The 138,075-nt window shown below is 41.7% G+C and overlaps 1 protein-coding gene across 1 annotated transcript; it reads right to left on the bottom strand.

Moving 5' to 3' along the window:
* Positions 1 to 16,849: 16,849 nt before the first annotated feature.
* Positions 16,850 to 93,552, bottom strand: LOC142100949 (phospholipid-transporting ATPase IC-like). Its single transcript, XM_075184881.1, has 28 exons — positions 93,206 to 93,552; positions 64,399 to 64,588; positions 51,714 to 51,811; positions 50,293 to 50,406; positions 48,729 to 48,827; positions 41,289 to 41,350; positions 41,057 to 41,129; positions 40,555 to 40,625; positions 39,710 to 39,792; positions 37,516 to 37,674; positions 36,903 to 36,991; positions 35,737 to 35,933; positions 34,105 to 34,313; positions 32,291 to 32,334; positions 31,307 to 31,463; positions 30,933 to 31,124; positions 28,251 to 28,363; positions 27,570 to 27,734; positions 27,366 to 27,477; positions 26,425 to 26,500; positions 25,558 to 25,690; positions 24,501 to 24,789; positions 23,921 to 24,144; positions 21,737 to 21,820; positions 20,774 to 21,019; positions 19,088 to 19,226; positions 18,577 to 18,707; positions 16,850 to 17,574 (listed from the first exon to the last, which is right to left on the bottom strand). The coding sequence occupies exons 2-28, from the start codon at positions 64,571 to 64,573 to the stop codon at positions 17,344 to 17,346; spliced, it is 3,765 nt and encodes a 1,254-aa protein (XP_075040982.1). The 5' UTR covers positions 64,574 to 64,588; positions 93,206 to 93,552; the 3' UTR covers positions 16,850 to 17,343.
* Positions 93,553 to 138,075: the final 44,523 nt, after the last annotated feature.

Raw genomic sequence — 138,075 nt, 5'->3', positions numbered from 1 at the left:
TGATGATGATGATGTTGATGATTCTGCAAAGCAGTTTTATTTATTCGTTGTCATTGACATCATGAAGAAAAATTGTTCTGGATGTGGCAATTACAGGATGTATTTTCTGGTAGTAAAAAAAACTGGGACCCAAGTCACAAATAATCTAAAGAAGAATTCTGGCTGCTGTTAGGGCCGGCCGGGAAATGCGGCCGCCTGGGTGCCCCCCCGGGCTGACCTCTGCCAGCCCGCGCCTGGGCTGGACCCTGCTCCAGCGCCACACGGCTCTGCATGAAAAGGGAGAGCTGCGTGCACCTAACAGTAGTCCACGCAGCATTGCCCATGTATATTATGGGGATAGGAAGAGTTGGAGAGCAGCCAAGCACTGTCTAAAATTATAGCCACGCCCCCATGCATGCTGGCCACGCCCACTGGCAGCGTGGTGTGGAAACCCCCCTCTACAAATCATGCATTTGCCCCTGTCCACGGTGTGTGTAGGTGATCGCTACGCTTTATTGTGCAGACAAAACAGCACATTGCGGTGAGGTGTACTTATATTTAGTTGGTTGTCTTTGCAGAATTCCTACATTTTAAGAACATGGAATTGGGGAAATGGAACAATATTTGGAGCACTGGGCCTCCCCAGGCTCCATCAAATCCTTTGCATACACCCCTTCAATGCCGAGTGCAGAGGGCACACCTCCCAGGCTATTCTCCACATTGTTTTATACATCCTTATCGTTCCTCCTTTTGAATCTTTCCTTCGAATTTGTCCCTAATTTTGATAGAATTGGATGGATTATCTCTGCCTTGGGTGTCTGGTTGTTTCCTATATTAATAAAATCAACACACTGCGGTCCTGTTTCATCAAGGCACGTATCTGATGATTTTGTGCGCATCTTGCGCAAAAGTCCCCCTACGTATGCCCAGAACAGAAACGTCAGTGAACACAGCCCTGTTCCGTGCGCCTGTGAGCGCAAAGGGCAGTAACTGCAGCCTACGATTTCGGGGAGTATACGGGTCGGGGAAGGGGTGTTTTGCTGTAATTAGTGTACATTAGGGACGTGGCAAACTCAAGCATACGCAGCCACATCCGAATCAACGCTCTACGCACCTCAAAGTTACTTAATTTAATGTTGTATCTCTTGCTCCAGCTACAGGACTAGTCCTGATCGGTAGTGATGACGGTCTCATATGCATGCTATAGCATGTGTTTGCAAGCACAAGCAACTGTATAAATGTATTTTATGTATTTTATGCTCAGTAGACATTAACAACAAACTAATAAATGTATTTCATGGAAGAAAAAAAATCAAATAATGTTTTATCATTAATGCCTTTATTATTAACAGGTGACATAAACTCAATATTTTATTTTCCTGTGCGTTCTTTTGCGAATTTATAATACACATAAACATTGGATGTACCCTGAAGCGTCTTGTGCAGTAGAGCCCAACAGACCTACACTTGAATTCAACAGCGCACGTATCTTGAGATCCGTGCCACCCTGAATTCGTGAGTACCCAAAGCCTAAATACGTGCGTATAATATTGAACGCGGGTTGCGCTCAGGATACGTGCCTTGGTGAATCAGGCCCTGCATGGTTTATGGCGGTGTGAATTGGCAGCATTTGAACAATTTGCATTTCCAGCTAGAAATGTACAACATTCATACCAACTCAACCGCAGCCATGATGACAGTTTGAAGTGAAGTGGAAACTTTCCTCTGCTGTCACATGAGAGTGATGGAGCCTGGAAAATGTGCCGTGTGTCGTCATATCTCTGATTCATGTGACAGGAGAGGAGAGTTCCCCCTTCGCTTCAGTCTCAGGATAGAGATTGTGCTCTTATCAATACACCAGTTTGTTATTATAGAGTTATGCCATCCCTGTGCCTTGTGGTGTCTGAAACTCATTATAGCATTAGAGGAAAATAATCTTTTGTTAAATGTTGCAATTTGGCCGGTTGGAATGTTGGGGAAATGTCGCTTTGTTACAGACTGGACAAACCAGCTGTATATTATAGGTTCCAGACTGTTGCAGTTTCATTTCAAGGTAATGTTTGTGTTTTAATTTTATTTTATTTTTTTATTTTATTTTATTTTTCACACCCATGTATACATCTACACGATCTCTCTTCATCACCAAGAGGACTATTTATCAACCTATCATGGTGATAAGTGAAATGTTATATCCCTGCGTATTCTGCTGCTAAAAAAGTTACTTATTGCCACAATTTAACATTATTTCACTACAATGGCAGATCAGCTGCTACAGCGAAAAAATATCCAAAGCTCTTCTGAATACCTCCCAAGATTTAGAATACCGAAGCGGGACAAAATAAACCCCACCACTGTTACCCCAACTCTGCCCATAAGTGGCCACATTTTATTAAAAATACACACACTTTCCTGTTAACCCCACCCCTTTTGTAGTCTCAGAATAGGGATGTCTGGCCAAAATCGGGACAGTTAGGAGGTATGGTATTGGACATGTGCAAGGACCGGCCATATGGATTAAACTGGAAGCTCAATACTCAACTCCTGTTTTCGTCAGCAATAGGGCTCTTTGCAGTTTGCTAAATCTGCCCCTTAATGTGTTCTGCCAAGTTACTGTAACTTACATGCTGAAAATATATGTCATTATACTTCTGAATAATGGCCATTCAAAGTACACAAGTATTCTCTGGGAATGTGTACGACCAGTCTTCATAGGAATCAATCCTATTTTAAGTACATCCTAGTTATAGTCCCATGCAGTGGAGAATAAAGTACCAGAACACAGGTGCGTGAAAAGCAGACACACGTACATAGCTTTGTCAACTGCAATCCCAAGTCAGACTCCCTAAGCAATCATTATACATGAGATAATGCGCTCCCTACTCTAAATGATATAGATATTATGGGCCTGATCCCTCAAGGCACATATCTGACAATTTTAAGCATATCGCCCGCAAAATCACACTGCGCACGACCAGAACCGACAGAAATGTCCGTGAACGCAGCCCTGTTCCGTGCGCTTGCGAGCACTTAGGACACTTACTACAGCCTACGATTTCGGGGAGTGAACGGGACTGGGAAGGGGTGTTTTGTACAATAGGAGCGTGCCAAACTGAAGCGCACACAGGCACGTCCAAATCAAGCCCTATACACGCCAAAGTTACTTGATTTTCTGCCGTATGTATTGCTCCAGCTACAGGGCTAGTCTAAGTCCTGATCAGTAGTAACGGCAGATTCATATGCATGCTATAACATGTGTTTGCAACCACGAGCAACTGTAAAAATGTATTTTATGCTCAGTAGACATCACAGGAGGGCTGGCAAATTTTCGCCTGGGGGGCAAGACATGGCTCAGCAGCCTATTAGAAATAATTTAAAGGAAAAAATGCAGGTGGCCCAGCCCAAGGTAGCCCACTAAGGGAGCGGCCCAGGGGTGCAGTTGCCCCCCTGCCCGCCTGCCCCCCAGCCCAGCCTGCTCTTATAAGCATTAACAACATTCTAATAAATGTATTTCATGGGGAAAAAAATAACAAAAAAAACACTTTTTAATACCTTTTAACATTAATGCTTATATTATTTTCAGGTAACAATAATGCAAGATTTTTTTTCCATTCTCTGTTTGTTCTTTTGTTAATTTATAATCTACCACATCCTGCTGCGTCCGGTGTAGTAGATCACAGCAGACCTGCTCTTGATTTCAAAAGCACAAGTATCTAGAGATCCGTGCCTTGCTGAATTTGGGCGGACGCAAAGCCTAAATATGTGCGTATAATATTGAACGCGGGTTGCGCTCAGAATGGGTCTCTGGATGAACCAGACTCTATAAGTCAACATGGCGTTATGTGACCATATAAAGGCATCAAGATGTCGGCTGAGCACATTTATACAGGTCATAAAATTCTGAGATTACTTCTAATATCCATAATAATTTACAGTAAGGGGAGTGTTATTCCTTATAATACACAGGTTTTCCTGATGAAACCTCATGGGATGATATCAGAAACCAATGTGTATACATATATTATTTAGCTATAGTTGTATATTATATGTTTTTAAAGTGCCATCATTTGATGTATTCTATATATGTTGTGAAGTGTGAGACCTAACCCATGAATTGACATTTTACCATGAAGCGTTATTACTGCAAAACTCCAGGAAGTATTCACTTATAAGTATCCACAATATTTAAAAAATCTTGTTCAACTTGTTTTTGATACTGCATTTTTGAAATGACTTTGCAGCAGATATCTCTGTAAACTTGCAAATGACAAACAAAATCTTCTAGAATATATCTGTTCAGATTCTAAGATGTGTAAACAATGTATGTATCCCTCATGTGTTTATGAGGGTGCATATTCATGGAAAACCTGTGTGGATGTAGGAATGTTTAATTTTTTATGAACACAGTTGGTTGAGATGCTCAATCTGGTTGGACGAATCGGTCGGTAACTCAAAAGTGCGATGGAATTTCGTCCCCACCCAAAAAAATCAAGCTAAATTTGAGAAGGTTAAACAGGTGCAATCATGTTTGCGTGTTCCCACACGTTCAAGCCAGTCTGCACACGTGAGGACCGACTAGGACATGTTCTAAAACTTAACACTTTTTGCAAAATGCAAATTTAAATCACACAGTGTATGAGGCACAATTTTTTTTAACATTTTTTAAAATACTTCATTTTGTTAAGGAAAAATATTTAGTGCTTACAATAAATTAAAACTTTTACTGCAAACCGTTAACGCTAATGGTAAACTTCGAGCGATCAGCTAACTGCAAAGGGTGAAATGTGAGCCTCAAAGTTTGAACCTCAAATTCAAATTAGGATCTATTGACGATTGTTTCTTGAAAATGGTTTTGGTCATCAAACCGCTTTGAAACTGTTGAACATTCACTGAATAATGTGTTCTTTCCTTTACTCCCCAAATACAATTCTTTACTCAATTCTATCTCCTTAATATAGTCTGAATCAGACCCTTCCTCTCCATTGATGCCACTAAAACATTCATTCATTCTCTGATTTTCTCCCGTCTTGATTACGGCAACATCCTCCTTACTGGCCTCCCCTGCACCTGTCCGGCTCCTCTTTAGTCCATGCTCAATGCTGCTGCCCAACTAATCTTCCTCTCTCACTGTTCTAAACCGGTCTCCTGTCTCCCTCAAGCACTGCAATGACTCCTGGTCCATTACGGAATCCTCTTCATGCTCCTCAGGATCACCTACAAAGCCCTCTCTAACTTCACTGCTCCTTGCGTCTCCAACGTCATCTCCATTCATACGACTTCTCGCCCTCAACGTTCAGACAGCGACCGCCGCCTCACCTCCCTTCTGGTTACTACGTCTCCCGCGTACAAGATTTCTCCCATGTTGATCTCCCTCGTTCTATCAGGATATCCCCTAACCTGCAAAATTTCAAACACTCCCTTATAACTAGAGATGTACACTGAACCCCGTGTTTTGGTTTTGGTTTAGGCTTTGGTTCTGGATTAACTTTGTGTTTTGGTTTTGGCAAAACCGCCCTCGCGTGTTTTGGTTTTGGATCCCGATTTTTTTTTTCTAAAATCCCTACTTTTTTTTGTTGCTAAAATCACATAACTTGGCTCTTTTTCATCCCTACATTATTATTAACCTCAATAACATTAATTTCCAATCATCTCAGTCAATTTTTGTCAAGTGACAAGAACACTGCTACCCCTCCTGTTTCTGTGTGAACAATGGCGCTGGATCTCCTGGGGAGGGAGTTACTTATTGAATCCAAAACACGGGAGATCCGACAATGCAACGATGACGTTTTGCCTCGATCAGATCCAAGGACGTGCGAAAGTAACGAGCCAGTTCGCGAGCCTACTCGGATCCCCAAGTTCGGGTGGACTTGGTTTTCAGAAAACCGAGCCCGAGCATCTCTACTTATAACCCATCTGTTCAGGATTGCTTACCTTTGCTCTGTCTAACCTATCTCCTTCCTCCTCCACCCCTCTTCACAATCCTCCTTTAATAACTGTGCTATACCGCACCCTTATTCCTCCTCTGTTCCTCTGACTACCAGCTCTTGTTCCTCTCACCCTGACTCCCCACTTTGTGGTTCTCGTCAGTCTGCCCCTCCCTTTTTTTCCCATACTCATTCATTGCTGCTCAAACCAGTGACCGGTGCCAATAACACTGATTCACCAATATTCTGCTATGAGCAGGGGATTGTCGTATACCGTGATAAAATAGGACCTTCCAAGGACATTTACACACATAGTCAAACTTTACCTGCCAGAACTAATTATCGTGATAGCTCACGGTCTGTGTTCCATAAGTCACAAAGAAGTACATTTTTTTAAAAATTATGTTGTAAAGGTGATTAATAAACAGGCTGGGGATACTGGACAGAAAAGTTTAAATTCCCTGATATAGAATCCACTGACAGCCTCCAGAAACAGTAGTGGAAGTCTGCTAAAGGGTTTGGAAATGGGTAGAACTCCAAACTTTTTCAGTGTCTGTAGTGCTGTTGAACTAGTAAGAAAAATCGAGATTTAGGGAACACCACCTTAAACATTATAAACAAGAAGTGGGAAACTACCTTTATTTGTATTGTGCTATGTCCGTATGTATTGATTGCAATAAAGATTCTCCGATGCGATCGTTGTGGTTCCAAAGCACAAAGGTTTTAGTCGCAAAATGTTACAAGACAAAGTTTGGCATGCATACGCATGCGCTGTTAGCATGAACACAAGCTTCTGTCACAATGCTCTGGTTTCCAAAGCCAGAGGTGAATAATGTATACACAGTATAGTTGTAAAAAGCAGTGACATCACAAAGATACACAGCTACGGTATTAAGGTCTTCATTCATAGATCATTGGGTTATGACCTCCCATAAACTCGATGTACCATTAGTTGATTCCTTTTTTCATTGTTCCTTGAAGTGGCCAGGTGTCCTTCCTCAGGCTTCCGCCTCAATACCTGTATAAAGTGGTTCTTTAATGACATCTCTGGACTTGCTATTTGGTGTATGGAAAGTGATATTATTTATAACTAGCGTTTGCAATGAGCTTGAATAACACTGGAAACGTTCTCATGCAATTGAGACCAAACTCAATTTAATGTATATGTTTGAAACATTAATTAGCCTCTTCACCACTTTATATTTTATATCAAAAGACAGAAAATATGTTAAACATATTTAAATGTTGGTACGATAATAATTACTTTGCTTATTAATCGCATCACAAATGATTGTAGTGTACAGAAATTAGTTATTACCACCTTCGTCCAATTATTAAACTGCAACAATTGTTATATGGAAATCATGAAATGTAACTTGCAAGGAGGATAATCCAGTAAAAATTAGTAGTGCTAGTAAGATTTTTTTGTGGACCCCTTCACAGGTTTAAAGCTTTGTGAAAATGTCCTATTTTGTTTTTTTGTTTTTTTTTTACAATGTATTTTGGTAAGGCATAGGCAAGCCCTGTGCAGTGGGCTACAACGTAATGAGAAGTTAATATCTCACCAAAATTTTAATTTCCTAGGGCAGTGGTTCCCAAACTTTTTCAGTTCGCGGCACCCTTAGAGTCTCCAATTTTTTTCAAGGCACCCCTCCAAAATAATTACTGAGCAGTCCTGTTTTAGAAGTAGTTGGGTCAAAAAATTGTAATAAGTATTTAGGTCACGACAGAAATACTTATTTAGTTGTATGCAAAAATGCCCCCTCTGCATCCAGACACTCTGCCCCCTCTGCATCCAGACACACTGCCCTCTCTGCATCCAGGCACACTGCCCCCTCTGCATCCAGGCACACTGCCCTCTCTCACGTTGCCCCCTCTCACACTGTCCCCCTCCTATGCCCTCTCTCACACTGTCCCCCTCCTCTGCCCTCTGTCCCCCTCCTCTGCCCTCTGTCCTCCTCCTCTGCCCTCTGTCCCCCTCCTCTGCCTTCCTCCTCTGCCCTCTGTCCCCCTCCTCTGCCATCATTCTGTCCCCCTCCTCTGCCATCATTCTGTCCCCCTCCTCTGCCATCAGTCTGTCCCCCTCCTCTGCCATCTGTCCCCCTCCTCTGCCATCATTCTGTCCCCCTCCTCTGCCATCATTCTGTCCCCCTCCTCTGCTATCATTCTGTTCCCCCTCCTCTGCCATCATTCTATCCCCCTCCTTTGCCATCATTCTGTCCCCCTCCTCCTCTGCCATCATTCTGTCCCTCTCCTCTGCCATCTGTCCCCCTCCTCTGCCATCTGTCCCTCTCCTCTGCCATCATTCTGTCCTCCTCCTCTGCCATCATTCTGTCCCCCTCCTCCTCTGCCATCATTCTGTCCCCCTCCTCTGCCATCATTCTCTCCCCCTCCTTTGCCATCATTCTGTCCCCCTCCTCCTCTGCCATCATTCTGTCCCTCTCCTCTGCCATCTGTCCCTCTCCTCTGCCATCATTCTGTCCTCCTCCTCTGCCATCATTCTGTCCCCCTCCTCCTCTGCCATCATTCTGTCCCCCTCCTCCTCTGCCATCATTCTCTCCCCCTCCTTTGCCATCATTCTGTCCCCCTCCTCTGCTACGATCCCTCTCACACTCTTCCCCGCGCCAGGCGCCAGCCACAGAAAGAAGAAAGAAAACAGGAACTTACTAATCCGCCGGGCGCCGGGACCCAGCAGCATCCTCTCTCCCGCAGCTGTCACTGACGTTGATATTCAGTGACAGCTGCGGGAGAGAGGAGGCTGCTGGGTCCCGGCGCCCGGCGGATTAGTAAGTTCCTGTTTTCTTTCTTCTTTATAGGTCTGCCCCGCAGCACCCCAGTGACAGCGCCGGGGCACCCATGGGAGCCGCGGCGCACAGTTTGGGAACCGCCGTCCTAGGGCCTGATTCATTAAGGATCTTAAATGAAGAGGTATCTTATTTCAGTCTCCTGGACAAAACCATGTTGCAATGCAAGGGGTGCAAACTAGTTTTCTGTTTTGCACATAAGTTAAATACTGACTGTTTTTTCATGTAGCACACAAATATCAACTTTAAATTTCAGTGTACAAATAAGCTATCAAGTATTTGTGTGCTACATGAAAAAACAGCATTCTGTTTTGCACATAAGTTAAATACTGACTAATTTGCACCCCTTGCATTGTAACATGGTTTTGTCCAGGAGACTGAAATAAGATACCTCTTCATTTAAGATCCTTAATGAATCAGGCCCCTTGTGTCCAAAGGCAGCCTACATCGAATGGTTCAAACGTCTTCCTCCTGGCTTGGCAGAACGAGCCTGAAGTTAAAAAAAAATGCCTATAAACCCTCCCTTTACTCCACTCCCCTTGTATAAATCCTAGCCAAACAATGAAACACTCAACAACCAATCACAACATTTTTATAAAGGAAGATATATTATATGGACTTCAGAGACAAGGAACATTTCCGTGAGTAAGAAATTTTCTCTTTCCTTTATAACCTTGGAAGAACAAAGGAAACTGTATTTTATAGCAGTCCTGGTTGGTGAATGGATCCAATGATCCAAAGCTGTCTCCATAAAAGATGTACATACAGATTATAATAGTTTATGAGTGCATGTCCATTCAAAGGGAACGCAAAATGTTTCCTCCTACGAGCTTGCTGTAGATCTTGTCAAATGTTATTTTACCATAATTTGTCATAAGTTTTGTGTTTTTCTCACTGGAAATTTGGAAGTGGTGGTATGGAAAATGGAAATGAATGGAATTTGATATTGTGACTGGATCACTTATAAATAACTTATGGCATAAATTTATTTAAAGTAAATAGCATAGGGCACTAATTTATATAATTGCAAATGTACTTATGTTTGATATTATGTGCATGTTGGTAAAGGAGATATCTTTATTTCTGAGACCAGTGGAAGAAATTCATTTGTTTTAACTTTGCTAGAGGAAATGCATTATTTATGAGTTATATATCTGATACAATAAGCCTTTGTTGAGGAAGTCTTTTGTGTATCTTAGAGTAGGGAAATGACTTGTTTGGGGTTTTGTAACTTTCTTTGGGAATGTGTATTCTGCAGCTGTCTGAAGCAAGGACCCATTCTAATCTCATGTTAATTATACCTTTTGATGTGTGAGGGTCCAGCACCTGAAGGCACAGGAAGGTTTAATTAGACGTGCTACTAGATTTCCTGCGTCCAAAACAAGATGCAGTAAATCACAGCAAGTTTTAGGATACCACAGATAAGTGGAAATATTGTTAGCTTTGCATTGCATGTAAATCCATGTTCGGGTAAACAAATTTCATCCTGATTCTAAAAATAGCTCAGACCTCAGGGGGCTTGTTCACCCTGTGAAGCTGTGTTCAGATCTCTATAAAAAGCACTGTCTTGTATTAAAAATTGTTCTTATTGTTCCATCTGACATGCTCCCTGAGCAAATAAACATCACTTGCTTCAAAGACCTGCTTGGAAATATCTCTATCCCTGTGACCTACAGATTAGACCCAAAATCTAATAGGTTCAGTCTGTTTATGAGGTTTGGACCCAGCATCCAGTACCACCGCACCCAGTAGCTATGGCCAGTGTAATAGACTCGGGGGCATCCATCCACAGCAACCCTGATCCATAGAAAGAGGTCAGGAGTACCAATTCATGGACACCAATAACGGGGTACACTTGCAGCATCAGTTACCCAGAAGGAACCCAGTTCTGGATGCCGCTAAGGAGTCCATTGGTGGCAGCATTTGTAAGCCCCTCCTACTGCGGTTAGAATGTGCTTTTGGGATAACGAAAGGGAACGGTGGCAAAATAAGCCCAGCCGGTTCCCAGCAGCAACAGACAGGGTGGCATAGACGATCCATGCTGTCACAGATAGTGTTACAATGAACACAGTAGAAGAAGTGGCAGTACGGCATACAACTGTATACAGCCCCACTTCAACCACTAGTCTTTCTCCTTTTTACAGCTATGTATATAATCACTGTTTTCAAGTGTTTCTAAAATTTGTATCAAACTGTGGCCCAAAAAGCTTACGTCACTCAAAAGGCAAAATACAGAAATTATTTTTGGACAAAGTACTTAACTTAATCCATAATAACCTTATATCGACATTGGAAAGTATCTTGGAACCCTTAAGTATCTTAAGTTCCCTTAGAAAATCTGTGACAACTTGGATTTATAGCCAATAAATCACCTTTATGCAATCCATTGTCAATATCATGACCCAACTGAATTTGTCAGACTTGTCTTTAGTCATGTGCCACTGGATCTGCCACTATAGAGGCTTTACAGAGGGCTGTAGAGTATGTTCTTTTAAGGGAACCATCAGTTCTTCTATCGAAAGGACCCCAAAGAGCTGGGCTACCATTAGAGGTATAAATTATTTGTTTGCCAATTCTGTGTCAGACTTACTGAGCTAGATTTGTTATTATACAAAAGGAAGCGAATGTTGATTAAAATTATTAATGTGATGGTCTGTATGAATCCTTGAGGACAGAAATGAGAATGCAACTGCACAGATGATACATCTCAAAAATTCCATCTTAAATTTCCCAGTTTATGTAAACTTATTTTGATATCATAGGTCCAGAATCGTACGATATTGTTGTGGTTTTCTTTTTACACAAAAGATCCTGGAATAGAAGCCTGTTTCTATGATGAACTAGAACCCTGATAATTGCTCCCTGATTTAACAACAATAACTCTTTGATCTCCCCAGTTCTTGGTGGTGATCTTTGAATCTTGTACCCTAGATGTTTGACACATTCTAATGCATATGATCTTGCGATTGTTGTCAAGATCCGTAAGGCTGTAGTCATTAAGGCCCATTATTCTGATAACCTGGTAATCCTGTCTCCCACCACAAGATCCCCAGAAGGATGAACCTCGTGGGCATCATTAAGAACATTTTGTAAAACTTTGACTCCGTGCCTCTCTGCATCACAATCCCTGCCTTGAGTTTCCGGTGCGACATTGTCGGCCATAGCCTCTGACATGAAATGTGTTTGAACCACTTCCAGCTCTCTTATCCATCTACAGTTTTCAGGAGAGGCAGTATCTCCAGATGGAATTGTAGATTTTTTAAAACGTCTTCCATCCCAGGTTAATTGGCTGCTGTCAAAGACGGAACCTAGTATGTGTGTGTGGTAGAGAGTTTGGCCTGAAAGCTCAAAGGACTGAATGATTACATTTTCTCTGTAAAGTGCTGCATAAAATGATGATGTTACACAAAAAAATAATATCTACAAAAAAAGTCTTTAGAGCTTTAAAAGGGAGTAAAAGCTCCCTCTAGTGGACTATAATAATACATGCATGTCACAGTAACACTTTTTGTTTTGTGCTTTTTTTAACCCCCTCTTCCCCACTCCCGAGGCTGGTCCTCACTATAGGAGGGGAACTGGTTGTTTCCCTATTATAGTGGTTTAGAGGCTGAGGTTAGGTGAAGATTTCACGAGGTATGGCGCCTGGTATTTACGGCACTGTACACACGGGAACGGGGCAGGGCTTACAGACCAGAACCTTGCACCCCTGCAAGACGGCCAGTTCTTCGTATGTAGTATTGTCGAAATTTCTTATCTCTAGTTATAGCTCACTGTTTATTGTCAATATGAAACCTATAATTGATAGTGTTTGGAGCTCACTGTACTGTAGGCTTCCACAATGCATCTTCCCATGTAGATAGAAACTGTATTCTGAAAACTGTAACACTTGGAACATTGGTGTCACTAGAAACACTAGTAAAAGACATGTAACTATTGCTAGTGTTTACAAAGGAAAACGAGGTGTGTCTTGACATAACCTTACATGTCTACTATATGACAATATGATTGATTGGCATATGTGTGTATCTCTCTCTATATATATATATATATATATATATATATATATATATATATATATAGTACCAACAGCTTGCTAGAACTCAAGGGGCCTGGTTCGTTAAGGGACTTAAATTACGAAGTTTCTTAAGTCTCCTGGACAAAACCATGTTACAATGCAAGGGGTGCAAATTAGTATTCTGTTTTGCACATACGTTAAATACGGACTGTTTTTTCATGTAGCACACACATACTTGATAGCTTTTTTGTACACTGAAATTTAAAGTTTATATTTGTGTGAATAAACAGTCAATATTTATTGTGGGTCCCAGGAAATAATCCATAAAATACTGAATGGTATGAAAGGCAAGCCCTGGGGACACTGTCCTTAAGTTCGTGTTCTAAGACATCCAACAGTGCCTGTGCAGTGGGGCAGACCCAAAAAATACACTGTGCCGTTTCCCTTCTGGTGATACAAATGGGGCAGTGAACATATCTGCACAGGTTCCAGGAGTACATGAATGTCCCGAGAGGCAGACCCCCCTGGATAGCCATCCATGCAATGTCCTTATGTCTATTAGTCAGCCTCTTAGAGGCCACATTCTCCCACATGTGTTTTGCCGTAGCATCAGGGAGCCCTGGAACAGACTCCATAACATCTTTCACTCTGATGAGCTTGTGGACAGTTTTTGGGTTCCACAAGTCTAGTTTATGTCCCTCCAGATGTAATCCCTCACAAATTGTCCAACATCCAGGTAAAACCAAAGTGTAGTCCAGTTATAAGGGAAGGGGCTGTCCCACTTATCCCAACCAAGGGTCCTCCAAAGAGGCAGAAGGAAAAAGTTAGTCATCAACCTACCAGCAGAGCAAATGTTCTTTTCAATAAGAGTGCTGCGGATCATCATCATCATTTATATAGCGCCACTAATTCTGCAGCACTGTACAGAGAACTCACTCACATCAGTCCCTGCCCCATTGGAGCGTACAGTCTAAATACCCCAACATACACATACAGACAGACAGGTGTAAATTTTGATAGCAGCCAATTAACCTACTAATATGTTTTTGGAGTGTGGGAGGAAACCCAGGCAAAACACAGGGAGAACATACAAACTCCACACAGATAAGGCCATGGTCGGGAATTGAACTCATGACCCCTGCGCTGTGAGGCAGATCAATGAGAAGCGAATATTAGGGAAGTTAGACTGTAAGCTCCAATGGGGCAGGGACTGATGTCAATGAGGTCTCTGTACAGCGCTGCGGAATTAGTGACGCTATATAAATAAATGATGATGATTGTGTGCTTGCACTGACAAGCGCTAACAAACAGGTGACATTCAATAACCGGACGCAAATTAAATCCTCATTAATTTCCTGCACAGTTTATTTTGGAAATGAGACATACATACAGACAGACAGACTAGGGTCAATTTTGATAGCAGCCAATTAACCTACCAGTATGTTTTTGGAGTGTGGGAGGAAACCGGAGCACCCGGGGGAAACCCAGGCAAACACGGGGAGAACATACAAACTCCACACAGATAAGGCCATGGTTGGGAATTGAACTCATAACCCCAGTGCTGTGAGGCAGAAGTGCTAACCACTAGGCCACTGTGCTGCCCAACAATAAACAACAATATTGGTACAACCAAGCTAAGTAGTATGCAGCTGAAAAAACAGCTCTGATTTGGATATGCTAAACCAGGACTATCCTATCCTTGCCGAGCACTATGTATAAAATGCTGTACAGGTGATTGGTTTGCAGTTTTCTAGGTGATTGAAGTGCTTGTACATTTTGTCAGATTCAGAATATGCAACAGAGGCTCCTGTGTGAGGTTCAGGGCACTAGGCAGTTAATGTCCAGATCCACCTCTGAAGTAGCTAGACTGTAGGTAATTATTTTGACATTTTACAAAGTTATAGTAAAAATGATGCTAGAATATATACATTGTCAGAACACTCCATAGCCTAATGGAGTCCATTTATTTGTGTACATACATTAAGGTGTGAATTAATGACAAAATGTTTTTAGAATTATTAAAATAAAAACAAAACTATATATTTTATAAAATGGCCTTTCTAAAGACCTATGACAAAGGTGGATTCCATCGACTCCCACATCGTAAATGCTAATCCAGAATATTCCCTGGGGTCTGTCATCGCTTGTGATCAGGGGGGGGGGGGGGGGGGGGGAGGTTTTTTTTTCTAGATGTCGTTCATAGTGCACCAATGCTGTTCTCTCTCCAGATTGTTGATAACACAATGTCTGTATGAAAAAGAACTGATCTCAGCAGGTGTTAGTAGAGCAACAATGACTCTCACTGCACACATGGGGAGGGGCAGCCAGATCAGGTGGGATATTCTGGGATAATGTTCAACTTGGTGTATTCTATTGGGTGGTCATTGTTTAAGTGCAGTATTAATCCAGACTGCTCCCTTCTAGCCCTCAGCACATTATCACCTCTCCCACTCAAACCTCTCCTTACTAGTCAATAGAAGCCTGACAGAGTGATCTCAGGTTAAAAGCAATATATTGAGAAACGGTCTATATCAAAATAAATATTTGGCACATTTCATCGATCAGATCAGGAAATAGCTGCCAAAAATAGCTCTTTCCACCAAAAGATCAAGGGCTAGATTTACTAAGAATCGAGTTAGGTGGCGGTTTGAAACCGCCACCCACTGCCGGCAGTTTAGTGGTCCAAACCGATTTATTTACTATATGGCGGTTTGAGGCTTCAATTTAAAATGACTGGCGATGTGTGGCGGATGGAAAAAGCTAAACCACTGGCGGTTTTGTTGAAACCGCCATCCTAAAGACAGGACAGGACCGTTTTAATACCCGTTTCAGAATGGCTTGATAGCTCAAACATGCTGTTTGCACTAGTTTGCCATTCACATAAGAGAAAGCACCATTGACATTTAAATTATTTTATCAATCATTATTTATTGATTAAGGGACAAAATGAATTAAATACTGACTTATGAGGAAAAAAAAATTCATTATATTAAAGGGGATAAAATTATTATATTAAAATCGGACAATATGTAAATGACAAATTGTGCAACATAAATAATTATATCCACCATTAACAATAAGTTATTATATGTTCACAGTTCCCACATATTATAATGCTATAATAGTGTCCCCTTTAAAAAAAAATATTTATATATATATATATATATATATATATATATATATATATATATATATATATATATATATATATATATATATATATATATATATATAAAAAATTCCCTCATAAGTTAATTAATTTTGCCCCTTAATCAATAAATAATGATTTTCCAAATAATTAAAATGTCAAGTGTGCTCTCTCTTATGTTCTGATGGCAAAATAGGTCAAACACCAGCAGTTAGAGCAGTCTCGCCATTTACCACCTCTTTAATTTTGGCTGTTTGGATGGCTGTTTTGCGGCGGTTTTGAAAACCCAGCTTAGTAAATCCGGCTGTTTGCATGTTCATTATAAGGGTGTGCACCGGCCACTTTTAGTGTTTTGGGTTCTGAAAAAGCATATAAAGTGCTAAAAACCAGTTTTGTGTTGTTTTTTTCTCACTCCTACGCTATAATTAACCTCAATAACATTCAATAACAATCATTTCCACTAATTTCCAGTCTATTCTGAACACCTCACAATATTGTTTTTAGGCCAAAAGGTTGCACCGAGGTAGCTTGAACACATAATGCCAAAAAAAGAGGTACAAGATGGAATTGTTCTGGGCCCTCCCTCCCACCCCTCGCGAGATTCGACGCGAGACTTGGACGACAGAGGCTCGTTTTCAATTTTTCGCCCGCCGGAAATATCCGAACAGTGCTCTGATCCCGTTCGGATCCGCACTGTTCGGGTGGGCTCGGATTAGCGGAATCCAAGCCCGCTCATCTCTAGTTCATTATTGTTAAAATTGGGATGGTGGTTTGTAAAGTGGTGGTTTTGAAAAATGTCATTTCTGGACGTTTTGACGGCGGTTTGGGCTTTAGTAAATCCAGCGGTTTCAAAACAGCCGGAAAAATAGACAAAAAGCGCCAGTTTGAGCAAACAGCCCTTTAGTAAATCTAGCCCCAAGTATGCATTTCTGGCAAACGTGAATACTGTAAGTAAACCATTGATTAAGGAAAGACAGAAATAAACCTTTACTACAGTTTATTAACAACATTAAATTAACGCAAAGGTTAAAACGTAAACAAATATTTCACAGGTTGCTGTGCTCAAAATAAAAGTGTCTTCGGTAAGAAAAAAAAAATATCCAGTTAATCATTTTAAGATAGTTGACCATGAGAAAAATTAGGTCTAAACTGTACAATCGGTTTGACAGGCAAATATTGCATGTCTTCTTCTAAAGAGCAAGTCTTTGTATTCTAAAACTTGTGCTTCAGTAGGTCTGGCTCATTCTAATTGTCCCAGAAATTTTCAGACTCCGATGTAGAAAAAAATAAATGGATACTGAAAAATAAATTAGTCTTGTATACACTGTCTTCAGAAAAGCATTGTAAATTTCCACAATAAATTTACATTCGTATAAAAACAATCCTGAGAGGGGAAATGGTTTTTAAAAATATATTTACACAATTTCCATGTGCAAGCATTTGAGTTAAAAAACAAGTGTTGAAAATGACTGCAAATCAGGCATTCCCTGCCGATTGTATAGTTTCTGCTGCATTGGCACCAAATACAGCATTGAGTGGAGGACGCTTTTTAGCGATATTGCGTCCTGTGGAGATAAGATCAGCATATCCTCGCTGGTGGGAGAAAGCGTATGCCGAGCGTCTTTTAGAAGCACCACGGCGCATTGTGCTGGCCCGTGGCTTCCACTGAGCTTCTTCCGTCTTGTATTTCTTCACATTCTTTAGAATCTTAAACAGGAGATAGAGAGAGAAATTGGTTACATCACTTGTAATGAATGATTATTTCTTTATTTATTTTCCATTGCCCTGGTCAACTACTACCAAAGTCTCAAAGACCTTGTCACCACACAGGGGAGTGACACAAATCTACTGGGTCCACTAGCAATGCTATGAAGGACCCTCCTGGACTAATGTCTTTGATACCTTCTTTTGATGCCAACATTCTACCCAATACCTGTTAAAAGAATAAATCTCAATAGAAGAGAGCAGGTCTAGAGAGCCTGTGGATCTCAATCTCTTATTGAGCTAAAAGTTCAAGCATGCCCTGTCAGACTGGTTGATGGGGCACGATGGGATCTTTAGTGTCACAATAGCAGGTGAGCTATAGACTGCCTACCTGTAGGCTAGAACTTGCTGCACTAGTCTAACCGGCCCTGGCGTTAGAAGTGGGATGCAGAAGGCTGCCTGCCTTTGCACAGTATCCAAAATTAGTACTGCAAACAGTGGAGAGTCACAGGTTGGCGCGCTGAATACTCCCAATCAATTAGTGAGCAACACCTCCCTCTTTAAAACATACAAATCAATACACTACAGGGTAAACAACTGGGCAACAATCAATTTAGGACCCTTGACACATTATACAGAAGAAAATAAAATGGATTTATATAATGGTGCATATGTGATTTTCTTTCATCAGTTTAACAGGGATCTCACATTGTTACTATGTGCTATTGGTGGACACTTCATCTTACTTAGCGCCCCCCCCCCTTCCCCTCCTCACATCATAACACTGCCAATGTCACAACGCCCTCACTAAAATAATCACATGAGGTCACCGCCTCCCACAAGAACAGCGCAATCATCTCCTGCCGCTGTGACCAGTCTGGTGATTGGATTGGCTCCCGGTTGTTTTAGCCCTGCCAACTTCAAAACGGAGATGGAGAAAGGCGATATCAAAAGAAGCTCTGACCCGAATCACACACAAAACCACCTCCAATACTTTACACTTACGTTGTCACTCTCTGAAGGTTGCATTATCTTGCTCAAGAACCTTAGTGCAACAACAGGAAGCAAGCAAACAGCAACGGTTAGGATTATGGTGAGCCAGAGATAGGGCTGCCGTAGTGCATTTGGGGCGGCTCCTAAAATGAGGAAAAACACGAGAGTTAATTGCCATCAAAAAAGTCAATACACAAACTAATTAGTGCCTACTATGAAAAGAAACATTTATGACTATTTAGGCCCAAATCCAACCAAACCTTCATTAGTTCAATCCACATTCATGCCAGGGGAGGCCACACATTGCTAAATATAGTCCCTTTTGGTCACTGAAAATCAGGACTGTCGGCACGTAACTACTGTGTGATAAAACTGTAACTAGAATACTGAGAACTTGTACTGTGCTCCCTAGTATAAACTCATTGTGTAGCCATGTAGTATAGAAAGGACAAATGCGTCAGTGGGTTAAGAAAACTTACACTGTGCATGTAAACAGATGTCTGGTACAAAAGAGGATATTTACCTGTGAATATGAACTTGGATGGAAAGAGAACATGAATTCCAGCACTGTGGAGGTCGAACATTATTCCAAAGTAGATGGCAATGCTTCCAAAGACCGAAAACGCATTCACAAACGTCCAGTATGACGTGTCCAGACCAATCTGTTCACAATAGAACACATTTTTAGAAGTACAAAGAAAGTACTGAAACTTTTATAGAACACAAGAGCAGAAATCTATTCTTTAGAGAGCTTAATGCAGAGTTCCAAGGACGTTCCACTAACACACACACAGTTTTCATTTGCAAACGTAACTTCCCATTATTAAAAGAATATTTAAGGCTTTTAAACAAGTTGCTTTCATTAAATATATATCAGTGATGCCTGGGCACCTGTTTTAGTTTGGCTGCTCTGGGTAATTGACACTGTTCTGCTTGCTCTCCCCCAGATACTTAAATTCCATTTTGTGTTGCTTTCTCTGCAGACCTTAAACTCTCAGAATTCAGACACTAGCTGATGCTACCTGACTGAAGCAGTTGGTGAGGGTATCAGAAGGGAGAGAAAGTTCAGTGCATCTATTTGACGCATGTTTGCAATGAATTATTTGAGTCAACGCACAACTATGTGATAAAACAGCACTTCCCCCACTAGAACTGCATTTGGAAATACGCAATAAAAAGCTAGAAAAATAAAAAACTGGGACCCACAAAAGCTACTACAAAATGTATTTCTGGGATAACAAGAGAAACATATACATTTCTTGGGCAATCATTAACTTTATTGCCGATTTTATTTCAAGATGGAATAATTTTTTCTCCTATAAGAGCTGGAGTGAAGTACTTTGTGAAGGACTATATTGAATTATATCTGGCAGATTACTTTTGATTTCTCAAAGGCTATGAGCACCTCTCTCTCTCTCTACTCTGTGTCATGTTTTTGGACTTTTACATTCGTGGACAAACACCCTCCTTCCCCCTGTGAGGTCACGTCCTGCTTGTGTCTAAAGCTGGGTACACACTACTGAAACTCCGACCAACTTTTTATGCCGAGCGATTTTACATGCGATCGATGTTCCGATCGCTCGGTCCATGGACTGCATACACACTAGCCTTGTTTAGGACGATAAAGGGAAGAGCAGACATCCCGTTAGCGACTTTTTACAGCCATGTTGTCGTGAGCAATGACTAATTTTGTACTCACTGTTGTGGATCGGTCGGAAGTTTATATACACTACACAGCGGAAACGAGATTGGAACGAAAATATTAAACGGTACGACCAACCAAATGAGGCGACAATCGTCCATTTGGGCAGACTTTCAACCATCGTGTCACTGTACACACTGACCTGACTTTTGAACGAGCGGTCGTATGTCGGCTGATTTAGCCGATTATTGGTTGAAAACTGTGTAGTGTGTACCCAGCTTTAGACCACACTTCAAAGCTATTGTATTGTGGGAGGGTTATCAAACTTCATTTAGATTGACAGAAGGGCTCTGGGAGGAGCTTAAGGAATTATGATGAAGTGAGAACAAGCAATGGAACCTTACTTGTATGAATTGGTGCCAGCAGATTTACTAGCACCATCATATAAACTTAGAAAAGTCTTCTAGCAAGAACATTTTTTTTTAGAGATTCATCCCTTAATATTTACATTTAACAAATACAAAGTGAAAAATCGGGTCAGAACCCCTTTAGCACAGATTGGTTTACCTGGAAATTGACCGTTATTATGAGCGCCGTTGCCGTTGTCACCGCAAAAGACTGGTAATCTGAAGGGGCCTCTCCGTCCTGCCCCATTGTTAACAAGAACGCTCCGTACGGTATGAAGAACACAACAAGTGACGTCACTATGCCGTGAAATAAACTCAGGAAGAATTTCTTGTAGTTGAACAGTAGATCTTTTTGTCCCGGAATGTACAAACGTGGAAACCGTAGGCTGAGCTTGTCGCTGACATCCTGGAAGAGAGAGGTCAACAGTTCATTTAAAGTTTTAGATAGGAAGCAGCAAACTCCTTAACTAGGAGACCACATATTGTCGGAACTCTTGTAAATGGTAACAAGCTGGTAAGAGTGAAGGCAAAACTTAGAAGATGCTTACAAAATCTTAAAAGGGGTTTGATAAGTCATAGTATATGTTCTACTGTAATATTAAACAATGCATGACAGCAAAAAATTGCTGTACTTTACAGCAAATATTAGCTTTAAGTAAAGCACCGGGGGCAAACGCAGGATTTGTAGAGGGGGGGTTTCCACACCACACTGCCAGTGGGCGTGACCAGCTTGCATGGGGGCGTGGCTATAATTTTAGACCGTGCTTGGCTGCTCTCCAACTCTTTCTATCCCCATAATATACATGGGCAATACTGCGTGCACTACTGTTAGGTGCACGCAGCTCTCCCTTTTCAAGCAGAGTTGTGTGAAGAGGTACCAGGGTCCAGCCACCTCAATTATACAGTGCCCCAGGCTTGGAGGGGGGTTTCCAGGCACTAGGAACCCCCTCCCCCCCTCGGTTTGCCTATACGCAGTGTCCCTATGAGTGACATTAGTTTTGTGCTATTTATTTTATTTAATGCCCCTACTTTTCCAGCACAATTTATTATATTGAGCCAACACAAAGTATATCAATTGGTTATCTTTGGTCTTGTGACTGCTGATCAGGCGCTAGTGACGTACTTGATCCAACAAACCAACGAGAAGTACAGGGAGACTGCTATATAGAACGTTGTATAGTGCAATAAACCAGTCTTCATACACGGTCTAAAATGTGAAAGACAAGACAAAAGAAAAAAAATATCTTAGTTAACAATTAAAAATGAAATTTGCAATTTCAATCTGAGACATATTAAATATATTAATCTCCCCGTTCCCCTCTCTCTCCCCTCTGATCTACCCCTCCTTCCCTGTTTGTACCCCTTTTGACCTTTCCCCCATCCCTACATGATGTATTATGGTATACTAAATGGTACTTTGTTTTCTATACTGGTACACCTCATTTGTGTAATTGTATCTTTATATGCAATGTTTATTAATGACTTTAATGCATCGTTCAATGCAAAACAGATATATTTGTAAAAGCTGTTTAATTTTCTTTTCAATAAAAAAAAAGAATTTAAAAAAAAATAAAATATATATTAATCTATAGGGTAAGAAATCAATAAGTGCATAAGAAAAACAAAAACAAAAAAACAAAATATTATTTCAATTTAAATGTGTTCAATCAAAAACCTGGTTATCTAATCCATTTTTTATTTTGGTTTGCTTATAAATTTTTTTAGCCTGAGGATTTATTTTTAAATTTAGCCTTAGAGTTGCCCCTTAACACAGTTAATCCACCCACTTTGTCTGAGCACAGGCAAGTGGCAGAAGTAGATAGATCCATACAATTGGGGCTCCTTCCGAACAGCCAATATGCACAAACATATTGTGCTCAACTTCCAAAAAGATTTTCTAGCAGTCACGGTTAAAATCAGGAACATGTATGGGCACTATCACTCTCTGTCACTCCTTAACGTCATGGCATGCAATTCTAGGTGACATAACCTTTATGTTAGTATAGGAGCGCTTTGCTCCGTCTCCATGTTGCTATGCCAACCGCTGTAATCCCCGGCGGTCTAGGGAGGAAACCGGAAGTGGGGCAGAACTTCAATATCCTGATTGCACTACCGTGCATGTGCAAAACCATGAAACCGGAAAGTTTGGCTTTCCGCGCCGTTACTTCAAAGTCAGACTGACATGGAGCAGACGCAGCATCAGTAGCTGCGTGAATAAGTGTATATAAGTCCCCCAAAAGCATTTAGTAGGTGACCGGAGGCTCCCTATAGTCAGTAGGAGAGTCTGTGCCCACATCATAACAAATATACTGCACGGCTGTGCAGTCTACTGTTAGGCTGATGGTCTGTTCACAAGCTTACAGAACTACTTGGTAGAGGTCTTCACCTTTAGCAGCTGCCTTTCCCATAGAGCTTTATATGCTCACCGGTACTCAGATGCCCCCAGGACTTAGCTCCAGAGGTAGTGCAAGTTTGTAAATGCAGAACCGTATCGGTAGGCCAGGAGGCAGCGGATGGTCACATGTAAGCCGAGGTCAGAGGTCACTAGCAAGCAGAATGGTCCAATAACGCGCCAAAGGTCAGGGTCACAGGCAACACTGAGGGGGTCCAAGGTACAGGCAAAAGGGTCAGGGTCACAGGAAAGCAGGCAAGGTCCAAGGTACAGGCAGGGGTCATACACAGTTATCAATCCAAAAGGTTTTCACCAAATTTAGCACAGGAGCATGTTAGCCAACAGGGACACTGGACACTATAACCGGCAGGGAGGCCAAGCCCTCCCTGCCTTAAAAACTGAATGTGGCCAATCAGAGCCTAGCTCTGAAATCACCCCCAGCCTATGCCTAAACAATGAGGACATGAATTAGCCCACAGGCCAGTGAGTTAGTTGCGCCCGACTGCACTACGTTTCCGGGACACGGCGCTGCAGTGATTGGTGTCCGACCGTAGACCTGGAAGTGACGTACCGGTCGTCAAGCAGACATCCAGGATGCGGGGCAGAGCAGAGAGCGAGACGCGGCTCGTAACACATACAAAGAGCCCTGCCTGCAACCACATGTGTGATAGATAGATTTGATGCATTACCAACTGCATATCTACATACAAGTGTGTATTGCCTGAACTGCAACTGTACCACCAAAATCAACTATTGTGAGTACCTGCATTCTGTTATCCTCTTTAATAAACAGAAACCTGTTTAAGTTACAAAAGCGTTGTGGCTTAACATCTACATCAACACCACTGACCCCTTTAACTCCATCAGAAGTTATGACCAATACTGTAAACAGTCAAAAAGAGGTGCATCGCTTACCTGAGCTGAAAATCCATTGAAAAACGAGTACCAGAAGTGAACTAATGTAAACGAAAAGTTTTTGTAGAAGAAAAAGCCTAGAAACTTGCACATGCGGATGTACGACCAGCGGCCATGGACAAGAATCAGTCTTTGGAGGTATCTGAACTGAGCAAAGGAGTAGTCACTGGACATTACCGCCTGCATCCCTTCTTGTCCACTTATACCAACACCTATATGGGCGGCTGGAAAGAAGAAAACAGATTTTTAGTGTAGAACCTAGAATAAAATTGAAAGGAATGACAATACATCTGTAGATTGGACATTTGTCTAAAATATCTCTAGCAACTGTTCCTATGGTACGATTGTCAGCTCTATGGCTTTTATTACTGTAGTGCAATTGATCATTTCAGATGTCAACAATTTCAGCACTTAGAAACAGTAAAGAAAAGGGTATTCAAATCTGCTCCACTGTAAGGGTACTCAAATCTGCTCCACAGAGATGATCGTCTAAGGTCAATGTTTAGCCAGAAGCCAGAAAAACCGACAACTTGGCGAACATAGACCATAAGTAACCACTCCACTCCTGTTACCAACTTACTTTTAATCATGTTGACATCATTGGCACCATCTCCGATAGCCAAGGTGACTGCTTTCTTGTACTTCTTCACCAAGTCAACAACCATAGCCTTTTGTTTCGGAGTCACCCTACAACAGACGACTGAACTACACTCGCAAGCCAGGTCTACAAAATTCTTCTGCCGCTGTTCTTTTATGGCATAAGCTTTCCTCTTCTCTAGGAGGTCCTGCTCTTTCTCTTCCGCCGTCTTGGGGAATTTAAGTTTTAGACGTTTCTTCTTCTTTTTCTTCTTCTCAAGAAGGATTTCATTCTGGTTGTTAAACATAATTAATCATTCAGTATCAGGATTTTAGAAGCAACAAAGCTATCTGGTTGAATAAAGACCAAACAATGCTCTGCTGAATCCAGGGAACGTTTCATTTAATAACTGTAAGATCTTGTTTTTAAGGAACCTTATGAAGATCAGTATTCTAGAACCATGTAAGGATTCCGACTGCTTTTCTGCCATATGAACTAGATCACCATTTGGACTCTTAACCAATGGTTTACACAAAGGACCATCCGCCATTTATGGTTGACCAATCATTCGTTAATAAAGATCATTCAGCAAATATAAGTCAAACCTTTGTTTTTGTGTATCATAATTAGAACTGTAACTATTGGGAAGCCCGGCTTGTAACCAGACCTCTCCTGTGTCCTAACTGTAAAGTGTTGTTCAAGCAGGTAGGTTATATATTTTTTTAAACAGTTTCAAAAGATAAAAATAAACACATCATAAATTTACTACGCAAAAGGCATAGCGAGTTAACTCATTTGGGGTCAGCAGTCAAACAAAATATATTCCCGTTGTCTGACATTATTGCAATTTTTTTTGACAATTATTAAAGTGTATAGTGTATAGCCCTTTTGCTTCAGGACAACACAGCCTCTCCAGTCGCAACTAGCGACATCTCTCGGGCAAATAACATTTCTAGAAGAGGAGACTTCCAAAAGCTTCTTAATTCTACTAGAATCATTTTCGTGAATAGATAAAAAAGTAAAAGTGAGCGAAGAGTTTGAAATAACATTGATCACATACCAGCCAGGAACCGGTTATGATCAGAGAACGTTTTTGGTCGGTCTGGAAATAGGGTTCAGATGTACTGGAAGGTGCTCCTGGTGCGCCAGCAGTCTGATTTCTCTGATTTTCCATCCTTGTCTGCAGTAGGGCACTGGGGGAAAACAGACCAATACGGTACAATATATGGATATTACAAGTCACTGAGCTTCTTGACCAGGGGTGGGCAAACCTGTCCTCAAGGGCCATATCCAGGTCATGTTTTTAGGATTTCTGTCTATAGAAACAGGTGGGATAATTACTGACCCAGCCAAATAGATTAACTCAGCTGTACATGATTAAAGAAATCCTAAAAACATGAACTGGATATGGCCCTTGAGGACAGGTTTGCCCACCCCTGTTCTTGACCATACCAAATTCAATATAACAGATTTTGCTACCATTAAGAACAGAAGAGGCAGGGGCAAACTCACGATTTGTATAGGGGGATTTCCACACCATGCCGCCAGTGGGCGTGACCAGCATGCATGGGGGCGTAGCTATAATTTTAGACAGCTTGGCTGCTCTCCAACTCTTCATATCCCCATAATATACATGTGCAATGCTGCATGCACTACTGTTAGGTGCAAGCAGCTCTCCCTTTTCAAGCAGAGCCGTGAGAAGCAGGGTCAGGGTCCAGCCACCTCAATTATACAGTGCTCCAGGCTTGGAGGGGGTTTCCAGGCACTAGATTCCCCCCCCCCCCCCTCGGTTTGCTTATGAGAAGTTAATTTTCTTTAACGTGTTATGGGCAATGTCACATTGTAGGCTTCACAGCTGACGGCCATCAGAGGAAAATTAAACATTGTGTCTTGACAAAACCTTGTTTATTTTATTGTGGCCACTTACTTAATGTCTTCGCCGTAGTAAATCTTTGTTTCATCTGTTAAAAGCTCACAAGCAAAGCCAATATTTTCTGCGGTTTCTGGAACAAAGGCGAGGATACAAATAAAGTAAATTTAATAATTCTGAAAAGGTATAAACTTACTGTATAATTAGACCCCCGTGCAACAGTGTTCTGTATACTCACATTGGCCCATCGTAATTTTAAGCATTAGTTGTCTTAGGTTTATTTTTAAGAAGTTTTTAGAAATTATTCCTAACCCCACTATGTATGGAGAGAAATTTGTTTTCTACTGGCAAGGTACCACGTACGAACTATTTGTCATTTATCGCATTATCCAAATCCACATGGATGAACAAGTTATTATTATTAATTTTTATTTATTTGGCGCCACTAGGTGTCCATAGCGCCGTACAGGGACAAACAAAATTACAATACGAGACAAGACAGCACGGTAGAGTAAACAATAAGCACAGTAACTCAGTGAGCTCAAAGCACAGCTAGGGGCGGGGGAGGGGAGAGGGGAAGGTCCGCATACGATGGAGCCCAAGAGGGAGGGCATGGATAACAGGGAGACCCCCAGAAGGGAGAGGAGGGAGCGAGAGGGGACGGGGGGGTAAGAGGGTCCTCGAGGAGGAGGGCTAGGTAGCTGGAGAGCAGAGTTAAAAGTGGTGAAGACAGGAGGAGAGATGACCCTGCTCAAAGGAGCGTACAATCTAAGAGGTGGGGTAGACAGACAGAGAGACACGGGGGAGCGAAGGAGGAATGGAGCATAAGGATAAGGGAAGGGGAATGAAGGGGAAGAGGCAGAAGAAAAGGTAGGAAGTTAAGTGGGAGACTGGAAGGCTTTAAGAAAAAGGTGGGTTTTTAAAGCCCGTTTGAAACTGGACAGATATGGGGAAGTTCTGATGGAGGGAGGGAGTATCTATATGCTTAGAGCACTTACCTTTCTTATCACCTGTAAGTACCCAAATCTTTATGTCTGCTTTGGCTAGTTTAGAGATCGTATATGGCACACCGTCCTGCAGCTTGTCTTCAATAGCTGTAGCTCCCAAAAGCTGTTAAGATGAATTCATAATGGTTAAGCACGAGACACAGGCACTAAAAACAAAAGGTCACAGGATTATTAGTCATCGTCTTGTGTACTTACCAGCAGGTTAGTTTCAATCTCTTCGTATACTTTATCCAGAGCCTCATCACGGTCAGTCATAGACAAACTGGCCAATATATACTTCTTATTCCAGCTCTCATACTCTTCCTGGCTGATATCTTTGTAGCAGAGGCAGAGGGTCCTTAGGGTCTCATTGGCAAATAGCTGATGGGATAACATAATGAAAGATTGCAATCCGTTGTAATTTCAATTTTTACAATAAAAAGGTTTATAGTAAATCGTAAAATGTGTTTAAGATGAGCAATATCCAACCATACTTCTTACTGGCTGTATGGTGGCACAGCGATGGGGTCATTGGTTCGACATGATCTGTATGGAGTTTGTAGGCTATACCCATGTTTGTGTGGGTTTCCTGTGGGTGCTACGGTTTCCTCCCACAGTCCAAAGACATACTGGTAGGTTAATTGGCTTCTGACTAGAGGGAGTAAGTGTGTTAGACAATAAAGATTAAAATCTCCACTTGGGCAGGGACGGTGTGAGTGATTAACCACTCTCTGAAAAGTGCTGCGTAATACATAGGCGCTTTATATTAAAAATAAAAAAAGATTAAAAAAAAAATTAAAAAAAATGATAAAATGAATATTAAAAAAGGTATTAGCAATAAAGGGTTAATAAAAAATAAATAAAATAATAATAAAAAAAAAAAAGATGCAAACTCACATCCAACGCTTCCTGTGTCTCCTCTTTTCTGGGGTTATTCGGATGTAAACGTTCATATACAACAGTATCAGCCCCTTTACAGTAAAGTCTGAGGTTACCCTTGGGTTCTCTTACTAAGGGGAAAAAGAAAGGATTAATTCAATATATACCAGAAGATGGCATGTGTGTGTGCGCGCATATACAATATATATATATATATATATATATATATATATATATATATATATATATATATATATATATATATATATATATATATATATATATATATATATAGAGAGAGAGAGAGAGAGAGAGAGAGAGAGAGAGAGAGATAGAGAGATAGAGAGATAGATACACTCACACACACATATATATATATCCACACACACCAAAAATATTCTAACAACAACCACCACCGTGTTAGCATCACGAAGCACTAGATCAGGAAGACTGCTTCCATTTCAGAACAAGCATAGGCAAGATCCATTTTCTGCAACATCATAATCAAATTACACTACACTATAGCTAAGTTGCAAGAGGACATTTTTTGGGGTGTTAAAGCAGTGATGGGTGGTGTCACTTTGGAAGCAATGTTTGGTTTTTTTGAAGAGATTGTTGCCCCAACTGGAAGAGGTAAAAAATGTTGCAGTTTGCGCAGATTCTTACATGGACATTTTTATAGGAGCTACGATTTCCACATGGGAGCTTTTAGAAAGAGTGGCAGGGGAGCTTCAAAATTGGCAAGACCTCTGATTAGCAGAGAGCCAGACAGCTCTACAGTACTCACCCAGGAGAAATATGCGAACAGTGAAGATTACAATATTGGTCCATTTCAAAGAGGAATAAATACAATAATCATAAAGTGGGATTTCATTGATTTAAATCTGCAGTTTATACATTTTACATACGCACTGGAATATGTGGGCCAAGGTAACATACAGTGGACTTCTAATTGAGGAATTTGATCTGACTGTATATGGTTACCCTATGACAGTATTTTAGGATTTTAAACATATTTATTTTGTTTTTATTAATTCATTTTTTATCTGCAGCTATTTATATTTTTATTCCTGCTGCGTCCGCTCAGTACAATATTTATAGGTCTTCGTTTATTGGACATTTTATATTTAAAATATTCATTGTGATTACGAATATTTGATTTATCCGACTTAATATTACTTAATTGATTTTCTACATGGGTATTTTATGAATTTGTCTATTGATTAATGTCAGGGTTTTAAATTGTGTATCGGATACATATAGTTGTACACCTACTGTTTTTATTTAAATAATTAAACAATTTATGGCTGTGTCCCCCTCCCCCCTTCACCATTTCAGGACACAACCCCAATGTCAAAAATCTCCCGACACACACACACTATATGGACAAAAGTATTCGGACACTCGACCATTACACCAGGGACTGTAATGACATTGTATTTAAATACATATACTTTAATATGGAGTTGGTCCCCCTTTTGCAGCGATATCAGCTTCCACTCTTCTTGGAAGGCTTTCCACAAGATGTTGGAGTGTTTCTGTGGGAATTTGTGGCCATTCATTCTGTAGAGCATTTATGAGGTCAGGCACTGATGTTGGATGAGAAGGCCTGGCTCACAATCCCCGTTCCAGTTCATCCCAAAGGTGTTCGATGGGGTTAAGGTCAGGGCTCTGTGTGGACCAGTCAAGTTCTTCCACATCAAACCATGTCTTTGTAGTCCTTGCTTTGTGCACTGGGGCACAGTCATGTTGGACTAGAAAAAGGGCCTTCCCCAAACTGTTGCAACAAAGTTGGAAGCATAGCATTGTCCAAAATAACTTTGTATGCTGAAGCAATAAGATTACCCTTCACTGGCCATAAGGAGCCTAGCCCAAACCCTGCAAAACAGCCCCATACTATTATCCCTCCTCCAAACTTCCCAGTTTGTATCATGCAGTCAGGCAGATAATGTTCTCTCGGCATCCGCCAAACCCAGACTATCCCAATTGACTGCCAAACAGAGAAGCGCGATTCACCACTCCACAGAACACGTTTCCACTGCTCCAAAGTCCAGTGTTAGTGTGCTTTGCACCACTCCATCTGACGCTTGGCATTGGTCTCGGTGATGTGAGGCATTCATGTAGCTGCTCGGCCATGGAAACACATTCCATTAAGCTCCCGCCACACAGTTTTTGCGCTTGCATTAATGCCAGTGGAATTTCGGAACTCTTCAGCTATGGAATCAGTAAAGCGTTGGCGACTTTAATGCACCATGCGCCTTAGCAGTCGTTGACCCCTCTCTGATTTTACGTGGTCTTCTGCTTCGTGGCTGAGTTGCTGTTGTGCCTAAACACTTCCACTTTCTAATAATATCATATACAGTTGACTATCCAGTAGGGATGGAATTTTACAAACCTCTTCAGAACAACCCATTTTGTATCACAAATGTTTTTGCAAATGGACTGCATGGCTAGGTGCTTGATTTTATACACTTCTGGCAACGGGTCTGGATTGAAACACCTCAATTCAATAATGAACAGGTGTCGCCAAATACTTTTGCCCATATAGTGTATTTAAGATAATATTTCCCGATGTTAGATATGTAATATATGTATTAGTACCTGCCTCTTTTGGAGTCCCAAAAACAACGGCACACCGAAACTGTGAATCTCAGCTTAAAAAAAATAAAAAACGAAGCAGATAAAACACATGTAGCTCACCTATTATAGACATGCGCTTTCGGTCACTGTTAAAATCCAGAAGAGCAAGAACCTCATAAGTAACTTCTTTCTCCAACTCGCTAATAGTGATCGTACTCTGGGTTCTCGATAAAAACACAAAGCCGAAGTTCCTAGCAGCAGTTACCAGCGCTCCTTCATCTGGAGAAGCCGCTTGGTAGATTAACTCACCGCCTACAAGGAGAAAAACATATCATCAAATCATTTATCATTAAGACGTTTTCAAACGTTCTATAAAAAATAAATAAATAAATAAATTGAAAAAAAAAAAAAAAAAAAAAAAAAAAAAAATAAAAAATCGGTCTTTACTATTAACTTTATACTGAACATAGAACCTCATGAAATGTAGAACTTACCATCGTTCTTCTCCACCATCACAGTATGGCACAAAGCAAGGATCTTGAAAAACAGACGAACATCTGGATCTTTCCCCGATTGGATTTGTTCAATCAAATAATGGTCGGTAAATGTAAACTTTGCATCTGCTAAAGGGTTCCAGCCAAAATCTACTTCCTGCAGGTGAAGGAGAGATAGGGCCATCAGATAAGTACAAAGCTCCCCAGCTCAGAATCAAAGAAAAGTATTAGCTCAAAGTTCTCTTCTTACAAACCTGTCGACAAACATTCAAGCCATGTGTAAATTAGAGGCATCAAACAGGTCTCTGATCGTATACTAGTGTAATTTTGTTGGCTAAATAAATTATTTTCTCAAGTCAGATCTCTGAAATAAAATAGGGCTATAGTGAGGGGAACACTGGTACTTATACATCATATTACCAGTATATTTTATGCTGTATAAAAGCTTTTACATTTTTATTGTTACCCTTTTATTTATTTGTAATAGCAGTGGAACTGGACGGTCAAATTGAGCTCCCAGTTCCACACATTGCGAGCTCCCACACTTGCTGAGTAGAGCAGATGGAGGGGTCTTCCAGAGCGATGCGTAATGTTTATTGATCTGCACTGCTTTTGCCTTTCCATTTAATAATGCCCTGTCTTCGTCTTCTTAATGAATGCATGTGCCAGATACCATTAGGCTATAAAATAATACGTTTTTATATTGCAATAAGCATACTCATTTTAAAAAAATATGCCCCTTAATTCTTGTGCCATGTGTGCCCCTCACAGTAAAGGATTATCACAGTCTGAATTAAGTACTGTACATTGACAATTTACCAACTCTTCTAGAAGCAACTTCTTACACAAACTCCGTTCCTGCCCACTCCCCCTTATCTGCTTCACTGTAGTGATAAACGGTTATCTGCTTCTACTCAAGACTAGCCGCTACCTAAGAGTTAAAAAGGTGTATTTAATGGAAATCAGCTGTTCAGGATAACATACCTCACCATAACTAGACTTCTGTCCAGCGACTGGTCTTTCTTCACCTAAAAATAAATATGTAGTAATATTTAAAGGATTATTCGTTTAAAGGGGATCACACCCGTCTTTCATATCCCCTATGGAGAAAAAGTTGATTTGCAAAATGTTCTTAATTTTAGTCTTAAGCAAAAAACACATAAAGGCCTCTGTAATGGAGCCGAATACAACAAAATTACAGCATCTGTGAACTTAAAGACAGCTCACTGCCCCTCTAAATCACAAAAGGCAGTGACCAGTATGTGTATTATTAAGAAGAGGTAACTAACATTCTGAGATGTAAAAAAGAAATGATTTGCAGATTAGAAAATTGATGGCAGGAACTTAGAATGCAGTTCTGGAAATGTTTTAGAAGTTGTAAATTTGTGTTCTATTAATCTTTTGAGTATGTTACAAGACACAATTTAGAGTCTGGTTGAGGTTTTTTTTTTTAAATGGTCCAACAAAATGTTTGCCCAAACTTAATTGGCCATGTTATTTCTAAGGTTTTTTTATTTTACATGTGACCAGTGAAATATAGACTATTTTGACCTATGAACTCTAGCTTATGCTTCAGAGAATTTTGGAATAAACCAGATAAACTGTTAGAACGTACTTGTTGGTGTACGTGTTATACCTGGTAATTAGCAGCATGGTTTGCACAACGCTGTTCTCTGTATATCTTACATTCAGTTAACTAGCTCCGGGATTAATCTCAGAAAGTGAATCATCTGTATGACCCAATCTGTCACTTCAGAGACTAGCCAGCCCTACAGGATTTCCAGATAAACCAGATTTGTGTGTTACACATAATAATATTTACATATTTAATTGCAAGGACACGTTTAATTATGTTTTCTTGACAATTTAACACCTGACAAAAACCAGAAAGGGAGTGAGCGTCCTTCTACAACCATTCGTGATGCCCTGTTGTACATCTCACTGCCAACCAACATTATCAAGCCACTTACAGTCATTATTTCACATCTCTAACTTAGTTACTATTTATACACACGAGAACACACCCAACTAAAGTATAAAAATACTTATACATCATACATTTAAACTTATTTTTAATTCATGTCTTGTACAAATACCTAAATAAAATGTGTGTGATAAAGCAATATGCTTTCCCCTTTTCTCTCCGGTATTTCTATACAATTAGAAAAGACGGATTGATCCTGGGATATTAATCTAATGTTTGTACGTATTCCTATTTATTTAAATACTTCACTGGGGAAGTTTATTACTCCTGGGGAGTATCGGATAAGGCTGCCAATCCTACGGCCAAATATATTGTTTGAGGTAGTTGATTGATATGTAATTTGTTCCATTAGGATTCCTTGATGTCGCACTGTTACAACACTGAATAGTATATTTATGTGCTGTTCTAACTTGAGGATCTATACTTTATTCATTGTATTTTACACTACAAATGTTTGGTTGCATCACTTTATAGCATCTGCTATATACACCTATTTAAGTATTTGATATAAGTTGACAGAATAATACAGTGAACGAAAAAGTGGCGCCTACTTGTCTAGCCAGCCGTTACCGAAAATTGTGGGCATGCCTGTGGAACGGTGTTCTAGATTATGGACTTTGACAAATGTTGGTAAAGGGCTATCCGAGTGGACTTCATTTTCCTGTTAACCATTATTCTGTCAAAAATTCTTTCAAGTTTTTGGGCATCTCAAATATTTGAATTTTTTTTTTTTTTTTGACTGAAATCCTTGAGTTGATTCTGAGGTTTTTGTAGATGTGTTTTGATGGAATCTTGGGGCTTCCTCATAACTCACCATATGTCTCTCGGTTTATTGTGCACTTTTTGAAGGTCATGATATTCTGCGTGAGTGTCCCAGTCTTGTCGGAGAAGATGTACTGGATTTGTCCCAGTTGCTCGTTCAGCGTTGTTGTTCTAGCTTTGGCTGGCGTGTCCTTCTCAGAATGGTACATCTGCAGATCCCAGTTAATAAAGTAACTCTGCCCCAAACGAATCACTTCCACACTGTGAACGTATACCAAAAATACCGCAATGACACATCTTGCTTAACTGTAGCATGATTGACATCAACAAAAACACAAAACAGCACAACAAAATTGAAGGGCAAAATGATGTGGACAGGAAATCTGCTTGCAGAGCTCACTACTGAGGCCAGTGCCATTATTTGTTTTTTTTTATCCATAATCTATCTCCGCCTAGAAGTTTCCTATCAATCTAATAGAAGTGTGATCAGTCACAATACAATAAATTGGGGGCATGATCTAATGTGTGGGATACATGCAATATTATTGAATTCATGCCTTGTTCCAAAACAGGCAGAAGGTGGTAATGAAACCTGGCAGATTAGATTGCTCCTAGCATGCAAAGGGGGATAATATACCTTATGTGAACTAATGGGCGGCTTAGGATTATGAGCAATATGCTACGTTTTGAGATACAGTTTTACTGCCGTTGACTTAACTACTGAGGTGGCAGCTGCTACAGGGTTTCGACAACTGAGAGGGCCCCTTTAGTTCCTCAAGTAGCTACCGGGCCTCGCATAGCTGCCACCCGTTCCCCTCTGCCATTGTTGTGAGCCCAGAATAATGCAGCCATCGTGGTCAGCAGGGACTACTGGCACTGCAAGGCATCAAAGCCCCAGAATGCTGTGCGCATGAGTCAACATTCTAGGGGTCCAAAATAAAATGTGGCTTAGAGAGGGAAGGGGACTGAGGTTTCTTACCCCGACCAGGAAGAGCAGAGCAAAGTGGAGACGGGCAGCCAGCAAGGTAATTGTGGGGTGGAGAGAGTGTCCCCAGGGACACTAAGAGGGGGGATGGTACAAAGTACCGGGGCCCGGGTCACCAACCCGGGTGGAAGGAGTCACCAACCTGGTTTGGCCACTCCCTCTTCAGTGGCTTTGAAAGGGGAGCCCTGAAGTTGCTGTACTATGGCAGAATACAAAATTCCTCTTGGAGGATATCATTGTCCCACCCTAGGGAATTTGTGGGCCCTTTCAAAATATTGCTATGGGGCCAATAAATGTCTAGTTAGGGCCCTTGGTTACAGCTACAATTCCATTTATGAGGTATTGCTGGACTGTCTAGTGATTTTGTTGGCGCTAAGTAATTAAGATACTTGCCCAATCTGGATGCTGCCTGAAACACCAACAACGCAAGTAATCACTATAAACAAAAAAATGCTGGTCTCTAAGTGCACTCAGATTTCCGTGACCTGTATTAAAAGAACTTGGCTTGTAGCTCTTATATGGTCAAAAAAACTCTTGAAACCTACAATTATTGTGCTACAGCGTATGCTGGCGCTATAAAAATTAATGATAATAATAACAAACAACATCCGTGTAATTTACATTAGGCGATACCTTGTCCCATACGTTACTTTTATCATCATACATTGTGTGACACTTCCATCTGGCTCTTCATCTCACCTCACGTAGAGAGAAATGGGGACCATGGTATTGAGGACAATGATATATCCCCAAAACGCCAAGAAGCCTCGGTAAGAGGGTGGGTAGGCATTCCCGTCATTCAGATACCAGGACACGTTCGCTTGGCCTAATTTCGCTTCCCAGAAAGTTTGTCCGATAGCAAGTCCAGCTGATGCCAGGATCAGCAGAACAAATATCTAGTGGGGGAAATTTTTTTTAAAAATAAATAAAAAAAATTGATGTTTATTCAACACTCCCTAAAATATTTCAGGTGGCTGCCATCTCTAAAGGCACCTATTTCTCAGTGACCTACAATGACACTAAGGGTTATGCCTAAATATAATAGTGTAAAATGTGCACTATAACAGATAATAGGTGGCTCCATACCCAAAGAAATGGGTGTAAGGTAGAGTTATATGCAACACCCTTAGGGGCAGATTCAATTCTTAAAATATCCATGCAAGGTGCCTCCGGAACGACTAATACACAACAAGGACATTTTTTTTTTTTTTTTTTTTTTACAGAAGTCACACTTATTTTTGCTCAGGCTCCATAGCATGTGCATCCGTCATGTTCTTAGAAATATTACGAACAATTAAAACTGCCCCTTATAGTCACTGGGATCTTCTTGGCTTTGTAAGAGATCACAATCATGCATCTTTTGTAGATGTAGGCTCCTTAGAGTCCATCAGTACAATACAAAGTAAACAGCAGCCATATATAATGTAGTAATTCATTAAATCTTTTAAATATAAGAAAGAATGAATATTGGTTAAAACCAGCTTATGTGGCATATACTGTTTATAGACACTGTCTCTGCTACAGCGAGGATCCCACAGAGCACTTATTGTTTGTAGTGTACATTTCTTCTACAAATATACTCCACTATTTGTTCTAAAAGTGGTTTCAGGAAACAATTAAAAATATATTCTAATGCATGAAAACCACCGCAGCAACCAATCAATTCTAGCGATCATTTATCCAATACATTCTAGAGAAAGGAGAGCTAGAATCCGATTGGTTGCTACAGAAAACACTTCCACTTTTCCATTTTTAAAAGGCTTGATAAATCTACTCCTAAGAAAGCTATTAACGTTGTGATGGCTGAATTCAGCTATATTTCTAACAACTATAATCCTTTTGATTAAATATCTTATTTTTGTTACCGTGTAGACCATATAATTCATCAGATAATCAATTTTCGTTCTTTTCAGCCTGGTTTTGCCACTGTTTCTCATGATTTTTGTGTCAGCACCTGAAAGAAAAATATCAAAATAGTTTATTGTAATTGTATCTGAAATGTGCACACAACATACCCTTTGATAAACTTAAAAAAAATATTATCATTTATAGCAGAAGTATATAGCAGTACTGATTACATAAACATCAGAGACATCTCTTATCATTTATTTATATAGCGCCACTAATTCCGCAGCGCTGTACAGAGAACTCACTCACATCAGTCCCTGCCCCATTGGAGCTTACAGTCTAAATTACCTAACATACACACACACAGACAGACAGACACACACACAGAAAGACTAGGGTCAATTTAATAGCAGCCAATTAACCTACTAGTATGTTTTTTAAATGTGGGAAGAAACCGGGAGGAAACCCACTCAAACACAGGTAGAACATACAAACTCCACACAGATAAGGTCATGGTCGGGAATCGAGCTCCTGACCCCAGTGCTGTGAGGCAGAAGTGCTAACCACTGTGCCACCGTGCTTCATATATAAGTACTTTGGTTCAACAACAGGTTACAGCAAGTGAATTACCTGCGAATAGGACAAGGCCGTGGCAGTAGAGTGTGTTGCGGATGGTACAGCCGCGGAGTAGGATCTTATCTGCATCCAACGGGTAGCTCATCCCTCGCCAGCAGAGGGTCCCAACAAACTTATCCAAGCGATTATTGGGCTCTTCACATATAACTAGCCCTGAGGGAAGACAACATTGTTCATCATCACCACCATTTATTTATTTAGCGCCACTGATTCCGCAGCGCTGTACAGAGAACTCATTCACATCAGTCACTGCCCCATTGGAGCTTACAGTCTAAATACCCCTAACACACACACACACACACACACACACACACACGACAGAGAGAGAGACTAGGGTCAATTTTGATAGCAGCCAATTAACCTACCAGTATGTTTTTGGAATGTGGGAGGAAACCGGAGCACCCGGAGGAAACCCACGCAAACACGGGGAGAACATACAAACTCCACACAGATAAGGCAATGGTCGGGAATTGAACTCATGACCCAAGCACTGTGAGGCAGAAGTGCTAACCACTGAGCCACCGTGCATCAGAAGATACCATCTCTAGCAGGGAAAAATAAGAACCAACAACTAGCACAGACTGTCACTTAAAGAGATGTTTATTGTATAATATTTTGCAATTAAGCACAGGTAAACATTTTACTTTCTACAGGGTTTAAAAGAACTCCAAGAAGATTGTAGAAGACTTGTTCAATGACTAGGACCCAACACATAGTCTTACTTTGCACTTTCTCCAGGCTTGGCCAGAACACTGAAGACAAGGTAAAGAGCTGGGGCTACTCTTACTGTCTTTCTAGTTGAATGGGGGAGTTTGATTAAAATTTGACTGGACACTGGATTCCTTCTTCTTAAGAGAAGCAGAAACAAAGAATCCACCACTAGATGGTGCTTGCCATTTAATGGTAATAATTTACTATGTATTTGCATAGTGACGTCTGTTTTTGACATATTCATGGCTGACGTACAACAGTCACGTGACGAAACATGGGCAGTATCATCAGTCTTGATGACAGGATATCACTGAGCAGGAGAGTGACATGTTACCCAAGCTTGTTGTAGTTTTCAATTGGTTGCATGCTGCAGTATATAGTTACTAATAAACTTTTATTAATACTAAATTTCTTGATTTGTTTTACAAGCCATTTTTTTTTTTTTTTTTTAAACAAGCAGTACCACACAGGACTGAAGCTTTGCAGAAAACACTTGTCATGTCCGACTAGAGGACTGAACACACGTTTTGTTTTGAGCTCTGACGAAACGAGTTTGAAAACACCTTAACCAGCCGGTCCCTCGTTTGCTCACAAAATATGGATTATAGCATGTACGTTTTATAGCACTTGTTTTTGTTCCCCAGCTCAACAGAGTACAACTGCAGTGTTTAATTAAATGTGGATAAGGGGACATTGTAGCTCATTGTAAGAATGTATATATGGAGCCACTCCAGGGAGGGGATGGGTAGTCCATTCTGTGGATTGATTCCTGGAAGGTGCAAGATCTGGTGTTGAGTTGCTGTTCTCTACCAGAGACTACATATGCAGCTGATTGAGACCCATGGGTCTGTAAATCACTACAGTCAGGTGACTCCTTAAGCTAGTGGGGTAAGGGACGGATTATGTGGTAAACCTGCCTGGCATTTATTTACTGTGTGTAAATACATTTATTGTAATAAACAATCACTAGAAAATTATAGTTTTACTTTCTAACTGCATTGAGTGACTAATAAGAACCCTAGAGGGTACTGGGTAGGCTTCCCTGGCATAGGAAGGCACCCCTGGGTGACTTGCCAGAGTGAAGTGGGTAGAATTGGGCCAGAAACCCCGGTATCTTCACAAGAGCTTTTGCATCTCTACGATCCTTAATGACCAAGGGATTGTTATCACCATACCTCCCAAGTGTCCTGATTTAGTAGAAAGACTCCCAATCTGAAGCAGTAGACAAGCCCAGAGTGTGTGGCCACAGCCACTTTCCTGATGTTGTGCGCCCTCCCCTTTTCGAAGGAAGCGTGGCTGTCCCCCGATTTCAGTGATACGTTAAACACAATTATAAAGAATGTTCCCAGTGTTGCGCATCATAAAAGAAATCCCCCAAAAACCCAATTATGTCCAGTCTAATAAACAGAGTGTAAATAAGCCCTCCAATGAATTGATAACCAATCTTCAAGAAGGAAATCGATATAAACAGACTTACCATCAAAATCAGCCAGTGCGCTCTCCTCCTGCAGAAGCTTGTCTGTCGCTTCAAGAGACATTTTGAATTTCAAGTTTGTTTCTCTAAAAACATATTTATAGGACATAATTCATGCATTTACTTACATTTTTGAAAATCCAAAAGTAAAATACACAAATAAAATAATCCTTAAAGCTGCACTACCACCTAAGCAAATTTATTCCTAAAGTACTTGCTCCCCCCAACCAAAGTCCCAGAGGGCAGCTGCTATGTGCAATAGTTTTATCCAGGCCTCCTCTTTCCCTTATTCAAATTGCAGCAAAACCAAGTAGGTTCCTTAGTCTGTGATTCTTAACCTCCAGTGAGGTTATCACCGATAATGATCATCATATCTGGCGGTAATGCCATAGATTTATAGGATGCTACTATAATGAGGTACATACCAATTTGCAGAGAGTTTAAATTGCAAGCTGAACTGGTACAGTGCCTGATGTGAAGGGCTAAACATTCTAGAGCAGCATAAGTGGATGTAATATATAATATAATTTATATATTTTAAAAAAAATGGTTTCCTAACCTGAATGATTTTTTTTTGTTTTAAAGTGAAAAAAGTTCTACCAAGCTGGGGTAAAACTTTATGCCATTAGTAAATTCCCCTCTATATTTTTGGTATAGTACAGAATTAAATAATTTTTATTACAAAAGAGGACAGTCATCAATACAATGACATAAATTTATATGAGGTCTTTTTGCCCAATGTACTTATCCCGACACATTCCACTGGGGGGCGCTTCCAAACTCAGTGAAGTCGGACATTAACCGGGAGGGCCCTGTTCATATATCATTTACAATAGCAGAAATCATACCCGTCAAGTTCAGCCGTCTCTACATAACACAGACTGTTCGGTTCGGAGCTGGATAACAGCAGCACATCCGCCTGTGAAATGACAAAATATTGCCGTTATACATATCCGCACTTTTAGGATTTACTTTTTCTCTAACACAGTGGACGCAGTTTGCGTGTGTCTATCTGCTAACCACGTACGCAGATCCCCCTCCACTATGTGATCCACTACTTCTGTTTGAGAGCGAATGGCAGGATCAGCCCAATATGACCATACATGTATGCAGCCAGATTGTAAACTAATCCTGTTTCTCCGCACTGGGGTTGTGTGGCCAATCCATGAATGCAAAACTAGTAGTTGTCATATGCAGCTCTTACTGTTTTAAATAAGAAAACCTACATTATAGTTGTAGACGTCCTTTATAAGGTGGTATAAGTTATTTTCTTGGAGCTCTCTGAAGTTACATGCAGTTATTTTAGCAATTTGTATTTTGCCATCCAGTACGTGCGCAACGGACACTAACCGGAATGAACTCATTCTTGTTAATTCGTATGACATCCCCGACACAAATGTTTTTCCACTTTGTCTTCTTGAACCTAAATGAAGGCAATAATTATTTAACCTTAATGAGTTAGCCATATATTAGAAGTTTAAAAGAGAACACACAGCAAGTTTGTAAACTAACTATAAGGATTCCAAGAACAAATGAAGGCCAAAAACTAGAGAGCTTAACAGTTCTCCAAGTTACTGCTTACCTTCCTTCCTCTATAACTTCAGAAGGTCGGTTGTTTATCTCATTATCCATTTTATGTCGGGCCTTTGAACATAAAACAGATATAAATAATTACGCTTAAATAAAAGCAGAAAAAGCTTGCTGAGCCTAACTTTTACAACAGGTGCAAACTAAATCATAGCATAGTCATATTTTAAAAACTTTTGAAAGATATTTTAGAAATTGAGATCCAAGCACAGACTGGATTCATCCAATCAAGGATGTAAAGCAATAAAAAAACAAAAAAAACAAAAAAACAACTTTTGAAATCCCCCCAGAAATGACAGACAATAAAAAAATAATACTCAATAAATTGACTATAACCAATGAATACAGTATACTTAATTATAGCACAATATAAGCATCTAACTAGAGACTTCACTCTATGGTTTTCAAAATGTATTGCTTCAATTAGGTGCCGGAAGTAGAAAAACATTCTGAATGAGCATGAAAAAAAACCAAACTATCTACTACACCAAAATCCTAGAACTTCTTACTTATTTTTTTACTACCTACTGAAAATCCATAAGAATCAAAAACAGGTAGGCTTATTATATCAGGGATTGATTATTTAACCTCATACCTAACAAATATATTGTCCTTTCTGATATTAGAGTATTGCCATATTTTGTAGTAGGCACTACACATATTTAAACACATACTGAAACAATATTGAGTGGAAATATTATTATTAATATATATTTGTAAAGCAGTACATTCTACTTATAGATGGGTGTTTAAAAATGGTATATGGTGCTTCTGACAATCATTTGCATTGCACACATTTAAAAGCATAATTCATTTTGACTGTTAATTTTGTTTACAAACTCTAGGAACTGCCATGGGTACTAGGTTTGTACCGAGTTACCTGAAAATTGGCAGAAAAACATTGGCGTGCAAGTCTGAAAAAGGTTAACTGCTTATATCTGTACTTTAAATGGTGCCACTAAAGATTTAGAACATTTAATTGAACATAAATATAAATTTACAGTGCAATCAAATTTTCAGATCTGACAGTTTTAATCCATAACACCATTAAAACTAAAACAAATATCAGATTGGAACAGGTTTATGTATTAAGAGAGCTGCCATTATGAATGCTGGCTAACAAACATACCATACAACCAGTTATGGAGACCCTAGAGGAATCGTAATATATCACTTTTGAAGGAGAAGCGAAAACAATGAAAAACCATACTAAAGAAAATATGACCCTAATAACAACAGAACAATCAATACAAAAATGAGTGGGCAGGAAATTCTCATTAACAACAAATTCAAATGAGACAGAGTTTTTCATTTTCACGGCCAGAGTGCTGAACATAAAGCTTTCACAATTTTTTTTTTTTTTAATTGGACAGTGGACACCCCTCTCAAAAGTGATCCAATTATGAACACTATTTCCCCCAAGCCACACACATAAAGCACTCATAATTTAAAGTTATTAGTTGCCCCAAGTGTTTCAGACCCCAGTGTTACAGCTGAACTGTGAAAGGCAAGCAAAATTCGCATTTGGAAATATCTTGCTACATTGTGTGGAAGCACAGCGCATCTCCACTCCCCCCTCCAACCCTCTGATTCAGGACCTACTAATGTTTAAAGAGAGAGACCCAGGGGTTTGCCGAGGGAGGGGAATGCACTGTGGAAATTTGACCCTAGATATAAGGAGCCACTCCAGGGAAGTGGGGGGGGGGGGTTTCATTCATGGAAGGTGAAAGATCTGGTTTTGAGTTGTCTTTCTCTACCAGAGTCTACATATGCAGCTAAGAGAGATTCATGGGTCATCAAGTCTGAACAGCTAGGTGACCAACTCCTTTAGCTAGTGGGGTAAGAGACAGATGTGGTAAACCTGCCTGGCATTTATTTACTGTGTGTGCATAATAATCTAATGATTGTTTTTATTACAATAAATTTATTGTTTTACTTTCTAACTGCATTTGCCTGAGTGACTATACGGATTCTAGAGGGTACCCAGTAAACTTCCCTGGCATAGGATGGCACCCGTGGGTGGTCAGTCAGTGTGAAGTGGGTAGAATTGGGCCAGATAAACCCAGTATCTTCACACCATGTCACCTGCCTCCATCATTTAAATGACATTTCCCTCTTAATGAGCCTATGTTAGTCAATTTTCTTTCACACAATCTTGTATGCAAGTTTCCACCATTTATCCTCAACTTTTTTTTTTATTCCCCTTTTCACTTTTTATTTCAATCAACCTCTATTTTTTTACCTCTAAATTTTAATTTTATTTATAAATCCTTTTACTTTAGTCTCTACATGAGAATGTTAGTCTGACTTCTCCCTTATCACCTCATATACCACTCATAATTTATCCATAAACATGCGGATTACAATCAAACTATAAACTTGCTTTTGTCAGAGTTATTATTATTATTATTATTATTATCATCATCTTTGACTTATAAGGCGCCACAAAGGGTCCGCAGCGCCGTACATTACATATACAGAAAACAGAACCAAGACACAACATGATACACAAATATATACAAACACAGGTGCATGGGTAAAGCAAATCAGATTATATCTGACAGATAGTGAAAGGGATGGTAGAAATCAGCAGGAAGAAGGCCGGATCTTAATAAAACAGGTAAAACAGGGCTAGCGAAGCAGGCCAAGAGGTACAGATAGTGAAGGAACAGTAGAAGGAGCACACAAGGAAAGAGGGCCCTGCTCATGAGAGCTCACATCCTAAAGGGAAGGGGGAGACACAAAAAAGGGTGGTACTAACTAGGGGAGAGAGCCAGGACAAGAGAGTTAGGAGGACTGATAGACTTGAATAAAGAAATGAGTCTTAAGGGCACGCTTGAAGCCTTTGAGAGTAGATGCTAACCTAATGGAACGTGGAAGATCGTTCCACAGCAGGGGAGCAGCCCGGGCAAAGTCCTGAAGACGAGAGTGAGAGGAAGTGATCAGTGAAGTAGTGAGGCGGCGGTCAGAGGCAGAGCGGAGGGGGCGGGTAGGAGTGTAGGTAGAGATGAGATTGGACATGTAGGGAGGGGAAGATTGACCAAGAGCTTTAAAGGTGAGGGTGAGGAGTTTAAATTTAATTCTGTAGGGTATGGGGAGCCAATGTAGTGACTGTTGGAGGGAGACCGCAGAGATAGAGCGGCGGGAGAGAAAAATGAGGCGGGCAGCAGCATTGAGGATAGACTTAAGAGGATCAAGGCGAGAATCAGGTAGGCCAGAGAGCAGAAGGTTACAGTAGTCAAGGCGAGAGATAATAAGCGAGTGAACAAGGGTTTTCGTGGCTTCCGTGGTGAGAAAGGGACGTATCTTAGAAATATTCCGAAGGTGGAAGTAACAGGATTTAGAGAGGGACAGAATGTGAGGCGTAAATGAGAGGGAGGAATCAAGGATGACCCCAAGGCATGGAACTTGGGGGACAGAAACAAGGGTAGTGTTATTAACAGAAATAGAGAGGGGGGGAGGTGGGAGAGTCCTGGCAGGGGGAAGACTAGAGTTCTCTTTATTTACATTGATTGAATAAGCAACAGATTGTTCCCCTTTGGAGATGTCTTTCTACATGATTGTAAGACTATCAGTCTATTGCAAAAAAGAGAAATCTTCTAAATATCCCCTTATCAAGATGAAAGATGATAGATGATCAATTATACAATTCAATAAAAAAATCTGCAAACAAGAATTCGACTGACAGTTTATCAAATTTAAACCTGCTCGTTACTTTCACTGCTGGAAAATATGGAGAGTCCTAAAATGCTCCACAGACACCCCTTACGTCACACGACCTGGAGCCAATCTCCTATTGAGTCACTGCCGGTGACCAGCAGGAAAATCGTACCAAACCGGTTTCTCTTCCGCTCAACATCTTTGGAACATATTTACATCCTTACAGAAACTAGCACTGTAGTAGGAACACTCCTTCAAACATCACCATCAAGTGTCTGCTTTGTACCCATCATGATATCCAATAAGTATGGGGCAGCACGGTGGTTAGCACTTCTGCCTCACAGCGCTGGGGTCATGAGTTCAATTCCAGACCATGGCCTTATCTGTGTGGAGTTTCTATGTTCTCCCCGTGTTTGCATGGGTTTCCTCTGGGTGCTCCGGTTTCCTCCCACACTCCAAAAACATACTAGTAGGTTAATTGGCTGCTATCAAAATTGACCCTAGTCTCTCTCTCTGTCTGTGTCTATATTAGGGAATTTAGACTGTAAGCTCCAATGGGGCAGGGACTGATGTGAGCGAGTTCTCTGTACAGCGCTGCGGAATCAGTGGTGATATATAAATAAATGGTGATGATGATGGCTTAAAGATTTCACTTCAATTCCTCCAGCTACATAATACAAAGGGTACAGCCTCCATTTCTATATAGTGCTTCTAAATAGACGGTAGTAAAAATGCTTTTTGCAAGACTGTCACATACTACAGATAAGGCTACAACTATTGAGTGGATAATCATTTGTCTGCAATTATTTAACTATAGTGAATCAGTCCCCTTTCGGGAACCACCCTGGCGCTTAGCGGATGATACAACTTTATCCACCTATAGGAAAAAAAAGGGGGGGGGGCCTCTGTAAGCTTCCCTGCAGCTTAGACCACGGTACACCAGACCGTAACAGTAACTACAACATACACAAAAGGACGTCTAGCGCTGGGAAGACCTTACTGAATATTTGATACTCAATTGGTAAATATAGTATGGCAACAGTTACAAACTGTAAACTTCATTTATTAAAATAACATTATCACACTGTATAATCCTTCTCTGAGGTCACACATTGATACCATAATATGTGGCAAAATCTAAAATTCAGAACAAAACATCCCCATATACAAATTCTACTTTCCCAATCCAGAAAATGGACTGTGTATCTCGTGGTAACCGTGCCACTGGAGAGAGAGACGGCAATAAAAAATTGGTGAGGCCAAAAATGACATCAAAAAATGTAGTACATGCATGTATCAGAACATATTAAAAACAGTAAAGTATGTGTGTGTGTGTGTGTGGCACAACGTGGAAAGTCCAAAAATGAATCACCACTCAATTCCTATTTTCCTGAATCAGAAAGAGTGTTCCAAGTGGGAATATGCATCCGTTGTAGAGACCGGTCATACATATGCAATATACACAGTTTCCTCATGTATTTTGGTCAGAAACCTATAGGGGGTACGAAAGAGAGACACGGGGTAGATACAGTCCCAGACGCCCGGGAAGACAGACCCCATGGCAAAAGTATAGACCAACAGTCCCTAGAAAAGGTGAGAATTCTCCCGGTGATTTGGGAGCTAGACCCAAACAAAGAGGACCAGAAATCCCTAAGGACTCTAGCGATTTTTTAGAGAAGAGCCCAGAATGGAAAATGGGCTTGCATCAGAATCCATATCCCACCCTATATCAAAGAACACCGAAAAGAGGAAGAGAATCAGAGGAAAGAGAGGACGGGGGGAAAAAATGGAAGAAGAACAAGGGCGAAATAATATCGAAGGGCATATTTATCTAAGAAAGTCCTTACCCCCTACCAGTCTAAATTGCTCTCTAGAGGTTTGAATTTTGCCCCAACAAAAGAGCCCAATTTATTTAACCTATTTGTTGAACTAAATAGATATGTCAGAACTCTGTGCAGAAAGAGGTATTTTGCCATGAAGAAGTTAAGGAAAAGCTCTATAGAGGGAGTCCCGATCACTCTGGATCCAAATGATCAAAGTGGTCTAGAGATTTTGGAGACCCTATGGGAGGAAAATAGAGTGGAGGGCACTGAAGAAGCAAGTGTAAACATCAACCAACACAGCGCTGTGTGAGAAGAAAGAGCTATTTATGCTCGCGGCTTTCGTCTCTGTCCCACTTTTCTATTACATCAAAGGGGAACAAATAGCATAGACGACTGTTGCCCAGGACATTCCGATACCCGCTTCTGGAGAACCACTACGAAATAATTGTTTGGTGCACTAACCGTCTCCTGTGACTAGGATCTAAATCGGAGAGGTGTATGTTTTCTATTTCCATGACTCTTTCAAGGCGTTCTAGGATGCGGTAAGATTTGTTTATCATCGTATTCCGCTAGTTGATTTACGAAGAACATTCATGTTAATCTTTATGGCCACGGAGGATTATACAGGTTTCTGACCAAAATACATGAGGAAACTGTGTATATTGCATATGTATGACCGGTCTCTACAACGGATGCATATTCCCACTTGGAACACTCTTTCTGATTCAGGAGAATAGGAATTGAGTGGTGATTCATTTTTGGACTTTCCACGTTGTGCCACACACACACACACACACACACACACACACACACACACACACACATATATACTTTACTGTTTTTAATATGTTCTGATACATGCATGTACTACATTTTTTTATGTCATTTCTGGCCTCACCAATTTTTTATTGCCGTCTCTCTCTCCAGTGGCACGGTTACCATGAGATACACAGTCCATTTTCTGGATTGGGAAAGTAGAATTTGTATATGGGGATGTATTGTTCTGAATTTTAGATTTTGCCACATATTATGGTATCAATGTGTGACCTCAGAGAAGGATTATACAGTGTGATAATGTTATTTTAATAAATTAAGTTTACAGTTTGTAACTGTTGCCATACTATATTTACCAATTGAGTATCCAATATTCAGTAAGGTCTTCCCAGCGCTAGACGTCCTTTTGTGTATGTTGCAATTATTTAACACCTTTAATTGGATAAACATAATTTTGCATATACTGTACATTATTTATATATTGGCCTTTTTAGATATACAAAAGAGTCACTTATATTTTACGGTGTAGAACAAATCAAAACATTACATTATCAGCCATCATTTAAATCTTCTTTATGTTGCCCCCAGTAGTACATTTAAAGTTACACAATTAATTTAATTTCTGCAGCTCTCTTTTTAAGATTATCTAATTTACTTCCTTCATTTTTTGGAGAATTTTCAGGCATCCTCTTCTACTGTGTCATATTACAAACCCAGCATTTATCAATATATTGTTGTGTATTCTGTTTTTATATATTTGTTGCTTTCCATTTTGGTATTATTGTGTTCTCTTTATGTAGCACGGCTGCTAAATGTCAGCTTTTAATGGTCATTAATAAATCTGTTTATCAATTAACCATAGATCTATTTATTCCCGTTTCCTACACGGAGGACACTATTGATTGTTTCTATAATTACTTGGAATAAACAAGATTACAACAAACTATTCAGGAGCTGTGTCTTGGATCCATTTGCTACTTAAGCTCTCCCTACAGCATTACAAGAAGTCTCCACTAGAGGGCCTTCATGCTAAGGAGCACTGGGGATTGCTACACCTCATTCGTTGTCAATAAAATAAAAATGGGGTCTGAACAAGGCCAATAATAACACAGCTTCCCCCGTCAGTGTATATCCATCTTTTTCGCACCCATATATTTATTCAGTGCATTATTACTTACAATATCATCCACAAGGTCCTTGATGGCAGTGATGCCCAAAACAAGCAACAGAGGGATCAGGGTGGTTGACCAAGAAACAGTGGATATCTCAGGAATTGCCTGTAGTAAAAAATAAAATAAAAATAAAGTCAGATATAATCTATGGCCATAATTATGTATGTCCTATTCCACATGTATGTGGAATAGGACAGTTTATATATTTGTATTCACAGGACACTGCTTTGACTATCATCTTGCATGATGCAGTCATATCAATTTACTAATCGGACAACTGAATAAAATGTAACAGCCTAACAGTCTTCTAGAACGGATCTTATTTGATCAGGTTATATAAACAGCACTGGTGTGCCTGGGTGAGGAGTTATAGGTTCTTGGAACCAGAGGATGCACAGATATTCCATCAAACTATATAAAAAAAAAATGTTTCTATAGTAAAGTTTATAGGCTCAACGAAGGCAGGATTCAGATATGCCATACTGAGTTGTATACACAGTTCTATGTGATATATACATAATGTGCACAGATTAAAAGTGTTATACAGCATTTGATAAAGGGTAAAGGCGCCCATGAAAACTATACGTTTGCTGCAAAGTTCGGTTGCAATCATTTACGTGTACTTCAGTACCCCAACATTGTACTTATGGAGTGCGAGGACAAATCTATGATGATGCCCGGCCACGGAGAGCCCTCAGGACCATTCTGCAGGCACATCTGAATTCCCCTCTATGTATTTGCAATCTCTCACTTAAAAACCCTACACTTGCTCCTGAAAAGGGCTGGGCTTCTTAAGCTCTATCGACAAGTGGACTGCCAAGTAAATGTACATAATTTGTCATCGGATGCATCTTTTATGCTCCAAGATTGGCCACGGCCAATACCATAATAGAGTAGTTATTCTTAGAATAAAGCACTTTGTGTGTGGCTATATATTACCACATCTGGATTTTGTACCAGTACTGTACGAGACGTTATATTGCAAACAGATGCATTCTAAAATGATTGCTATATAGAGGTCAGTAGTTGCTGCTTTATATGCCTTGTGTCTACTAAGAGAATGGTGTAATTAAATTGAAAAATTTAAATTAATTAAAGTAATTAAATTGCATGAATCTCTTGTGTGCTGTTAATGTACCAATTGTATTTAAATGTTCTCCTCTACGGATACAGCAGAGGGATGGTTTTTGCTTTCAGTCTTCTGGTCGCAAACAAGAGATATTGAGGTTTAGAATCCTGTCACCAGGATACAATGGGGTCAGAAAAACTGTACTTTTGTATCGAATCTTAAGTTGTGCTTCTTTGGCTATTTGGAATGGCAGGACAATAGGAATGGCCACAATGTAATCACATAATCAAGTGTTACCAATAATGCTATACTGATCGTTCATTGTGGAATGCTCTATGTATTGAGACTATGTATCATTTCCCGTCCTCTATGATTTATAGGTTATGCTGACACTATAGGAAGAGAGAAGTTCCTTGTACATTATATCCCTTCATCGGTGTCATTATGAATGCAAATAAACACGTCCGGCCAGATAACAGGAGGTAGAGGCCCGATTATTACCTGAAGGATGAGGAGGACCAGGAAGTAGGCGTTGGCGGCCCTTTTAAATTGTTCAAACAGGTTTAGCGGCAGGAAGGTGATGGGGTTATACTTGTAGGTCTTGATGGCATTTCCCTAATGAACAAGCAGGTTTATAGTTAGGTATAAGTTACATGGAAACCTTAGTTCTAAACATCTGTCAAAGCTCCTATTATATTAAGCCAATATAACATCAACCTTTTCCTTACATATACATTTCAATACAGAATTATGGGGTTAAGGCTTCAACCTTTCATTTTCAGAAGGTATTCACATGATCATTAAGTAGGCGGCATTTACTTATTTACATTAAAAGGACTTTTACGCTTCCCATACACTGAGATTTTGGCTGGTTAATCTGGTTTGAATTGAATAAACTACCAAACCATTGTAAACAAATCAAAATGTGATCTGGTTTAATAAGTTTTGGTGAAAAGCGAGGTCAAACAATTACCCGCATTCAGCCCTGTACAGTCTCTCATGGTAAACAAAAGTAATTATAATTTTATTTCAGAACCTGCAAAATAGAACATACTTAAACTCTAGAAAACTAAAGATTTGGTTTGAATAATAATATATTATCCCTTAATGATTTATTGGGCTTGTATCTTTGCACCTTCGAAAGGTTAGGCAAAAATTTTCTGTGTAACTAAGAGGTCTATTTATACAAGGGCGATTGGACTTGTTGTCATATCAACCTATCTAAAGGATTTAGCCAGCAAAGGCTTCCAAATGCTTTGCAAGTGGAAGTCTATTTAACAAGTACCAGAACAAAAGGCATAAAAGAAAAAAAAAAAAAAAAATCCTGAAAATATATTTAAAATTACAAAAATAAAATAGTGACTGACTGGGCAAAGAGGTGGATTAATCATTACTGATACATACCACAATTGCTAGGGGGGGGGGGGGGGGGCACATAATAATACTCCAAAAACATACTAATAGGTTAATTGGCGGCTATCAAAATTGACCCTAGTCTCTCCGTGTGTGTGTGTGTGTGTGTGTGTGTGTGTGTGTGTGTGTGTGTGTGTGTGTGTGTGTGTGTGTGTGTGTGTGTGTGTGTGTGTGTGTGTGTGTGTGTGTTGTATGTTAGGGAATTTAGACTGTAAGCTCCAATGGGACTGATGTGAATGAGTTCTCTGTACAGCGCTGCGGAATTAGTGGCGCTATATAAATAAATGATGATAATGATAATAACAAATCAGCTACCTCTGATATTTTTATTTTAAAAGCAGAATATAAAAAATAAAAAAAAAATAAAAATTGCCTATAGATAAAATGTAATTACAGTTATCATAGCAAAAGCAATCATAATAAATAGACCCTTAATCTTGAACCACTTAAAAACATTTAATATTTAAAAAAAGCTAAACATGATCATTCTAGCAAAATAAAATACACACCGAGTATTTGCTTTTCTTTAAGCAAAGAAGAGACTTTCTCTTGAACTCTGGTTGGTCGTAGAAGTTTCGATCGTTTGCTTTCACCTGCCAGTTACATTCTGAAATTAGAGAAAAAAAAAGAAAAGCAATCCTAAAATCAACTGGTTTTAGTCTAATTCCTTAAGCTGGGTACACACTACATGGTTTTCGTCCAATAATCGGCTAAATCAGCCGCTCGTTCAAAAGTCGGGTCAGTGTGTGTAGTGACACAATGGTTGAAAGTCTGCCCAAATGGATGATTATCGCCTCATTTGGTTGGTCGTACCGTTTAATATTTTTGTTCCAATCTCGTTTCCGCTGTGTAGTGTGTATAAACTTCCGACCGATCCACAACAGGGAGTACGAAATTACAGTCATTGCTCACGACAACATGGCTGTAAAAAGTCGCTAAAGGGACGTCCGCTCTTCCCTTTATGGTCCTAAAACAAGGCTGGTGTGTATGCAGTCCATGGACCGAGCGATCGGACCATTGATCGCATGTAAAATCGCTCTGCATAAAAAGTTGGTGGAAAATTCTGTAGTGTGTACCCAGCTATACACAAGTTAAACTTAAGTACTGCAGCTTTAGGAAACCCGGAGCCGACTACGTGTGTTATCAGGTCGTCCCTGAACATTTTTTGATTTTGATAAAGCCCTTGATATTTAGTATTCATCGATGCCTCATGTTCTGCCTGGCAAGTGTAAGTCTCAGTATCTGTGTCCTGTATGCTGGATGTAAAAGGAAAACTTCACTCAAGTTTTAGATCCCCCTTACCCACCATTGTGCCCTCAATACAGGTTGGCAGTCCGAGCTTAGGAGAAGACCGAGAGGTAATAAAGTGTTATATTACAGGATGAAGGACAGATCCACGAAAGTCATCCCAACAGGAGTGAATGGGAAACTCAAAGGATTAGATAATACTAATAAAATAAATTAACAATACTACAATAATAAAAATACGAACGCCAACAACACTACTAAACATCAACGCCACCAATAACACTAATAAAGTGTACAAATTATAGTTAAAATGTCTTCAGACTGAATAGCAGGTGCTCCCTTCATCTCAGCAGGTGTCAGTGTCAATCAGTCTTAAATCTGATGGGACTAGTATTGGCGTTGGCCTAAAAAGGGCTCAGTTCAGAGTCGGAACTAGCAAGCTGTGGGCCCCAGAGCAGGCAAGCCAGGAGGAGGGAACCAGGGCCCACAGCTCATTAGTTCTCCATTATCTCCTTGGGCACCGGCTACACCAATGGTAGTTCCGCCACTGGCTCACCTAGAGGTTTGCTGAGGGGTTGGCGGCAGCCAGAAGATGAATTCAGTGAACAGAACTGTTAAGGGGCGAGTCTAGAAACAGGATTAATGATTACAGCTTAATGTATCACCCGGCAGGTTTACTAGAGGTCTCTTGGTTAGCAGCTACTCTTTGGGAACTAGAGATGAGGATCTTCACTTGTGCCCCCTCCTATCTCATAACTCTTCCAGGCTTCTTGATCCCCACGAGCCTGCTGCCACCAAAGGCCATGCAGGTTAGTATATATTAGGGATGTGCACCGGCGACTTTTGAGGTCTCGTGTTTTGTGTTTTGGATCCGGATTTTCGTTATTTTTGGGGTTCGGATTTGTCTCGCAAAACACTTGACGAAAGGTCTCGGTTCGGATTTAAGGTTTTGGATTCGGATTTTTTTTGAAAAAAACATAAAAAGTTTAAAAATCAAGTTTTTGGGCTTATTTTCACTCCTAGGCTATTATTAACCTCAATAACATTCAATAACAAGCATTTCCACTAATTTACAGTGTATTCTGAACACCTCACAATATAGTTATTAGTCCAAAATGTTGCAACAAGGTATCTTTCTGGACTGCGTAGAGGAGTGGGTCACCACAATATATATTAAAAACCCTGAACTTTTATGAATCGCACCAATAAATGTACCTGGACTGCGTAGAGGAGTGGGTCACCACAATATATATTAAAAACCCTGAACTTTTATGATTCGCACCAATAAATGTACCTGGACTGCGTAGAGGAGTGGGTCACCACAATATATTAAAAACCCTGAACTTTTATGAATCGCACCAATAAATGTACCTGGACTGCGTAGAGTAGTGGGTCACCACAATATATATTAAAAACCCTGAACTTTTATGAATCGCACCAATAAATGTACCTGGACTGCGTAGAGGAGTGGGTCACCACAATATATATTAAAAACCCTGAACTTTTATGATTCGCACCAATAAATGTACCTGGACTGCGTAGAGGAGTGGGTCACCACAATATCTTAAAAACCCTGAACTTTTATGATTCGCACCAATAAATGTACCTGGACTGCCTAGAGGAGTGGGCACTGGGCACCACAATAAAATATATAAAAAACCTTCAACAGGTCTGCATTACACTACACATACGGCTGCTCCTCCATCCTCTCCATCATATACATGTTGGAGTTTTAGCGTGTGACAACCTCTTGTTTTTGATAATGTCAGTGCATTTTGAATATTTTTCAATTTGCCCCACACCACTGAATGTACTTTATCTATGATACGTATCTATCTTGACTGCGTAGTGTGGTGGCCCCGGTACACAATTTGGTACCGAGGCCACAATATAATAAAAAAATTGGGCATCAACAGTCAACGTTGTTTAATATCTGATACACCTCTATCTGGACTGCATAGTGGAGTGGCCCCGGTACCCAATTTGGTACCGGGGCCACAATACCTCCTCCAAACATGGTACAGACAATTCGTCATTGAGATCCCATCAAGTATGTTAAAGACAGACAGGGTCGAAGTGTTATTGGTTGACTTTGTAAACCCAAAAACTGTCCCTGTTGCACAGTCGTGCAATGAAGACTGACTTTTTCATTTAAAGGCACCATCTTTCAAGTATAGTGTTTGTAAGTCTAAGTCATATTATACTTTTGGTAAAATTGGTTTATTTTGTTCCTCTTTATGGTAACTACTAATAGAATTAAAGTATTAAATAGAAGCGGCAGTTCCTCTTTATGGTAATTAGTAATAGAATTAAAGTATGAAATAGAATTAAAGTATGAAATAGAATTAAAGTATGAAATAGAATTAAAGTATGAAATAGAGTGGTATAGAGTTGTAGTGTGGTATAGATAGAGTGGTCCCCACAATATAATAATAAAACCCTCAACTGGTCTGAATTCCACCAAACAAGTATCTGGACTGCGTAGTGTGGTGGCCCCGGTACACAATTTGGTACCGAGGCCACAATATAATTAAAAAATTTGGCATCAACTGTCACCGTTGTTTAATATCTGATACACCTAAATATGGACTGCACAGTGGAGTGGCCCCGGTAGTAAATTTGGTGCCGGGGCCACAATACCTCCTCCAACTTCCAAGTGTAGTGTTTATAAAGACAGACAGCGTCGAAGTGTTATTAGTTGACTTTCTTAACCCTAAAATTGTCCCTATTGCAAATATTCGTGCAATGGACAGTTACTTTTTTATTGAAAGACTCAAGCTTTCAAGTGTAGTGTTTATAAAATATAAACAACAATACAGTAGTTTTAGAGCACGTCAATACCTCTTGTTTTAAATTATGACACGGCATTTTACTTTTGGTTTAATTTCTTGTATTTTTTTAAATTTGGTTTTACTTTTTGAACATGGCAAACGACTGTTGATTGGTCATATAATGCAAAAAAAAAAGGTCCAAGATGGAATTGTCCTTGGGCCCTCACACCCACCCTTATGTTGTTGAAATAGGACATGCACACTTTAACAAACCAATCATTTCAGCGACAGGGCCTACCAAACAACTTTGGCTGAAATGATTGGTTTGTTTGGGCCCCCACACCAAAAAAGCTATTCATCTCTCCCTGTACAGACTAAACAGGCTCTACTGAGGCAAGATGTCGTCCTCATCCTCAACCTCTGATTCCTCTCCCCCTACAGTGTGTACTTCCTCCTCATCACACATTATCAATTCGTCCCCGCTGGACTCCACAACCACAGGTCCCTCTGTAGTATCTGGAGGGCAGTGCTGTACTTCATTGAGGAATTGATTATTCATTTTTATAAACATCATTTTTTCAACGTTGTGAGGAAGCAACCTCCTTCGCCGCTCACTGACCAGGTTCCCCGCTGCACTAAAAACTCTTTCCGAGTACACACTGGAGGGGGGACAACTCAGGTAAAATAGAGCCAGTTTGTACAGGGGCTTCCAAACTGCCTTTTTTTCCTGCCAGTAACAATATGGACTGTCTGACATGTCTACTTGGATGGTGTCAGCAAAGTAATCATCCACAATTTTTTCTATTGTGACAGCATCCAATGCAGCGAGAGTAGACATGTCTGCAATGGTTGGCAGGTCCTTCAGTCCGGACCAGATGTTATCAGCATCCCCGCCAGTGCCTCTTTTGGGAAAACTGAGCTTTTTCCTTGCAGCCATAGATGTGGAAGAAAATGAGGGTGGAGCTGTTGGCATGTCACGGTCCTCTTCAGAGGACAATCTCCTGACCAGCAGGTCTTTGCACCGCTGTAGACTTGTGTCCGCCGGAAACAGAGACACAACATACGCTTTAAACCGAGGATCGAGCACGGTGGCCAGAATGTATTCCTCTGACTTTAAAAGAGTGACCACCCTCGGATCCTGGCAAAGCGTACGAAGGGCTACATCCACAAGAGCTACATGCTTGGTGTAATCGCAATGGCTTACCAGCTCCTCCCTCACTTTCTCCAGCTGCTTCTGCAACAGCCTGATCAGGGGAATGACCTGACTCAAGCTGGCAGTGTCGGAACTGACTTCTCGTGTGGCAAGTTCAAATGGCTGCAGAACCTTGCACAACACGGAAATCAGTCTCCACTGCGCTTGACTGAGGCGCATCCCCACTCCTTTGCCTATGTCGTAGGTGGCTGTGTAGGCCTGAATGGCCTTTTGCTGCTCCTCCATCCTCTGCAGCATATAGAGGGTGGAGTTCCAGCGCGTCACAACCTCTTGTTTGAGGTGATGGCAGGGCAGGTTCATGCTTTTTTGATGTGCCTCTAGTCTGCGGTAGGCACTGGCTGAATGCCGAAAGTGTCCAGCAATTTTGCGCGCCACCGCAAGCATCTCCTGCACACCCCTGTCACTCTTGAGGTAATGCTGCACCACCAAATTAATGGTGTGGGCAAAACATGGGACGTGCTGGAAATTGCCCATATTTAATGCCCGCACAATGTTACTGGCATTGTCTGACACCACAAATCCCCATGAGAGTCTAAGTGGGGTAAGCCACTGGGAGATAATTTCCCTCATTTTCTCTAATATGTTGGCAGCGTTGTGCCTCTTATTAAAGCCTGTAATACACAATGTTGCCTGCCTTTGCACGAGCCGCCATTTTGTAGTTGCTGCTACTGATGCAGCTGTTGCTGTTGCTGCGGAAGGGGATGCATCTACCCAGTGGGCTGTCACAGTCATATAGTCCTTCGTTTGCCCAGAACCACTTGTCCACATGTCCGTGGTTAAGTGGACAGTGGGTACAACCGCATTTTTTAGAGCACTGAGGACACTTGATCGTACTTCTCTGTACATTTTTGGTATCGCCTGCCTAGTGAAGTGGAATCTCGACGGGATTTGGTACCGGGGACACAATACCTCCATCAACCCTCTAAATCCCACTCCACTGATGGCGGACACCGGGCGCACGTCTAACACCAACATTGCAGTTACAGCCGCAGTTATACGCTTTTCAATAGGGTGACTACTATCGTATTTTGTGGTCATGGCAAACGACTGTTGGACGGTCAATTGTTTTGTGAAAGACTTAGCGGTCTTACGACTTCCCCTCTGGGAAGATGACCGACTAACAGCAGCAACAGCAGCAGTGGCAGTAGTAGGCGTACCGCTGCAGGATTCCTCGGATGAATCCCGTATTGAGGAGGACTCAGTCTGGCTGCTGACTTGGGCTGCAGGACTGAATCTGATGGAGATTGTGGAGGAAGTTGACGAGGAGGGTGTTGCTGGTGTGTATCCAACTGGACCACGGGATTTAGGTGTCCCTGTACCGATGAGGGTCCTAGCCCCAGTTCCTGAACTAACCACTGAACTATGAAGGTTATTCAGGTGACGTATAAGGGAGGATGTTCCTAGGTGGGCAAGATCCTTACACCTGCTTATTTGAGCTTTACATAAGCTACATATGGCCATACATTGGTTGTCTGGATTTGGATAAAAATAACTCCAGACCGAAGAGGTGCATTTTTTGGTCTTCTGACCAGGCATGACGATGGGCTTTTTCATCCCATGGACATCAGCTGTTCCCCCCCCTGGTGCCTCATTTACAATAACCACATCACCATCCTCATCATCAAGTTCCTCCACAGCGCCAGCTACATCATCAATAGCCTCCTCCCGAGCCACCTCTTCCCGTACAGTGATGGGAAGGTCAGGCTTGACAACCACCAACATCCTTGGACACGCCTTGTGGATTTGTGATAATTTCTCTTTAGAAGGCAGAGTTGTTTGCTGTTTTGTTGCTGACAGCATAACTCTCTTCAATTTTTTGTAGGGGGGGGGGAGGAGGAGGAGGAGGGCTAAGATCCGTGGGTGAAGCTGAACCACTAGTCATGAACACGGGCCAGGGCCTAAGCCGTTCCTTGCCACTCCGTGTCGTAAATGGCATATTGGCAACTTTACGTTTCTCCTCAGATGATTTTAAGTTTCTCTTTTTGCTACTTTTTCTTAACTTGGGCTTTTTGGATTTTACATGCCCGGTACTACGAGATTGGGCATCGGGCTTGGAAGACGACGTTGATGGCATTTCATCGTCTATGTCATGACTAGTGGCAGCAGCTTCAGCATTAGGAGGAAGTGGGTCTTGATCTTTCCCTACTTTATCCTCCAAATTTTTGGTCTCCATTATATGTAGCACAAGATACTGCAGAATGTGTGAACTTGGTAATATTGCAGTACCAATGGACTTATACTGCTGTATTGGTTTTGCAAATTTGGTTATAATAATTATTATATATTTTTTTTTTTTTTTTAATTTTTTATTTTTTTTTACTTTTTTTTTATTTTTTAAAAACTTGGGAATAATGGGGAAATAACTATGCCCTTAGAAGCACAGAGCACAGGACACAGCACCACTGGACTGAACAGGACACGGCACAGGACCCAGCAGCACTACGGAACTCAGCAGGACAGAGCACAGGACACAGCACCACTGGACTGATACTGCAGAATGTGTGAACTTGGTAATATTGCAGTACCAATGGGCTTATACTGCAGGATTGGTTGTGCAAATTTTGTGGTAATTAAAAAAAATTAAATTAGTTTTTGGTATTTTTTTAAATAACTTTTTTTTATTTTTTTAAACACAGGGGAATATTGGGGAAATAACTATGCCCTTAGAAGCACAGAGCACAGGACACAGCACCACTGGACTGAACAGGACACAGCACTGGACCCAGCAGCACCACTGACCTCAGAAGGACAGAGCACAGCACACAGCACCACTGGACTGATACTGCAGAGCACAGCACAGCACAGCACAGCACTAAACAGCACAGCACGAGATCTACCAGGACAGAGGACCACCTAACACACCCTCCCTCTACCCTGATCAATGCCCGAGTGAAGATGGCGGCGACTAGCGGGGAATTTATAGGATCAGAGTATCGCGAGATCCGACAACGGGATTATGAGTCAGAGCCTCAGTTTCAGATTTGAATTTGGCGCCAATACCCGGATCTGTCTCGGATCCGACTCGGATCGGCAACGTTCGGGTGGGCTCGGATTTCATAAATCCGAGTGCGCTCATCCCTAGTATATATTAGTGCCAATCAGTGCTGTCACAGTATTGGTGACTGGCAACACACATCCAACTTTCCCAGTAATGACACAAGAGTCAATGAGTCACCACAGAAGCCCGGGACACGCCCAGCAGCTGAAAAACAAAAAAGATTGAATAATTTGTTTTCTTGCTGGTAACCACATATCCCTTATGGAAATACCTACTCAGCAATGTAAACACACTAGCGTGTCTGTGCAGCAGTCTCTGTTAGCCAGTATACAAGGCTAGTGGCACAGTACAACTTCTCTTTACTATCTACTTATTTTCTATGTTCTGAAAGCAACAACTTATTGAAGGCAAAGATTAAAACGGAACGAATGAACGATCATTTTATTAGATTCCAGCAGACAAGTCACTGGTGACCCTTCTTAGCTATGGTATACGCTCTGTATGAGAATATTGCTTTATTATTTCGGCGAGGATTCAGACCAGACATATAGCCAGAAGTCAGAGTTACGTTTCCTTCTACAGCTCAAGAAATACAGAAGTACAAAAAAAATAAAAAAATCCAGTATCCACGCAGGACCCATTGATGTCCATTTCCGTTAAACATTCATTGAGATACAGACAAGGTTTAAAATTAAATGCAAAAATCACCAGGTGACACTTAGGGGAAATATTTAATTACGTTTCCGGTCCGCGGGATCGCGCCGGAATGGGCCACGAAGTTAATCCACGGTACCGCAATAAGGTGGATTTTTGTTCGCATCCCATAGGGTTGCGTACGAAAATCCGCGTTATTGTGGTACCGTATTACCGGCAATACTGGGCACTTTCCGCGGTATCGGGCATTACCGCAGACCAGAATCCTAATTGAATATGCCCCTTAGTGTATAGAGCAGATTTCATGCAATGGACCCACGCAAACATTAAAATCGATTAATACAACAGTGTTAGATTTTAAAGTACAAAGCCCAAAATATTCTTCGAGTTTCTCAACTCTAAATCGAAGATCAAAAGTGTAATAGCGGCTGCTATTGGGTAGGTTTTAACTCTAATATACAGATCTGCCTGCAATTAATTTTCAATAAAATAAAAGCACTACCACGCTAAGCAAGATACAGAGTATCGCTAGCGATACGGAGCTGCGCAATTTTGTGGCTGCCTTATAAATGACCGATGCCAGTGAATTCGTGAAGGAACAGTTCTGCGGCCGGTCAGCGCCAGCGCCTTATTTAAAACGGGAGATAAATACAATCTGCCAGTCTGAAGGTATTTGTGTGAATAATTCAGCACGGACCTGTTGGTTTTGTCCAGCTGTCAGCGCACAGTTTAGAGATAAAGGCTGGCACGTGTAAGCCCGTGTATCTCATAACTAACAAAACAATCAGACACTGTAAATTAACAGACGTCCAATCGCATGGTGAACTTACGATTTGGACACCTTATTTAGTCGACAATTCAGTATACAAGTAAGGAATGGCAATTAAGAAAAGTACTTTATGTACTAGGGATTCACACATTTCTCGACAAAGTAAAAATCTTGTAATTGTATAAAGGAACACCCTCATGATGTTCTATAAGTATCGGGCATTCTAACGTTAAGTCACACAAAGGGGCAGATTCAATTGGCCGCGATGTTCCTCAGAACATAGTGGCCACGCATTTTAACTGTTACTATGGTAAAAACGAAAGCTAATTTTTGCTATGGGACGCAAGCAAAGATGATAGTCACATCTGTAAAAAGCAAAATACGCGCGAGGGGTCTCGCGGCTGTTTCCGAGGCACTTTGCGCAGATTTTTTTTTAATTTTTTTTTAACGATTGAATCCCCCCCCAAAATGTAGCGAAAAGAGTGTTCTCAAAGTTTGCATCCAGCAGAGTGTACTATGGGTTCCATTTATTATTGGAACCAGTGGGGTGGTGATAAATAATGTAGTAACTGCTGCTATTTACCACGCCAGGGCTGCTCTGCGAGTTCCAAAGAAATCCACCCCACGGTGATAATATCCAGCAGCCTCACTCTGGCAGCGAAAGGAGGAAGGGCTATTGTACATGCGTAGCCAAGATCCGGCCAAGCCTTAAAAGGCTTATGTCTGATATCTTGACCTCCTTTACCTTCTTACTCTTATTTAACTATTACCTTAAATAACGACACAAGACATGTGTGGCAAAAATTAAATGATTTATCTAACTATGGTGGAGGAGAATAAAGCAGTCAGTCCGACATCTGCCAGGCAAAACCCAACTGTCCCAGCATAACCATTGGGACTTCATCATCTGGGGAACAACCAACCCCCGGGGTTCAAGTGGGGGGGGATCAACCAATCACACACCGGACGCACATATCTACCTTGACGGGACACCGCGTCCCGATTTTACAGGACCCGCCCATCCTCTGGGCTAGACGGAAAGCAACCACAGGGCAACCCACAGGGGCGGTACCTGAACCGATACTATAGCCGATTCACTCAAAGAGAGGCAGGTTCATCGTGCCCAATACCGTAAATGTGCGCTCAAAAACCACTGGGCAATGTCCGGATCTGCAAGGCTGAATAAAACTCCACCCATCCCACTTATAGCCTCTGTTCCCCTCCCCTATGACACCAGATGGGCGGACATCCCAATAGTTAACTATTAACACTCCAGCGAATAATTCAGTTAAAGATACAGCAAAGCTTTTATTTTCGTTCGTTCCTATCCAGAGCTCAGTTCTTATTCTGGGGCTGTTGGACATAATTGACCAGATTAATTTACACCACTAAAGTTTTTCGACACTTAATAAATTTGTCACAGTCACCGTTCCCATAGGTCTATGGGGACAGTGTTAAGGTCCGGTAACTAAAGTTAACCCTTTGTTAAATAAGGAACAGGGGTGAAAAGGCTTTTACAGCGGCCTTTTTTTTTTTTTTTTTTTTTTTACCGCTTGTTGCATAATGCTTGTGAACACTGCATAGAAAGTCAAAATCCTTTTTTTGGACAGTCCGTCAGCATACCCCAGGACACTTATCCAGGCAAGAGTTGGGGTAAAGTAAGACCAGTCCAAATTCACACGTCTCCAATTTACTCAAAACCAGACGCCCTCTTTCTGATGAAGCCTCACCCTTTCAGGGGTGTGCATGCTGAGAACTCCGCAAAAAACAAAAATCAATACTATTCGTGTTAGGAGCCGCGGCGACCGCGGGCACCGCCTTACTTCAGTCCCCATCTGGCGTCCTGGCCGTCTCCTTGATGACCAGGACATCCCTTCCTGTATTCGGCCAGGGCAACGGACGCTGAATTAACAGCTATCACGCCCCAGCAACACAGGGCAGCCAGACGCGCGCTCTACCACGCCTGTGGGCTAATTTACCTCCTCATTAATTTATTACCACAGCCTGGGGGTGATTACAGGGCAAAGCCTTGATTGGCTGCCATCAGTATTTAAGTCAGGGAGGGCTTAGCCTTTCTGCCGGTTATAGCATAGACTTTCTCTGTTGCGGACCTGCTCCTGCTTTCCTGTGAATACTCTGCCCGTTTACTATTGGACCTCCTGTTGTGACCCTATTGCTTTGTTCTTGGATTCTGCTGTCGTGCTGGTGACCCTGACCCTTTGGCGTGTTATTTGACCATTCTACTTGCTTGTGACCCCTGACCTCGGCTTACTTCTGACCATCCACTCAGCCTCCTCTGACCTGCCGCTGCAGTGTTGTTAACGAACTTGCACTACGCTAGGACTTAAATCCTGGGGGGCATCAGAGTTCCTGTCAGCACATAAAGCTCTACGGGAAAGGCGGCTGCTATAGGTGAAGACCTCAGTCATCGGTTCTGCAAGTTCGTTATCAGACCAGCAGCCCAACAATTAGGAGTAGGACACCAGAATAAAAAGAGCATTTAGCAGCCTTTAAGAACGTGCACATTTCACTGGCTGAAATGTGTTTCTAGTACAATAGTCGTTAGAACGTGTTGAAACCTATTAGGCTTTTCAATTGTTTTTTAATCGAATCAAACCTTTGAGAAATTTTAGCTAAATTTTCAAATTTTTGTATCAATTTGTCGAACTGGTTAGATCCAAGGCCGGTTTGAAGGCTTAATTTTAACATCTGTCCGACAGAGACATTATGATTTGAGATTTCAGCGTTACAGTCCGGTATCACTTGGTGACAGCAGATAAAACAAGCAGTCAAATGCAGGGTCATTGAGGATTACATTACTAACATTGCACAAAGGTGCATGTAAATTTGCAATTTATAGCAATCAATCAGCAATTATCTGTCTAGTGCAATTTAGACAATGTAAGCAAATGTCAATTTGGTTGCTACAGTTTAGTGCAAGTATCTTTGAAAATAACGCTCTCCGATAAGTAGATGACAATTGTCTAGTTAGTGTTATTACAATGATCTGTACAGAAAAGAGATGACTATACAAGTCTTCAGTATAAACATCTAAAAGTTATGTTGACAGTTAACAATAACCTATTTTCTACCACTATATAGACTGAAGACCGTTTGGTAATCCCATAACCAAATCAATATTCCAGTAAGTATAGTGTATAGCATGCTTACGATTTCACAGTATCCTTTTTCTTTCAATTTCTGGGTCTATTGTCAGGATGACACAAGGAGACCCTTGCTCTAGCTGCACACACAGTTCAGCTGCCTAGTCACTGGCCACCTAGCTGGCATTGGCTGTCCTGCCCACAAGAACAGTCCTTATCCTCCACCCAAGCTCTACAAACCCATCACATTCATATGACACACCTGTGTGCTACAAGAGAATATAGACACACACTATATAAATAGCTTCTTATAATTTTTTACATACTCTGAAAACCCAAATGAGGTATGCATTGTTGTTCTGAAAAATATATTTTGATAGAAATATCTTATAAATATGCTTTAAAGGGCAATATGGTTTACCATGGTGTGTATTTACCTTTGGGGACCTGCTCCCGTGTCTGTTCAGCTTCTTTGTTGATTTTGTTTTGTTCCGGTTCAAGAAACTCTGGCGTATCCAGCTCGTCATCCGTTTCATCGTCACTGTACGGAACAACTTCATCGTTTGGCACCTGCGAGTCCTCCTCAAAGGTAGTGTCGTAATCTGGATCCATGATGACAGTAACCTCCTAAAAACAAGAAGGAATCAGTAGCTAGAATCTACGTTGTGCTAAAATTATAATATATATTTTTATTTTTTTAAATACACAAGTACAAGGCCCTCACTGGGGTCATATGATCAGAATAATTTTCCTTCTATTCTTCGCAGTTACTCAGATATCAGTGCCACAGGTTAGTCCATGATTAGAGGGCGATTTCAGTGTAACGTGCGGTCAGTTTGTACAACCAAGGGCTACATGATATGCCTGTGAATATCACAAAGCCCACCCACTGCTAGGTCCAAATACATAATTAGGCATCAATATGTTGAGGTCTACATAACTAGCTTGTATTGAGCAGAATTACAATATATTCATATTGCATTGTGGCTAAGTGGTTAGCACTTCTGCCTCACAGCACTGGGGTCATGAGTTCAATTCCCAACCATGTCCTTATCTGTGAGGAGTTTGTATGTTCTCCCCGTGTTTGCGTGTGTTTCCTCCAGGTGCTCCGGTTTCCTCCCACGCTCCAATAACATACTGGTAGGTTAATTGGCTGCTAACAACATCGACCCTACTCTGTGTGTGTCTGTGTGTGTTAGGGAATTTAGACTGTAAGCCCCAATGGGGCAGGGACTGATGTGAGCGAGTTCTCTGTACAGCGCTGCGGAACTAGTGGCGCTATATAAATAAATGGTGATGGTGATATTCATCTATTTGTATACCATACAGTATGGGCAGCAGGTGGTATAACTACAATGCAAGCAAGTCACAGCTCCTACATATTCACCCAATGGCCAGCTCAGAAGATAGACCGTCACAGGCTTACCTGCTTGTTGACCAAATATATGGTGGAGGTGGGATGGTTGGGTAAAATTGACAAAAATAAAAAAAGGCACTGCCTATCAGAGTCCACACACACTGCTATCCAACTAGTTGGCAAAACCGCAACTTGACCAGATCAGTGAGCAATTTGGCCGCATACAGTGATAAGATTTTCAGGTACCGGGAGCTAAAGCTAGATTGCTGTGTAAAGCATTTATGCCTAATTGTGCCAAATGTGATGATGGAGAGTCATTGTTTGACTTGTGTCAAGTTCTACCCATCCAATCAAAAATCAGATTATTTTGAAACCAATACAATGGTTACTAAGGTAAACTACCCAATGGACCAACAAGAACCACACTGCATGCGGCCAGCTGAATAGAAGGGTGTTCACAACATAAAGGTTATCCGATGTTATTACTAAAACACTTCACCTTATAGAATGGTATACAAGAGTGTTTCTCAAATCCAGTCTTCAGGGGCCCCTTACAGTGCAGGTTTTCCAGGTCACTAGTGAGATAATTATACCACCTGTGGATCTGTTAATATGAGTCAGTCAGTAATGAATACACCTGTGCTCCAACCAGGAGATATGGAAAACCTGCACTGTTAGGTCTCCCGGAGGACTGAATTTGAAAAAACCCTGGTATAGAATCTAAGGTGACCACAAATAATGCAATGTTGGTAGGTCATATAGGGTATTTGTTTTTGGGTGCAAAGTAAGAATTCAAAAAAAGCACATGGATTTGGTAATATAGAGTTGAAGAAAAGTTGAATGATGACCAGTGTCTTTACGTCATAGATTATGACAAAAGTTGCCTGATCCTGCATACGATAATCCTATTCTATCCTAAATCCTCTTATGTTAATTTAAAATAAATTCTATCCTGAAATAACAAAACATAGCAGGTAGTCTCAATAGGTCACAAAACATGTGCTAGACATCCGCAAGACTGAATTCCCCCAAATTGCCAATTTGCATTCATAGCACACTATTCAAAATGTGATTTAATAATAAAAAAAAATTGTTATTCCCAATTTTCCACACTGTGTTTAATACATATACAGCATATTAACAATTAATTGGCACTTTCGAATTTCACACTATATCCGTATATCTAGAATGCCTGAGAACCAATGAACTAGCCTTAAATACATCCCCCCCCCAGCAGTCTAATCTATACTGTAGTTGTTCAAGACAGACAGATGTAAATAACCACGGTTAACACAACATTCCTAAAACCAATACACAGGTCTCAGTAAATAATGGAAATCTGTAGTAAAATAAAAAACACAAATATTAGTCTAAAATGCTAGATTTGAAAGCCTTTTCTAAACATTACACTGAGAGCGAACATAATAAAAAAAACCTTGGTTTAGATGGAACAATGGGGGCTCACATTTTCCTTGGCCATTGTTAAAGAAGACTATTCATAAGATGAAAAGGATAGAACCTTATGTAAATAATTTAGCAGATTAAATATTAACTTCAGAGCCTTATAATCTATTGTACAGGTCCCTTCAAACTAGTAATCTGGAAACACTTTGAGAAGGTTATCAGTGCAGAATGAAAAAATAATAAGGCTTTAGAGACCTTGCCAAAACAAGAGCTGTACCACAATACGGCACATACAAAGGGCCGTCTCTCAGCATTCAGTCTTTCTGTGACAAAAAAGGGTGGAAAAAAAACAAATACTTTACGAGAGAGAGAGAGGGAGGTCAGATCGCCAATGACGTTTCCATTCTTAAAGGATTGTAATATAATCTCTGTTCATCACAATAAAGATTAGGCTGTATTCCAAGCAACACCAAAGTGCTTACAATTATGTGTGGATCATGTTGCAATCTCAGTATTGACCCCCCAACCTCAAGAGGGGAGAAAACAAAACTATTTAGAATACAATGGACCTCACAAAGTGCATGGATAGACTCAACACCCCCTCCTCTACAACAGGTAGGAAGCAGCAGGGTGGCTGTCTATCAACCCCCGCTCAGATGTAAATAGTTAAACACACTCCCCTCTTCAACAATGTTATTTTCATACTTTGTTGGCAAAATGTTGGCACTCTAGATGGCGGCCAACGTCTCATAGTTGTAAAGCCAATACAGTCTAAAAGACCGTAATATACGGGCAGCACGGTAGCTCAGTGGTTAGCACTTCTGCCTCACAGCACTGGGGTCATGAGTTCAATTCCCGACCATGGCCTTATCTTTGTGGAGTTTGTATGTTCTCCCTGTGTTTGCGTGTGTTTCCTCCCACACGCCAAAAAAACGCAAAAACATACTGGTAGGTTAATTGGCTGCTAACAAAATTGACAGTAGTCTCTCTCTCTCTGTCTGTGTGAGGTTGTTAGGGAATTTAGACTGTAAGCTCCAATAGGGCAGGCACTGATGTGAATGAGTTCTCTGTACAGCGCTGCGGAATCAGTGGCGCTATATAAATGGTGATGATGAATATACAAACTGATATTTTTTTTATTTTTTGCTTAAAGAGTACCTGTAATAAATTGGTTAAGCTCACTAAACAATTCAACAAACTATGCCGCTATCAATTCCCTAGTAATTAGCGACATCATGAATGCATAAACGCACAAGTGACTGTCACTAGATCCTAACGTATGGATCTGCTGCGTTTTCATCAATATTATTGGATCCATCCAAAAAGTGGCTACCTACAGTGTTAGCAAATAGGTGCAAGTTAACTAGACATGTTTCATCATAGAAGTACATGTTGGTATGGCTTACAGCTTTCTTTTACTGTGTGTTCAGTGTCGGAATCCACACCTATTTTTTTTAAAAAAAATTTAATGTTTGCAATTCCCTCCGCCACTCCCCTTTGCTTTTCAAGTCTGTTCACAATGGGAGAAGTAAGAAGATACGTCTCTATCCAGTGAGATGAACTGCACAAAGCAGGCAAGATCCAAAAAGAAGAGGGGTAAGTAGAGGCACTCCGGTCCCCAAGGAAATAATGTCAATTAAAACTAAATTTTATTAAATTCTTATTAAAACATCAAATAAAAGCGGCGAAATATGAATAAAAATGTAAGTTGTGTATGTAGTGTGTTTAAAATACAAACACCCAGCAGTGGCAGGTATAGGATATCACAAGGGCCAGTTGAGTTGCATTGAATACATCCAGGAACGTGTCGCTTGTCAATAAAAGGTTCCGCAATCAATTCATATCAAAATAGTATCCAAAACCATATGGATCTACCTATGGCCTATTGAAAATGTGTAACCTATAGGTTAATCCCTATGCAGTCCAGCTATGAAAGGGGGAATAAAATCTTGCCCCTAAATGTGTGTGAACATCTATGTATGACCATAATAGTTCAAAAAGTGGGAATATAGAGGAATTGGAGAGAGAAATGTGTCACCATAGTGTATAAATTATCATGGGTAACACTTGTAAAGCATTGTCTATAGACGTTCATATAAAACATTTATTGTATAGGTTCTTTACTTGCTATGTTGTCATAGTATTCTAAAATGTGGTATATCGGGTCTAAATAGCAAGAGACACATAGTTTGCAATCACTCGAAAGGTAAATAAAACGTGCGCTTGCACATATATACCAAAAAGTGATATTGTAGGGTAACCTTATCACTTATTGAGTGTATCACCACTCTAACACCTAACAGAGTAGTGTAATAGCGTTCCCATTACGACCCACTTAATTCACACATATAATCGTAGCTATAATATAAATCACTGCATCCCGATCACGCGCATATTATTTGAGGGTAAATGAAATACCTCTAGCGCTTTTTACTATATATACACGGGACTGCTAGCCACGGCATGCACCACCGGGTCCAGATGCCACTGTCGGGTGCTTGTGACGTCACAAATGACGCCACTAAGCCTCGACGTACGTTTCGCACTTTGCTTTCTCACAGAGGTCAAGAGGCAGACGAAAGAAAAACATTTAGATCCAAACACATCTATTTATTGGCCGCTATATATCCAGAAAATGGAATATATACAGTGTCAAACTGGGGTGTGAGGGGGAGGGGCTTGCCTACTCTGGGAAAGTCGGGAGAAGCCAAAAGTTCTGGTAGTGCCAGGAATGCAGGTCTTTCTCCCGGATCGCGCCCACTTCAATAGCTGCGAATGGCATTATGTTGGACCCAACCCCGCTGCAAGTATGGGCATAAAGAGCCCAATGGGGAAAGAAACCGTAGGGGCTCACAAAACAGTGCACTTAGAGGGGCCGATTCAATTTGGCTGTGTTCGTCTAGGAATAATGTGGCCTGCGCACTATTACCATTAGAATGGTAATTTTAACACTCAGGCCTGGAAGCAAAAATCTGGGTAAAATTACTATATTAACGGTAATACTAATATCGTTATAATATTAGCGCCACATTACTCCTAGAATAACGTGGCTGAATTTAATCGTCCCCAGAGTGCGTAGCAGAGGATATGACTAGCGCAGTTCTTCAACCACCTTCCTCCCCTCCTTTTTCAGATTGACCCATGTATGCAGGACAATCAGGCACTACGCTTATCCATTGCTTGCTTCGCATTAACGTCATCTGTCATACTGGCTAACACTTGGAATGATTACTGCTTTTAAGTACTTTAATAAAGTTTTTATTATTTTTACATATGAAGGTTTGGGGACCTTTTTTTTTTCTCTTAAAGAATCGCTTATTGATAAGTAATATTGAGTGATATGATGCTTCTATATTCTTTAGTATTGATATTTATGGGTCATGCACTCCGTAGTAATCTGGTGCTGTTTTATTCGGTCTTCCATCAGGCCATGGATAATAAAACACTTTGCATGATTGGAAAATAGGACCATATTGGTCCTGCAGGTACAGTGACAAGTGAACACACAAAGGATCATTTACGGAAAGTAATGGCCCATAGGTGCATGAGTCTTTTTGTGCTTTAAACCAGGCACGGCTTTGCCTTCTGAATGTATATACGATTTGGATTTTCTATAACAAATCAAGAAAGAGTGGATTTTTGGATTGGGTTTTGTATCAGTTTATCACTATTATCATGCATATATTTGCTACTATTTATGTATTCTTTCGAACAATTCTATTTTTCAAGTCAAAAGGATCTTGTTACAATTGTAATATACAGTAACCATGATCATCAAATGCAGTACAGTGCCTAGTCTAATCTACTATATTAAATACCTAGTCTAATCTACTATATTAAATGCCTAGTCTAATCTACTATATTAAATGCCTAGTCTAATCTACTATATTAAATGCCTAGTCTAATCTACTATATTAAATGCCTAGTGGCGGGTGTGAAAAAAAACCAAAACAAGCTGCAGCGCCACCTGCTGGGCAGAGTTATACACTGACCTATATATTTCTTGAAGGAGAAGTGACAGTTGGGAGTGGTTGGTGGTTGCCGGGGGTGACAGTGGGGAGTTTTTAATACCTTAAGTAGCTTGATGAAGGATGTGGCGATGAAGATGAAGGATGAGGTGATGGAGAAGAATGATGAGGTGGTGACATGTGGACAAAACCATGTTAAAAAAGGGCGCTTGCGTCGGGAAGTAACGCTCTTCCCCTGAGGAGGCCTGGACTAGGCCCAAATGCATGACAAGAACCTTTTTAACACCTTAAGTAGCTTGATTTGACTAGAATGCATGAGTATCATGCACGGGTTAACTTGTATTATATATATCTATCTATCCATCCATCCATCCATCTTCTACACCACTGCACCGATTGGGATGAAACCAACAAGAGGTGGTCCAGGTGGATGGTGGCCAGGTTTTAGGAGGTATCAGGTCCCGGTCTTCCCATTGGTGTACACTGTCCAAAGCTTCTCACTGGATGGATTTGGATAACATTTATTATAAAAACAGAAGTGACACTGGGCAGCTACCTCATGGGTGCGTTGGAAGAGCTTCTAAGCTACTAATCATTTATATAGTGTTGGCAGTTACATCCAACTCATTGATAACGTAATAACTTGAGGATTTAAACACGGGCAATGCTGGGTACTTTAGCTAGTTACTGAATATTAGGACATTTTTTTATCACGGTTTGCCTTTATTACACAAGTTTATGATCGAACACAGTTATAATTTCCCATTTAAGCTCTGTAGTGATGTATTTTTTTTAGAAGAATTTGAATTCACTCTAATCATCTGAACTATTGATTCCTTTTTAACTTACTTCACCCTAAACTCAATGGTTTCTCTGCATGAATGGGGGGTCTGGAAATTGTATTCAAATATTGTCAGCCATGCATCTATATAGAGGAGATGACCCCCTACGGACGACGTTTACTCTACACTGAAATGGTCAGGTCAATAGAGAAGAGAATTTCAGATCACAACGCATATAACAGTAATAGTTTTATGGATATGCAAATATACCAGTGAAAGAGCAAACCATAGAATTATAAAATATTAACAGAACTCAATAGAGGACAATACCCTCTATAGTAAATGGAGAATACAGGAAGCCGTCAAGTAATTGTGTGACCATATAAAATGCAAAACGATGCAGGGCGAGTGCTTATACATGGGGCGCTGAACTCAGCTGACCTCTAATATTCCCACACTAAATAAAAAAAATAAAATAAAGAGTAGGAATTGTTCTACTATTCCTTGCAAGGCATGAGTCCCTAAGAAATACTGCAGATTAGCTTAATTTAACAAATTATTTAAGATTATTGGCTGTACGTTAAGATTATGTAAAATCCGTACCCAGATAACCGGTCAGGGCAAATGTCATACAAAAACACGGGAACTACCAGTAGATGAATCGTGGTAACAAATCATTTGCCCCAATTATAGGATTCCATCGGAGGACACTAACCATACACAAATGTGGGTACTTGAGGATCTCAGGTAAATGCACGGGGCCATCGATAGCTGTAAGGTATATACATAAAGGGGCTTTCATCAATGATTGGACAATCCATGGTGGCAGCTGGCTCTATTTTCTTGCACCCATGGTCTAGCTAACATCCTGTAAGTATTCTCTGTACTATTAGCCTTTGTAAGGCTCTATGATCCCTATTCCAAGTGCTGTTCGTGCTGTGACCACCAGGCACCCAACAGACCACTGCCGGGTGGAAAACACCCTTTGTACACAACCCTTAGAAAGAGCGTTGTCCAGCTGCAATAAAATAAATTATACAATACAAGCTCCCAACTTCAGAGATTGGAGAAGCCCCCAGAGGACCCTCCCTTCTCTCCAAACACTCACTTTCTTTACATAACAAGCGCTGGATGTTGAGAGGGAGATTTCTGAACAACGGACAACTATCTTTACGTCATTTCTTAAGACACGCGCGCACACACACACACACACTTCGACTCCTACACTAATTTGGATAATCCCCTCTATTTTAAGACAAATCTTTCCAATTAGCTCCCAATTCCTGCTCCTCACAACAGTGCAAACAGGGAGCCGAAATAATGAGGTTGAAAATAAAATAGTTACAATGGCAATGCTCATAAACCATAAAAAGTTATTATATACAGTTTTACATGATAACGGAAGGAAGTGATTATCTCTAGGTTAAGCCCCAGAGCTGAAACTAGAAGCAAAGTTATAATCAGTCAGGGCCGACGCCATCAGTGGGCAAACCATACATTGCATATTTATTTTGGCCTCGCCCCTGGGCAGGTAGGGTTGTAATAGAGGCCCCAATCCTGCAGAATGCTGGAGAATGACCTGCTCTCCCAGGAGAGCAGACCTACCTGGAATTCAGGAGTCTCCTGGACGTTCCGGGAGATTGGACAAGCATGAGTCAAACCTCAGCAGTCGCATAGTGTTCCAAAAACACTTAATCAGCGTCATGTTAGTGGCCGGTGCTCCCCCACTTTTCACCCTCCGCTGACATGTAAAGCAGACAGCTGCTGCTCCTTGGTTTAGTAATGGGGAGGGCGTGTGGTGTTGCACAAAAATGTCACAGCCCAACACCACACCCCCAGCCTGAGGAGCAGAAGATCTGACCCACCTGCCCCCTCCCCACCACCCACTAGGTAAGAAGTAGGGGGACTTAGTGGTGCCATTCAGGGGAGGGGTGGCACCTAGGGCACCCATGAAGACTGTACAAACCTTGCACCCAGTACATGAGGCCTATTGAGTATTAGTCCACCGATTGCATTGATAGAGATTATATATATATATATATATATATATATATATATACATATATATATACACACACATATATATTTCATATTTTTTTTTAGTTACGCAAAATCCGGCATCTATGGAATTAAAGTATTGCAAAGCATTACCACTCTGCAGTTGTGCACACGCATGCGTCGGCTTGCCGGCTCACCGCATGCGCAGTAGAACTGAAAAACGGAAAAATTTAAAAAATTAATTTGTTAATGGACAAAAAATTCTTTATTCCAATATCAAAACATTCTCTTTTTAATGCTAACACCATCCAGAACAGGTATTGTGCATGGTACTTATACACTGGGGAAACTTCCAAGTGTAGGAGGATATATAAACTCTCTTTTTCTCCGGCCACAGGGCTCTGCTCACCTTATGCCACCAATTAGAGGCAGGTCTCTGATAAAAGCATTAGGCTCATTATAAAACAGTGCACATGCCGAGAGGACCATACAAACATAAAAGTTAATTTTCACATATTGTGGCAGCACGGTGGATCAGTGGTTAGCACTTCTGCCTTACAGCACTGGGGTCATGAGTCCGAATTCCGACCATGGCCTTATCTGTGAGGAGTTTGTATGGGTTTCCTCCCACACTCCAAAAACATACTGGTAGGTTAATTGGCTATCTAAATTGACCCTAGTCTGTATGTGTGTGTATTAGGGAATTTAGATTGTAAGCTCCAATGGGGCAGGGACTGATGTGAGTGAGTTCTCTGTACAGTGCTGCAGAATTAGTGGCACTATATAAATAACTCATGATGATGATATTAATTTTCAATATCACAACTGGACAGTTAGCGCAGTATATTATTCCTCATACCCAGGACATAGCTGGACCGGCAGATGCTCAGCGGGTGCACCGAAGCATGTTACACCCAATTCTGTCTCAGCAGACCCTGGAGCACTACCAAGCCCAGCATGTCATGTTTACTGAATTGTATTATAACATGCATTTTAGCATTTCAAATATTCCTACTCAATAAATATTAACTTACAGAGCCCCGAGAAAAAGAAATACATGATAAGAATTGCATACAACATGGAGAAAGACACGAATTTTATTGTTAAGTGGATCATTATTGAAAAATAGGGACATCTTCAGGGACGAAACCTTGGACAGCCCCTGAAAACTAGGACAGTTGGCAACCATACCCAACATTACCCACACATGACCCAAACACTATAGCGCAGGGCCCTCTTAAGAACATCTTGGGCCCCCGGGCACAGCAATGCACCGGGGCCTCTATATATACAGAAAAAAAAAAATATGGATGTCGGGCGGGCGTGATGACGTCACGCCCGACATGCACTGCGCGCGTGACGGAGGAGGAGACCATGGAGGGACCAGGATCGCCAGCTGACAGCACGGTAAGTATTTTTTTTTTTCAGGTTTTTTTTTTTTTTTCCCTCCTCCGACGGGCCCCCCTAGGCTGCAGGGCCTCCGGGCACCTGCCCATTGTGCCCAATGGGAAAGACGGCACTGCTATAGCGATGCTCCAGTCAAGGCGTTTAGAAGAGTTAAATGGTTTTGAACCAAATGTAAATAATTTAGGAAGCGAACACAACTACAGCGGGTGAATTATTGATAAACCCAGGTAAGCCCAGAGGGTGACACGTCGCTACACAGATCTAATGATACATTCACACAGCTAGTGAGAGAGAACAGTTAATATTTCATCATCTCATACACCTGGAACAATCCACAATCTAGACATCTTCAGATAGAATCATTGGTATGAAACTAATTTTTGACCAAATCTTTATTACATTTGTTTCACAATGTTTTCAAGTTATTACATATTAAGTTGCAGGAGAAAAGAAAAAAACAAAACACATTAGTAGGCTATTTAATATACCAATCCTCAGCCATTCCAAATGAAGTCCTTTCGTTGGTTGAGAACTGGCACGGTGGCTTAGTGGTTAGCATTTCTGTCTCACAGTACTCGGCTCATGAGTTCATTTCCCAACCATGGCCTTATCTGTGTGGCGTTTGTATGTTCTCCCTGTGTTTGCGTGGGTTTCCTCCGGGTGCTCCGGTTTCCTTCCACACTCCAAAAACATACTGGTAATTGGCTGTTATCAAATTGACCTTAGTCTCTCTCTATCTGTGTGTGTGTATATGTTAGGGAATTTAGACTGTAAGCTCCAATGGGGCAGGGACTGATGTGAGCGAGTTCTCTGTACAGCGCTGCGAAATCAGTGGCGCTATATAAATAGCTGATGAGGAAGGATTCATGGATTTACTAAACAAGTTTTTTTTGGGTCTATCACATTTATTTATAGCAAGCTCATCTTTTTAGCCACAGGGCAGATTGTTATCATCATTTATATAGCGCCACTAATTCCGCAGCGTTGTATAAATCAGGAGCAACTCCCCCTGTAATGCTTAACTGGAGTCTGTTACACAAGTGGGTGTGTATAAGCTGCATAATTCAGATGTCCAGTTTCCATGCACTTATGCCATTAACAGAATGTTATTTCTTATTACTTTATTAGCGTGTAATAACCACACGGACATCAGATATAACTTGGCAAAATGTCAGTTTATTTTTATTTAAATGAAAGTAAACGCTAAGATTTTGGCGGCGAGAGCAGAGCAGTCAGCAATCAAACGCAAAGCCGAACAGTGTAAGGTCAGACCATTACCCACTGGTCCCAGGAGTAAACTCCTTTATAATTGACTGATGTTAAATCGGGCTAACGAGACGACTGCGCCCCTCCTGGACTCACCATTGGCACCCACTCAAAGCCAACCAAGGGGCCCTTCACTCAGAAGGGCCAAGAGTCGTGACTCTTTGGAAGGTGCAGTGACCCCAGCCATTCTGGTAACACCATATGCTTATTATCTGCTGACTGCCCCCTCTCCTACCACGGTGCCTCCTTTGTGAAAGGAAAAAGGGGATTGTGAGAGTGAGCCCAAATAAGCCAGGCGGGAGGCAGGCAAGGGATGCGGGAACCAAGAGACCCGCCCGCCCCCAGAGGGAGGATATATAGGGAAGACCTTGGGTCCTCCCTGTGACACCCATTGGCTGGGCACTGCAGCAGCATTAAACCTCAATGGTAAGTCCCTGTCAGACACACAACATGGGTTTAGGTGCGTTCAGCCTATTATTTCTCTTAGCTTAATAATATTTGTGCAAAACGTATTTTTCGAATGACCAAGTTTATAACTACCTGACTTGTCTACTCTCCCGGAATGTCTGGGAGACCCTGGAATTTTAAGTAGTTCTTCCAGAGCCCGCGAGTTTCCTAGTGAAGTAGGCGGGAAGGGGGCCTCTGACGCAATTCACTGAGAATCACACAATTTTGAGAACAAAGCAATCACGCAATTTCGCCATGGGTGCAAAATGTCACAATTCGCCGTGCCACGCCCCCACCACCACTACACCCCCCTGCACTTGCCCCTTGTCCTCCCCAAAAGGATTACTACTATTGTAGTCCTTTGGTCACAGCCTGGAGGACTCAGAGATAATATTGGACCCAGTACCTGATCTTAAGTGCCCTACTGATGGAATGGGGGAGTCGGGGGTGGGATCCCTCTTCCCAAAGTCTCTATCTAATACATCTGATAGTAAAGAGGATGTCCAGCCCTTCAGAGAATGATACTGGCCACGCAGTCCTGTTTATTTTTAGATTGGACATCAGATCTGCTATCTATCCAGCGCACAGGCCAAGGGCAATGGAAATAAATGTATCTGGACAATATAATTATAGGGTGTATTTATTATTAATATAATTAATTATTATTTATTAAAGTCCTAGAATGGGTGAAAATCGATCCCTATCTACCAAAGCCATCGGCCGGTGAACTCGATCGCTGGCCTATTTATCATGGACAGAGGCGGCACCGCTGCGGTCCTCCCGTTGCTACAGTCAGGGGTCAACAATGGCAAAATGTCTTTTTAAAACAACAAAACAGTCTCACAGGTGTTTGGGCTGTAAGGGAGATCTGGTCATATTTAGCAAAGAGAGAAAAGACCCATTTTCGGCAAAGAGAGGCGTTTTTGCTGGAGACAGAGCCCCTTCCCCTCTATGAAGGGGTTACCACCGGTGGCAGTGCCATTATTGCCAGAGGTGACCCCAGCGGCGATGGGGGAAGGCTATTTAACAAGGATCATGTGGTAAACGTACCGCAATCATTCTGCTATCTCCATCAGGCTGGTTACAGGAGGAGATACTCCATTCAAAAGAAATCCATTATTATTCAAATGAAGCACCTTTTCAATTTATTTAATTTTTTTTTTAAGTTATTTTTAAACGTCAATAGTCTTTTTCATTGATTTTCAAAAATTAAAAAGGGATATTTTTAAAGACCTGAAAGAGAAGTAGTAAAAAGGAGAGGGGAAAAAGTAAAAGTGAAAGAAACAGCTGAAGTTGAAATAGCCAAGTCCCTTATCCTGGGGCCACACAGGATACATTCGTTACAAAGCAGAAGTGCCGGCTAATTGTCACACACATTTCCACTGCTTTAGCTCTCTGTGTATTATCACACAACGTTTTGTTAGTTATTATCAGGTTATTCATTACACGTAGGGAATGAAGAAGTTCAATGCATGAACTTTGCTTTCTTTAAAAAGGTGCCTCAACCACCATCTTCCTGCACTTTCTACAATCCAACTTTTAGGAGGACCATTCGCTCTCCGGTCTGTATGCTAAACGCCAGGCGGCCAGATTTTTGTCATGTACATAATTGTATATGGACAAAATTTGAACAGCTAGGTCAAACACGGATCTATGAGCGTGGTCAGGTGATGAACAACGCAACATGGCCATCGTATGGATCTACCATCCCTCCAGGTATCCGATGGCGCGTGGTTAGGCGCTAATCTGGGTTGGTGCTCAATATAGACCATTACATGCTGCAGTTTGTGGTTAATTAGCTCTAGAACCTTTAGTCTGAGTTTCCATTTTCCACCACTTCCCCTCCCCACATGGTGACATTGCCCCTGTTATATACAGCACTGACAGGTCACTGAAGATCAGCACATTCATCTCCTGAAATATTCTGTGCTGCTTTTCAACATTCTGATTTGCTAGAAATCTGGGGACAATACAGATGAGCAGGAGATGAAGACTATTTATTAAATGGAGAAAAGCCCCACTCCAGGCAAAAAAATTCGGTCCACTCACTATTTAGCAAAGAGTCACTGTGAGCGATAGTAACGCTATTGGCAAAGATAACCCTTGCTGGAGATTAGATTTGCTAGGAGAGCCAATTTAGCAAGGATTGGGCGGTACACTACTGCCGTAAATCACCCACCCAAGACGGTGATAACAGAAGATAATATATGAAAAATATCTATCTATTATATGAATAAAAACCATTTTCTTTTCATACAACAATAGTTTTAAAATATATCTTTTTTTTCTTCTTTTCATTCAATCGTGGACTGTCACACATACCTGTATTACTCCCAAGACTGATCTGGCATTGCGGCAAGTTAAATCTTACCACTCCCGGAACAGTGTCGCTGAGTATCTCAGGTGTCACAGCAAGATTTAAATGAAAAATCATGGTGATGGGTGGTTTTCCATTGCTGCAATAAGTGGAAGTTATAAACAGAACAGGTATCGCTGTAGAACAAGTACTTTTGAGATACTTGTTCGATAGACTTTCCACATGCAAAATCACGGGGAAGCCTTGTTTACCAAAGCTGGTGAATCTTACCAACAGCACCCACGTGTGATCGGGGTTGTGTCATGATGTCGGGAGGGGAACGGGAGCAAGCAGGAAGCCACAGACTGAACATTATTTAGTGGAATGAGCAGGGTCCTCCCAACAGTACGCAGTAGTGTACGAGTTATGCTGCAGTTAGATTGTGCTCTGTATGACAAAGTTCATACAACCAACTGGTTTTGTTATGTGGATTCTGAAAATTAGGGGCAGATCTACAAAATCAGGATGTGCAAACTGTCCTCAATGTCCACCAACTGCTGTACCGTCATGTGAACCGTAGCATTGGTAGTCTGGACAGGATGATGCAAACTAAATCATCGTGGCCACATTATACCTACGTCTCCCACTGTCTGGGAGAACTAAAGACTTTATCGGGAATCCATAACACACTGTACATATTAAATGACAACACAACTATACGTGTACATTTAAAAACACATGTAAGGTACATTTATTCTTGGCCCTATAAATCATCACCTTGCTGGAGGGAGGAGAGGATTAACTATATCAGTGCTGGGTATATTCAGCCTTCTATGAAGGACAATTTAGCTTTTTAAATAGCGGAACTGTTCAGAATAATTCAAAGTTGTTGTTTTTTTTTTTATCTATAAGATTTCATCGTAAAATATACAAACAGGGGCGTTTCTGAAAACGGTCATGTAGAAAAGTGTGCTGTAATGCTTAGCAACCACATTCCGTTATTCTTCTAATGCATAGGAACAGTGGCGGGCAACAGACGGCCCACGGAACCTTCACCTGTGGCCCCACATTCATCCAGCAGGTCCCAAACTTGTTCCTCTATATGTTTAAACAGAGAAAAAGAGAACGGGGGCAGCAGATTTCTGCATCATGTGACCTCACCTGGCACGGGGGGGGGGGGGGGGGGGACCCTCCATAACAGAAGAGGGTGAGTGCAGTCTGCTCTCCCTCAGTGCGGCCCTTTGGAAGGTTAGAGGGCCACAGATGCTCCTCCAAGTTAACCAAGTTGTCCATCACTGTATTAGAAATAAAAAGCAAACAGTATTAGAACTAGAGATGCTCAGGCTTGGTTCCCCGAGAACCGGACACACTCGAACTCTGAATTGAAAATGAGGCAAAACGTCATTGTTACGACCACGGCGATCCAACGCCATTTCACAGAGGGACACAGAAGGGGTAGCACAGTTCTTGGCAGTCTGTAGAGCAGTTGGACAGTGTCATAGGTAGAAAAGAAAGAGGAGGGGTAGCAGTGTTCTTCAAAGTCTCCAGTGACATTCAGGAGAGCTCCATTGCTCCATTGCTAATTGTCATTGCTGAAATAGAAATAATAGGGCTGGCAGGCTTGGTCTTCTAAATCTGCAATCTTTGTTTGAAAGTGTATGAAGATATTATTGTGACCTGTGAGGTGGTCAAAATTGACTGCAAATGACTTGAAAATTAGTTTTATTGAGGTTAATAATAACGTAAGGCGAAAAAAATAAAGCCAAAGCCAAAACCACTAAATTAATCCAGAACACGGGGGTCAGTGAACATCTCTAATTAGAATGTTATCATTTACCCACAAGACGAGGAGTTGTTCCAGACTACAATACCTGCCAACACTGCACCCTGCGTGACGAACTTAGATGCTCAGCAGAGAAGTGTTCCTGAAAATTATTATGAAATGTTGGCATCTATGTCCTTTGTGCCCTTCATCAGAACACTACCAAAACAATAATTCACATCATGCAAATTAAAGCAAACATTTCCTGAACAGTTAGCGAGGTCAAAAGATCCGAATCCCAATAGTTGGCCCCTCCAACAGGGAGGAGGTAGAACATGTGTTTTGGCAAGGTAAAGGTGACAAACTGCACTCACCACCTTATCTGAGGTCATCACACCATGGCTTCATAGTGGAGTGCTCAGTGTGAATCACAGTGCTCACAATTCTTAAGCACTGTCATGAGATGTGTCACCTGATTGGATGATAGCATCTGTCCAATCACATGCTCCCTTTGCAGACTCAGACTTTAAATACAGGGACTGTTTAAATGGGGAAAAATAATAAATCAACTGGTGATAATACCAACACTTTTAGATGTAGCGTTAAACACACGAACCGTATACCGGATTGGAGAGAATTATTTTGATTTGGCCCTTTCTTAAAAAGTGCTTTGATGGGTCTGATATTATTGTTCTTATGGTCTGTGTAGCAACAGATGGTGAAGCTATATAGGACCGACACAAGATATCCTAGAAGGGATGTCCGTCTAATCATTTGACTATTGATAGAGAACTTTAAGTCATATAGCAAAAATAGAATGAAGTACTTTGATTTTTATGTTATTAAATAGATTTTGCTATAACAATCCGCGTTGGTGTTTGAGATCATAAACAGTATATAGATTGCGCTCAGTGCAGTCTATATACTCTCCCTGGGAATAAAAGCGGGAGCAGACTACTCACTATTTCTATATATGTAATTTTTAGTATATTCTAGAATAATTTGTACCTTACCATTTAGTCAATTTATCAATTAGAGGAATTATTGTTGGCCGTACAGTGTGCCATTAGGAGGTAGTTTGTGTTTATGTATTGATGGGTGTTTGGGGTTGGGGGGGGGGGGGGGACGACTCATTTTGGTGGCACAGCGGTTAGCGTGGTTGACTAGTAGTAGAGGGGCCTTGAGATTGTTTCTGACCCAGCTTGTTATTCACATGGAGGGTGTATGTTCACCTTTTGTTCACGCAGGTTTCCTCTAAGTGTTCCAGATGTCAAGAAAATGGTTATTAGGAAGACACACCTAATGGTCGTGTTACCAGAAAATCCAGAATGTGCAGCCCATTAGCACTCCCATATATGTAATAATAGCACACCCACAAGTCATGCAGCAATACCTTGTATTGCAAAATACAAAGCAAACATTTATACATAACGTAAGTTTCACTGGTGCCAAAAAAAGCCACCGTACAGCCATGTGCGAGAGGTACAGATGGGATGAGCCTAGTTACTATGGCAACAAACATGATATAGGGGTGTGTGTGTATAATATATATATATATAATTTTTTATTTTTTTTTATTTTTTTTTTCCTCACACACACACTTTAGATTTAGGGTTTCTCTCTATTTATTCCCCGGCCTGTTAACAGCTATTGCAAGCAGGTAGCCATCGCCGAGGGCCTCTTGCGACGCCTCGACATGTGAAGCCTAATTACCAAGGACATTGACAATACAAGTACCATCGCTGTCCTCTGATTGCATTAGCCGGTGTTGCCCAGATTAAAAAGCACTTTATCATACTATTTTTTGTTTTGTTTTGTTGTTTTTTTCCTATTTGTTTTTCTATTTTATCTCTCTTTTAACTTCAATATTTATTTATTTTTGTAGAATCTGGAACTAGAAGCCCAGTCCAGGCTTCCAATTCCACTCTCATGCCTCAGCCGGCATGCACAGAGGGTCCAAGAACTGGCAACGATAAGAATGCAACATAACACCATTTAGTTACTTCTCTGTTCCTGTACATTGGATGTTCTCGGTATCAGTTTTATACACAACACAGCCTCCTTTTATGGTTTATAGCTATAATGTACAGCGGTTTTCTGTTTCATACTTTACACCGTACTCGCCTACTCTCCCGGAACGTCAGTGGGAAGCTCAGAAAGTTTAGTCGTCCCTCCCAATCCCGGCAGAGGCGGGGCGTAATGACATCAATAGTGTCATTGGGACCCGTCCCCCGCTGTGCGATGCCGTGAATTTTCCCATTTCATAGGAGGGGGCGGAGCCACTGTGACGTGATTGTGGCATTACCCGGAGAGGAAGTAAAAACAAAAGTTGGTTAAAAGCTGCACTACCAGGACAGAGTACGGCATTACAACTTTTTCCATATATTTTTTGGGGGTTAGTCTCGCTGTGGCTTCTCATTCATTCTCCTGCTCAAACAACTGTTCTGCAGTCATTTTAAAAGTGGTTTAAAAAAAAAAAAAAAAAAATGTTGGTGGTAATATAGCTTTAATTCGAGTTCAGCCTGGATAGAACATGGGGCCTTCCCTTCAAAAACCTAGCATACTTTCATCTGGTGTACTTGTTTGTGCTCGAGTACAACACGTTGGATGTGTGGGCTTTGTTTTGTGTGGAGGGATATCCGACACCAGGGTGTATCCGATCAGTTTCCTGTGCAGGTGATACTATTTAGATGCATCGGTGGCTAGCCCCTCCTACTTACAAGTCCCTACATAAGGACAACCAGGAGTTACTCGATCTTAAATACTCTGCTCTGCTTTTACATTTAATGGGAATCGCATCTACACGCTCTTGTCCTTATGATCTCTATAAAGTAGGCAAGCATGTGTTATATAGGGGGCATAATCAGGGAAGGGCTGGCAAATTTTAGTCCCGGGGACAAGGATCAACTTGAGCAGCTTATTAGGGACATTTTAAAGGAAAAAAAAACAAACTATGGGAGCGGGCATATTTATGAAAGGGTGAAAAGACCCATTACCCCCATAAAACGGAAGGCTTATAAAGGGAGTTTTTAAAACTGCAGTACTAAAGACAGAGTTATGTTGATGCTAAAAATGTCCCAAAGTTATTGTGTAAAGACTGAATCATACACCGCAGCTTTATGTACAGTCTTCCCAAACAAAATTCCAGGTTCCTTTTTCCTTTTGCTAACCCTATGACCCAGCAGCCAGTAGGCACAAGTTGAGCATCCCTGCTATGTGCAACTCTCCTGCTGGCACATGTTGGATCACGTCCTGAAAAATAACCTCTGCATAGTTATGCAGAACAAAGACAAAAAAAAAAAACAACAAAAAAAATAAAAAAATGGGCGCTGGTGCTAAAGAAAAGAGTTAATGAGGCAAGAGGTGCGAGGGTGCTGCCGGCAGAACAAGTCCGGATCAGACATTGCTGCAATACTGGAGGTATAAAACAATGGAGTGATTACACGGAAGTATAATAGGTCAAACTCCTTAGAACATTGTATAAGTAAAATGCTAAGAAAAGTTATTTTGACTTTTACTGTTCTGTATAGAAAGCCATATAGTTCTACTTATTGGGAAACTGTTGCAAGTTGACGCTTCACTTTTGCAAAAGAAAGCTCACTAATGTGCGATTATTGAAGGCATCAGCCAGTACTAAATATACACATCTATGGAGCTATGAAAGATTCAGCTCCATTATTATTATTAATTATTGTCCTTTATTTGTTAGGCGCCACAAGATTACCGCAGCGCCGTACATAATACAAACAGTAGACTATACATGGTGAAACAGTACTGAACAAGAAACAAATAATACCAATATTTCAGAAACTCCAGGCATGGCTATTGCAGTAGAGATGGAGCAGAAGAACAGGTATGAAGACAGGAGGGAAGAGGGCCCTGCTCATAAGAGCCAACATCCTAGGGAGGGTAACATACATCAGGCACAGAGGGGAGTCAGTTGAGGGGATATAGCAAAGGGGAGTGAAGAGGGGGTCGGGAGGAGAGAGGGGAGAACGAGTGAGTGGAGGAGATGAGAGGGTTAGGTGGATGGTTGGTAGGCTTTGAGGAACAGTTGAGTTTTAAGTGCCTGTTTGAAGGAGCACAGGTTAGGAGACAGACAGATGGAGCGAGGGAGGTCGTTCCAGTGACGGGTGGGGAGTACGGGAGAAGTCTTGGATTCTGGAGTGGGAAGGGGTGATCAGAGTGGATGAGGGGCGACGGTCATTGGATGAGCACAGGGAGCGGGCAGAAGTGTGAATGGAGAGGAGGTTAGAGATATAGGGGGCAGTAGACTGGGAGAGAGCCTTGTAGGTGATGGTGAGGAGTTTGAAAAGGATGCGGAAGTGGAGCCAGTGTAAGGTAAGGCAGAGAGGGGAGGCAGAGGAGGAGCGGTGTGAGAGGAAGATGAGTCTTGCAGCTGCATTGAGTATAGAACGAAGGGGGGTGAGATGGGAATGGGGGGCGGTTAGGAGGAGGTTGCAGTAATCAAGAGGGAAAATGAGTGCATGGATGATCATCATCATTTTGGTGGCATCCTGAGAGAGGAAGGGCCAAATGCAGGCAATGTTGCATAGTTGGATGCGACAGGCTTGAACAAGGGATTGAATGTGGGGGACAAAAGAAAGAGGAGTCAAGGGTGACGCCCAGACAGCGGAGTTGGGTGACAGAGGAGATGGTGGTGTTATTAACAGTGATAGAGAGGTCAAGGTGGGAGAAGAATCAACAATGAGTTCAGTTTTAGAGATATTAATTTTAAGAAAGCGTGAGGACATCCAGGAGGAGATGGCAGAGAAGCAGGCAGATACACGAGAGAGGAGGGTGGGGGGAGATCAGGAGAAAAGTTGATACTGAAGAGAGATGAGAGCACCAAGGGATGTAGTATAAAGCGAAAAGAGTAGAGGGCTGAGAACAGAGCCCTGAGGGACTCCTACAGGGAGAGGGGGTGGAGGAAGAACCAGACGTGGATACAGAGAAGGAACAGTTAGCAAGGTATTAGGTGAACCAGGCGAGGACAGATCCCAAGAGGCAGAGAGAGAGAAGACTTTGCAGCAGAAGGGGGTGGTCCACAGTGTCGAAGGCTGTGGAGAGGTCGAGGAGGATTAGTAGGGAGAAAAGACCCCTGGATTTGGCTGATATCATTAGTAACTTTGGCCAGGGCAGTTTCAGTGGAGTGGAGGGGGCGGAAACTGGATTGGAGAGGGGCGAGGAGGGAATTGTCCAAGAGGTGTCTGGTGAGACAGTTGCAGACAATCCGCTCAAGTAATTTGGAGGCATAGGGGAGAAGTGAGATAGGTCGATAATTAGCAAGAGAAGTGGGGTTGAGGTTTTTTGAGGATGGGAGAGATATGAGCATGTTTAAATGAGGAGGGGACTATGCCAGAAGAGAGTGATAGGTTGAAGAGGTGTGCAAGGTATGAGTAGGCAGTGGGAGAGAGAGCGCGAAGGAGATGAGAGGGGATGGGATCAACATGACAGGTAGAAGTGGGAGATGAAAGAATAAGGGAGCAAACTTCTTCACCTGAAGTAGGGCGGAAAGAGCACTAGGCTTGATTGTTGGAGGAAGGTGGAGCGATGAGGGTGGTGGGAGAAGGATAGAAGGAGGAGATGTTTAGTCTAATGGCCTCAATTTTGGAGGAGAAAAAAGGTGGCAAAGTCGGAAGCAGAGAGGGAATGCTGGACAAGTGTGGGGGGGGGGGGGGAGAGAGGAGGGAGTTGAACATGGCAAAGAGGCGGCGGGGATTAGAGGACTGAGAAGAAATGAGGGACTTAAAGAAAAATTGTTTAGCAAGGCAGAGGTCAGAGCAGAATGAAGAGAAGTTCATTTTAAAGTGGAGAAAATCTTGTTCCCTGGCTGACTTCCTTCAGAGGCGTTCAGCAGCACGAGTGAACTTTTGAAGGAAGCGGGTGAATTTTGAGTGCCAGGGTTGGGGAATTAGGCGGCGCCAGCGGATAAAAGAAGCCGGGGCGACAGCATCCAGGGCAATGGTGAGGGAGGACCAATAATAAAACTGCTCCTGTCTAGATGGAGATAAAGGAAAATGTCAGGAATATGCCCGATAGAAAAAAAATTGGTAACATTTCAATTAACTTTGGCTTACTTGGCTCCCCTTATATTCTGGGCATGATTGTCACTGCACCCCTGAACCAGTACCTTCTAATTATAAGTAAGTTCCCATGACTATTAGTCAGGCAGTAATACAGTTACTGAATCCTAGCAAATTGATAGGCTGCCCACTGGTCTAACCCATACGATGGCTGCCTCCACTGTGTATAGTGAAAGGTCGATATTAAATATGACCGGTTTGAAGTAGTTGGCTAAAGTAGAGAAGGTTTTGCTGCACATGTGATTTTTTTGTTTATAATGAAGGCTATGTAGATCTTACATCTAGGAGGATCTAAGTATAAAGGCTACTGATGCCATCACTAAAGTCTTTGGGCAAAATGACCCTTGTGACACCAAAAACTGTGGTTTGCATTTAAAAAACAAAAAACAAAAACAACATTAAACTGGCAGACCAAGTGGTCCATTTATTATAGGAAGAAAAGACCTAGCTCCAGAGAAAACAGGGGGTAGGGGGTTGTTGCCAGATTTTGCGCTCCTCCCTATTTACTGAAGCCCATTTCCCCAAGAATGAACAAGACTATGAACCATGCTTTAGGCAGCAATAGACAATATGTTTTCAACGCTCATACAGTCGTCCAAATCTGTATGTTTGTAACCACCGGCCAAGATGCTAACCAGTCATATTGCTGACCAACAGGGTCACACAAGTGTGTAACAAAACAGATGGATCAGGATTGGTCATTTTGAACTTAAACAAAATCAGGCTGAGACTGATTTTCATGTTCTGTAATAAATATCTTTTTTTTTTTTGGGCAGCACAGTGGCCTAGTGGTTAGCACTTCTGCCTCGCAGCACTGGGATCATGAGTTCGATTCCCGACTATGGCCTTATCTGTGTGGAGCTTGTATGTTCTTCCTGTGTTTGCGTGGGTTTCCTCCGGGTGCTCCGGTTTCCTCCCACACTCTAAAAACATACTGGTAAGTTAATTGGCTGCTATCAAAATTGACCCTAGTCTCTCCCTCTCTGTCTGTCTGTCTGTGTGTGAGTGTGTCTCTATATTAGGGAATTTAGACTGCAAGCTCCAATGGGGCAGGGACTGATGTGAATGAGTTCTCTGTACAGCGCTGCGGAATTAGTGGCGCTATATAAATAAATGATGATGATGATGATGATGATGATGATGATGATAATGGACAAGTTTCACAAACAAGAGGAGATCCTAGAAAACGTTATCTATGGACTTCAGGTTAATAGAGGTTCAGGTTGAGCTACTAATATTTCCCCGAACAGAATTGAAATGAATTGTGTAATTACCCAGAAGAAAATAATCAGGCAATCAGATCCACGATGCATCACATGAGCTGGTCGTACACAGGTAGATCCATCGACTAATGGCCCTTGAGCCAAAAGAACATCCAGTTTGCACACATACTTTTAGATAGATAAATATCCATCCAGTCAGTAGCTCAAGCTGGATATTACAAGGTCCAGCAAGTGCAGCCAATGACCACACAATGTGGTATCATTTTTCATACCACCACATAACAGAATAACTACTTTTTTCCCCATGTTTAGTCATTAATGAATGAGAAGAGACATTTCACAGTTTCTTGGTTAAGTCTGATTTTGGCAATTCACAGTATTGTTCCAATTATCAGTACTATATACATTAATCATAGTTTGCAACATCTTTGTCCAGGGACACTAAGGACTAGATTTACTAAACTGCAGGTTTGAAAAAGTGGGGATGTTGCCTATAGCAACCAATCAGATTCTAGCTGTCATTTTGTACAATGTACTAAATAAAGCTAGAATCTGATTGGTTGCTATAGGCAACATCCCCACTTTTCAAACCCGCAGTTTAGTAAATATACCTCCAGGTGTCCTACAAAGTGTCTCTACAGAGCTTGAAACAACAATTCCCATTATGTCACCTTTACTGTATTCAATCGCCACAGTTACTTGCATTTTAAGTAGCCCTCTTCAATAAGTCAAACTTGCCTACTCTTGAAATCCCCCCTCTGGGAGGGGAGATCTCAGTGATGTGGTCTGGGGGCGTGGCCACATGAATCGCGTCATTAGGTCCTGCCTCCACCGCAAATGACGTGGTTTTCAGCCTATGGCAGCAGGGGGCGGGGCCATGATGACACGATTCTCTGTCAATCACGTCACTAGGGAAGTGACAAGATTCGGAAGGTGGTTCTTGCTCTCCCAAGGAGTCTGGCAGAACTCCCAGACATTTCGGCAGAGTAGCAAAAAGTATTCACTTGAAAAGCACAGACAATAAGAATATATTGTAAGACTTGTACCTTGCATGCAGAAAATTGGGGCTGTATTGTATAGTTGGGCAATATCGAAAAATCAGGGCAGCTATTGAAAACATGCGACTGTCGCTGGCAGATTGGTACAGTTGGCAACCATGATTAAATAGCACAGCTTGTGCCAACATTTATACAAACAGAGATTTTAGGTCCAAGTCAGGATTTGTAGGAGTTTAGATGCGATTTTAGGGTTTCACCGTTCATAAAATTAATCTACTTCATGTTTTTATTCCATACCTCCCATCTCTTGTGATTGGTGGACTGCCAAAGGGGTGGAGCTTAGACAAATTGGCAGAGCTCTGCCAATAGTGTTTTCTTGGGTGATCAGGGGTGGGTGGGGCTTATTTAGTCTCGATTGTGCACATATAAATGTTGTGAGGTATGCCATTCCTAGTGATACATTTACCCCCATGTCTTTGTATGTTTCAAGCTGCGAGCTTCCGGCGGGTTTGAAAAGTGGAGATGTTGCCTATAGAAACCAATCAGATTCTAGCTATCATTTTGTATCATGCACTAAATAAATGACAGCTAGAATCTGATTGGTTGCTATAGGCGACATCTCCACCTTTCAAACCCGCCAGAAACTCACAGCTTGATACATTTACCCCCCTTGATCTCTGGCTGAAAGCCATTTGCCAAATTCACAACACAAGTCCTCACGTTCATTAGAACACACCAGAAATTTGTTGCATATTCCCCCACAAACATTGTCATACCATATATGTGTTTTGTGAAATCAGAAGTTGTTAGCATCCATTATCATGAAGAACCAGTTTTATAAAATGAGCAGCTAAACACCAACCAACATCCTGACTGGGCAAAACAGGGGAGCGATTCTTTGCATTTCTGAAATGTCACACTTGCATGGTTACACATACAGGCACGTTCTCACAAGACTACTGAAAGCTGGATTCTGAACAACGAGTCCTATAACTGTGTATGGGGTCGTTGTTGTACCAAACAACTCAGATGAACATGAAAATTTATCACAACTGTTATGCAAAATGAGGTGAATGTTTTGCATGTTTCAGAGGTATAAATGTGGCCTTAAATGTTCCAAGTCCCACCCCACAGAGCAGAATGAATTTACCATTGTTGTCACAGCTATGCTAGACTAAGCGCCACAAAAAAGAAAACACTATATTGAAACGTTACTACACAGATTGTCAAAGCAAAAACAGAATTCGAAAACTGGATCATAGAATGTTACACCTCTGAAATAGCCTGTTCCACTACGAAACTCAATTTCCACAAAATTTCACCCAGACTTGTCTTATCTCTACAATACAGAACAATATGGCTGCTCACATCACAGAGATTGTGAAACACACGTATGGTAGAGTAGCGGAGTGATCTAATTGGTTGGCTTCTGTGCCCAATAACCTGATCTCTGCATGTGGGGCGTGGTTTAGCACAATCTGGATACAAACCCAGGAACATATTTGTTTCTTGCAGGCTTACACACTTTTACTGATGTCTGACATGTTTAGTTAGGAGGTTCTTTGAAGGTGTCAAAGTAGCTACAATCTACAGGACAATTGGCAATTATGTACTATATCTCTGCACACCACTCACATCCATGCCTGTGACACAAATTTTATACTATCAGTAGAGTAATTCAACATCATGTCACTTTAATATTGGATGATCTGAATAAAATAAGCCTTGCCCCAAAAAAAAAACATATTTTGCCACAGAGTTTGATTACTAACTGGTGTTCTTTATTTATATAGCGCCACTAATTCCGCAGCGCTGTACAGAGAACTCACTCACATCAGTCCCTGCCCCATTGGAGCTTACAGTCTAAATTCCCTAACATACACACACACACAGACTAGGGTCAATTTGTTAGCAGCCAATTAACCTACCAGTATGTTTTTGGGGTGTGGGAGGAAACCAGAGCACCCAGAGGAAACCCACACAAACACAGGGAGAACATACAAACTCCACACAGATAAGGCCATGGTCGAGAATTGAACTCATGACCCCAGTGCTGTAAGGCAGAAGTGCTAACAACTTAGCCACTGTGATGCCCACACTTGCTAAACATCACACGTCAACTGCAATCATGTTGGAAATGCAGGGGTTAGCTAACACAAGAACTTGCCGAGGAAGATACCCCAATACAATCACAAGTACATGGGCAGCATTTTAAGAATGGTGCTGAAAAACAAACGCTTGCAAATGCGTTCCCATCCCCATTTACACGCTTTTACTAGCTACTAAAAGCTTGAGAGTGGATAAAAGGCCTTAGGTTGGTATCAGACGAGCACTTTAAACAATAGTTTTCTGGGTAGAAGACGCAGTGCTCTTCTAGCGCATTGTTGACACATTGAAATAGTTGGACAACACTTATCCAACGCGCCACAGGATTACGTGCAGAAAACATGGTGCGCAGCGGCTTTAGATTAATAACCACCTTGTGGCAGGAGACGAGTGGTCACCCTTCATTTTAACGAGTCAGCATGGAGCAATATGGAAAAGCTCTGGCATTCAAAGCGCCGATCGGACACCGCCCTGAGGCCAGGGACGGTCACATTTTCACCATTTGTTTTATGTAAACATCATTAATAGACCTTGTGTTCAAAATATTTCTACCGTACAAAAAACACACACTCACAAATACTGAAATGACCTCACCAAGACCTGAACTTTACCTGTGTTATTAATCTTCAGGCTGAGGTCAGTGATTTTACCTCCTCATGTACGTGGTCTAAAAATTACAGTAACCACCTAAAGAATATAGACCCCAAAATAAAAATAAAAACTTGTCTTGTGGGATATATTCTGTTTATTTTCAGTGGGAAAAAGGTTTATGATTGAGGCTTTCTCAATATTTTTCTTAACAAGTATCCATTTACTGTATATGTATATATCTCACAAAGAGGGGGGGGGGGGGAGGGCAAAAAATAAAATTAAATCAACCACCATTTTTCCACATCTTATTCTTTCCTTAAATTCAGCCTAAAGTACCGTTGGGTGTACATCTATCTAACCTATACAATGTATGCAGGTTATAAAATTAAACTGTATATACACAGAATTAACCCATTAAATGAGATTATAGATTGCAAAGTGCCAACAACTGGTGTGTACAATGTATGATTAAATACGACACCATGATGTAATAATGATAATTAAACAGTGTATCCACTATTTCAAAATCCTGCTGCTATGCAATGTATATACTTTAAATAAACATGTTTACATTAATTGGAACAACCTGATCAATGCAATGTATCCAAAATAAAAATCAATTATTTCTGTAATATATCCATTACAATATCCCTGGTCTATACAATACATCCATATTGCATGGATAGCCCTGGTCTATAACAGTGTTTCTCAAACCCAGTCCTCAAAACCCCCAACAGTGCAGGTGTTTCAGGTGAGAAGGGAAATAATTAGCACCACCTGTGGATCTGCTACAATGTGTCAGTCAGAAATGAGTACACCTGTCCTAATGCAAGGAGATAGGGAAAACAAGCACTTTTAGGGGTCCTGAGGACTAGTTTTAAGAAACATTGGTTCATACAATGCATCCATATTACATGGGAAGCCCTTGGGGTAAATTTATCAAGCTGCGCATTTGAAAAAGTGGAGCTGTTGCCTATAGCAACCAGATTCTAGTTATTTAGTGCATTCTGCAAAATGACAGCTACAATGTGATTGGTTGCTATAGACAACATCTCCACTTTTTCAAACCAGCAGCTTGATAAATTAACTCTGTGGTCTATACAATGTACCCATATTACAAGGACAGCCCTGGTTTATACATGTATCCATATGACATGGGAAGTATTGATCTATACAATGTATCCATATTACAAGGACAGCCCTGGTTTATACAATGTATCCATATGACATGAGAAGTATTGATCTATACAATGTATCCATATTACAAGGATAGCCCTGGTTTATACATGTATCCATACGACATGGGAAGTATTGATCTATACAATGTACCCATATTACAAGATTAGCCCTGGTTTATACAATGTATCCATATTACATATGAAGTCTTGATCTACACTATGTATCCACATTAACAGTACACCTTAGTGAAAGTTGCCAGATGGTATGGGCCATCTCACGGACTCAGAGTTGTGGGAGGGGCAGGTACCACCATCAGTTCCCTCAGCTGTGAAAACAAGATGTGTACAGACAAGTAGTAACCCTCATCCACTCACCTGTGGAGTGCTGCGAGGTCAGTGCACCCTCCACTCACTCCTGGAGTAACCTCCTTCTCTTCACTACAATTCTGAGAGATCCTGTTTCAGTTCCAAATCCCAGAGCTGCTCTGTGTACCTGATGCACTCAGTCCATCCTCGCCAATGGCTTCCTGCTTGTTGTGTCACACACTTGACAAACTAGTTTGTCAACTTTTAGCTGCCTGTCCCTCCCCCAGTGTGGAGAGAGGTTCACACGGGGAATGTGTTCACCTGTGCTTTGGGTGGGGTGTCTGGTGTGGGGTCTAGGGGGGAGGGGCCCAGCTCAGGGTCAGGTGACCTCAGGTAAAGGAAAAGGCCTGGGGTCCTTGGTGATTATTATCCCTCCTCCATCAGTGACCGCAACCCTCCTCCTCCTCCTCCTGGCTGCTGTTTAAATGTGATCAGGTTACAAGATACATTCAAATAAAATGGGATTAGGTAAAAGCAGGAACTGCTGGAACGCCGGAACGAGTCAGCTTCATGCATCTCTCTCTGCTGCCCGGTGTCTTGACTGAAGCTTGTTATACATTCTCACCTTGTATAGTGCAACACAGATGGGTACTCTGTACTGTGTGCAGTGTTTTTAAGTATGTATGTATGTATGTATGTATGTATGTATGTGTGTGTGTATATATATATATATATATATAGCCAGAGTTTTGTAGGAAGGCAGCCTCCATACGTGGAAGAGGTGGTTATGTGGGTATAAACCTATCAATATATACAATACTGTTTTGAGCGCCAGTGTTTACATTTTGCATATATATATATATATATATATATATATATATATATATATATATATATATATATATATATATATATATACACACATAAGCAATAAAAAATGTGGAATAGTTGTGCCAAAGATAGGAGATATATATATATATATATATATATATATATATATCTCCTATCTTTGGCACAACTATTCCGCATTTTTTATTGCTTATGTGTATATATGAATGGGGCTATGGGTACATTGTTCATTCATTCCGGCAGTCAGAGCGGGGTTCAGAGTACCCTAAGCATCCATTACGCCTGCCAGAATGGGGCTCAGAGTAACCTGACCATCCAGTCCAGCAACCAGAATGGGGCCCTGAGGACCTTAGTCATAACTTCTGGGTGCCGGAATGGATGTCTGAGTACCTTAGTCATCGGATGTTTAATGTACTCAGACATCCATTCCGGCACCCGGAATGAATGACTAAGGTACTCAGAGCTTCATTCGTGTACCCGGAATGGATGGCTAAGGTATTCGGACATCTGTTCCGGGACACAGAATGGATAATGCCAGAAATTGTACTTAAATGCATCCCCCCATTTTCCCTGTCACCTACTATGTATTCTCTAATTCAGGGTGGGTAAAAAAAAATTTTGTTGTTATTTTTTTTTCTTTCCTGATTTAATTTGTGCTGACATATCAGTTTATTTCTCTTTTACTCTAGGGGTAAATGTATCAAGTTGCATGTTTGAAAAGTGGAGATGTTGCCTATGGCAACCAATCAGATTCTAGTTATTTATTTAGTATAATTCTACAAAATGACAGCTAGAATCTGATTTGTATATATAGACAACCCCACCGCTTTTCAAACCCACTGGAAACTCGCAACTTGATACATTTACCCTGGAGGGTAAATTTACCCTGGGAGAGGGGTTGTGCTATGAGTTTTCTACAGATAGTGACACACTAAAGAGTAGGAGCTTTGAAACTCCAAATAGAATAAAAATTAGGTGTGATTTCATAATGTAATACATTTTTTTAGGCATATTCAATTTCACATATTTAAAATAAATATGTAAACATATGTAAATGTATTCAGTCTGTTTAGTTTTCTTTTTACCTTTTTTTTTTTTTACATTTTTCATGCAAATAATCTAGAAATAATCAGTATATAGGAGTAATATTATTAATGTAGTTGCATGTAGATGTACAAACTTCCGCTCAACTTCAAATATGGTCATAGGCAATGTACAAATTAGCATTTGCATTGCAAGCAAAGAGTTTACACCTGCTTTGTGTTGGCACAAAAAAAACCCTACCAGACACACATATTAGATGCAGCTCTATCCCTAAACACCGGCAGTGCCCATAGATCTCTATCAGGGGCGGATCTAGAAAATAATTTTACGGGGGCGCGATTGGGGGGGGGGGGGGGGGGGCGATTTAGTACCCGCCCCCTATTTGACAGCTAAGGCTGCCTACGGCAGGTCCGTTTGGCACAGACAGGCAGGGAGAGTGTGCTGCCCAGGCATTATGATTGCTTTTAAAACACAATAAGAGCAGCCGGGCAGCACAATCTCCCCTCTCCCTGCCTGTCCCTGCACATAGTGTGCAGCCGCCGGCAGCAAGCCACTGCTAGGGGGCGATTGCCCCGATCGACCCCCCCTGGGTCCGCCACTGATCTCCATAGAGTTTACTGAGCCACCATCTTTTTCAGCTGATGGTTATGATAGACGAAGAGCACAGATCTGAAGGTAAAACATATATAGTGTGTACACATGAATCGGCTGCTGATCAGGACATTCAGTCCTTGGTAAAATTGTTAATGATATCGCATCAGGAGAACTTCTCTGTAGTATGTACCCAGCCTTAATTGGATCAGCAACTAGTTGATGCAGAGGTGCAGTTAGTGGATGTCTGGGTATTGTAGGTGTCCAGTGTTCTTCCACACCCTTTATATTTTTAAATGATGTCTTGACATCCTCCTCTTTACTAAAGTCTACCCTCCTCCCATCTATACTGGTCACACTGGTACACCCTAGTTACTATCCCTATCTCCCCTCTGAGCCAGACTCGCTCCTCCTACTTCGGCTCTGTCCCCTTTATTGTAAGCTCTCATGAGCAGGGTCCTCCCTACCCTCTGTTTTCAAATTTGCACTTGTTTTGTCTTCCTTGTATGTCCCTGTTTTATGTATGAGCTGTTTTCTCATAATGTTAAGAAAGGTTTCCTCAACCATAGTGTATCAAGACATCAATAAAGATCTGGGGGTAAATGTATCAAGCTGAGAGTTTTCCGGCGGGTTTGAAAAACCAATTAGATTCTAGCTATCATTTATTTAGTACATTCTACAAAATGATAGCTAGAATCTGATTGGTTGCTATTGGCAACATCTCCACTTTTCAAACCCGCCGGAAAACTCTCAGCTTGATACATTTACCCCCGATCAGATTTATTTTTAAAGCCATATAAAGTTTGAAATAGGTCTACAGGGGAGGTAAGAGGAAGATCCTGTTATCAAATTGAGAATCCTATTGGATTCTTCAACTAAACATTCTGACGCCCTTTGGTCTTAATAAAGACAAGATAATGTCTGTTTTTTAGAGTACAATTATTTTAATTGATAAGTACGAATTAACATAAATGATCTCTATTTTGAAATAGTTTCTATGTTGTATAATTATATTTTTAAAGTTGTCTTTGTTTAGTGTCTTCCATATATATTTTAGGCTCTTCATCATGTGTTCAGGAATATATTTATTTATGTATCAAATTAGTATACTGTGACTTTGTTTAATTAAGGACCTAATTATGTATTCAGCACACTGGAACCAACCAAACTCTTGCATCCTGTACTTCAGTGCTGCATGTGATTCTGAAAGCCACCTGATGACTGTATCCATAGATACAAAACCTGTCTGGTGTGGCTATCGGTTTTCGGGACACCATACCCCTATAGGAGTACTACCCGAGAACTGTTCACAGCACAACCAGCTTCTCTTCCTAGCAGTGGTTTACCACCAGCTGTCATCAAATGACTTGTATGTAGATTCATCAAACCTTCTAAAAAATGAAAAATTGAGGTCTTGCCCATAGTAACCAATCAATTTCTAGCTGTCATTTATCTAGTACGCTCTAGCAAATGATAGCTAAAATCTGATTGGTTGCTATGGGCAATGCCTACACTTTTCCTTTTAGAATGTTTATACATACTCTACATTGACTATACTTTACTGTGTTGGGCTCCTTTTATTTATAAATATAAATGAGGTTTCTGGATCCTTAGACTTGGAAGGTGCGTTACTGATTTGTGGATTTGAAGTGCCTGAAAACCATTCGGTCTTGAATTTAACCAACAAATTATACATTTTCCAGCTCTTCATCTTCATGGACCACGCCTTTGGATATTGCTAGAGGACCAGTGGTGGAGGGCAAAAGAATGGGGAAGGGTGTAGGTGGGGGCAGTGGAGAATATTTTAGGAGCACCCTAATATATATTTGATATAGTAAAACTTTTATAAAGTATATTTGCACAATTTGTTGTAAACATATAAGGGCTTTAATTATATTTTTAGCAATTATGTTTTGCATAGTTTGCACTTGGGAGAAATACTTCCCATACATTTAATAACAAAGGGTTAAAGTGTCATCAGGTTCAACTTCAATCCCATTGCGGTCAACCTGTATAATCATCACACTCATCACTATTAGCAAGGACTTTGTTGATCAGTGACCGTTAGCGCTGGACAGTGGGGAAAGCAGAGCATGCGTAGATGTGAAAACAAGGATAGGAAGGGTTCTGCTCATGAGAAACCCTACAGTCTGTACCCTTTTATGTCCTCCTCTGTTCCCACAGTAGTGAGAGCAGTAGATAACCCTCTTTATGTCGATTGGTATCTCCTTATCATCTTGGCTGTCTTGTTCCACACGTATTCTGTGACAACCTGACTGTGGATCCCCAGACTCTGCTGAATATGACTGAGCTCTCTGACGGATGCGGAGTCTAACGGGTACGTGGTTTTCACCAGGAGTATGGACTTAGCGGCACCTATACTGCAGGTCGCAGACCCACGAGAGAGTATACTGCAGAGATGTGAGGAGGAACCAGAAGGAGGTAGAGGAGTCACTGGAACAGCAGTGGTTCAATGCTAGAGGAGAGCAGGCTGATACCACAGAGGTAACTCGGGACAGCTGCAGAGGAATCACGGAACAGCGGTAGCTCTGAGAGGCAGCGCAGTGAGAGAACTGAAGCTGACACGATACAAGTAACTCAGGTAGTGGTAGAGGAGTCACTGGAACAGCGGAGTTCAATGCAGGAGGAGAGCAGGCTGACACCACACCACGCAGGCCACACAGGAAGACAGGAGCCAGATCCTAGAGCTACAGGAAGTGAGCTTGAAGAACAGGCAATAGGCAGGTGAACACGGGAGGTTTAAATAGTGCTCCACGATCCCACGGCCAATGAGGGAAGAGGGGAGGTTTTCAAAGGAGGACTACGATTCTGCACATACACAGAGACTGATGCCAGGATATGCCGACATCACTGCCTGTGAGGAGAAGGTAAAAGGCACAGGTGCCCGCAAGCGGGACCAGAGCGTGACACTGATGTAGCTGGCTTCGTATAGTCTATAGAGATGAATTAAACAAAAATGAGACCACTCTCCCTGACAAAATCATATAATCGTTTTGATGAGGGGGATACGATGGGTTGTCCCCCAGATTAACCTTTGTTCATCTTTTGGACAACAGACACGCAATGACTCCAACTCCTGGCACTTCCGGTAGGCGCTACCAGTTCGTGTGGGGTCAGTCAGCTTGCTGTAGGTCTAGAGTTGATGACATGTCTGAATGACTGTGGCTCCCTTAGGGTACAATCACCAAGTAACAGCATTCCAACATAAGTCCCACATGGCACAAGACGTCAACACACCTGAACCATGTAATGAATTTATGAATTATATTCTGCCAAAGTTTTATGGGTCTAGGGCAACAGTGAAAGTTAGAAGCTTAAAGCTCCATTATCACCTGGAGTGAATTAACTTCTCTTCCCCCCTAGAGCCCCGGAGGCTGCCGTATGCTGCCATGTTTCCTGGGGCTGTTATGCTCGTCTATCAGCCCCAGCTGATAAAAGATGTTGGGGGGCTTGTGTGGGAGGACCAATCAGAGGCTGCTTTCATGGATATTGAGGTCTTGGATTGGTCATCCCACCCAGTCCCCCCTTCTGCAGCCATTTTAAAGCTGTGAGCGAAAATATCTTCTACTTTAGGTTGTAATGCAGCTTTAAGAGATGTGGCTTTTTAAAGCAACTCAAAGAAGTGTACAGAGGCTAATTTATCAAAATCAGAGCTACCAGTTATGGAAGTTTAAAGTGAAGGTGCTGCCAGAAAGGTACATGAATTATATAACACAAGAGGTCATGCCTCTTCTACTCCAAGATGATTGGATCAAGGAATATTAAAGAACTCAAAGTACCATCTTCCTCAGCATGAATGAAGTTAATATGTCTGGCAACATGGTGTTCTTATCTTGCAAACTAGTCCATTGTTTCAGCCTAGGCAAAAGGATTATTGTCCACCAGTCCTATATGAATGTACATCACACCAGGGAGTCTCTTGTCTTTTTTTAGCTGTGTGTCTGTGTGTGCTAGCATAGGGCAAATGTCATCAGGTAGGTGACTACATTATATATTTAAATGTAATGTTTCCTGATTGTTACCTAACTTGTTTAAACAACTTCTGCTATATAGCCACAAAACAATACCTGTCCCTAATTGTATCAAGAGCAAATCATCTGCTATCTGTGAAAAGATAAACACAGAAAAGGCAGTTCCTGAAACTCCTTCTGCCTTTAAATGCCAACTCCAGAGAACAGCAAATTGGCATTCACAACCCAGTGATAGCTGAAGTCAAACTGGAGTTGAGGCTTCGGTCTCTGCCCTGAAAAGGACAATTGGTCCCTGGAGTCCTTCCTTTGCCCTGATCTACCTCTACAGGTCTTGGGGAGCTATGTGTCCGCCGAAGGCGGAGTGATCATGACTCAGGACTACTACTTTGCTGGTAGCCTCAAAGGAGAGAGGGGTAGAGGCTTGAATGGATAGACAGCAGTCCCTGAGAGTGGCTAAGATACTGGTGAGGTGTTTTCATTGTACCCTGTATGTTGTCTGTGCCAGACTGTAGTGTTATTTGTTGCAGGTTATTATTTAAACATGTTTATTGCTGCTTGGTGCTAACATTTTGTTAAATAAACTTATTTATTTTATTTCGGATATTTGCCTGGGTGATTTTGAACCTTGGATAGGTACCGATAGGCCAGCTGTGTGGCACAGAGGGTTACATTAAACCTGGCATTAAACCTTCACAATATGCATTAGAAATGATAGAGCACCTACCGCTATTGAAGTACAATTAAAAGTTCCATGTACAGGCGTTGCTACTCAACAGTCTTCTAGATGGCTATTAAACACCTGTGAATACAGGTGCCAAACAGGGAGAGATTAAAGACAAAAGATGAAACCTATTTTAAATCCCTAATTTCCACCCAGTTGACCAACCTTTGTTGCTCCTTTCCACCATCAACTTACTTCTCTGTAAACTCCCACCCTCACTGCTCATGACATCGCCATCAATAGATGAAGTATCAAAGGCAAAATCTACACCATCTGTTATGAAATATCCTCTTGCCAGATTCATTTCAACACTCGTTCATTCTCCTCCACTTATATACCCACCTTCTTTCTTTCCTGTTACTGAGGATGAGGTCTTCATAATTTCCCCTTCCCCCTAAACTTTCCCCTTGACCTTTTTCCCTCCTAATTCCTCCACTCCCTCCCCACAATGCTTGCCTCCTCTTAGCTCACTTCATCAACCTGTCCCTCTCCACTGGCACTTTCCCTTCCATCTTCAAACATGCACTCATCTCTCCTATCCTCAATATACCTAACCTACCTCTATCCTCCCATTGGCTTCCAAACTACTTGAGCTCTTGTGTACAATGCCTGACTCACTTTCTGTTCACACATCCTCTTCTTAACCCTCTGCAATCAGGCTTCCATCTTATCCAATCCACCGAGATTGCCTTCATTAAGGAGGCTAATATCTACTCATGACTCAGATGAAGGGTCACTTATCCCTGTTAATGTTCCTTGACCTACCACTTTCTATATAGTTGTTCACCCTCTTCTCCATACTCATCACTCACTTCAATTGCAGCGCTGATTTCTCCCGGTTCATTTTATACCATTCTGAATGCTCCTTGAGTGTCTCTACAACTTGCACATCTTTTCTTCTACTCTGCTATCTGTGGGAGTTCCTCATAAATCTGTTTCCAGCCGTCAGCTTTTATCTCTTAATTCTTCTTTTCTTGGTGAAATAGTAGACTCCACTGCCACCTCTCTCCAGAGGATACACAAATCTACCTCTTCTACTCTTTTTTATGAACTTTTTATCAACTGCCTCCACCTGGATGTCCCAAAGCTACCTAAAGCTCAGCATGTCCAAAACTAAGCTCTTCACCCCCATCCCCCACCTTCTTCTTGTTAGTACCCCTCCTCTAGTCTCCCTCATAACTTCACATATCTCCCCTCTTCCACAAGCTGCTGTCTTGGTGTTATCTTTGACTCCTTCCTCAGCATCACTCCGTGCATCCAGTCCCTTTCACTGTCTTTTTACCTCCTCCTACTAAACATTTCCAGAATACGCCTCTTTCTCATGATGTTACTAAAACCCTTATTCAGTCTCTCATTATATCCCACCTTGACTACTACAACCTCCTATTATGTGTATGGGCATGCTGGGCAGTTGCCCGGGGGCCCCACAAGCATAGAGGCCTAATAGGCTTGCCAACTTTTCAGTATAATATTACAAAAATTGCATTAAGAGTGTTCATGTGCATGTTGGTGATCAACTGTGCAAGAGAATGCTCATTTTCAAGACTGAAACTGATAAAAATCAGCTTTGTAGCACAATGAGACTTTCACTCATGTTCACTCAACTTCAAGGCTCATGTTAAATTGTCCCAACGTTTGTGTGGATTAATCTCTGCAGTACACCATGTTTTTTACTGTTTACTGATTTTGTTGGAGGTACCAATAAATATAAGCTTAAATTTATTGGTAATATACATATTTATTCCTGTGAGTGGTTGTGTAGGTAGAGCCCCAGTACACTGCTTTTCCCTCGGTCCTATAATGCTGTTAAGATGGCCCTGATTATGTGGCCTTTCCCTCACCCTTCTTCCTCCTCTACAATCCATCAAAAATCTAGTAACAAGACTGATCTTCCTCTCTCGCTGCTCCACATCCACTGCTCCGCTCTGCAAATCCCTAAACTGGCTCCACATTACCTACAGAATACAATTCATACTACTCACCTTGAAAGCCCTCACCAACTCCTCCCCAAACAGGGGTGCACGCAGGATTTTTAAGGGGAGTTGCCCCCCCCCCAAAAAAAGAGGAAAAAAAGCGAAAGCTGCTGTGCATGCGCAGCAGCTCCGCTTCGGCAGCTCTGTACAATCCAACAGCCACGACGTTGTCATAGAAGCGTCCACGCATCTTTGACAGCGCCGCGGCTGCTGGATAGTACAGGGGCACTTCTTTAGCAGAGGGGAGACCCAGAAACCCCCCCCCCCCCCCCACTGCGTGCGCCACTGCCAAAATACATCTATGACCTTATTACTATATACACTCCTTGCCCTCTTGGATCTGTCTCTCACCTACACCTCTGACAACCACCTTTCACTCCTGCTTCCGAGACTTCTCACATGCTGCTTCCCACTTATGGAATTTCTTACCCCACCTGACCAGATTCTCCCCCATCCTTCAGTCCTAAATGCTCTCTGTCAAAAGCCACCTCTTCACTATAGTCTATCGTCCCGCCACCTTATACTTCTCACTCTGAATGTTCTACCAGCTACAGTCCCACGTCCAACCAGAGCCCCACTAACGTCTATTGTATCAGCGTTGCCCTCCATCTCTGTAAGTTCTCTCTACCATCTGTCTCACATCTGCACCTCATTAATCAACCTTGTATGTACTTGTTATGTTTTCATGTGCATTTTATATTTTGTGTAATTTGTAACTCTGACTGTCCAGCACCGTAGAGTTTTGTGGTGCCTTACAAATAACATATGACGATGATGATGATTATGAGGATAAGAACTTTAATTGCTAATATGAAACAAATTATTGTTTTGTGTCATTTGCAAACTGTCGAGTTTGGAAAGCTAGAATGAATCAGCGAAGAAGCAAAACAATCAACAGAAAGCCAAAAGTATCATAAAAGAGGATGACAACACAAGACTGCCCTTACAAATGCATCAAGCATGGTGTATTGATTTTGGAGCCATGAGTCATATGGCTACTAATATAAGATCTTTAGCTCTCATCTTGACCAAACTAAGAAAAGAGTTACAGTTACTAATGGACAGTATATGTCCTCAGAAGGAACATGTGAAAACTACTTCATTTCTCACTGTCCCTTACATTCACCAAAAACATACATATAAAGAACGTACTACATGTACAAAGTCTTGAAAGCAATTTTTTTTTAGTGAAGAAACTCACAAAGAAAAGAACTGTTGTGACATTCCAGAATGACAGCTACATCATCTCACTAGCAATATAAAGATTAATCAGTACAGCCAGAGGGTGGAACACACTAACTGCTTCCACGGGAAATTGACAAAGAAATATTTTCCAAATACCAACAGTAAAAAGCATGAGCTAAAGCATAGTAGAGTATTTGGAAGCAAAAGAAAAGAATACCCAGTGGGAAACTCATGGAAAGGAAGGAATTCTGGTTGGCTACAGCAAGAACCAAAAGGGATAAAAAGACTTTTACAACAAGAGACCAACAAGATAACAATTATCAGGAGCGTGGTGATTGCAAAGACTCTGGGCTAGATTTGCTAAGCTGCGGGTTTGAAAAAGTGGGGATGTTGCCTATAGCAACCAATCAAATTCTAGCTTTCATTTTGTAGAAGGTACTAAATAAATGAAAGCTAGAATCTGATTGGTTGCTATAGGCAACATCCCCACTTTTTCAAACCCGCAGCTTAGTAAATCTAGCCCTCTGTGTCACTCAAATTTCCCAAAATTTCGCAAGTAGTTTAGCCTGAGCAACAAGCTCAACCAGAAACATTGAGAAACAAGAAAAGTTGCATTGCAAATTTGCAATGTAATTAGGTGATTCAGTTGTTTAAGAAACAGAAAGAGTTGTTTCACCTCAACCTTCAGCTAGAAGACCCACAAGGTGAAACAATTACATTCCAGATAAATGCCTATCCTACATAGAAGAAGATGCAGGAACTATACTGTACTGTTTTGCTATAAGTTATTTATTTACCTTTGTCCTATAGTGCCACCAATTTAAGGCACACTTTGCATGCAATGTTTAATCATTCACATCAGTCCCTGTTCCCTGGAGATTGCACATAAACACACACAGTAACCTGTAACCAGTAACCTGTATGTTTTTAGAATCTGGGAGCACCTGTAGGAAACCACACAAACACAGGGAGAACATTCAAACCACAGCGGACGTACTCATAATCACGGTTTACTAAAATACGACAGTACTTACCATGACTCCAGGATCCCGAAACTCTGATGCCAGACATGCTGACATTGATGACCCGTTATAAAAACTGAAGTGCAACCATTTCGACGCATGAAGATCCCGGCTCCCAGAATGACGTCAGTTTCCACGGCGACAGTGTGATTGCGGCTGTTAAAGGGGCGACTCAAGGACACGCGTTATTATAAAAATAACTTCTTTATTTTTAACTTGCCTGGACAATGCCCTGAATTATCTGCAGCTAACAGATGTCTGAGCATATTTGCCCTTATTTTGCCAGTATCAGTGTTTGGTTCATGGTTTGGTGGTAAATTTTCCTCCTCATCTGACATATATATAGAGGCTATATTTTAATTAAAAATATTGGACACAAAGCAGACATGGGGGAGGGGAGGACGGGATTCACCAGATAAGCAGACAGGCAATAAGCAGACATGCAGTTTGGCAATTTCTTGGGGGCCCCAATTTGGAATTTTGCATACTATGGTCATGAAAGAGGGACACTGAGAAGTGCCCTGATGGATCCGCTCAACACACTCCCTGTATATGTTGTGATATTCACCACCTGCGAATCCCTATTGACAATGGGAATTTCATTTTTTCCATTAGACGCAGGAAGTTTGTTGTGCATGAAAAAAATATTTCCCCACTTTCACCAGTTTTATGTCAAATATCTTTGATACTGATAAACTCCTGAGACTTTTTCATATGTATTTATAAATGTTATTAATAGCTCTTTTATTTAAGGCAACTGGTATGTTAGGGTCTGTGACCCTTTGACTTTTTGAAGTGCCATCAGTTTGACTGTACATTAAGTCCCATTTGTATTCATGAATTAATTTATTTTTCTGGTAACACTATGTTGATACTTGATAAATAGGATACTCCATGTATAAGCATGATGGTGCCTTGGCTGGTCGAGGCAACCCCTTTGATAGATAGGTCGATGTGATATCGAGTCCCATCGCCAGTCAAATTACCCATTTTCTCTGACAATAGGCCCCCGGTGTGATAGTATGATCTGTCTTGACATCTCACCTATTGATCATTAGCTATCACTCTCTCCTAAAAAGAAACATGCACATGGGATTTTAGAAGAACAGACTCCAGAATAGTCTCTTGACTTTGGCGACCATGGTTTTGAAAGAGGAACTGGACACTAGGTGATATAAAGTTGGCTCAGGATATAATTAAGACTCCCTCGTCAATATTCCTAAGACAGTCACAGTTTTTCTCCGTGTAAATGTCGAAGATTACATTTTTGTTTGCCTTGGTTCAAATTCTCAATGCACTCAGGGTCACAGAATTGTGCCATATATAAGGTGAAACAGCCTTAGTAGGTTATAGCCGTTTTAAAATATCTGGCACCAACAAGGAAGCACAGAGTGGCTTTTATGGTGAGCGGTTTTTCACCTGTGCCTTAACATCCCCCTTAATAAAATGTATTTCTCCTAGTACCAGTACAATCCTCAGTTCCTTGGTTACTGAAAACATTTCTCAGTTCACATTGCAGGGATCTTTTCAATTAAGGACCAGTAGCTCAGTAAAATAATTGGGTTATGCATTAACTTGCTCGCTCTCCAGGAAATGTACTCTTAAAGGGCCAGGAAATCTATAATGCTGAAAATTCTAACAACCCTTTATCATCATCATCATCATCGTTTTTCATCGCCACAGATTCCGCAGCGCCGGACAGACAGCATTATAAAACATACAAGGTATAACATGTGCATAAAACAAAAGATTACACAAAGATGTTACACAATCAGCTTAGGCATAAAAAAAACATGACATAGGACAGGTACAAATGAGGTAGACAAAGTAGGTGGAACATGAGACAGAAGAACCCCTATGAACCAGCAACCCACCCAATGTCATTCATATCTCCATGCTTCCCTCTCTCGCTTTCTCCTGTGCTCTCTGGAATTACAGATCCATCCGCAACAAACTGCACCCCGTCTCTTCTTTACACCTTCGCCACTTTAAAGCCCAACCTTGGCACTCTAAATTCACCTGATTCCTTCAAAAATGCACATATACTGCTAAACGTCACTGGAAAAAATGTTGTTCCGTGGCAGACTTCCTACATTTCAAATTCATTGTCTCATCCTACAGTTCTGTTTCTCCCTTGCTAAACAATCTTTTTTCAAGTCTCTCATGTCTTCACAGTTCTTCAATCCATTGTGACTTTTTGCCACTTTCAACACCCTCCTTTGGCCCTCCCATTATTATTATTATTTATTTATTTATTTATAAGGTGTCACAGATTCAGTAGATACAGAAGCAAGTAACAAATAGATGAGGTAATACACAAGTTGCATAGATGAGTGTGAGTAATGTTATGAGGACTCACACAGAGTGCAGCAAAATACAAAACAGGACATACCAGGGAGTCAGACAATAGACTGACAATAGGTAGAGAGGAGAGAACTCTGTCTACGAGAGCTTACATTCTAGAGGGAGGGGTGGTGAGAGACAGTAGGACCAACTTGGAGAAAATGTAGATGGCAGATGAGGAAGAAAAGGTGATGGATAGAATGGTTAGAAGGTGGTAGGATAGGCAAGCTTGAAAAGGTGAGTTTTGAGTGAACGTTTTAAGGACTACTGCCTCCAGACACGAAATCTCCTCCTCCCATTACTTTTCTGCTACCCCTACCACTCCACCCTCCTTTCCCTCCAGCCACCACCTCTTGTGTTCCTTCTGCCCCCCTAATTCTCTTATATTATCCTCTCCACCCTCAGCCTGCCACCCTGGAACTCATCCCCTCTTATGTCCTTTGCTCCCCTTCCCCCACTGCCTGCTCCCACTTTGATTATATCTTCAATCTGTCCTTTTTCACTGGCATCTTTTCCTCATCCTTTACACATGCTCTTGTTTCACCCGTTCTTAAATAATCAATCTTGACCCCACCTCACCCTCTAACTTACGTCCCATTTCGCTTCTTCCCTTTGCCTCCAAAATACTTGAGTGGCTTGTCTACAACTGTCTCAGCAGCTACCCCTCTGACAGATCCGCCCCCTCCACTCCACTCTACAGAAACTGCTTAGACCAAAGTCACAACGATCTTCTCTCAGCCAAATCCAGGGGCCACTTCTCTCTGCCTACCCTGTTGGCCCTCTCTACTGCCTTTGATACTGTGAATCACCCTTGTCACGCCTAAAGATCTGTCTGTATCCAAACTGGGTTGTGTCTCTGGAGCTGGACTGGTGACTACATAGACAAAGCTGAGTGGCCTGATAATGTCCCTCTGCATGTAGTGAATGGACTGATGCAGATGGTGGTTACACTAGCAGGGGGGAGCAAAAAGGAACTGAATTACTGGACCGGACTGGAACCGGAATGCTGTAACCGGAATGCTGGAAGAGGATTGCTGTAATCGGAATGGAACCAGAATGCTGTGACAGGAATGCAGTAACCGGGAGGAACCAGAACGCTGTGACAGGAATGCTGTAACTGGAATGGAACCGGAATGCTGGAAGAGGATAGCTGTAACCGGAATGGAATCGGAATGCTGTGACAGGAATACTGTAACCGGAATGCTGGAAGAGGATTGCTGAAACAGGAACGGAACCGGAATGCTGGAAGAGGGTTGCTCTAACTGGAATGCCTGAAGGAACCAAAGTGGATGGAACCAGAGTGCTGGAATCGGACTGGAGCCAGAATACAGACTGCACTGTCAGAGTTGGGTTAGTAGCAAGACTGTAGCAAGACAGTGAGCCTACAAACTGCAAGGAACCAGTTTGGTGTCTGGAATACAACATTGCACTGGCAACAGGCAAAGGCTCTGAGAAGTTCTTTTATAGTTGCTGTTGATTCCTGATTGGAAACTGCAGTCAGCTGGGCAGAAGCAGCACTCTGAGTTGCTGAAATGGATCAGGTGACTATATCTAAGGAGGCAGCTCCCATGAATTTGTTTTGGAGGGAATCTGAAATGGAGGCTGAGAGAAATCATGTGACTGAACCCAAGATGGCCGCACCCATACTCTGATTCTGGAGGGATCTTTGGAGTGGAGAAAGACTGGACAACATCTTACAGAGAAGTCTGAACCATCAAAGCCTGAGAACCGCAAGGACAACTTGGAAAGGCAGTGAAGAGGTAAGTGACAGAACCTGAGAGTCTGGTGTGTGACAACCCTTTTCTACTTCACACCACTGGCCTTTCTGACACTGTCCTTTCGTGTTTCACATCCTACCTCTCCTTCTCTGTTTCTACCTCTGATTCCTCCTCCTCCCCATCCATCCTTCTCATAGGAGTCCCACAGTGTTCTGTCCTTGGCCTTATGCTCTTTACTCCTCCCTGGGTGAATTCATCAGTTCTTCCAGCCTCCAGTACCACATCTATGCCGATGGCACTCAACTCTAACTCTCATCTCCTGATCTCTTCCCTTCCCTCCTCCCTTGGGTGTCCAGTTGCCTATTTGCCATCTCCTCCTGTCCTTACACTTTTTCAAACTTAACATGGCCAAAACTGAACTCATTGTCTTCCCTCCATCAAGAGTCTTCTCCCCTCCTGTCCTCTCTATCACTGTTGACAACATCACTATCTCCTCTGTTCCCCAATTCTGCTGCATGGGTGTCATTCTTGACTCCTTGTCTCCATCTGCCCTCACATTTGGTCTCTTGCCCAATCCTATCGCTTTCAGCTCTGCAATATTGTCCATATCAGACCCTTCCTCCCCAAGGATGCCACCGATGCCACCAAAACTCTTATCCACTCACTGATCATTTCTTGTCTCAACTACTGCAACCTTCTCTTTACTGGTCTCTCCCACTCCCATCTCCCATCTCGCTCCACTACGTTCTGTACTGTCGCACATCAGAGTCCGGCTGTTTCGTTTTAAACCCGCTGTCGGGCACACTCCCTCTACTCTTCCCTCTGCTTCAAGAACAGAACCTTGTGCCTTAATAATACTTTATACAACAGAAGGTGCATGGCCCTTTAAGAGCTCTGAACCTGTGATCATGTGTTCTGACCTGAGACCCGCCCTATTATCAGCTCAGCTATTTAAATCTGCTCTGTGCCAGAGTATTAGGCTCCTAATCTTTACTCCAACATCCAAGTACTCCTTGTGGCTAATCCCTGTGAATTCTGACCTGAACCATTCCTAACCGCTCTTCTGCAAGTTGTTTGGTACTGTGGTGTCCTATGAATAAAACTTAATAATAATAATAATAATAATAATAATAATAATAATAAAGTGGAGAAAAAAGGTATAAGTAGGAAGTACGAGGAAGTGGGTGCAGAAAGAGTAGTCTCAGGAGAGGTTGAATATGCAAATGTTTTCATCCCATAGTCACAATGGTCTCCAAACTCTGCTTCGATCTATCCCAGTGGCCTGGTCTCCTTGTGAAAACATTTCATCAGTCTGCTATAAGTTGTGTTTTGGTTGAATAGACTGGGGGACTGGTGATCTCACTTATGAATGCAAGGGTAGTGTGGAATCCGGAACCACTATTTTGACTGTAGAGTAAACCCCATTTACAGGAAGGGTCAGCTAGGATACAGGCACTGGATGGTACTGGGTGCTGTAGTAGTAGTGAAGTAGGACATACCTCCCAAATGTCATTGTTGACCAAATCCTGACTAAGCGAAACAGTCATCCATGTTTGGTATTGCCCCACCTGAATCAGAACAGTTGGCAGACTATTCTGCTTTCTCCTACCTGTTCTTTACATGTGGCTGCTGGTGTCTTTAGCTCAGTTTCTGCTTGTCTGGATCCTGGAATGTTATGGCCCTAGGGGAGTGTTATTCACCTAGGTTTACAGTCCAACTTCCTTGAAATACTTGTGGTGGTATGTTACTTGCACTCTAAGATGCGTTGTTCTGCCGTTATTGACTGTAGAGCTGCCGGTAACTTTCTTGACTTGCTAAAAATTTGGGGAACCTTGTACTCCTTTGACCCATCCTCTGATTTTGAAAGGAGTAGATGATACACTTCTAACCGGCAGTCCTGTCTAGAGTTTCACAGTACCAATCACCTTAAAAGTTGGCATGTTTGCCTCTGAGTTGTCCTCGTTCTTGAGGATCAACAACCCTCAATTGCCTGTAAATCTGGGATACCCCTGGCTTGAGGAACATTACCCTCGGATTAATTGGAGATCCAAAGAAATTGAACAGTGGAGTGATTCCTGACACAATGAATGTCTTCACATTGCACTATGCACATCTGTACTAGACTTACCCCTATGTCCACTTTTCTGATGTCTTTAGTAAAACTGCAGCTGATGAGATGCCTCTTTATAGAGACTATGATTGCACTATGGACTTGATATCTGGGGCACGCTTGCCCAAAACCAGGCTTTATTCTCTCTCAGCCCCCGAGGCCCAGCTCATGGAGGAAAACATTCAAAAAAATCTTTGGAAAGGCCCAGCCTCGGACTGGCCTGCCGGGCAGCCGGTCTATCCACCGGTAGGCCCGGTGGGGTTGAAGCTCCGCCCCCTCCGCTGTTGGGGCGGAGCTTACTGGATTAGTAAGAACTATAGGGCGGTGGGACGGTAACCTGGAACTTTTCTAGTGTTCACTTAGAAAAGGGTGCCCATGTCACGTTATAGGGGCTGATTTCGGCTACGGATGACAGGGTGAACAGTCCTGCGGGCATATTGTAGCTCGCTAGCTTTTGTGGTACTATGTCAGATGTCAGCGGGGGCGCACTGTATTATAGGATAACCAGCGCCTCCGGCAAGGCACAGGTTACGCGATCTCCTGCTGGCTCGCTGGTCACGTGAGTTAATCCGTGCGACTGATTACCAATACATTTGCTGATAGAGAGTGAGTTCAATAATGTTTATTTATTTATTTATTTATATATTTTGTTTGTTTAAATTTTGGGAAAACATCAGAATGGCATTGAACTGGAAAGAGCGAGCTGATAAGCAGCAAGTGGTGGCAAAATAATTGAGTATTGTATTGTGCGCTCACTGAAATAAATGAGTCTCTGTGTATTATCATTTATATTAATAGCTAACAAGCTCTTGGATTAAATAGTTAGGCAAGATGTATTAAAAGTACCCTCTCACCCACCATGGGGTCTCATGACCCCTTAGCTTGCTGTTTAACTCCTACCGAACCTGTCCAGTGAGGTTTAAATGAACAGTTAAGATTAAAGCAGAGTAAGACCTATAAACCCCTCATCCAATTACATTTAACCCAAGAGCCATACACCCTCAGATAGTAAGATAATGACAATCCAACTTTTCACTCAATATAGCTACCACTTTTTAGAGGTTAAGCACCCAAAAATGTGACATATTAATGATCGATCTATAGATAGAGAATATATATATATACGTTGCCCTACATGGGCTGACCACACCTCCTTGACTGGCCACACCCACTCTTACAGTTGGCCACACCCCAATGTAGTGGGCCCCTATCACTGCATTCCCCCGGTGGGCCCTTCATGCCCCAGTCCGACACTGGAAAGGCCTCATACGTCCATCTAAATCATCAGTAAGGGCTGAGGTTTTTTTTGGCAAGAAAGATGAGGGGCTAAGGCACTGCATAGATTTTCAAGAGCTTAATAAAATTACCATAACAATAGCGGTATAGCTTACCTCTGATCTCTGAGCTCTTTGACCAGTTGCGGAATTCTAAGGTATTCTCCAAGGCTGATGGGCCCGGGCATGTCAGCGGGCCCGGCCGGGCCCTTGCGCTGACGATTTTTTTTTTTCAAAACTTTTTGCGGCGGGGGGGCTCAGTCGTTGGTGGGGGGAGCAGGGTAGTTAAAAAAAAAATCCATACTCACGTGATCGCCGGCGTCTCTCCTCTCTGCTGATCTGTGCTCCATTCAGACTGAATGTCGGTTGTGACGTCATCATGTCACGCCCAGCATTCAGTCAGTCTGGGGCAATGGAGCACAGAGGAGCAGAGAAGACCAAGAAAGAAGAGAGAAGAAAAGGTAAGTGAAGGGAGGAAAACGGGGGGTGGGGGGGTGGGCACAGAGGGGTTAAAAAAAGGGGGGCAGCATGACACAGAGGGGTTAAAAAACGAGGGGGGCATGGCACGGAGGGGTTAAAAAATGGGGGGCAGCATGACACAGATGGGGTTAAAAACGGGGGGGGGGGGCAGCATGGCACAGAGGGGTTAAAAAAAGAGGGGGGCACAGAGGGGTTAAAAAATGGGGGGGCAGCATGACACAGAGGGGTTAAAAAATGAGGGGGGCACAGGGGGGTTAAAAAATGGGGGGCAGCATGACACAGAGGGGTTAAAAAACAGGGGGGGCACAGAGGGGTTAAAAAATGGGGGGACAGCATGACACAGAGGGGTTAAAAAACAGGGGGGGGGCAGCATGACACAGAGGGGTTAAAAAACGAGGGGGGCACCAAGGGGTTAAAAAATGGGGGGGCAGCATGACACAGAGGGGTTAAAAAATGAGGGGGGCATGGCACAGAGGGGTTAAAAAATGGGGGGGGGCAGCATGACACAGAGGGGTTAAAAAATGGGGGGGCAGCATGGCACAGTGGGGTTAAAAAACAGGGGTCAGCATGGCACAGTGGGGTTAAAAAACGGGGGGCAGTATGGCACAGTGGGGTTAAAAAGGGGGGGAGGCATGGCACAGTGGGGTTAAAAAACGGGGCAGCATGGTACAGTGGGGTTAAACGGGGGGCAGCATGACACAGTGGGGTTAAAAAATGGGGGGGGGCATGGCACAGTGGGGTTACAAAGCGGGGCAGCATGGCACAGTGCGGTTAAAAAACAGGGGGGTGCATGTCACAGTGGGGTTAAAAAATGGGGGCAGCATGGCACAGTGGGGTTAAAAAATATGGGGCAGCATGGCACAGTGGGGTTAAAAAGGGGGGGAGGCATGGCACAGTGGGATTGAAAAAGGGGGGGAGCAGCATAGTATAGTGTGATGAAGGGGAGCCAGGTGAAGGGGCACAAGCAGCATGGAGGGCGCAGTGTGATCATAAGGCATGGCGATGATGAAGGGGCTCATTATTGTAATATAGGAGCTGGAGGAAGGCCTAATTATTAATCGTGGGGGGTATTGATTTAACGCCAGGGTTGTTTGGAATGATCTAAATGTAGCCATTTTTTTCCAAATAGGGCCCCCAGCATTCCAGGATCCAGACAAGCCGCAACTAAAGAAACATGCAGCCACAGGTGGTGAAGGTGAGAAGAACAGGTAGGAGAGATCAGGACAGTATGTGAAATGTTGTGATTCTAGTAGGGACAATGGCAATTTTTGGTGAGTGTTCTGCCCAATGTAAGGTGCAGGCCAAGACTGAACTTTTTGTGTACACACTGCATTCTTTCTATACTACACTGTGGTGCAAGATGTCCTGAAAGTCAGGAGTGCTTGGACATATGTGACGCTCCGGTGAATTGAGAGCCTAGTGATTTTGATGTGTTAGCCACGCCCCAATGGCGCATTTACCACGCCCCCAAATGCATGACCACACCTAAGGCAGCGCAAAATTTCTAAGCATACTCGACTATAAGTGGGGCCCCATGAATTTGTTGTACCGGGGCCCTGAATTCCTCTTGGCAGCCCTGAATATCAGACCAAGGCTTTAGCATCTACCCAGTTAACCTTAATACTATCATCACCATTCTTTACCATTTATTTATACTATTATTTGTTTGGAGCATTCTACCAATCTCAAGTCTGTTCAGAGGATCCTGGGATTTGCGAGTTATTACAGACTATTAATTCCTACATTTTCCTGTATAGAGAAACCCATCACTCCCTTGATTAAGAAGGGGGCAGATCTGTCTGATTGATCACTAACTGTAGAGGCATTTGAGACGTTGAAGAGAGCATTTGTTTCTGCACCTGTCCTGTGGTATTCAGATCCACAAGCCCCATTTATTGTAGAAGTTGATCGGGGTGTTTAGCTAGTGTGGCTTTGTTCTAAGTGTGATTTGTTACAAGTGTATTTACTAATTTATATAGCATAGTAAGACTTACACAAGAGTTCTACTTCAGAGAGTAGAAGGAATTACTAATATCTGCATCCTCTGTTTCATCTACATGTAAATATTTTACACCCTCCTTGCTCCAGTTATCTTTAAAAGGATCAGATGTGCTGTTTTGCTCTTTAGATATATGGTAAATATTTTACATCTTCCTTGCACCAGTTATCTTTAAAAGGATCAGATGTGCTGTTTTGCTCTTTAGATATATGGTAAATATTTTACATCTTCCTTGCACCAGTTATCTTTAAAGGATCAGATGTGCTGTTTTGCTCTTTAGATACTATATATGGTAAATATTTTACACCCTCCATGCATCAGTTATCTTTAAAAGGATCAGATGTGCTGTTTTGCTATATAGACATATGGTAAATATTTTACATCCTCCTTGCACCAGTTATCTTTAAAGGATCAGATGTGTTGTTTTGCTCTTTAGATATATAATAGATATTTTACACCCTCCATGCATCAGTTATCTTTAAAAGGATCAGATGTGCTGTTTTGCTATATAGACATATGGTAAATATTTTACATCCTCCTTGCACCAGTTATCTTTAAAAGGATCAGATGTGCTGTTTTGCTATTTAGATACAGTATATGGTAAATATTCTACACCCTCCATGCATCAGTTATCATTAAAAGTTATCAGATGTGCTGTTTTGCTATTTATAGATATGATTTATATAACATAGTTAGCGTTACTTAAGAGTTGGACAAGAGGATGAACAGGAGGGGAACATTCTACTTGGAAATAGAGCTACATAAGGACAACATTCAACAAACACCTGTGAGTCCTATTAACCCCCACTTCATGCACCTGCCTTGTGCACGGCCTGGACACTCCCTGATGAACTGTTTCTCAACTTTGATTCTTACAGCTGCAGTTATATTACGACTTGTTGGTTTCATGTCTGCTGTTGTTTGTATTCCCACCTTCAAACCACACTTGCTGCTCCACTTACTCTGATTCTCTAACTGCTACCCATAGCTCAGTGATCATACACAGCAACCTCACTGCACCTTCCATTTTGCCTAATGTTATTTGGCTATTGCTATGTAGGCCCTCTCAACTCTTGGCAGATGTCTCTGTCAAACCTAACTGTGTGTTACTCACCCATCCCTCATCCCTACTGTCCCAATTACTTTCCATTCCCTTGCTGATCTTATTAGCACTTTTCCACCACTTTTCTCTCCTGCTACCTCTACTGTTTGTCCCTTCACTCACTCTCTCCTTTATCACCATTACCTCACCTCACTTCTAACCTCTCACCGTCCTTTCTTTTTGTCATTCTTTCAATTCTCTATTTCACGCTTATCTCTAGCATTATCATGATTTGCTCATTTGTCTTCTGTCCTCTCCCTCTATCCCTCTGGTTCCCAAATTTTCTATGTCCTCCCCTCTCCTCCCACCCCCTCTGTATTCCAGTTTCCCACCCTATTTCTCTCTTCTCTTCTCTCCTCTGCCCCTTATCTTGCTTACTGCCTTCTCCCTACCCCTCAAAATCAGCACCATCTCCACTCCTCTCCCACCTGCTGTTCCCCTTCCCCCCTGCTGATGGGTCCCCATCTAGTTCTGTATATCAACCAATTCCAGCTCTCTCTCCATGTTACGTCCCTCGCTCAAAATCATACCCACCCTTGCAGTCCAGGATCTCCAACAACCTCCTCCACATCTATCCTCTTCCCTCTCTTCTTCTATCTTGTGTTCTCTGGAATGCCGGCCAATCTGTAAAAAATTGGCCTCTATCCATGATCTCTTTCTCTCTAGATCCTTCAACCTGCTTGCCATCAATTAAACCTGGCTATCCCCTGAGGACACTACCTTTCCCACTGCTCTCTCTTTTGGGAGTTTGGTCTCTCTCATACACCCAGACCTGGGGGCCGGCAAGGTGTTGCTGTTGAAATACTTCTTTCCCCCTACTGCTCTATCCGGATTCTTCCCCCAGATCTCTCCCTCTCTTTCTCCTTCTTTGAGGTAAACTCCATCCGCCTTTTACACCCAGTCAACTTCCATGTAGCAGTTATTTACTGTCCTCCTGGTCTTGTCTCTCAATTCACTGATCACTTTGCCACCTGGCTCCCTCACTTTCTCTTCTCTGACCTCCCCTTCCTCATCTTAGGGGACTTTAATATCCCTATAGACAAGCCCTCAGACCCTGCTGGACCTCCTCTCCATCCCACCGTAGTGGCCACTCCCTTGATCTGCTCTTTTCCCACCTCGGTACTGTCTCTGACAATAATTTACCTTTCTCTCTCTCTGACCACCATCTCCTCTCTTTTAGCATCTCTCAACCCCTCTCACCTTCCCCATCCCCTAAAGTTACTCTCACCAGGCGTAACCTTGACACCATTGATTCTACCATGATCTCCTCCACCCTGGTCTCAAAGAAGGTTCCCTCAGTTCAGTTCTGAGTGACAAAGGTACAAGATGTCTGTAATTCCCTGAAAGCTGTTTGGAGAGGAGTTAATGGGGCTTTGACACAAGCTGCATGTAGAGCCAAAACATATTTTTATAGGTACCATAGAAGGTTCAAGTTGTGGGTAGGAGGTTTTGTCTGGCTCTCTACCAAGAATATTAACATTTACCAAGAACTGCTAAGTTGGATCCTAGATGTATTGGTCCTTATACAATGATCAAGAAGATAAATGCAGTGACTGTATGTCTTGCTTTACCCAGAATTTTGAAAATGTCTACATCTTTTCATTGTTCCTTGTTGAAACCTGTGTTCCAATCAAGTTTTATTTTGTAAAAGAGTAAGTTCCAAGACTCCTGACCCAGTGAATATTGATGGTTCTCCTGAGTATTCTACGGATAGAATTTTAGATTCCCGTAGGGCTGATATAAACTACAGTATCTGGTACATTGGCAGGGTTATAGTCCTGAGGAAAAGTTGTGGGTCGATGACTGAAACTTACACGCTGGTAGACTCAAGGCTAATTTCCATCAGAAGTTTTGCAGCAAACCACATTAGAGATCTCTAGGAGGGTTAGATTTAGGGAGAGCTAGATTAAGGTCAGTGTTAGGTTTAGATTAAGGAAAGTTGGTGAGAGTTGGTGAGAGTTGGTGTGAGTTCAGAGAAAAATTGAGATTTTAAGGAGAGCTAGATTTTGGGTCAGAGTTAAGGTTGGATTTAGGGATAGAATTGGAGGGATGTTCAGAAGTAGCATGAGAGTTAGGAAGAATTTAGAGCGAGGATCAGAGCTAGGGCTAGGTTTAGGGATAGTGCTAGGGTTAGGGTTATAAAGTGATTTTGAGGTCCTGGAGCTTTCCTCAGGGCAGAATACTTTTGTACTGCTTTAAGTGCTATTGGGGCCAGCTGTTCTGAGGGACTCTGGGTCTGTCTCAGAATACTTTGGATTCTCTGGACTTTGTTATATACTGCTGATAAGTACACTGTGACATAGCGCTTTACCATGTCTGCTGATTTGGATTAAACTCCTGCTTTGATATTGGGACTTTCTGTATCCTGCATTTCTGCTGTTGATAGCTGAGCCATCGGCATATGATTCTGAACCTGATAAATCCACATATGATTCTAAAACTGATAGTCTGCATCTGATACTCTGTATATACTGTTTGTTGCTGATCAATTGTGTTATAAAATAAAGTCTGTCATTGTAAGTCACACATGGTGACATCACCTTGTGACATCAACTGACTGCGTGGGCCGCCCTTGATGGCAAGTAGGCAAGCACTAGGGAAACTAATTTTTGGGAACCCTAATCTGGAGTGAATAAGTGTAATATGTTTTCCCAGAAAAGTTTTACTTGAGGGCATTCTCAGATAACATGATAGAATAATCAAGCTCTGTTCTGACATTTATCTTTAGCTATTACTATCTTATTTCTTGCACATAAACATAGCCCAGCACATGGGATCTTGTTAGAGGAAGAGACAGCTCCAGTATAGGTAAACCGTGACTGTGGCACCAATGATTTTGAAACATTAAATGGACACTCAGTGCTTTTAAAGCATTTATTTACACATTTATAGTAAAAGGAGCAAACATTAAGACATAAGATGCTCATTCATACAGTCAATCACACTTCTTTAGACCAATATTCGTGTCATCTTGTGACATAGAGATTGCTCACCATATAATTAGAGCTCCATTGTGTGCTCGCTTTTTGAAGACGGTCCCAGTTTGTCTGGGTGGCAATCTGGACCATGAAATTTTTATTATTGCAAAAACTTCTAATGCACTCAGGTTCACGAAATTAGTGCCTGATACTGTAGAACAACCATCGGAGGCTAAAGCTGTTTTTCAATATCCAGAACCGACAAGGGCAAATGTGGTGGTTTTTATGTTGTTTTATGTTTTCCTTTTCTAAAATATGGCACCCTTAAATATAATTACCACTTTACAGCTGAATGATCCTTGTCCTACTTATCCTGTCCTTAATTAGTCTGGACTTTAGGAATATAGGGCCTGATTCATTAAGGATCTTAACTTGAGAGACTTCTTATTTCAGTCTCCTGGACAAAACCATGTTACAATGTAAGGGGTGCAAATTAGTTTTCTGTTTTGCCCATAAGTTAAATACTGACTGTTTTTTCATGTAGCACACAAATATCAACTTTAAATTTCAGTGTACAAATAAGCTATCAAGTATTTGTGTGCTACATGAAAAAACAGTCAGTATTTAACTTATGTGCAAAACAGAATACTAATTTGCACCCCTTGCATTGTAACATGGTTTGGTCCAGGAGACTGAAATAAGAAGTTTCTCAAGTTAAGATCCTTAATGAATTAGGCCCATAGAGTTTCGAGTTGAGATGGCCGCACACAGGCTGACTTGGTCAACCAAACTGGCTCTGTGTTGCTCCATAATTGATTGTAATGGACAATCAAATTGTGATCGTAAACCCTGGTGTGAACATTGGTGCATGTAAGGGGCCATTGCCTGCCACATGATTGGTAGACCACCTTCATATTGTGACCTAGTCATTCAACAAAACTCCGGAATAGTCAGATCTGTGCAAATTGGCAAAATTGCTTACAGATCTAGTAGTCCTCTCCTTGATCCAAACAACCACATTGCAACTTGGGAGACTAGCATACAAGTCTCTAAAACTAGGAATATTCTGAGAATACTGAAACACATGGGAACCTGAGCTTGGACTGATGTGTGTGCTTAACTGTGCACAATCCTATTGGTATATTTTGGGCAAGGATTCTATTAATTAATGTTCAGTTTGCTGCTAGTCAATGTACTTTTAGCAGAAGATATTCCAGTAGTAAGGTCAAATAGGCAAAGGGGTTAATTAATTTCACTATCAAACCAGTATAGCGTGTTATACATATGAAGACACACCTTCCCTCTGGCCCTGATACAATAAACATAGAGTTGCAACATCTCTGTGCCAATTTTGTTCATTACAAACATGAGTAAACCACCATATGTACATGTTACACCTTTCAGGTTTTGACAGTTTGAAGTTGAGTTGGATTCAGACTGGAAAGAGAAGATATTAATTATATTAACAGCTATTTTGTCATCATTGTCGTCTGTTAGGCGGTTCAAAACCAGAGACCAGCTGAGGACATGGGAGTGGAGGGAGTCTATTTTGTTTGTTTTTATTTTACTGAAGCATAAGCTGTATTATATAACCAAACTGAGAAGAGGATCATTGACTAAGGGGCCTATTTATTAAAGTAATATTTATGTTAGCAATTTGTCATTTTGCCTAATGCGGCGAGAAAAAAATTACTTTGCAGCTGAGTGGCGCCAACTTTGAGTTCCACAAGAACAAGGAAAAAGACTTAAAAAAAGAAAGAAATAGAAGCTTTTTTATATAGAAATATACTGTAGAAATAATATATATATATCTTATTATCTATTGCTTAATTTTCCCACCCTGAACATAATATTTATTCTCTGGGGACGGGGCAATATCCCCATTCATTTGAAAAATGTGTCAATATTTTTTTTTTTTTATTATTATTATTATTATTATTATTATTGCATAAATAACTTTTTGAGTCTGTTATTTCTGTTAATGCCAATTTGTGATGGCGATAAAAGAATGGGTAATGCGAAACTCTTGATAAATAGGCTCCCTCTTAAATAAAGGAGTTGGTGATACTTACGACTGATGGGGTTATTGCTGGTAATAATAGAGTTCTTGCTGGAGGTAAACTGGCTTCATAGATTGTGCCAAGCGAAACTCAACTATTTTAGTTAGTGAAAACACCCGGCTCTTTGTTCCTCCATAAATCCCTATTCCCCATAACTTTCAACATTCTCAAAGCAAAGTTAGGATTAAAAAATCCCACTTCTAATTCACTAAAACCCAGATCCCCATCCAGACCCACATTATTGTGCACGGACACACACTTTACATGTAATCCCCACGACTTTCAGGGTCTAAAAATTGGGATAGTCTCAGCAAAAATTAGGACTATTGTGAGGTATGTAGAGATGAACAGTGGTTCAGTGGGGAAAGATTTCTGAGCAATATGGCAGCATGCTGGACGGAACCAGTTTTCCTTTGCATACCTCCCAACATTACTAAAATAAAAAATAAAAAATCAGAGCACAATAAGCCAGACACCCAATTCACCAAAGTCATGCTCAGATCTATCCTGCCAGGTACCCATTTAGCCAGGGGTGGAACAGTGAATCGCCAGGCACCATATTAAAAATTGGGTAAGGGTCTCTCAGATTGAGAGCAGAGCTGGGGTCTGTGCTGAGCAGACACAGCAAGGGGCTTCACAGCGTATGTCCCTGACCCGCACATGTTCAGAAGAAGCCTTGCTGAAACGGTGGTAGTCATTATAGCGACAATGCTAATAGCGACATTAGCTATTTAGACATAAAAATGCCCATTACGATAAAGCCGACATGTCAATGTACAGACTTGCCAGAACACATACACAGAACATGTCCGGAACGGGTGACATCAATTCCTGGTGCAGAAAAGCCGGCCACTGGGATTCACGTTATTGGCAATTGCAAGAGTGAGACTCCTGTTTTTAAAGTGGCAATGCATGGATACGCCATATATATTATCTACAACCCTTAACCCTAATCCTAATCCTAACCCCAATCGTAACCCTAATCCTTACCCTAATGTTATCCCTATCCCTAACCCTAATCCTAACCCTAAACCTTCAAATAGATTATAGAGGCGACGTGTATAACATATAATAAATACACTCCTCTGTTTTCCTCAGTCTTTGCCCATAGAATGTATTGATCATTGATGTAAGTTATCTAAATGCTATTCCTAACCTGTCTTCCTGGAAATTCATTCTGGGTTTTTTTTTACTTTGCTTCTCTGCTGCCTGTTCCTGAGTGTTTGATGTTTCCTGGATTCCTACTTTCCTCTCAATTTGGTGTCTAATATCAGCAGCCTCCCATGAGACCGCTTTGGGATATCATCCTGTGGTCTCATGGCAATGGAATCCAGATCTACTTAAAAAGTTTTTGAAGACTACACTCCAAAGAAACAAGTTGTCACTGTCACGGCTAACAACCACCAAGATGAGCTTTTAGAGCGGGTAGTATCGAGGTCTTCACTTTTAGCAGCCGCCTTTCCTGTAGAGCTTTATGTGCTCACAGGTACTTGGATGCCTCCAGGTCATAAACTCAGTGTAGCAAAAGCTCATCTATAATTGCCGTAGAGCCGATGGAACCAGAGGCGGTAGCACAGACTGAAGTAGGTGGTCAATGGCTGGCCGGGGTCAGGCGCCCATAGCAGACAGAGTAGTAAGGGTAAATCCAAGGGGTCAGGGCCAGCAGCAAGCAAGCAAATTTGGAATTCAAGCAGAGGTCAGGACCAGAAGCGAAATAGCGAAATCCAGTATTCAGGCAACGGTCAGGGCAACAGGCAAATAGGCAAGGGTCACAACAGAAGGCTAGGGGAACCGCCGCAGCTCATGACAGTCACAAAACTTACCAGCTCCATATTCCTGTGCTGCTGATTTCCTCTGCCTCTGGTTCAGGCAGTCACATGATCATGGCTGGGAGGCGGCATATTCAAATCTGCAGAGTATATAAAGCTCACTCTGACACTGCAGTAGTGTCAGAGCAATAGGTTCCTACACCGTTCTAACTCCCTGTTATGCTACAGAAGCTGAGATTTCCTGTGCTTCTCCCTTGGATTGCTTCTCTGCCTATTAACTCCTTGTGTACCAGTGCTTGCTTGTGTTTGACCACTCTCTTTCGGATCCTGATTTTTTACCTGGCTACCGCCAGTGTACCAGTCCCCGACTTGCTGACCAGCTACTGGATTACCTTCCTCCACCTCCGCTGTGTTACTCCTAGAGGCTTTTCAGAGGACCGCGACCTGTGGGTTCCTGGCTGCTAAGCCCATCCCGCCTTGTGGCCTTTCTTGGTGAAGATCAGGGAATCCATTAGACCCGCGCCTCTGCTTGGCCAGCGCTAAACTGGGTTACCATGTGTATCCATTACCTCAGGGCTCCCTTCCCAATGACCGCATTGCACCAGAGCTCTTACACTGCTGAGCTGGAGGGTTCCTACTGCATTACAAGTGCTGAACCTGGATAGACATATCAGCATTTATGTTTGCACATTGATAGCGTTCCAGTCCACCAACCTGAATCAAAGTCAAACTTGATCATTTGTGGCTGAACATGCAAAAATATTAGAGCCAAGCTGGCTGAATGTATCACCCCATATTTTGCTAGCCTTATATTTGAAGTGTTTCTCCATGGTCCAGGACTAATCTTCTAAATGATCTGCTATGTGTGGAAGTGGAGGCCTCACACCTAGGCACTAGACTCCAACCTACAACATGATAACGTGGAGGAACTTACCTGAGAACTGTAATGTGCGTATTGTCGCTAACCAATAACGATTGTCGAACCTCGATTTGTGTTTCCAACGCACAAAGATTTATTCGCAATAAGTGGAAAAAATATGCTCAAGCGATGTAATAGTAAATACAGCCGTTACTTAACGCAGGCGCTCTGGATCCAGTGCAGTCATTCAATCCTGAAGTCTGGGGACAAGAAGTCTGCACTCTGGATCACAAGCTGCTGCTTATATACACAATCAAGTACAGTAATACAATGAAGATGGTATGGCTTGCATCTATTGGTCCGGGTCTCAGGAATGTCCAAGGGGTCATCAATCATTGGCTGGTTCATCCTAAGGAATCCAAAGGAGGGGGTCATCTCTGCAGGGGGTATGCTCTGCTCTTCCCGCCAGAATTCCTTAGTCTTAAGTAGTTCATAATTCCCTATCATTCATAACTTGCGTATGCACTCTGCGATTCCCTCGCAGAGCGCACCAAACAGTAGGATATGTAACAAGGTTCATTATGATACCACTCATGATGTTATTCCTTTAACCCGTTCTGTGTATTTCACTAATATGCATGTAACTCTGATATAACATTTAAATACTACTATATTTCGACATAACTGACTATGTGTTGCAACTACCAATAATGTGTACTATTTTATAAGTATGCGTGTTTGTGCGAATGTATGGTAAAAGACCAATTACTGTTGCTGCCACGTGTAGTGGATGCGTACGCCCTTTCACGCCGTAGCGTGCCCTTGTACGTCATAGCGTACCGTACGCATCTTTTCAGACAAAGACAACCAAGTTTGCTAGACTTTAATTGAAATGACTTTATCCAATTTGCTGACTTCGACAGTTCCACCCTTTGATAGTGTAATAAACTATCACCCAATCACCGTTTCAAGTTCAGGATTATACAATACTTCTTCACAGACCATGATCTCGGTATCTGGTACCACCCTTTCAGTCTCTTTCTCAGTGTTACTCTTATGAGACCGTTTTCCACACTTCAACACAGTAGGAACACATTTGACAACTAAACCAATTGCTAAGATGACACCCAGTATAAGGAGAAGGAGCTTACCTACACTCGCAATCATTTCCTGTACCCACTCCCCCAGACCGGAGAACCATTTTGCTGGGTTCAACCATGAGAACCAACCCGCCACCTTTTCCCCGACCTCATATAACGAAGAATTATGGCTCTTTCGAAATTCCCATTTCAGCTGCAAAATTTCATCCATCTTCCGGTCTATAACCTCTTTAGGGTCTTCCGTATTATTAGTAATGTACGTGCAACATTTGACACCGAACTGGGTGGCCAGTGTCACACAGTACCCACCAGTAATAGAGGTGAGATAATTTAGTACCAGTCTATGTTGCACCAACTCCTTCTTGTACGCTTGTAGCTCCCTTCCAGTATACCTGAAAGTGTCATCATACATCTCGGTGATATTATCTATTAATTTAGCTAGGTCTTGGATATATTTAAAGTTTAATGTTCCCCGAGCGGTCCTGGTGAGATCTAGAGCAACCATAACTTGGAAACCAGCAGTTTCACTAATCAATTTTGTAGCTATGGGTTCCTCACCAGGAATCATATTTCTCTTGCCACGGTGTTCATACTGTGTGTGTATGTATGGTGGTGATGTAGTCTTGTGAATATCTACCATTTCTTCATGAGTAATAGTCATGATTTCAGGAACCAGTTTAGCTAAGAAACACAAGCCCTTGGAACTCGGAGTCACCCAAGAATAAGCTTTCCTCCCACAAACAAAATACACATCATCAGGGAGAACATAAGGAACAGTATGCCCATGAATTATATCACACAGAGTTTTGATAAAACTACCCATGCCTAGTGTCTCCATCTGCTCTAGACACGTGTCGGCATTAATGATATTTTCACATTTATCTGTAGAGACTTTTCCAATAGATACCTTCTTATGTTTGGTTATGCGCCCTAACTTGTGACTTCCATCAGCATTCCTGCCTAGTAGTGACCTTGTGAGTCTCTCTCTAAAATGAGTGTGGCGAGCCATTGTCTGATCTGATAGGTCAGCCTCCCAATTCTCCAGGCGCTTTGCATGAGATATGTTTAGGCACAGCAAAGATCTGCCTATGGAGTATTGTCGAAGCGTCAGACTAGGGGACCTAGTGTTATTGTACCTCCCTTCTATGGGCCTCCCACCCCTTAATTCGAGTACTTCGGATATGTTTAGCGGGAATGGCACTAGTCCTATGTTATGCTGCCCTTGAGGCACGTGAGAGCACACCCAACACTCAGTTTGGTTTAGCACCTTACCCACCAGGGAGTGATAATCCTCCAAAGGATGTCCGCCTATATTCAGAGTACTGGGGGACTGGCATCGTTGGATGCATCTCTCGTCAACTAGGGAGTTGCAGAACTTGCAGATACAATACTCATCAGACAATAGCCCCTCACACTGCCTCCGAGTTCCTGAGCTAGCAGACCTTTTCATAACCCCTGGACCAAGTTTGATAATGGGCTGCTCAGGATATCCTATTAACTTTTCTTCGGCCTCTATTTCATCCGTATCACTCCCAGAACTCTCCTCCGTCCTCCATCCTCCTTCACAAAAATAGAATGTCCTAGAAAAAGTAAAAACAAGGAAAATCCTGGAACAAAAGAAAAACAAAAACCGCCACTCCATCGCTGGAAAGATAGTTCTGAGGCAACGTCTCTGGTTCAGGTGTCTCAACTGCAGGCTTTAGGTCTCCCGGAACAGGCTCACAAGTGACAGCTCTATGTCGTCGGTCTGAGCCTTGTCTTGCACTTTCTCCGGATTATGGACTCTCCTGCAGTGGGTGGAATGGACCCAAGTGTCTCTCTCTGCCACCTTCAGTGATGTAGTACTGGTCAGCAGCACTTGGTACGGGCCTTCCCAACGGTCTGTTAAACAACCTGAACGTAAGAAATTGCGGATCATAACATAGTCTCCAGGTTCAACATCATGACAGTTCGTCTCTGGCATACCAGGTGACAGCATTTTTAGTTTTTGTTGTTGTTGTTTCAGCTGTCTACTCATTCTTATAAGATATTGTACAGTCACTTCATTATTACACTTTAAGTCGTCTTGTGGACTCACGATCAAATGAGGTTGTCGTCCGAACAGTATCTCAAAGGGGGACAGATTAAGAGGAGGTCTAGGAGTGGTTCGAATGCTGTGGAGGACCAACGGCAAAGCCTCAGGCCATGCCAACCAAGTTTCAGCCATTATCTTACCTAGTTTGTTCTTGATAGTACCGTTTACTCTCTCCACCTTACCACTGGCTTGTGGTCGGTAAGGGGTGTGAAGTCTGCTACTGATTCCCATGAGTTTACACATATTTTGGAAGACATCACCAGTAAAATGGGTACCCCTATCACTTTCAATGATTCTAGGGATACCGAACCTACACACAAAGTCTTGTACAATTTTCTTTGCAGTGAACACAGCAGTATTAGTGGCTGCCGGATATGCTTCTACCCAACCGGAAAACACATCAATACACACTAACACATACTTCAGATTCCTGCACGGTGGTAGTTGGATATAGTCAATTTGTATTACCTGAAAAGGTCCGTCTGTAGGAGGGATGTGGGATTGCTCAGTTGGAATAGTTTTCCCAACATTTTTCCTCAAACAAGTAAGACATGACATTGCTTTCTTACTAGCTTGAGAGGAAAATCCGGGAGCACACCAGTATGCTCTCACCAGTTTGCACATACCTTCTTTACCCAGGTGAGTCAGGCCGTGTGCTGCTTCAGCCAGGCTTGGATAGTATGTTCGGGGAGCTACAGGCTTACCTTGTCCATCCCTCCAGAGTCCTGAGGACTCTTGACCACATCCCTTCGCCTTCCAGACCGCCTTCTCCTGCAGGGAACACAAATCTTGCATTTCAATTAATTTCTGCGTGTCTAATGTCTGAAAAACCATCATAGTCTCGGTCGATACAGTCATAGGTTGCCCTGCTGCCCATTTAGCAGCTTCGTCTGCCCTGTTGTTGCCCAATGACACTGGGTCTTCTTCAAAGGTATGGGCTTTGCACTTTATGACGGCTACTGTTCTGGGTAACTGTATCGCTGTCAGAAGTCCTTTTATGTGTTGTGAGTGTGCCACTGGTGTACCTGCTGCTGTCGTAAAGTTTCTAAGACGCCAAAGGGCCCCAAAATCATGCACTACCCCGAAGGCGTACCTAGAGTCAGTATATATGTTGGCTGATTTACCCTCTGCCAATTCACACGCTCTCCTTAGTGCTACTAGTTCCGCCACCTGGGCTGAGTGAGGTGGACCAAGGGGTTCAGCTTCTACCACATCCTGATCGTCTACAACAGCGTAACCAGTACATAGCTCTCCTGTCTCTGTCTGTCTATGGCAACTTCCGTCGGTATAAAACGTAAAATCTACATTTTCTAAGGGGGTGTCACATATGTCGGGCCTTGCAGTAAAGGTCTGATTCAGGTGTTCCATACAGTCATGCGTGTCAGTATTCTTGCCTAACTCATCATCAACCAGGGTCTCCTCACCTCCCACCCTTTGTGTCTCTTGAGACACATACGGAAGGTATGTAGCTGGATTTAGGGTGCTACATCGTTTGATGGTGATGTTTGAGGGTGCCATCAGGGCTAGTTCCCACTTTGTGAATCTAGCTGAAGAAACATGTCTGGTTTGGGCTGAATTTAACAGAGCTGATACAGCATGGGGTGTATAGATGGTTGAATTATGTCCTAATACTACATCCTCGCTCTTACTTACTAGAAGGGCCGTTGCTGCTACACTTCTGAGACATGTTGGGAGTGACCTTGCCACATTGTCTAATTGTGCACTGTAGTATGCTACCGGTCTGCTAGCGTCACCATGTTTCTGTGTGAGGACACCTGCTGCACAGCCATCAGCTTCTGTACAAAATAGCTCAAAAGGCTTTTCATAATCAGGTATTCCCAATGCAGGTGCTCTTGTCAGACTATCTTTAAGATTAAAGAACGCTTGCTCCGACTCTTCTGTGTGTATGACACGTTCTGGTTTTGAGGAAGAGACTAGCTCCTGCAATGGTAATGCCAGAATAGAAAAACCTGGGATCCAGGACCTACAGTATCCACACATCCCCAAGAAAGTACGAATCTGCTTCTGGCTCTGCGGCAGGGTCATGTGTTGTATGGCCTCAATTCTGTCGGTTGTCAGGTGTCTTAGCCCCTTAGTGAGGCAGTGTCCTAAGTATTTGACCTTAGTCTGACATGGCTGTAATTTATCCTTTGCCACCTTGTGCCCTGTTTGTGAAAGATGAAGCAACAACAATTTAGTATCATGTAAACATGACATAAAAGAATCAGAGCACAACAACAAATCGTCCACATATTGAATTAGAACAGACCCATTGTGGGGTTGAAAGGATTGCAAACAGTCATGTAAGGCTTGGGAGAAAATACTGGGGCTGTCAATGAACCCCTGGGGTAGTCTGGTCCATGTGTATTGCACTCCCCTGTAGGAGAATGCAAAAAGGTATTGGCAGTCAGGGTGAAGAGGGACTGAAAAGAAAGCAGAACATAGATCAATGACAGTAAAATGACTGGCAGACGGTGGAATCTGCATAAGGATGACAGCTGGATTCGGCACTACGGGGAATTGGCTCTCAACAACTTTGTTAATTCCCCTTAAGTCCTGGACTAATCTATAGCCCCTCCCCCCACTCTTCTTCACAGGGAAAATGGGACTATTTGCTGTACTGGCTGTACGAATTAAAATCCCTTGTTGTAACAGCCTCTCAATAACAGGATATACCCCTAGTTCCACCTCCGGTTTTAATGGATACTGTGGGATTTTTGGAGCTATCCTACCACTTTTTAGACTGACCATGACAGGGGCTACGTTTGCCATCAGTCCAGTGTCCTGTCCATCTCTGGTCCATAGGGAACCTGGTATTTCCAGCAACATCCCCTTTACTTGAGATGGACTTTGTTCTATAACAGGAGAGTGTAACATTAACCTTGGAGGGGTGTCCAATATGTCCTGTACCTCATGTGCAACCTTCTCGGGTATATCTAGGAACACACCATCTGAAGTACAGTATATGACACATCCCATTTTACATAACAAGTCTCTCCCTAGCAAGTTAGTAGGAGCCGCTGCAGCCAAGAGAAACGAATGCTTAGTATGCAGAGGCCCGATAGTAACTTCGGCGGGTTTAGTTAGAGGATAATGTAACACTTTTCCCGTCACCCCCATAGCTGGAATAGTTTTGCTGGTCACCTGTAGATTGAAAGGAGAGGTTATCACAGATCGGGCCGCCCCTGTATCTACAAGAAAAGTTTGTTTCCTGCCAGCTATGTCAACTATCATTGTTGGTTCTTCACTCTGACTCTCAGTTAACCTCACTGGCTGTAGACTACAGGTATGACCTGACCCCTAGCGCTGACTATTGATTTCCCGCGCAGCATTTGCTGCCGTAATATGCGCGGGTAGATGTGAGTCTTCTAGTCTATGTGAATCCTTTCTTGGAGGATATCTATGTGACCCACCCCTATGTGTATTGAGTCTTTCTTTATTACAATCTCTCCTGTAATGTCCTTCCTCGTTACAGTTGAAACACCTGATCACTTTAGGTTTCCTGTTATATGGGTTGTATGCTGGTGGTCGTGTATGCACCCCTTCTAGAGCCTGTATACTTACCGTCATTAACCTATCACTTTTCTCTTCCCTTTTTCTAAAAAGGTTCTTGTCATGCTCCACAGCAGACTCCCTAAGGAAGTCTACCGTGACGCCTCTCCAATTAGGTAATGTGGTTTGTACTCTCGTCTTTAAATTTTCCCTAAGGCCATCCATCAGTACCCCTACAGCTACCTCTCTGTGATGTGGGTCCTCACTTATGTTGGATATCCCAGTAAATCGTGCAATCGCTGTTATAGCTCTAGCAAAGTAATCTGAGGCAGTTTCACTATCCTTTTGTTTAATGGTGAAAATCTTACTCCAATTTACTACTACTGGAAAACAGATGGCTAAGTGTTTGACAATTTGTTCTATATTCCGTTGGTTAATCTCATCAGTCAGGGTGTCATCTTCCTCCAACAAACAATCTCCAATAAATTTTTGTATGTTAGTATTGGGAGGAAGACACGCCCTCAACACTACCCGCCAATCCTTACTGGTTGGTTCATGAGCATTCCCTAAGTCTTTAACAAATTTCTGACATTTAGCTAACTCTTTTCTAGGATCTGGGAATTCAGTCATAATGGAACGTAATTCTGATCTAGTCCAGGGACAATGCATTGTAACATTTCTTAAAGGAACTACACCATCCTTATCCGGTTTCCCATTGGGAACTGATATTGTGCGGACCGGGAACACACCCTCTGGTACACTAACTTCAGGGGACGCTACAGGATTTACAGGCCCTAGATTTAGAACACTTTCACTCCTAGTGATCACGCTACTCTCACCTATCTCAGCCATTTTCTCATACTTGCGCTGAGCCTCTAGTACATTAACAGCATGGGCAATGGCCGAAATCACAGTGGGTTCATCTTCGTTTTCAGATACACTTGATTGAAACTGATTTAAAACAGGGTACAACTTAGTAATTTTTCTATTTTCAGTTTTAACAACGGCTGTACTTACCTCTCCCGCCACATAAGGTGGCGGGGGCGCGCTTGCGCTGAGTTCGCCACGCTTCTCAATGGTTACATCCGCCTTGCGCGCGCTTTTCGCCACGCCTATTTCCGGTTTGCATTCGCTGCTCTGCAACGTGTTACCTTCCATTGCCACAATTTTCTTTTTCGTTGACTTGATCAACCATATTCTATCTTTTACAGTATTCAGTACCTCTGCATTAAAACTCCCTATTGTTGGGAAAGGCCTATCACAAGCTTTGGTCATCCCGACCCACGTGTCACAATACACAGTTGCATATGCACCATACTTCTTACACATGAGAAACCTCGCTGAACCAATAGGGCCTTCCTTAGGCAGTACACTGACCATCTCTAGCGTATGCTTAGCACCCATGTTGAACAATATACCTTCTACCCGGAACACAGACACACCGCAATGCTCTGTTCCTTCCGGCCAAATGTGAAATACAGACACACCGCAATGCTCTGTTCTTTCCACCTAATAATTTCAACTCTGTTGCTATACTCACCGCTAGAGATCTATAATCCTCGGTGAACGTATTTCCTTTAGCCGCGCTCACTCGCTTTTCCCTAATACAGAAATATCACTGTGGGCCCCAAGGGCTATCAGCTCCTCGATACCCTGGCTAAACCACAAAATCTGCTGAGTTTATTATCGCTGGGAGCGCAAAGTCGATACAATCAACCTGCCTTTCCAGTATAATTCCTCCTAGCTGCTTCACCAATTCGCACTAACGGTGCGACCGGATCGCACTGCCTACCAATACTAATTATTAGCAAACCTTGCGATCTATTGGTAGCGCTTTGCGAAAACCCAGTTTTCGCATTCGGTATACCTGCCCTGTATACCGTCCTTCAGTTGGGCAATCCGCCTCGTCAGACAGCAACTGAGCACCTCAACAATAAAACAGTGTATCTACGTTACAACATCACACACTATACACCTTTTCTGCGCAGAAAATCAAAAGTTCCCAACAATAGTAATAATGTCTCAGAGGCTTTCACAAGTAATTATACTATGCATGTATAATAACTATCAACACGATTGTTTAACCACGTGGCAAGTTTACCGGAAGTTCGCGTACGCACAGCAGGAAGTACACATACGCTAAACAATGCAATACAGTTAAAACGCACAATGACAGAAAAAAGAAACAGTTTTCTCTTTTGTCCCTAGGTTCTAGTTAGCGTGCCCTAGATAATGCAAAACGGACATTCGGTTTCGCAACACAGAGTAAAATTAAGGTTTTGAACACCATGCGTTCTTACCCGTTTATGACGCGTCTCCACCCTTTGTTGAGGAACCGAAATCCGTTGGTCTTGCGTATCATCGGCAACGAAACCTCCAAAGCTCACGAGCCCCCAAATTGTAATGTGCGTATTGTCGCTAACCAATAACGATTGTCGAACCTCGATTTGTGTTTCCAACGCACAAAGATTTATTCGCAATAAGTGGAAAAAATATGCTCAAGCGATGTTATAGTAAATACAGCCGTTACTTAACGCAGGCGCTCTAGATCCAGTGCAGTCATTCAATCCTGAAGTCTGGGGACAAGAAGTCTGCACTCTGGATCACAAGCTGCTGCTTATATACACAATCAAGTACAGTAATACAATGAAGATGGTATGGCTTGCATCTATTGGTCCGGGTCTCAGGAATGTCCAAGGGGTCGTCAATCATTGGCTGGTTCATCCTAAGGAATCCAAAGGAGGGGGTCATCTCTGCAGGGGGTATGCTCTGCTCTTCCCGCCAGAATTCCTTAGTCTTAAGTAGTTCATAATTCCCTATCATTCATAACTTGCGTATGCACTCTGCGATTCCCTCGCAGAGCGCACCAAACAGTAGGATATGTAACAAGGTTCATTATGATACCACTCATGATGTTATTCCTTTAACCCGTTCTGTGTATTTCACTAATATGCATGTAACTCTGATATAACATATAAATACTACTATATTTCGACATAACTGACTATGTGTTGCAACTACCAATAATGTGTACTATTTTATAAGTATGCGTGTTTGTGCGAATGTATGGTAAAAGACCAATTACTGTTGCTGCCACGTGTAGTGGATGCGTACGCCCTTTCACGCCGTAGCGTGCCCTTGTACGTCATAGCGTACCGTACGCATCTTTTCAGACAAAGACAACCAAGTTTGCTAGACTTTAATTGAAATGACTTTATCCAATTTGCTGACTTCGACAGAACCGGGGTCAGATATAGCTGTACTGAAAGCCAAGCTTCAACAAGCTAAAAAGTAAAGTTAGAAAACAAAGGGTGGAAGGAAGTAGACCTGCAGGTGGATGGAGAAACCCATTCAGGGTTATATATCACTTAGGCATTGTTGAAGTTTATGGTATTCTAATTAAATCAAAGTAAATATAGACTTACTTCTAGATAAACAGAACTATAAAGTTCACTGGTTCATTCATTCACGTTTCTCTTTTTTTCCTCCCGCTTAACAATAAGATATAGTCCCTGCTTGTTCATTTTTATGATGTCCTTCTTGAATTTAAGTAGGTTCTGCTGTTCCTTTTTGGCTCAACACTGCTGCACATGATGTCATGCTTGTAAAGTGGTGGTAGTGTGGCCCTTTCACCTGTTTTGTAGGACAATCCTGTTTTGTACTTCCATTGCTGAAACCTTTATGTACGTGCTCCTGTCTGCACGGGTTATGACAAATAGATTGACATGAAATGTCATTTCTAAAGCTGCAAAAATTCTGCCCAAAAATTCAGCACCAATTTTCTTTTGTGTGGAGATACACGAGTATTTTCGACCTAAACGCCCATTCTTGTGGGTCAGTGCATTGTTTAACACAGTGATAGCCAACAGGCGGCACTAGGGCCAAATGCGGCTCACTTATTCTCGCCTGCGGCCCCCAGCTCCTTCCTGTCATATTGTCAGATTTGATTGTTACAGCTTGTAACACTTGTATAAAATGCCTGCTGATTTATTATTACAGATAGGGGGTCTTTTTCTTTGATTAAAGGGACTATTTACCAAGCATAAATGTCAAGCGCCGTCCCGCGATCTCTCTGGGTCGGCTGCCTGTACTGTCCCCTCGCGCGTCTGGTTGCCAGGCTCCCCATTGGTTTGCACCAGCTTTATAAGGCACTTCCCGGCTACCTCTCAGTGCCAGAGTATCAGGTCCACCTACCTGCCTCCAGCATTCCTGTATCCAGTATCCTTGCATTGTATTTGACTCTTCTGCCTGCCAGTGACCCTTTGACCCGGACGGTTTTGACTACCCCTTTTGGATTTCTCTGTTGTACTGCGTCTCCAGAATATTACCGACCCAGTTTGTCTCTCCATCCCTCCGAATACTCCTTGTGTACTTCTAATTGCCAGCACCGTTACCGACCCGGCTTGTCTGACCATTCTTCTTACGTGCCTCGCTATCCGACTTGGGGAAGGACCGCGACCTGCGTGTCTCCTGCGGCGGAGTCCGTACCTCCTTGCGGGGGTCCTTGGGGAATCCCAGGGGCATGTTTGATTCCGCACCTTCCTCCGAGTAGTGCCAATGCTAGCAGGTACACAACACATAGTTGTGACAATAAATCCTCAGTTAAATCCCAGAAAATATCCGTTTTCGGGGATTAACCGCAAAATTGTCATTTATGATCATTGCATCGCAGCAGCTATCATTGATATCTGCTGCTTTCCATCTCTCTATGTTGTACTGAGCAGCCCCCATAACAGTGTATGGGGACTGCTCAGTAGTGCTATTTATCAATAAAGAAAAATCACTTTTTTTACATGTTGAAGCTGAAGCTGTCGCACATTAACATAATTGAAACCATTCACTGAAGACAGCTCTGCTCCGAAGAGCAGAGCTGCATAGCGCATGTGTGGAGGGATCATGTGATCCCTCCCTGTCACATGACTCACGGTCACACTACAATGGCTCCCTATGCGCATGCCCGATACTTTCGGTCAGCACATGCACACTAGGGGGTATATTTACTAAGCTGCGGGTTGGAAAAAGTGGAGATGTTGCCTATAGCAACCAATTAGATTGTAGTTATCATTTATTTAGTACATTCTACAAAATGACAACTAGAATCTGATTGGTTGCTATAGGCAACATCTCCACTTTTTCAAACCCGCAGCTTAGTAAATATACCCCTAAGAGTTTAAGGAAGATGCCATGAAGACCCTTCTCTTTGCACTGAAGAGGTTGCGAAAACGCAAGTGAAAAACTTTGCAGGCACTGCTGTCCCTGCTGAAGTTTATTAATAACTATGAAAAAGCAATCAAACTTCTGATTAGAAAATTTGAGCCTATCAATGTCTTCCTTTCTGAATGCGGTGTGAGTGCTCTGAAGCACCTCATGTTGCTCTCACCTGCAAAAATTAGATATCATTTTGCATAGGGAGAAATTGAAATAAGTTTCTAGGGTTGAAGAGACCCGGTTAGTGGGTTGCCATAAGGCTTCTTTCTCCCTGCAAAATGAATTGTTGTTCCTTGTCTTTGTAAGTGGTGGAGAACGGGTCTTGGCCATACTTTCATAGGGATATCATTTGCATTTTTCAGGCACACTCTATACAGGAAAATGTCTTTATAGGCAAAATTCTACCAAGGGCAGGATCTAAGCTTGAACAAATGTGTCCTAGTTTTTTATTAGTAATATTTATATACATGGAGAGAAGGAATAAAGTTTCGAAGGGGAGGGTATTTCAGAGGAAATTAAACGGTAGATTTATTAATGCTTAAAAAAAGGAAAAGTGGAGGTGTTGCCCATAGCAACCAATCAGATTCTAGCTATCATTTTCTAGAATGTACAAGATAAATTATAGCTAGAATCTGATTGGTTGCTGCGGGCTACATCTCCAGTTTTCCTTTTTAGAAGTTTTAGTAAATGTAATGGCTAGATTTACTAAACTGCGGGTTTGAAAAAGTGGAGATGTTGCCTATAGCAACCAATCAGATTCTATTTATCATTTATTTAGTATGTTCTACATAATGACAGCTAGAATCTGATTGGTTGCTATAGGCAACATCTCCACTTTTTCAAACCCGCAGTTTAGTATTTATACCCCTGAGTTTTAGTTCTAAAAGTCATGCACTGAATCTGAAGGGACAGTTCAGGGGCAATGTGTAGAAGGTAAGCTTACTGAGTAATGGATGCTTAGAGCAAACTCCTAGCATTTAAAACATTAATTAAATAGAAATATTTATGTTGACATAAATAAAGAGCTATAGTAAAAACGAAAAAGACTAAAAAAAAAAAAAAAAAACATTTTTTTTTTTAAACTTTTAAAAGACTTTGAAAATTAACATATTTTTCTTAATTCCACTCAGGACTATGTTTTTACTTTGTAATGGAATAATGATTGATATGTTTCCTCTAGATTACTATTTTTAAACAATTAATTGTCTTGCTTATAATTTGATTATATTCTGTACAGCTATTATGTATGCAGTATGCCTGTATTATATAACTTCATCAATGGATGCAACAACAGTCTACACTCTTATCACCATAATCTTATTAAAATGCAAATATTGTTTTCTGTTGCACATATTAGCTATTTGTGAATCTATAAAAACATTTGCCTACAATTATTTAGGCAATCCATCATATGCTATTGTTGTCTATAATAAAAGAAACAAATCTATGGAATGGTATATAAAACTCTTCCCATTGTATATAAAGTTGACAATAATTAGTTTTTTTTTATTCCGTTTCCAAATACCCACACAGGCAATCATGTTGGTGTGGGTATTTGGGGTGAATAGGGGTGGAAATCCTTTACGTATAAACAGTGAGTGCGTTTCGTAAGCCTAAGCACACATACACGGGTAAGTAGTAAGTATGTTTACTACGTCAACTGTTACAATGAATTCACATCAGAGTGCACATAACTTTATTTTTAACTGGTAACAATATAATTACAAACCAGCTAAAAAAAAACAAAAAAGCAAAACAAATTTAACGATATATTTTTCAATATTGTCCTCATATTTGAGATTTTGTTTTTTAATTTCAACTATTATTTTAAAATAACTAACTAAATAACTCTTCAATGCGTACAGTGCGTAGAATGCGTCTTTAAAATAAATCTTTAATGCGTACAGTTTTCCTGTGCTAGCTACTGAGACGCATGCCTGAAAGGTTGTAAACAAAGACTAACTTTTCATATACCTTCTAAACAGCGAATAAATCATCCGATCAGAATCGGAGAGGTAATGTCAAGCTGGTATTCACTGATCCAGCATTTATATCTGCCCTGTCGCAGATGCAAAGATAGGGCTTAGACTAGGTGCACACTGAAGACTTTTCCGACCAACGTGTTATCTCAAACGATTGACCCTAAGACTAAAGGTCCGATCAGTCTGGCGATGCATGCGAACACACTACACAGGATTTACCTTCAGATCTGTGCTCTTCATCTGGTCCACTAGTCTTCAGAGAATGACAGCACAATATTCATTCAGTCATTATTGTTACATTGTCACATTGATTAAAACGCCTTGTTATAACTATCCACATGTCCTAACGAATTTCGTTAGCATCTGTGACTCTAAAACAAAACATTCTGGGCCTGAGTCATTAAGGCAAAAAAGGAGTAAATGTTCTCTGGGACAAACCATGTTACAATGCAAGGGGTGCAAAAATGTATTATTTTGCACACAAGTTAAATACTGGCTGTTTTTTCATCTAGCACACAAATACTTAATAGCTTTATTATTACACTGAAATTTAAAGAAGATCTAGGACATGCCCTACCCCAAATATAAATCTGTCCCCACATTTTAAATTTCTCTCCCCCTCCAATGCAACATGGTTTTGCCCAGGTGCAAATGTTACTCCTTTTTTATGCTTTGCTCTCCTTAATGACTCAGGCCCTCTGTCTCTAAACGAACAAATGAATTATTCCTTCTACAGCACTCTGTACATTTATTCACCGGGACCTTCATCGCTAGCATCGGCTGAAAATAGTCAAGCTCTGTAAACTCTATGGAGATTGTGACTATGAGTGCACACACACTACATGATCGGTCGGTGATTGGTTGGAAATATTAAACAGTACGACCAACCAAATGAGCCGGCGATCGACACTTTGGAACGACTTTCAACCATCGTGTTACTAAACACACTACCCCGACTTCCGCTCGAACGGTCGTATGTCGGCTGATTTGTTCCAGTGTGTACCTAGCCTTACACTAAACAAGGGATTTGAATTAGCATCTGCATGAACTTGCCCTGGTACATGTACATGGTCA

The sequence above is a fragment of the Mixophyes fleayi genome, chromosome 1, assembly GCF_038048845.1.
Source record: "Mixophyes fleayi isolate aMixFle1 chromosome 1, aMixFle1.hap1, whole genome shotgun sequence".
NCBI lineage: Eukaryota > Metazoa > Chordata > Amphibia > Anura > Limnodynastidae > Mixophyes > Mixophyes fleayi.
This window is presented reverse-complemented; position numbering and strand designations above follow the sequence as displayed.

Coding starts and splice junctions, on each gene's coding strand:
- LOC142100949 (XM_075184881.1), bottom strand. CDS start 64,573: ATGGATCCAGATTACGACACTACCTTTGAGGAGGACTCGCAGGTGCCA. Junction 41,351..48,728: donor AGGACCTTGTGGATGATATT/GTAAGTAATAAT, acceptor TTATGTTCAAAG/GCCCGACATAAAATGGATAA. Junction 31,464..32,290: donor AGAAGTCTAGTTATGGTGAG/GTATGTTATCCT, acceptor CTTCACCTGCAG/GAAGTAGATTTTGGCTGGAA.